At 43.3% G+C, this 144179-nt stretch overlaps 3 protein-coding genes across 4 annotated transcripts; 2 read left to right on the top strand and 1 right to left on the bottom strand.

The window, feature by feature from the left end:
- Positions 1-26457: 26457 nt before the first annotated feature.
- Positions 26458-100348, top strand: LOC146563394 (NACHT, LRR and PYD domains-containing protein 3-like). 2 transcript variants are annotated; one of them, XM_085290467.1, is made up of 13 exons: positions 26458-26538; positions 47977-48114; positions 49544-49770; positions 51379-51420; positions 55041-55316; positions 56393-58190; positions 60121-60294; positions 60507-60674; positions 60815-60988; positions 69310-69483; positions 71406-71579; positions 97827-97873; positions 99097-100348. In XM_085290467.1, the coding sequence occupies exons 2-13, from the start codon at positions 48026-48028 to the stop codon at positions 99798-99800; spliced, it is 4047 nt and encodes a 1348-aa protein (XP_085146593.1). In that variant the 5' UTR covers positions 26458-26538; positions 47977-48025; the 3' UTR covers positions 99801-100348. The 2 variants fall into 2 exon arrangements, with proteins under 2 accessions (XP_085146593.1, XP_085146592.1); XM_085290466.1 differs by lacking the exon at positions 26458-26538 and having other exon boundaries at positions 47686-48114.
- A 16689-nt stretch (positions 100349-117037) lies between these two features.
- On the top strand, positions 117038-121991 carry LOC146563393 (uncharacterized). Its single transcript, XM_085290237.1, has 4 exons — positions 117038-117099; positions 120412-120560; positions 121266-121430; positions 121508-121991. Exons 2-4 carry the CDS (start codon positions 120504-120506, stop codon positions 121673-121675), a joined length of 390 nt encoding a protein of 129 aa, XP_085146363.1. The 5' UTR covers positions 117038-117099; positions 120412-120503; the 3' UTR covers positions 121676-121991.
- Positions 121992-124391: 2400 nt separating this feature from the next.
- LOC146563392 (NLR family CARD domain-containing protein 3-like) lies at positions 124392-140628 on the bottom strand. Its single transcript, XM_085290465.1, has 8 exons — positions 140534-140628; positions 138585-140373; positions 134904-135077; positions 134503-134676; positions 133847-134013; positions 129828-130001; positions 126956-127002; positions 124392-126807 (listed from the first exon to the last, which is right to left on the bottom strand). The coding sequence occupies exons 1-5, from the start codon at positions 140568-140570 to the stop codon at positions 133944-133946; spliced, it is 2244 nt and encodes a 747-aa protein (XP_085146591.1). The 5' UTR covers positions 140571-140628; the 3' UTR covers positions 124392-126807; positions 126956-127002; positions 129828-130001; positions 133847-133943.
- Between the last annotated feature and the right edge of the window lie 3551 nt (positions 140629-144179).

The following is a 144179-nucleotide window of genomic DNA, read 5'->3' as shown; positions in this document are numbered from 1 at the left end:
CATGTAACACCTAATGTGAAACAGTCTCTTTATATTTAATGTATATTGTTTTACCGCAATGTATCTACAGGAAGCATCCAGTACAGCAAGTGGAAATCTTATTAGACATACTGCTGCTTTCACCATCAATATCCAAGAAAGATGTCACCTGTCCCAGGTATTGCACTAACCCTAACCTTAGTGCTAATACATTATTCTAACTTTTTAATATGAAAGATTGTACATCTTTCTCGATTCTGTTGTAGAGGACCTTCGGCAGCATTGTCTCTGGAGTTCAGCAGTATCCAACCACTCTTCTTAGTACCATGAGGGACTCCATAAAGAGGATCTTTGAAAGACATTCAGACAGTATGGAGCAGCTGCAAGAGTCATTATTGGCAGAATTCGACACTTTTCAAAATCCCTTCTCCATGATGGCTACCACATACATGCAGGACAGCACCATCAAGATGCTTTTCAACCCAGTTAAACCAGAGGAGGTAGTTATGTCCCAAAAGGTTTGCAGAGTTAAGAAAGGACAATCAAAAGTTCTTGCAGTCAGAAACAGAAGTTTTTACTATGTGCCCCTTATTAGAACAGTTTTTGTCAAATTCCAGGATTTTTGATATGTTGAACACCACACCACAGCCTTGCCACAAAGATGGCTTTTTGTGTGACATTATTAATGGGAGCCTTTTTAAAGTCCACCCTCTGTTTTCAGTAAAACCTTGTGCTTTACAAATAATTTTGTATTCTGACGAAATAGAGATATGCAATCCTCTTGGGTCACATGCTTCAGTAAATAAATTGCTGATGTTTTATTATGTTTTAGAAAACATAGACCCCAAGTTTAGGTCAAAGCTTGCTGCAATCAGGCTCCTTGCTATAACAAAAGCCGATGATATTGCCAAGTGTGGAGTAGATTTTGTGTTACAAATAGTGATGGGATTTCCGGCTCTTTTTAGAGAACCGGCTCTTTCGGCTCGGCTTACTAAAAAGAGCCGGCTCTTTCGGCTCCCAACTGGCTCTTCAGGTTGTTTTGTTGCTTTTATTAATTTATTATTAACAACAATATAAAATTATGCACAAAAGGAATTACTAATGTAAAAAAAAAACCCTGTGGTTTTATTTATATATGTTTATATATAAATATATACGGTGGCCCCTAGAGACAAAGCACTAAAAAGCACGTACAAATTCCAAAAAGCACGTACAAATTCCAAAAAGCACGTACAAACTCGAAAGCATTTCTAGCGTTAACTTAACTTCCAAAACAGAGCTTCCTACATTGGCTAGCAAAAGTATTCAGCACCCTTGAACTTTACCACATTTTGTCACCTTACAGCCACAAACATGAATCAATTTAATTGGAATTCCACATGAAAGACCAATACAAAATGGTGTACAAGTGTGTCATGGTCCAAGGAGCTGATGGGATGCCCACGCCCACGGGTGTGGCTGCTGACTCCACACCTGCATCCCATCCCAGGCGATCAGGTGGAGCATTTAACCCAGCTCAGCCAGCTGCTCCACGCCAGTCCATTAGTCGCCTCTCAGCGGTAACATGCTTCCAAGTGAAGGCGGTTGCGAAATTCTCTATTGCTGGAACAAACGCTAACCCTTTCCTTGTGTGCTTAGGTAACAGCTCGGCGTGTTTGGAGCCCTCTCCTGCCTGTCTTCCTGCCCGCCTGGAGTTTTTGGATAACTACCAGCACTCGTCTCCTCTAATCACCTGGAGCTTCCCCGCGGACCCTCACCCCTCCCTCCGGTTCCCATGGCCCCATCTGGACCGTAAGATTAATTCTCTACCCATGTATGCTGTTATTTCTCCGTTCCCCAGTAACCCTCTTTCTGTTGCAGCCTCCCACAGTCCCAATTACGGCGTTCCTGAGTTATTTCCCGGTCCCTTGGTTTTCTAGTTACCTGGCGTGTTTTCCTTTGACCCTTCCGGGACACCCTTAGTTAAAATAAAGTTTTTGTGTGCACCTTGGCGTGTTGTCTCTGCTTCTGGGTCCAGCTTGTGTGCTGAACTACGGTTCATGACAAAGTGAGAAGTGGAACAAAAGTCATACATGATTCCATTCATGATTTTTTTACAAATAAATAACTGAAAAGTGGGGTGTGCGTAATTATTCAGCCCCCTGAGTTAATACTTTGTAGAACCACCTTTTGCTGAAATTACAGCTGCCAGTTTTTAAGGGTCTGTCTCTACCAGCTTTGCACATCTACAGACTGAAATCTTTGCCCATTCTTCTTTGCAAAACAGCTCCAGCTCAGTCAGATTAGATCAACAGCGTTTGTGAACAGCAGTTTTCAGATCTTGCCACAGATTCTCGATTGGATTTAGATCTGGACTTTGACTGGGCCGTTCTAACACATGGATATGTTTTGTTTTAAACCATCCCATTGTTTCCTGGCTTTATGTTTAGGGTCGTTGTCCTGCTGGAAGGTGAACCTCTGCCCCAGTCTCAAGTCTTTTGCAGACTCCAAGAGGTTTTCTTCCAAGGTTGCCCTGTATTTGGCTCCATCCATCTTCCCATCAACTCTGACCAGCTTCCCTGTCCCTGCTGAAGAGAAGCCCATGAGAAGAGCATGATGCTGCCACCACCATATTTGACAGTGGGGATGGTGTGTTCAGAGTGATGTGCAGTGTTAGTTTTCCGCCACACATAGCGTTTTGCATTTTGGCCAAAAAGTTCCATTTTGGTCTCATCTGACCAGAGCACCTTCTTCCACATGTTTGCTGTGTCCCCCACATGGCTTGTGGCAAACTGCAAACTGGACTTCTTATGGTTTTCTGTTAACAATGGCTTTCTTCTTGCCACTCTTCCATAAAGGCCAACTTTGTGCAGTGCACCACTAATAGTTGTCCTATGGACAGATTCCCCCACCTGAGCTGTAGATCTCTGCAGCTCGTCCAGAGTCACCATGGGCCTCTTGGCTGCATTTCTGATCAGCGCTCTCCTTGTTCGGCCATTTGAGTTTAGGTGGACGGCCTTGTTTTGGTAGGTTTACAGTTGTGCCATACTCCTTCCATTTCTGAATGATGGCTTGAACAGCGCTCCGTGGGATGTTCAAGGCTTGGGAAATCTTTTTGTAGCCTAAGCCTGCTTTAAATTTCTCAATAACTTTATCCCTGACCTGTCTGGTGTGTTCTTTGGACTTCATGGTGTTGTTGCTCCCAATATTCTCTTAGACAACCTCTGAGGCCGTCACAGAGCAGCTGTATTTGTACTGACATTAGATTACACACAAGTGCACTCTATTTAGTGATTAGCACTCATCAGGCAATGTCTATGGGCAGTGTTGGGGAGTAACGGAATACATGTACCGCCGTTACGTATTTAAAATACAAAATATGAGTAACTGTATTCCGTTACAGTTACTGTTTAAAAAGGTGGTATTTAGAATACAGTTACTTTGTTGAAATAAATGGATTACACGGCAGTATTTTCCGGTTTCATATTGTCGCGGGTCAGGACTGTTTGGGTTTTGTTTGACAGCTACGTTCTGTTGTTACAGGTGGCAGCGTTACGGTTGCCATGGTTACAGGGCGACGCCCTCTCTCTCTCTCTGCGACTGTGTGTTTCCTGGGTGAGAGAGGCCTTTTCGTTATTGTTGTTGTTGTGCTAAGCTAACAGGCAGAATGCTACAGGTATAGCTCTAAAGAATGTAGCATCATGGGCAGTGTAGTCCGTGCTGCAGGGAGAATGGACTGCCATACACGTTATGTGTCTGTGAGCGAGGAGGGAGAGAAAGGGGAGTGGAAAGGTATGACCTGTCATCGAGCAAAAACGGGAGCTGGAAGCATGTAAATATAATAATAACCACTTCAGCCAAGAAGAGTGCCTGACGAGCCCAGTTGTAAGTAAGCTGTTAAGACTCGACTGTACACTGTGTTCGTGTTTTCCTCCGAAACAATAAGTTCCGTTGGAGCAGCCTTTCAACGCCTGTCTCTGCTAGCAAAGTTGACCGACACAACAAAGTAAAGCTATTTTTCGGCTACGAGCCGACAGGGACCCCGCCGTATTAGTCAGAGGTCCCTTTACTACAGTTCGGAGTCGCGGACCTTCAGTAACAGTAATAAATCACAGCAATAGTACATTCACGTAGTTGTAAACAGCATGATAATATATTAAGTAATCCAAAGTATTTAGAATACATTACTCTCATTGAGTAACGTAACGGAATACGTTACAGAATACATTTTGGGGCATGTATTCTGTAATCTGTAATGGAATACATTTTAAAAGTAACCTTCCCAACACTGTCTATGGGCAACTGACTGCACTCAGACCAAAGGGGGCTGAATAATTACGCACACCCCACTTATTTATTGTATTTATTTATTTGTAAAAAATGTTTGGAATCATGTATGATTTTCGTTCCACTTCTCACGTGTTCACCATTTTGTATTGGTCTTTCATGTGGAATTCCAATTAAATTGATTCATGTTTGTGGCTGTAATGTGACAAAATGTGGTAAAGTTCAAGGGGGCCGAATACTTTTGCAAGCCACTGTAGCTCACTTAAATTACACAATTGAAAGCATATGTGTATTGTTTGTGTATTTATACACAGGCACTCATATATATTCAAATAATAAAAAAAAAGTTCATTTACCTGTTACTACCACACACCAAATCCGGTCATTGGTACTTCCTGGCTTGTGTAGCCACTAGGTAACAAAAGCTCAACACTGGAGTTTGTACGTGTTTGATGTTCAGTAAAGACTGGATTCATGATTACTAGCAAGCTTTGTTTACTGTGTAACTGAGCAGACATTACACGTAAGCCACCTCACTCCCGGGGGGCGGGTCTCACCTTTGTGCTGTCTCACTGCGTGCGTGCGCAGCGTACTACACGGAACAGGTACTGTATATTAAAGCAGCATTAATGAACAATATTAGTCAGATGTTCTACAGTACGTGCTTTGTCTCTAGGGGCCATTGTAAATATACTTTTATTTATTCACTCCACATAAAATGTAATAAAGAAATCATATAATACAAAAACCAACTATTTACATTTCAACTTTTAACTATTTAAATTTTCAGCTTTTTCCTTTTAAACTAATTTAAAGTGAAACAACACAAAACACTGCAAACCACAACACAATTAAATATAAATATGAAATAAATATGAAATATGAATCCAAGATGGCGCCGCGTATGGATGCCCTGGTGCTTCAGTGCGTTACTTCTGTTTTGTTTTTGTGCATAACTTCTGTGTCTGGGCACTCCTCTGGATATTCTTACACCAGAGAAGAGCTCCTTAACTACAGGACTACAACACCTGTGGATTTACTTCCAATATTTGTCGCATCTGCGGCAGATTTACTGCTGACTCTGATCAGGAAAGAGAGACGCCGAAGGAGAGGAAAGCAAGCTGGCGCACTCGTGCATCTGAGGAGACGCGGACTGCGAACTGCTCTTCCTGGGATCTTCCTTTCTAATGTACGCTCACTCGGCAATAAGATAGACGAACTGGCCCTGATAAGAAGCATGAACAAAGACTTTGCCTCCTCCTGTGTCTTATGTTTTACGGAGTCGTGGCTCAGTGAGGACATCCCGGACTGCGCGCTCAAGCTGGAGGGTTTTCATCTGCTGCGCGCGGACCGGCAGGCCTCTCTCTCTGATAAGACCACAGGTGGAGGTGTCTGCTTCTACATTAATAGTGGCTGGTGCACAGATGTAACAGTGATTGCTCAGCACTGCTCTTCCTCTCTGGAATACCTTTTTATTCACTGCAAACCGTTTTATTCTCCGCGGGAGTTCGCTTCATTCATCCTGGCCGCTGTTTACATCCCGCCAGATGCGGATGTGCAGGCAGCTCAGTGCGCACTCGCGGAGCAGATACTGCACATGGAGCGGACATTCCCGGACTCTCTCATCATTGCTCTTGGGGACTTTAACAAAGCCAATCTGAGCCATGAGCTTCCAAAATACAAGCAGTATATTAAATGCCCCACCAGAGAGGAGAGGACATTAGACCACTGTTACAGCACGATCAGCGGGGCCTGTTGGAGCCAAGTCCAGGCCAATAATTTCACTCAGTTACATCATGCCATATTTAAGTATTTGTCATGATCTTTAAGTTTCCATTATAATCTTGATCATTTTATGTTATAATGTAATATGCTGTGCTCCATAAATTAATCCTGCTTTATTAGTCTGTTGTTGTTGTAAAGTGTTGGTAGATGTCGTAAAGGGGTGTGTATTTGGCCCGCATGCGGAGGGGTGTGGGTAAAAAAGGTTAGGTAAGCAAGCAGGACGTGGAGCAACAGTTTTCTGACCGTCGCCGTTCTGACCGTCGCCGTTTTAATGTTATTTTTTGGTTGTAACATAAAGGAAATATAAACGGAGCGCCCACCAGAGGCATTTGTTTTGTACCTTTCGATTTGTTTGGAAAATAAATGTTTTGCCCCTTTTCTCCTTCGCCTCGTTTTTTTTGCTACCGGAAGGCATCCAAGCGACTGAACAAGAGCACGAGTCAGAAACTTTACGTTCTTCAGAAGCGGCAAAGAAGGACCGAAGGCTGCCGCTACAGGGCCTATCGCGCGGTGCCCCGCGCTTCACTCGGACTTTCTGACCACGTCATGATTCACCTAATCCCCGCGTACAGACAGAGGCTGAAGCTCTCCAAACCTGTCGTGAGGACCAAAAAACTGTGGCGCAACGAGGCTGTGGAGGAGCTTCGCACGTGTTTGGAGTCTACAGACTGGGACACAATGAAGGCTGCTTCTAACAGCTTGGACGAGTTTACGGACACTGTCACCTCCTATATCCACTTCTGTGAGGACAGCATTGTGCCATCACGCACCAGGGTGAGTTATAACAATGACAAACCCTGGTTTACTCCTAAACTCAAAAAGCTGTGCTGGAAAAGAGAAAGGCGTTCAGAAGCGGAGACAGGGACTGCTACAGAGAGGCCAAGTACAGGTTCACTAAAGAAGTGGACGTTGCTAAACATCAGCACTCTGAGAAGATGCAGCAGCAGATCTCAGAGAATGACTCGGCCTCTGTGTGGAAAGGTTTTAGGAATATCACAAACTACAAGCCTAAAACCCCCCACTCCACTGATGACTTGCTCTTAGCCAACACCCTTAACGACTTCTACTGCCGTTTAGACGAGCCATCAGGCAGCCTTCACACCTCCAACGACCCCAACAATAGAGGCACTTTGGACACTCATTCCCCCACCTATCCCCCCTCCATAGAGCCATCACCACCTTCAAACCGTTCACCTACAACACCCCCCTCCTCACCCCACACAAAAGAGGATTTCACACCACCTCCTCCCACCACAACTCTTCATATTCATGAAGCAGATGTGAGGAAGCAGTTTAAGAGTCTGAATGCTCGAAAAGCTCCCGGCCCAGACGGTGTGTCTCCTGCCACCCTCAGACACTGTGCAAACGAGCTGGCCCCAGTGTTTTCTGGCATCTTCAACTCCTCACTGCAGGCATGTCATGTGCCTGCCTGCTTCAAGTCCTCCACCATAATCCCTGTCCCCAAGAAACCTAGGATCACTGGACTAAATGACTACAGACCCGTGGCTCTGACATCTGTGGTCATGAAGTCATTTGAGCGCCTGGTTCTCTCCTACCTCAAGACCCTCACGGCCCCCCTCCTGGACCCCCTGCAGTTTGCATACAGAGCCAACAGGTCTGTAGACGACGCCATCAACATGGCTCTACACTTCATCCTGCAGCATCTGGACTCCCCAGGAACCTACGCCAGGATCCTGTTTGTGGACTTCAGCTCTGCCTTCAACACCATCCTTCCAGACCATCTCCAAGGCAAGCTTTCCCAGATGAATGTGCCTGATCCCATCTGCCGGTGGATCACTGACTTCCTGACGGACAGGAAGCAGCATGTGAGGCTGGGAAAGAACGTCCCCACTCGGCGACACATCCGCCGGGGGTCAAACTCTGGTAATTGGTGATTCTGTTCTCAGACGTGAAGCTAGAGACACCGGCAACCATAGTTGTTGAGAGATTTTTTAGTTTTGTGTTATGTTTATTTGTAGCCTCATTTAAAGGAAGAAGAGCTTGTGAGTTGGACAATTGAAGGAAGGGAGTGAGGCACTGTGTGCAGAAAATATGTGCTGTGTCAGCTAAACAGTTACTTCCTGTTTCAACAGATAAGCTAAAGGTCTCTCCTTTTAAGGAGATATTATCTGTTCCATACATGCCACTCCTACTGCTCTGGAAACTTGCTTGAAGTATAAATAAAGAATGTGCTGAGAGCCCTGGGCGGTTTCCTCTGTGTCACATCTGTTGTGCACACGTTGGTGCAGAACAGATCGGACCGTGACGGGGGATCGCCCATGTATATGTACATGTAAAAAGATATCTGAGTCTGAGTTTCTTTGCCTTCTAACAATTTTCTCCTCACATTTTCTTGGTCCTCCGAGCCGGAGTAGGAAGCATCAACTGTATTGTTGCGACTCCAAACAGAGGTCTACACTGTATCCTGCCGTCGTGGAAAGCTGCGCTGAAGTCTGTCGACAGCCTCCTCTAGGTAGGAGACGTGAAATTCGGGTTCTGGCCAGTGTCATTAAGTGGTCCACGACGTTGGGATCCAGTGGCTGACCTTCAACATAGCCAGAGAATCTTGGGGAGGTAAAGAAACCACTCACTTACACTCGCGTAAAATGAACTTAGGTCTTATCCGCCGAAAGGATTTAATGAGTCTGATCCACTGCACGGATCTGTAAAAATAGGAGTAATCCACCGAAAGGATTTCAAATTAAAAGTTTTTAAGGACTGATCCACCGAAAGGGTCCACGTGTAAGAAAAGGACTAAATCCGCCGAAAGGATTTCAAATTAGGAATTTTTAGGACTGACCTGCTGAAAAGGTCTGCGCGACTGTGTAAATGTTTGTGTTTTCTGTGTGTTGAGAGTGAATTGATTTAAACAGCACAATACGCTGCTGAATCACTCTCACTGTTATTGTTATTTTATTTCCTGTCAGTAGCTGAAGTACTGGTGACAAAAGAGAATGGTTGAGTTTCATCTCATAAAACTGACACCGCTCCAGAATAGCTGGAGTAGAAGGGCGTGTCAATAACCACTCTTATTCGTCTAATACCAGAGAAGGCTCTGCAGTTCTGTTTTAATGGGTAATCAGCCCACTAAGTTTACTGTTGACGAACAGTGGTTAGAAAAAAAATGTCCAGGCGCCGGACAAATTAGTGTGCAAAGATGGAGAAATCCTAAAAATACCAAATGTCCCACCTGGGAAGGAAAATGTAGCCCATCTGCACTATCGCAACTTAAAGAAGCACTACTAAAAGAAGTAGGAGAAACAAAAGATTTTTTAAAAAAAAGGAAAACGCACACAAGAATTAGAATATTTCCAAGTGTGGAAGCGAGAGGTAACAGACAGGGACAGAGAGGAAATACAGGCAGAGGAAGAGGAGGATTTAGAGGAAAAGGGCCAGAGATACGTAGGACAGACAGACTTATGCGAAAGAAGTGAAGAAAGAGATAATACGTGCTGGAATTGTGGCAAGGAAGGGCATTTTGCCAGAGATTGCAGACATAAAACAGACAAACAACAATATTCAAATGAATGACTAAATGAGAAAAAGCCAAATGAAAATGACAAAAGTGACGCAGAAGTATTTAATGTCCATCAATTAGTTTCTGAAGTAAAAGGCAAACCTACACTGACAGTATATGTTAATGGCAAACCAGTGCAGATGTTATGTGATACAGGAGTATGTAAAACTGTTTTGAACAGAAAACCACAGGAAGTACAATTCTCAGAAGATACTTTAATAGTAAAATCAGCATCAGGTCACACTACAGTGCAGTGACTGATAAAACCCTTATTAAGTGAAAACTAGAGATCAAAATAGTTTAAAGTAGTTTAAAAAGGTTGGAAACAGACCCCACCGAATAGATATAAATATAAGAAGTACAAAAATAAAATAAACAAAGACAAAATTACATTAGAACTTATTTTTAACGTATTGAAACTAATAATAGGAAGGATAACAACCTGTAAACTGATATTAACAATGAAACATAGTTGGCATGACGACCATGCCCAGAATGTATAAAATGAATAAAAGGAAAAAAATCACACGAAAACCTTTTAAATAAAATAGAGAGATGTATAAGGTACATTAAGGCTGTGTCATTGTTCAGCCAAGGAAAGTGTGTGAAAAGGTAAATGTCTCCAGCTTGGGAAAGGGTGAAACTGCAGATCACCCGAAGCCCTTGATGGATACAAAATAATATATAAAATATATAATAATAAACTACTTGGTTCGCCATGCAACAGAGAGAATGAATGTGACCGAAGGTTGGATCTGAGATGAGACAAACAGAAGACCAGTCTAAAAAGTAGGCACAAACCTGTTCAGAGAAAAAGCAAATTTGTACAGATTGGATGAATTCTAAATTATCTGTTTGCTGAGTAAGATGATCCTAACTATTAAATTGGCTCAGTAGTAGTATAGTGGTATACACTAATAAAATATTGTAATATACTATTGTTATTATATAGAAAGAAAAAGATGATAATATTAATAATGATATAATATTAATAATAAGAAGCAACCTAGTCAGTTATGATGTGAGATGGACGATTGTTATGAAGTAGTCTGCATCAAGCTTAAGGTTTGCACAAACTCAGTATAATGACATATGAGATGAGGAAAATAAAGAAACTATCTAAACTAATTAAGTGCATAGAGGCACTTGACCTGCTTAAAAACCTGTCATTTATTCTAGTTAAAATATTACTGAGATATAGAGCACATCACACAATAACAACTAATAAGCCAAACCCTGTAGACAACAGCTAAAGCTACAGGATTGAGAAGCTGAATTAAATATGTGGACACCGCTAAGTTGATGAGCATGTTACACATTTTCTTTTATTTTTTATTTATTTGTTTTTTAGAGCAGAAGCTGCATAAAAGCCAACACATGCAGCTGTCTGTGAGCTCAGTTTTTTCCCCTCACACTTCTGCTCTGTTTCAGTAGCAGCATTTTTCTTTTTGTGTCCTGACTCATGTATGTTTTCTGTTTTGTTTGATTATTTTATTTTGTTGGTTTGGAAGCGAATTTGTGACCATACTTGTGGATCACAGTGACACATAGTGATTAGGCATATGATTTACAAATGCCTAGTTTTAGAACTGTGAGCAATTCAAAGTTTAAAAAAATATATATATATAAAAAACCCTAACTTCAAAGTTTGAAATATGTAAGATGTGTGAGATGGGTGAATTCTTTGAAAAACTAGAAATTACCTAAAAATGCATTAAGTGAAAATGTAATGTTGCATCTATAGAGAAGAAAGAAGAAGCATTCAGTTATTTAAAAATAGGCATTACAGACAGATACAGTTTTAGCACTGCCTGACTATGATAAGCCTTTCTACTTGCGTGTAGATAGAGGAGCAGGTTATATGAAAGCTGTGATAACACAGGCGTTTGGAGGAAAACAATGCTCGTTAACATTCCTGGTGAAACTTAGACTCGTGTAAATTAGACTCTGTTGCGTCAGGCCTGCCTGCATGTGCAAGCCTGTGTAGCCGCAGCAGAGGCAGTAAAAGAGTCAGCTGCACGTATGCAGTCATATGTACATATGAATTGCACGCAGGCCAAAATATAAATATATACACTGACAGCCAGTTTGTTCTTTCAGCAGTGCACCACTTTGCAAAAATTTGGCATAACAGAGGTATGGTCACCTCTACGGGTAACCCAGTGCAACACGGCAGCTTATTAAAAATCTTATTGGAAGTGATCACCTTGCCAAAACAATTGGCACTTTGCAAATGTGCAGCACATCAAAAAGACAATTTTATTGTCACAAAAGGAAATAATTTTGCAGATCAAGCAGCAAAACAGGCTGCACAACAATCGGCAGAGCTACTAGTATCCGACTACTGCCCACAAATACCACTTGATGTACTAAAACCCGAACAAAAAGCTGCAACAATCACTGAACAGAACAAGTGGCTGAAATGTGGAGCACAACTGAAAGATGACTTAATGGTCTGTGATGGAAAACCAATATTATCAGAGTCGTTACGCAGGACAGCGGCTGTAGTGACACATGATGTAACACATGTGTCAACAGGAGGGAAATATAGTATAGATAAACAATACACACTTTTACACTATAAATTTTGAAACTTCAGCGAAAAATTTGTAAGAACATGCCTATTCTGTCAAAAACACAACTCACAAGGAAAAGTTAAGACCTAAGAGAGGCCAGTTCTCCACAACATCCACATGGATTTTATTGAATTGAATGAATGTCAAGGATCAAAATATGCCTTAGTGATCATAGATGTGTTTTGGGGTGTGTGGGGCGATCGTGGCTCAAGAGTTGGGAGTTCGTAATCGGAAGGTTGCCGGTTCGAGCCCCAGCTTGGACAGTCTCGGTCGTTGTGTCCTTGGGCAAGACACTTCTCCCGTTGCCTACTGGTGGTGGTCAGAGGGCCCGGTGGTGCCAGTGTCCGGCAGCCTCGCCTCTGTCAGTGCGCCCCAGGGTGGCTGTGGCTACAATGTAGCTTGCCATCACCAGTGTGTGAATGTGTGTGTGGATGGGTGGATGACTGGATATGTAAAGCGCTTTGGGGTCCTTAGGGACTAGTAAAGCGCTATATAAATACAGGCCATTTACCATTTACCATTTTCAAACTGACCAGAGATATATCCAGTAAAAAGCAGAGGCAATCTCCATTGCAAAATGTTTATGTAATCATTTTATTCCAACATATGCTATCCCTTCTCTGACAAGATCAGACAATGGGACACATTTTGTCAATGATGTGATCAGTAAGGTCTCTGAAGCACTAGGATTCAGCATAAGAAATCATTGTGCATATCATCTATGGAGTGCAGGGTTAGTAGAGAGAACTAACGGCACCATAAAACAGAGACTCAGAAAATGCCTGCAATACATAAAAATGCAAAGAGTTTAGTTTATTTAAAAGGCAGTGTGTGTGAGAGGATTATGAAATTATTGTGTGAATGACGCTACATTTTAGATTAAAAGTTAGTAGAATTACAGAGGGTTTGTAGATTGTAAATACAAAATGAGTTTGATTAGCCTGTAGAAACACAAAAGAGAGTAACAGGAAGTGTGTGTGTGACAGGACCTTTGCATGCCCATAAAAGGAGTGAGCACCCAGAGAGAAAAACAGAAGAGACAGACTCTAGCCAGATGAAGCAAATGGAGGCTTTAAGAAAAGAAATGAAAATGATATTAATGGTATGGTTTAGTGTGTTAATACAGGTCACAAATAGATAAAGGTGGACTTTTCTCAACCTAGAATTTTGAGCATAGCAGCAAAATCATAGATTAACATAATTGTGAGAAAACAGGCCAAAGTTTGGCTTAAAATTTTACAGCTTGACCTCCCACTTGTCCCGATCCTGAGAAGAAGCTCAAAGGACAATTAATCTCCTGATGAAGACCAACAGAATATCGTGAACCTGAAGAATTAACAGCAGGCTGGTAAGAACAGTGTGACATAACTGTTTAAAGGCACTGAATGTGATATTTTGCCTGGCTGGGACTTAATCTATAAGGAAAATACTGAAAAGAAACGGAGAAGAAACAGTTGCTGGAGATTTAAGACAACAAAGGACACTTTGAGAAGGGTACAGGGGCCAGTGGGAAGGTGAAGCCCAGAGGAGTATAATTGGGTTGAAATTGAAGCCTGAACTCATGATGGTGTTTAGAGATGTCCACCAGATCACAACAAAGAGGTAAACAAAAATAGAAAACACACATATATAAATTGTTACATGTGAAATTATTTTTGGAAAGAATCAGAAGTAAGATAGTTTGAATCAGACCTCAGTGAAAAGATGCATGATTTGATGCAAGTGAACCAATAGATAAATCTGTTAGAAAGACAACTTTAGTAGAATGGATAGCAAAACTAGTAGAAAATAGGGATATTGTTTTGAACTGCTGTGCGACGCTTCTCAAGTCTCTTGCAGATTAAAGCCAGGCGATTGGGTCCTTATACAAGTACTCCAGAGAAAGAATTGGAACTCACCCCGGTGGGAAGGTCCATACCAAGTACTCCTAACGACGCCAAAAGCTTGCAAAATCGCTGAGAGGCCCTCTTGGATCCACCAGAGCCATTGCAAAAAAGTGGAAGTGAGTGACAGCACAACCTAAAAGACACCACCACCCCGACTCTTTGGTGATCTACAGGTGAAGGGAGGGCTGATTGGGTATATCCCGCCTTCTACTTCTCGCCTGTAGTCTACTCACCAGAGTAAATCGGTGTGTCTGGTCATCATGAAGATTATTCTGTTTACCACCTTGGCCCTGCTGCTTACAGCATGGACCCTGATGCACTTAATGGATCAAGAAGCCAACTTGCATAGGAGGGCATGGACATATGACAACTCACACCTGGCTGAAGTGACACAGGACCACATCCATCCCTGGATGAACAACGCCTGGTATAGATACATATATAATCGCACAGAAGGCAAAGATTGTTATATATGCTTACACATGCCTGCTACAACACAGCATGCTACATTATATGGCAGACCTATGAACATGACTCAAGTGACATGCGCAGCAAGCTTTGCCAGTCTAGGTTATCAATATTCAGGAATTGTCCTAAACCACAGCGACCCCCTGACTATTGGACTATCGTTTTGGGCTGTTTTTAAATGCATCGACCACCATCAACAAAGAGCAAAATCAGGAAATTGATGCCATAAGAATAACTGTTATGCAACACCGAGTTGCCCTGGACATGATCTTGGCAGAAAAGGGCGGACTGTGTGTTTTGTTCAATACAGCTTGTTGTACATATATTTCAGACAATGTGCATTCTGATAATATGACAAATGCTCTACAATTACTTAGAAATGTTCAACAGGCACAGGTAACCGATTGAGCAAATTCACAAAGTAATTGGTGGGATTGGTTTATGAGCGGCTCATGGAGAACATTGATGTTTAAGGTTTTGATGTTTATTGGCCAAATACTTATCATGTTTTGTATCTTTACTACATGCATTATCCCCTGTGTAAGAGGAATGGTATCAAGAATGATATCCCAATCTCTTGTTGCATATGTCACTGTGCCAGACAAGGAGGAAGGAGAAGACGATGAGTATGAAACTAATGTGACGAATGATTATGTTTGAATGATACACATTTTATGACGACCAGACCGAAAGCACTCACAATGTAGGGTCTATGACTGAAACACATTGAAGTATCTGTTTAAATTTGCTACAACAGGAGAGAATGTTGAGAGATTTTTTAGTTTTGTGTTATGTTTATTTGTAGCTTCATTTAAAGGAAGAAGAGCTTGTGAGTTGGACAACTGAAGGAAGGGAGTGAGGCACTGTGTGCAGAAAATATGTGCTGTGTCAGCTAAACAGTTACTTCCTGTTTCAACAGATAAGCTCCGGTTAACAGACAAGTTAACGGTCTCTCTCTCTCCTTTTATGGAAATGTTTTGAGATCTATACATACCAAGCTATCTCCTGTTTCAACAGACAAGCTAAAGGTCTCTCCTTTTAAGGAGATATTATCAGTTCCATACATGCCACTCCTACTGCTCTGGAAACTTACTTGAAGTATAAATAAAGAATGTGCTGAGAGCCCTGGGCGGTTTCCTCTGTGTCACATCTGTTGTGCACATGCTGGTGCAGAACAGATCGGACCGTGACGGGGGATCGCCCATGTATATGTACATGTAAAAAGATATCTGAGTCTGAGTTTCTTTGCCTTCTAACAATAGTCAATTGTCTCGTAAAGCTCCGGGTCCTGACAATATTCCTGGTCGTGCACTGAGAGACTGTGCAGTGGAACTCACTGATGTCTTCACAGACATCTTCAACATATCACTCATCCAGGCTGTCGTCCCCACATGTTTTAAAGCCACCACAATCATTCCGGTTCCAAAAAAGTCATCTCCCTCCTGCTTTAATGACTACCGTCCTGTTGCACTTACTCCCATCCTGATGAAGTGCTTTGAACGACTAGTCATGCAACACATCAAGACTGTCCTACCCCCCTCCCTGGATCCCTTCCAGTTTGCGTATCGGCCCAATCGCTCAACCGATGATGCCATCTCCACTGCACTCCACTCAGCACTCACACACCTGGACAAAAAAGATTCATATGTTCGAATGCTGTTCATAGACTTCAGTTCAGCATTCAACACTATAATCCCCCAACAGCTCACTCAAAAACTGGTCCAGCTGGGGCTCAACACCTCACTGTGCAACTGGCTGTTGGATTTCCTCACCGGAAGACCTCAAGCAGTACGGGTCGGCAGTAATACATCCAGCACCATCATTTTAAACACGGGGGCCCCGCAGGGATGTGTGCTGAGCCCCCTCCTCTTCACTCTGCTGACCCATGACTGCACTCCATCACACAGCTCCAACCTCTTCATCAAGTTTGCGGACGACACAACGGTGGTGGGTCTCATTAGCAACAGGGATGAGACCGACTACAGAAGTGAGGTGAGACGCCTGGCCACGTGGTGTGCTGACAACAATCTCTCTCTGAATGTGGAGAAGACGAAGGAGATTGTTGTGGACTTCAGGAGAATGCACACCCAACATGCTCCTCTGACCATTGACGGAGCGTCTGTGGAGAGAGTGAGCAGCACCAAGTTCTTGGGTGTGCACATCACAGAGGATCTCTCCTGGACGTACAACACCACAGCACTGGCCAAGAAATCACAGCAGCGTCTCTTCTTTCTCCGCAAACTAAGAAGAGCAGGAGCTCCAGCCCCCATCATGTACACTTTCTACAGAGGCACCATCGAGAGCATCCTGTCGAGCTGCATCACTGTGTGGTTTGGAGCCTGCAATGCGTCCTGCCATAGAACCCTCCAACGCATAGTGAGAGCTGCAGAGAGGATCATTGGTGTCTCTCTCCCCTCCCTCCAGGACATTTACAGCACCCGTCTCACTAAAAAAGCCCTTTGCATAGCGGCTGATCCCACGCACCCAATGCAAAGCTTCTTCAAGCTGCTGCCGTCAGGGAGGAGACTGCGGAGTCTCCAGGCCAGGACCAGCAGACTGAAGGACAGCTTCATCCATCAGGCTGTCAGGAAGCTAAACTCCCTCCCGATTCTGCCCCCCTCTCCCCTCTTCTCCACCACGGTCTCACTGAACTCTGTCACACACACACACTCACTCTCTGACGCACTCACTGGCCTGCTCCAGTCACTTTGTGGAGCATTGGACTGCTTAAGCATTGGACCTCATAAGACTTTGTTGTTACACTATCTCTTACCGTACACTACTAAATCCCCATTTGCACTATTTGCCTATTTTGCACCACTATGCCTTCTTACTTGAATATTGTATATTGTATATTGCATAGCTTTTTTTGTTATACGTAAAATTGTATTGTATTTATTTAAATTTTTACTTTTTAATTATTTTATTTGCATTTTTCTAATCACTAGGGTTTGAGAGTAACGCAATTTCTATTCTGTGTATGTCCTGTACATGTGGCAGAATTGACAAATAAAGTTGACTTGACTTGACTTGACTTGTCTTCCAGGGGCCAGAGCAGGCGACATTGAAGGAAATTTAAAACTGCTGGCTAAGGGTAAACGTAAATTCAGTAAAATCATAATTCACGTCGGCAGTAATGACACCCGGTTACGCCAATCGGAGGTCACTAAAATCAATATTGAATCGGTGTGCAACTTTGCCAAAACAATGTGGGACTGTAGTTTTCTCTGGTCCCCTCCCCAATCAGACCAGGAGTGACATGTTTAGCTGCATGTTCTCCTTAAATTGCTGTCTGTCTGAGTGGTGTCCCAGAAACGATGTGGGCTTCATAGATAATTGGCAAACCTTCTGGAGGAAACCTGGTCTTGTTAGGAGAGACGGCATCCATCCCACTTTGGATGGAGCAGCTCTCATTTCTAGAAATATGTCAAATTTATTAAACCCCCCAAAATATGAGTATCCAGAGTTGGTACCAGGAAGCAGAGTTGCAGTCTTACACGCCTCTCTGCAGCTTCTCTCCTCCTGCTACCCCCCAAAAACCCATCTCCATAGAGACTGTGTCAGCTTCCAAACAGACAAAAAACAAACTAAAAACCAGCAACAAACAACTTAAACATAAACAATTACAAAGAAAGAACAATACAGTATCCACATCTGAACCAAAGAGTAAAACAGTGAAATGTGGATTATTAAATATTAGGTCTCTCTCCTCCAAGTCTCTGTTAGTACATGACTTAATAATTGATCAACAAATCGATTTACTCTGCCTTACAGAAACCTGGTTGCAGCAGGATGATTATGTTAGTTTAAATGAATCAACACCCCCGAGTCATTCTAACTACCAGAAATCTCGAAGCACAGGCCGAGGGGGCGGTGTGGCAGCAATTTTTCACACCAGCCTATTAATTAATGAAAGACCAAGACAGACTTTTAATTCATTTGAAAGCCTGATGCTTAACATTGTCCACCCCAGCTGTGAAACTCAGAAACCAGTCTTACTTGTTATCATCTATCGTCCACCTGGGTCTTACAGAGTTTCTGTCTGATTTCTCAGACTTTATATCTAATTTAGTTCTGAGCTCAGATAAAATAATTACTGTGGGTGATTTTAACATCCATGTAGATGCTAAAAATGACAGCCTCAACATGGCATTTAATCTGTTATTAGACTCAATTGGTTTCTCTCAAAATGTAAAAGAACCCACCCACCACTTTAATCACACTCTAGATCTTGTTTTAACATATGGCATAGAAACTGAACATTTAACAGTGTTTCCTGAAAACCCTCTCCTGTCTGATCATTTCCTGATAACATTTACATTTACAATAATTGATTACACAGCGGTGGAGAGTAGACTTTATCAAAGTAGATGTCTTTCTGAAAGCGCTGTAACTAAGTTTAAGAATATAATCCTCCCACTGTTATCATCTCCAATGCCCTGTACCAACACAGAGCAGAGCAGCTATCTGAACGCTACCCCAACAGAGGCTGATTATCTTGTTAATAATTTCACCTCCTCACTACGTACGACTCTGGATACTGTAGCTCCTGTGAAAACTAAGGTCTCTAATCAGAAGTACCTGACTCCGTGGTATAATTCTCAAACACGTAGCCTAAAGCAGATGACTCGTAATCTGGAGAGGAAATGGCGTGTCACAAATATAGAGGATCATTATTTAGCCTGGAGAAATAGTTTGCTGCTTTATAAGAAAGCCCTCCGCAAAGCCAGAACATCTTACTATTCATCACTGATTGAAGTAAATAAGAACAACCCCAGGTTTCTCTTCAGCTCTGCAGCCAGGCTGACAGAGTCAGAGCTCTTTTGAGCCAACCATCCCTTTAATGTTAACTAGTAATGACTTCATGAACTTCTTCACAAATAAAATTCTTATCATTAGAGAAAAAATTACCAATAATCATCCCACAGATGTAATATTATCTACAGCTACTCTTAGTACCATTGATGTTAAGTTAGACTCTTTTTCTCTAATTGATCTTTCTGAGTTAACTTCAATAATTACTTCCTCCAAACCATCAACGTGTCTTTTAGACCCCATTCCTACAAAACTGCTCAAAGAAGTCCTGCTATTAATTAATTCTTCGATCTTAAATATGATCAACCTATCTCTAATAATCGGCTATGTACCACAGGCCTTCAAGCTGGCTGTAGTTAAACCTTTACTCAAAAAGCCATCTCTAGACCCAGCAGTCTTAGCTAATTATAGGCCAATCTCCAACCTTCCTTTCATATCAAACATCCTTGAAAGAGTAGTTGTCAAACAGCTAACAGATCATCTGCAGAGGAATGGTTTATTTGAAGAGTTTCAGTCAGGTTTCAGAGCTCATCACAGCACAGAAACAGCTTTAGTGAAGGTTACAAATGATCTTCTCATGGCCTCTGACAGTGGACTCATCTCTGTGCTTGTCCTGCTAGACCTCAGTGCAGCGTTCGATACTGTCGACCATAATATCCTATTAGAGCGATTAGAACATGCTGTAGGTATTACAGGTACTGTGCTGCAGTGGTTTGTATCATATCTATCTAATAGACTCCAGTTTGTGCATGTAAATGGAGAGTCCTCTTCACACACTGAGGTTAATTATGGAGTTCCACAGGGTTCAGTGCTAGGACCAATTCTGTTTATATTATACATGCTTCCCTTAGGCAGCATCATCAGAAGACATAGCATACATTTTCACTGCTATGCTGATGACACCCAGCTCTATCTGTCCATGAAGCCAGATAACACACACCAATGAGTTAAACTGCAGGAATGTCTTAAAGACATAAAGACCTGGATGGCCGCTAACTTTCTGCTTCTTAATTCAGATCAAACTGAGGTTATTGTACTCGGCCCTGAAAATCTTAGAAATATGGTATCTAAGCAGATTCTTCCTCTGGATGGCATTACCTTGGCCTCCAGTAACGCTGTGAGGAACCTTGGAGTCATTTTTGACCAGGATATGTCCTTCAACGCACATATTAAACAAATATGTAGGACCTCTTTCTTCCATTTGTGCAACATCTCTAAAGTTAGAAATATCCTGTCTCAGAGTGACGCTGAAAAACTAGTTCATGCATTTATTACTTCCAGGCTGGACGACTGTAATTCATTATTATCAGGATGTCCAAAAAACTCACTGAAAAGCCTTCAGCTGATCCAAAATGCTGCAGCAAGAGTCCTGACAGGGACTAGAAAGAGAGAGCAGATTTCTCCTGTTTTGGCTTCCCTTCATTGGCTTCCTGTTAAATCCAGAATTGAATTCAAAATCCTGCTCCTCACATACAAGGTCTTAAATAATCAGGCCCCATCTTATCTTAATGACCTTGTAGTACCATATCACCCTATTAGAGCGCTTCGCTCTCGCTCTGCAGGCCGACTTGTTGTTCCTAGAGTATTTAAAAGTAGAATGGGAGGCAGAGCCTTCAGTTTTCAGGCCCCTCTTCTGTGGAACCAGCTTCCAGTTTGGATTCAGGAGAGAGACACTATCTCTACTTTTAAGATTAGGCTTCGAACTTTCCTTTTTGCTAAAGCATATAGTTAGGGCTGGACCAGGTGACCCTGAATCCTCCCTTAGTTATGCTGCAATAGACGTAGGCTGCCGGGGGATTCCCATGATGCATTGAGTTTTTCCTTTCCAGTCACCTTTCTCACTCACTATGTATTAACAGACCTCTCTGCATTGAATCATATCTGTTATTAACCTCTGTCTCTCTTCCACAGCATGTCTTTATCCTGTCTTCCTTCTCTCACCCCAACCGGTCGCAGCAGATGGCCCCGCCCCTCCCTGAGCCTGGTTCTGCCGGAGGTTTCTTCCTGTTAAAAGGGAGTTTTTCCTTCCCACTGTCGCCAAAGTGCTTGCTCATTGGGGGTCATATGATTGTTGGGTTTTTCTCTGTATCTATGAAGCGCCTTGAGGCAACTTTTGTTGTGATTTGGCGCTATATAAATAAAATTGAATTGAAAATTGAATTGAATTGAACGTCTTGGACTCCCCGACCATCAGCACCGGCTCCCCTCAGGGCTGTGTTCTTTCTCCTCTGCTCTTCTCCCTGTACACCAACTGCTGCACTCCATACTGTATATAAATGCCACTTGTTTTGCACATATTCAACTCTGTATATTTTATATATTTTATTATTATTATTATTATTATTATTATTATTATTATTATTTTTACTATTTAATTTGTAAAAATGTGTACACACACACACACACACACACACACACACACACACACACACACACACACACACAGGAAAATATTTAGTATACACATCCAGAAATGCATACACTATTATATATTGTACATATATTTATTAGTTTCAGGTTGGCCATTCTTGTATTTTGCTCGTTTGTGTTGTTGTGTTTGCACATCTGTTGCTTGTGGGGCTCGCACACAAGAATTTCACTCGCATGTGCTGTGCCAGTGTGCCTGCACATGTGATGTGACAATAAAAGTGATTTGATTTGATTTGATTTGATTTGCTGCACCTCCACCCACCAGTCTGTCAAGCTAATCAAGTTTGCAGATGACACCACCGTTATTGGACTCATCTCGGACGGGGATGAGTCTGCCTACAGGAGGGAGGTTGAACGACTGGTGTCCTGGTGCAGCCACAACAACCTGGTGCTGAATGCCCAGAAGACAGTGGAGATTATTGTGGACTTCAGGAAGCACACAGCCCCACTCCCCCCATCATCCTGACTGACACCCTCATCACCTCTGTGGACTCATTCCGCTTCCTGGGTACCACCATCACCCAGGACCTGAAGTGGGAGCCCACCATCACCTCCGTCATTAAGAAAGCCCAGCAGAGGATGTACTTCCTGAGGCAGCTGAAGAAATTCAACCTGCCAACACGGACGATGATGCAATTCTACACTGCAATCATCGAGTCCATCCTCACCTCCTCCATCACCGTGTGGTACGCTGGAGCCACTATCAGGGACAAACAGAGACTGCAGCGTGTTGTGCGCTCTGCTGAGAAGGTGATTGGCTGCAGACTCCCATCTCTGCAGGACCTGTACACCTCCAGGACACTGGGCCGTGCAGCTCGGATCTCAGCTGACCCTTCTCACCCTGGACACAGTCTGTTTGACCTGCTCCCCTCAGGCAGGAGGCTCCGGTCCATTCGCACCAGAACCTCTCGCCATAAGAACAGTTTCTTCCCCTCTGCTGTTGAACACATGAACAATAACCGTATGACTGTTCCCACCACTAACACATGACCCTACGCTGTGTTCACTGCATCATTCCATGTTTGGCATTGATCACCACCTGCATTCATGTATATATCTATCTACTTAGCACTTTTAATTCTTATTCTTATTTTTATTTTTATATCTATTTAAGCGTTTATGACAGTATGTTTGCACTAAGCACCACAGCAATTTCCTAATGTTGTAAACCTGCTCAACATTTGGCAATAAAACCCTTTCTGATTCTGATTCTGATTCTGAAAAAATATGAAAACAAAAAGAAGATGCACATTCTCTGTGATATAGACCTGCATGAATAAACTTTCTGAATCCTTTATCATCCGCAACTGAAAATAGTTGTGGATGATTACTATACCTTTCTAATGTGACGTTGTTGTCCCTGGCTCTCTTTCTCTCTCTCTCCCTCCCGCTCTGTTCCTGTGCTACTGTGAGTGTAACTACCGCCCCTCCCCCCTCTTCCCAGCACAAAGCACAAGGCTCGCGTGCGGAGTGAAGCGGAAAAAAAGTGCGAGAGAGAGAGAGGGTGAGAGAAAGAAAAAATAAACCCACGACTCCCAATAAGGAGCCGGCTCGCGTCATTCACTTCAATGAGTCGGCTCTAAGAGCTGTTTCGTTCGCGACTGACACATCACTAGTTACACAGAATCGAGGAAGATTTGAAGCTGTTGTATAATGGTGTCAAAATCCAAACACGGAGGGGTGATATGGATTTGTTTGGTGCTGTTGTCTCAGTTTGTGGTGATACACTTGCACAACATGAGCTGGCCGGTTTTAAGGAATAAGTTGGATTTGCATATAGTAAGTGTAGGCATTGCGAATGTACCTTTGACGAAATGCAAATAAATTTTGATGAACAGAAGTTTTACTAAAGGGACAATAGAAAAACATATTAAAGAATGTTGCGAAATAGAAAAAGCTTCTTGAAATCAGCTCTGAGAGCCACCTATGGTTATGAACAGAAGAAGTAAGCTAATTGATTTTCCTGCATTTGACTTAATTCAGCAAACTCCACGAGATATAATGCACATCATTCTAGATGGTGTTGCGCCAATGGAAATTAAGTATGTGTTAAGCTATCTTCTTCTCTCTGGACAGCTTGAGTTGGATGTGTTCAATTCAGCCATGCAGAGTTTTCCATTGTCACCAATAGACATATGTGACAAACCCTGCTCCATCAGTGTCAGTACCCTGGCTTCTAATGACAATAAACTTAAACAGTCTTCAGGTCAAATGTTGATACTGTTAAAAATCATTCCTTTTCTGCTCAACACTATAGAGAAAAATGAATATGTCCAGTTTATTTTATTCAGATAGTTCAGGTTGTTTTTGCACCTGTTTTATCTGTACTGTGTATTAATACTGAAAAGTATGATTGAACATCATTTGAAACAGTTTAAGCAACTTTTTCCTGAGAATAATGTAACACCTAAGCAACATTACATGCTGCATCTTCCTGATCAAATTCTTCATTTGGGGCCTTTGGTAAGGTACATGTGCATGAGATTTGAAACCAAGCACTGTTTTTTTAAACAGTGGTCATCTAAACTGAACTTCAAAAATGTATACAAGTCTCTTGTGAACCATAATCACAGCTTTTTGAATGCTGTCAAAATGAAATGGGTACTCACCATCCAATTTTTGAACATAAAAAAGATTTGGGTCCTGTCTCTGAAGTTACAAACATGGAGTACATTACTGAAAAGATGAGAGGTTTTTTGGGAGTTTGTGGCATACAACATGGAGTCAAAGTAAAGTGGCTCATTCTTAATGGTAATAAGTACCTAAGTGAAAGATCTGTAATAATCACCAATACAAGTGACACAGTTCCTGTTTTTGGACTTATAAAAACATTTATGTGATAAACAGTTCATCATACTGTTTTGAATACCAGCTTTATGAGATTGCTGGCTTGAATTGAGATCTTTTGGCGTATGAAGTTGCAGTGCCCAATCTTGCCCAGGCAACAGAATTCATAGATGCTTTAAAGTTGGTTGATTATGCATTATATTATCTAGTCAATTTCAAAAGCAGTCTGTATGTTCCTATGTATGCACCCTGGACCCAGTGCAGGTGGTGGGAGACAGAAGGACTCTGGCCAAAATAACATCTCTGATGGACAGAGTCTCCCAGCCCATGCATGTAAATGTTGCTGAACTGCAGAGCTGCTTCAGTGACAGACTGCTGCATCCTCGATGCATGAAGGAGCGTTTCCGCAGGTCCTTCCTCCCTGCAGCTGTCAGACTGTACAATCAGAACTGCTCCCAACAAACATAGATGTTTACATCTGCGCTGTAACTGCAATAATTTAACCAACCGATTCGCACTACAACCTGGCTTTGCCTCTTATCTGTAGTTAATTTTATTTAATTTAATAACTGTACAGTACTCTGTTTATAGTAACCACTGTCCTTGATGTAAATATGTAAGAAAAAAATGTCTATGTTTCTGTTCCGTGTCCTGTGTGCTGTTTGTTTGTATATGTGTCTTTTTGGCTGCTGTTACAACCAAATTTCCCCTTGTGGGACAATTAAAGGATTATTCTATTCTATTCTATGTTCTGATAAAATATAAACTTGATGATGCAATGGCACTTAAATGTTAAAACACTGAAAGATAGGTGTTCAGTATATATTGCATGTAATTAGTTATTGTTCATGCTGTGGTAAGAATTTTATTGAAAACCTTGAAACAAGTTTTCTCTTCTGAAAATTATTAGTTGAGTATGCACCATATTGTCTAGTCAATTTCAAAGTATGTTCAGACAAAATATAAACTTGATGATGTAATGGCACTTAAAAGTTAAATGAACCACCACACTTAAAACATGTATGATGTTACACTGAATTTTGAATAGATGTGTCAATGTTGGTACAGCAAGTGTGAGTAGTTATTGGAAAACCTTGAAACAAGTTTTTCCTTCTAAAAATTATTCTGAAATATGCTGGATAATCTCAAATACAATCCTGTGAGATAATTTTGCCTAAAATGCATGCAAAACAACTATTTTTAAGATCTGGTAACTAAGTAAGAAATAATAGACATTTATTCTCTAAACAAGATTAAAATTCTACCATGTTCTGTTTTTGCTTAATATATTAGTCTCAAAACAAGAGGAAAAATACTTTTTGGCTAAATACAAGATTGCAAAACTTGGTAAGAACGACAATTTTTGCAGTTTGTGAAACCTTGTTTTATTATTTATTGCTGCAGTCAGTGGAACATTTATAGAATAATGATACATTTCATGGAAACAAGTTTGAACTGATTATATCTAAATGAATCTCTAAAATCAGCTCCAAACAAATCATTAAAGAAGAGCAGTTCTTCACTGTAGTGAGACAGGAAGTCAAAGTTTCTGGTTAAAACAAGTAGAAGAAGAAACATGGAGCTGATAAAGTGTAACATGAGTTTGTCATGAAGAGGCTTCCTGCTCTGCAGCAAACTGTTAACTTTAAGTTGGATTAAGGACAAAGCTCAGCTAACAACAACTTCCATTAACACACTGAGCGTTTCTTTGATCTGCAGTCAAACAGTTTAAAGTGTCACTACAATAGAAACTACAATAGAAACATCATTTTAATGCTGCGCTCAGTAACAGGACAGAAAGCCTACAGCAAACATTTCTACATGTTGCTAAAGTCCAGACTCCATTTCTGCTTTTGTTTCATCCAAACTTCCTCATAAAAGCATGCCTGCTCAGTTTCACATCACTTTCCTGAACTCAGTCTCAGATGATCGTCTCCACCACAAACAGCACAAATCTGCTGCTCCATAGTTCACAGTAACGGGCTCACAACTGCATCAACGAGACAGAGTGGAATCAGAACAGCAGCAGGTTTGAATGTATCTTTTCACTCTGATATTACAGGAACCTTGTTTATAGAAGTTTAGACTTAGACTTTCTCCTTATCATCTTTTGGATAGGATAATAAAAATTCCCTCATGATGTCATTTTTATCTCCATTTGAATTCATATTTTCAATGAAAGCCATTTAACAGTGTTAACATTGAAAATAAGTGATGTGCAAACAGAATGATCATTTCTGAGGCCACAGAGAGAAAAGAGGAGCACAAACACTGGCTGTGAGCTCACTTCTCATGTCAGCACTCATGAACTAGGAGAGACCAAACAGCCACTTCACAAATGTATGGCACAACATAGAAGAGCCACCTCCACGGGACAAGACTTGGCTGTCGATCTGCATCTAAAGGACAAAGGTTACTCTTTCGAGGATGCCAATGTTCACATTTTGGACAGAGAGGACAGATGGTTTGAAAGAGGAGTAAAAGAAGCCATCTATGTCCACTGTGAGCGACCATCTTTGAACAGAGGCGGTGGTTTATGACACCAACTGTCTATAATCCAGTTTTGAGATCCTTTCCAGACGCCTTAACGCCCACTCACATCCTGGGCCATCTGACCTCAGGAAATCGCATGATAGGGTGGGGCCAGGTTTCACAATGAGTTCACCCGAAACCTTGGCTGATTGTGATTAGGTAGAGGATCATTAGGGGGTCCATTGTCCCTCTTTGGTGGGTTACTCCCACAGGGCTTAAATCTGGGACTCCCCACCATTTGACCCTAGAACTGAAGAAGCTTCTCGGATGAGAGGTGAAACGTCTTCAAGCAACTTAAAGAAGTCCAGACGCTTTTCTTTCCAAGCTCCTTAGACTACGATGACCTGGATGACTGAGAACCTTCACAGACAAAATTTCTTTCATGTTACACATTATATAATGAGTCAGTCAAAGAGGCCAGATCCTCTTACTTCAATAATCTCATAAATTTTCATAAAAATAACCCAAGAATTCTATTTGATACTATCAACAGTATTGTTTCTCCTCCAACTCAGCATGCTGTGTTACTTTCTGATGAAGACTGTAGCACTTTCCTCAATTACGTTGTAAAGAAGATGATGGACTTGAGATCCAAAATCTCCTCAAGTGCCTCCCCCTATGAAGATGCCCCTTGTTGTCCCGGGTCGTTTACTTCTTTTTCTCCAATCACACTCAATGACTTAATTGCAGTAATAGGTAAAATGAAATCCTCATCATGCTCCTTAGATATATTACCTCCCTCTGTCCTGTCTGGGACTCTCACCAGCATTGGTCCCACACTACTATCCATCATCAACAATTCACTGAGGCAAGGCTGTGTCCCGTCCTATTTTAAACATGCTGAGGTAACCCCTCTGTTACAAAAACAGAATCTAGATCCTACCTCCCCTAGTAGTTATCGTCCTATTTCAAGATTGCCATTCATAAGTAAATTACTAGAAAAGATTGTAGAAAATCAGTTCAGGTTAGGGATGGGTATTGATAAGATTTTCACGATTCCGATTCCATTTTCGATTCTGTTTAACGATTCGATTCTTTATCGATTCTCTTATCGATTCTTATTTTTATAAAAGGAGAACACAAGTTCGATTAGCTTAGAACTTCGTTTTATATCTTCTCTTTGAACAAGATAGAAATTTAGGAGTAACATGGCCTTACAAACCCAACAGTGAGATCTTAAGAGATCCAGCCTACGGCTCTTCAATGGGGTGTCACAGGGTCCCCAGGAAAAAAAAATTGTAAATGTAAAATAATAAAATAAATATTCTTCTGTAGCAATAACAAAGTGTAACATAAATTATTCTGTAGCAATTACACAAGAATATCCAGTAATGTCCCTGCCTACAATTAAACACATTCACTTACCAAAGTGAAATCGAGGGCATCTGCTGTGGCAGCCTTTTAACACAAACTTAGTCACTGCTTGGTGACATTCGTCTATCCTGGCCTGAAAGGAGACGCTACCGGTAGACTGCAGCGAGAACTGCCAGCATCTGAGCCAGCCAGACTCTGTCTGTCTCTCTCATCATGGTCACCTAAATGCACAGTAATGGCAGGTTTGTAATAAGGCAGATTGCGCTAACATAATATGCACTGTTAGTTGATTATTTACGTGCCGCATTAACGGGAGAGGACGTGCAAACGTTACCGCTGCTGCTGGGTTGAGATTCACGAGTCCGGAGCGGATTTAAAAACACGACATTCATTTAAGGTCATCGCGTGTTTTGTGAGCAAATGCTTTTGCATATTCGTAGTGTTTCCTCCCTTAAATTAAATATCTACTTTGCAAGTAAGTTGCCCTGTTGTCATCCGTTCTCGTAAAGTATAATCACACTTTTGAGTGTTTGAGCCGCTTAGGCGCCGTGTTTCCTGCCAGATAAATGACGCTCCGCAACGCGGTGACGTCATTCGGGGCGACTGGAATCGATAAGGGAATCGTTTGCAAAAATGGCAAACAATTCCAAGGAATTGAAACAGTGGGAACCGGTTCTCAACAAGAACCGGGTTTCGATACCCATCCCTAGTTCAGGTCCTTACTATGCCGATTGCAGATCTTTGACCCTTTTCAGTCTGGCTTTCAAAAGCAGCACTCTACGGAGACCGCTCTCTTAAGGGTCTATAATGATCTACTAATGGCATCTGATGCAGGAAATTGTTCCGTGATCATTTTGCTAGATCTTAGCGCAGCCTTTGACACCATCGACCACAAAATCCTACTCAACAGGCTGAAGGTTCTGGCTGGTGTATCTGGCACCGCCTTAGACTGGTTTTCTTCCTACTTATCAGACAGGACCCTTTCCGTTAGGACTGATAGGTTCTCCTCTAACACTGCTGCCCTAACCTGTGGGGTTCCACAGGGTTCAGTTTTGGGTCCATTATTATTTTCTTTTTATATGCTTCCTTTAGCTGGCATTATTCAGTCTTTTAGTGACCTGTCTTATCATTTCTATGCCGATGACATTCAGCTGTATATGTCCTTTAAGCCTCATCAGCTGGATAGGCTGTCCACCCTAGTCCAGGCTTTAACTCAAATCTCTGATTGGCTTTCTAACAATTACCTTGTTTTAAACATGAATAAGACAGAGACCATGATCATAGCTCCTCCTGATCTATATTCTAAAATGAGTCCGGTCCTTGCCCCTTTCTGTTCTTCTGCTGAGCCAAATATTCGAAATCTTGGAGTAATATTTGACTCTTCTCTGGGCTTTGACTCACACGTAAAATCTCTGTCTCGTTCCTGTTTCTTTCATTTAAGGAATATTTCTAAACTGCGACATATGGTCTCCTTAGCTGAACTGGAAAAAATTGTCCATGCATTTGTGTCATCGCGTTTAGATTATTGTAATTCCCTGTTTACCAGCTTGGATAAATCATCTCTTTCTCGCCTCCAAGCTATACAAAACGCAGCAGCCAGACTACTAACTCGCTCTAGCAAGCGAGCTCACATCACTCCTATTTTATGTTCTTTACATTGGCTCCCAATAGATTTTAGAATTCGTTTTAAAATCATTGTTTTAACGTACAGAGCACTAAACAGCCCCAGATTATTTATCCAAGCTTCTCATAAAATACACTACTGCTTGCCGCCGAGTTTGTTGGTTGCTCCCAGAACACGTCTGAAGACGAAAGGGGGCGGAGCCTTTCAGTCTGTGGCACCAAGGCTGTGGAACAGTCTGCCTCTACAACTACGTTTGGTTGACTCTGTGGAATCCTTTAAAAAAACAGTTAAAAACTTTACTGTTTCAACAAGCTTTCTGTTGACCAATGCTTTTTACATTTTTATATTTTTAATTTACATTTAAACACTATATTGTGTATACTGTGCATTTTGCTATTTATCGTACCATTTATTTTAATCTCTGTGTGCAGCGCTTTGTGACTACCTGTCTATGAAAAGCGCTTAATAAATAAATTTTACTTACTTACCTACTTACTTATCAGTCTGTGAGCTGAAATCCTCTTTAGTGAAGACTGAATATAAACTAGTTTACACTAATGGACTCTCTGACACAAACAGCATGCCCAAGGTAATCACGCTGTCAGGGTTTCTGGGTCGTTGACCCAGTATTTTCAGTTCACATTCACTGTTTATCTACTGCCTGTTCCACTTCCTGTTTTATTGTGTTAGCCTTGGTCTGTGTGCATTATGTTCAGTCCTCTTCCCATTTATCATTAGTTCATTAGGTTCAGCTGTTCACTCACCTGTCTCCAATCGTTGTCATTGTAGTCATGTATTTAAGCCCTCTCTTCCCTTCAGCCCTTGTCGTGTCATTGATGTTATGTTGTCGTTTCCGCCTGCGTTCAGTCAGCCAGCCATTCAGTCAGTCAGTCCTTCATTCATTCAGTCAGTCGTCCAGCCAGCCAGCCATTTCCTACCTCTGTTCTGTTTGTTCACTCACTTAAAATCAGAATCCGAATCCGAATCCGAATCGTGTTTATTGGCCAAGTATATGCACAGACACATACAGGGAATTTGGTTCCGGCAGATGGTGGCTCACAAGCACAGCAATGTAAATCACACACACACACACACACACACACACACACACACACACACACATACACACACACACACACACACACACACGTGTCTATATACACACATTACACATACATACACATACATACACAAAGCTGTGTAAACCAACTATAAATAACGAATCTAAACTTATATACATAAAATACAGAAATGAAATGAGGTGGAATGAATACTACAGAATGTACATAAGGTGCAGTTGCAGTCTGGCAGTGGGAGCAGTGTGACAGGTCAATTGTTAAGAAGGGAGATAGCGAGGGGAAAGAAACTGTTCCTATGTCGGGTGGTCCTGGTCTGCAGGCTTCTGTACCGTCTGCCAGAGGGCAGCAGATCAAAAAGTCTGTGTGCAGGGTGTGAGGGGTCTGCGATGATTTTCCCTGCCCGTTTCCTGGTTCTTGAGAGGTACAGATCCTGGATGGAGGGCAGGGGCGTGCCGATGATCCTTTCTGCTGCCCGTACAGTCCGCTGCAGTCTGCTCCTGTCCTGTTTAGTGGCTGCTCCATACCAGACTGTGATGGAGGAGCACAGGACAGACTCAATGACCGCAGTGTAGAACTGGATCAGCAGCTCCTGTGGAAGACTGTACTTCCCCAGTTGTCTCAGGAAGTACATCCTCTGCTGGGTCTTTTTGAGGATGGAGTTGATGTTGGTCTCCCACTTCAGGTCCTGGGAGATGGTGGTACTCAGGAACTTGAAGTTCTTCACAGTCGACACAGGGCTGTCTGATATGGTGAGGGGGAGCAGAGTTGAGGGATGTCTCCTGAAGTCCACTGTCATCTCTACAGTCTTAAGAGTGTTCAGCTCCAGATTGTGCTGACTGCACCAGAGTACCAGCCGCTCAACTTCCTGCCGGTATGCAGACTCATCACCATCCTGAATGAGGCCAATGACAGTGGTGTCATCTGCAAACTTTAGGAGTTTGACAGCCGAGTTCTTGGAGGTGCAGTCGTTAGTGTAGAGGGAGAACAGTAGTGGTGAGAGGACACATCCTTGAGGGGCACCAATACTGAGGGACCGAGTTTCAGAGGTGATCTCCCCCAGCCTCACTTGTTGCTTTCTGTCTGTCAGGAAGCTGGTGATCCACTGACAGGTAGCTGGTGACACGCTGAGCTGGGAGAGTTTGGAGGAGAGAAGTTCAGGCACAATGGTGTTAAAAGCCGAACTAAAGTCCACAAACAGGACCCTGGCATAAGTTCCCGGGCGGTCAAGGTGTTGCAGGATGTAATGCAGCCCCATGTTCACTGCATCATCCACCGACCTGTTTGCCCGGTAGGCAAACTGCAGAGGGTCCAGCTGGTGGCCTGTAATGTCTTTCAGATGGGCTAACACCAGTTGTTCAAAGGATTTCATGACCACAGACGTCAAGGCGACAGGTCTGTAGTCATTCAGTCCTGTGATGGTGGGTTTCTTGGGAACAGGGATGATAGTGGAGCGTTTGAAGCAGGAGGGAACTTCACACAGCTCCAGGGATCTGTTGAAGATGCGAGTAAAGATGGGAGCCAGCTGTTCAGCACAGGTTTTGAGGCAGGAGGGTGAGACACCGTCTGGTCCGGGGGCTTTCCTGGGCTTCTGTTGAAAGCTGAATGTTCTAAAGCTAGACATTTTAAATGAGAATAAGAAAGAAAAGTATGTCTTTGTGCCCCCTTTTCCCTGTTAATGCCCTATCGGCCCCCCTGGCTAAACTTTGCTAGATCCGCCCCTGCACAGTTACCAGCCGTCAGCTACGTAGAAAAAGATCCTGGTGTAGAAAGTAATAGTAAATAAATTCTAACAACAGATTATCAAGGTTAAACGTGCTGCTGTTGTTCAGCCGCTGGTTTCCTCTTTCTGGTGCAAAGTGGGCCAAAAACAAACGAGAGACGGACTCATGACAGAAAAGCTGATCAGCTGATCATTGATCAGTTTCATGATTGAAGTAGCAGCAGGAGAGAGAGGGAGAGAGGGAGAGGCAGTCGCTCCATATATCGGTTGTTAAGCTTAATGCTGGAATGCTTTACAAACATTCAGAGATGAACTTACATGCTTGCTTTACTTTTCTCTGGGATAACTTTGTCAGAGATGAAATGCTGGGTTGTTAGCGAGGCTCCAAATGCTCAACCAGACTGCCGACTGTCACGGTTCTGGGTCAGTTTGACCCAGTATTTTGAGTTGTCATGTTTTTGCAGGTCTAGTTTAGTTCCATGTGTCATTTTCTGTCTGTCTCTCAGTGTCGAGTCTGCGTCTTTGTGTGATGGTTTCTTGTTCCTGTTTTATTGTGAAGGTCTGCGTCTCATGTGAGTGTGTGTGTGTGTGTGTATGTGTGTTCAGTTTTACCTCTGTCTCGTCTTGTTGATTACTCCCAGCTGTGTCCACCACCTGTGTGTAATTCCCCTGTGTTTCTCTGTGTGCATTTAAGTCGTGTCCTCTGTCATTGTAGTCGCTGGTCCGTCTGTGTATCCACCATGTCTCACCCGTGTGTTCTCCCTGCTGTCCATCGTCATTCTCCTCTGCTCGTTCTCATTCTTGTCCAGGTTTGTGCTCTGTAGTTTAGTTGTTTCCAGTCTAGTTCGTGCTCCATTTGCTGTTTGTCTATATTTATTTCGTATTTAATAAACCACCCTCACCCCTTTACAAGTGCCTGCTTTTGGATCCTCCTTTATTTCCCACACGGCTCATCGCACTCGCCGTGACAGTACGGACCAGCCCGATATGGATCCAGCGGCATTCACCCCACCCACGGAGCTTCTGGACATCATAACGAACTCTGCTTCAAAATTAATCAACCTGTGGCTAGAGCATGAGGGAGAAGCATTTCTCTACCTTCTGGAAGCCAGGCTACAACAGCTTATTTCCGATTATCCCTGGCTATTGGACTCACTGCACCCTCTGGTACAAAACTTCATTCTCCACGAACTACACCTCCACCCCCCCGCCGCTACTGCTCGCCCGCTCGCTTCAACGGAGGACGTGCCGTCCGTACCTCTGGAGGAGTTACCCGGCCCGTCGGAGCCGTCTCCACGGAGGAAGCGACGTTCGCGCCGCTGGCGCAGCACCCCACAGCCGGAGTTCAGAATGTCAGAGCAGCCGGCTGTGGTGAGTGAAAGGGACACTTTTGTTGACTCCGTTGCTTCTGTGACTGTTGTTTCTGGGGCAATTTTTTGTGTTTCTTCTGAGGATAACAATGATTTCTCACCCATGGCCATAGCTCCTAAGACTGCCTGTTCTGAACCCTCGTTCCATGTTTATGACCGTGTCCGCTCCATTGTCCCATCCTCACTTCCATCCCAGTCAAATGCCAGGCTTGTAACGCTGCCCTCAGTTCAGTCAGCATCCGCGCTGCCCTCAGTTCGTCAGCCACTCCACCACTTATTACGACTCCACTACAATCGTCTCCACTACCTGTAGGTCAGTCTGTAGCCGCATCGCTGCCTATTGCACTGTCGCCACCAGTTCAGCTGTCTGTCCGCTCGTTTACTCAGCCACCATCCTCACTGTCTCATTCAAAGCAGGGAACACACTTCACCACGATATCTGCTGGTTCTCTTAAGCTGGCCATGTCAGAGACAGTTGCTCCCTCTAGGGCCTCCCCAGAGGCTGGATGTCAGTCACCAGCCAACTCTGGACCGCTAGAGGTCAAGACGCCCCTAGAGGTCACCCGTCCGCCTCCGTCCTCTGCTGAGTGTATTTGGGAACACTTTCAGCCCTCCGAGGACTGCATCCCACTGTTGCTGCCTGAGTCAAGCCACTGTGCTGCTCAGCCCCAGCCAGTGTCCACACTGCCAGAGGTCTCCGTACCTGCTGTTTCAGTGTCTGTCTCCACTGGAGGGCCCGAGGAGCCCGTCCAGTCTCAAGCCACGTTAGCTGGGGGTTCAGGTGAACCCAGCCAGCGTCCTGCCTCATCGGCTGGAGGGCCAGAGTCGCCTGTCCGGTCTCAAGTCACGTCTGCTGGAGGGCCCGAGTCGCCCGTCCAGCTTCAGGTCTCGTCAGCTGGGGGTTCGGGAGAACCCAGCCAGCCTCAAGTCTTGTTAGCTGGAGGTTCCGAGGAGCCCGTCCAGCCTCATGTCACGTCTGCTGGAGGGCCCGAGTCGCCCGTCCAGCCTCAAGTCGCGTCTGCTGGAGGGCCCGAGTCGCCGTCCAGCCTCAAGTCGCGTCTGCTGGAGGGCCCGAGGCGCCGTCCAGCCTCAAGTCGCGTCTGCTGGAGGGCCCGAGTCGCCCGTCCAGCCTCAAGTCGCGTCTGCTGGAGGGCCCGAGTCGCCGTCCAGCCTCAAGTCGCGTCTGCGTCTGCTGGAGGGCCCGAGTCGCCCGTCCAGCCTCAAGTCCCGTCTGCTGGAGGGCCCGAGCCGCCCGTCCAGCTTCAAGCCAAGTTAGCTGGTGGGTCCGAGGAGCCCACCCAGCACCACGCCTCGTCTGCTGAGGGTCCTGGAGGATCCAGCCAGCACATCCTTACATCTGCTGACGGTCCGGGGAAGTCTGTTCAGCCGTCATCTGCTGAATCATCCCCTGCGACTTCTACATCATCGCCATTCGCATCATCACCATTTGCATCACCGCCTGCAGCCGTCCCGCTGCCGTCGGGTCCCGCAGCCGTCCCGCTGCCGTCGGATCCAGCCTCTGTGTCTTCATCCACGCCTGGTCCAGCCTCGTCTTCGTCTTTGTCTGGTCCTGCCTCGTCTTCGTCTTTGTCTGGTCCTGCCTCGTCTTCGTCTGGTCCTGCCTCGTCTGGCCCTGCCTCGTCTGGTCCTGCGGTTGCCACACTGCCGTCAGGGCCAGCTCGACCCATTCCGCCTCGCCTCTGCCAGCCGTTTTCCGGGCCTCTAAGTCGGCATCATGGCCTTCGGGGACGGCCTCCAGAAAGAGTTTGTCGCCGCCGCTGGCATCGCGGCCGACCTCCGGACCTGCTCAGTGGCCGCCACTGCCTTCCAAGTGGTCGGCCTCCAGAACTGTTTGCCCGCCGTTGCCGTGTGCACGGTCGGCCTCCAGAACTGTTGGCCTGTCGCCGCCGTTGCTGTGTGCACGGCCGGCCTCCAGAACTGTCTTGGTCTTTGTGTTGTCGACCCCCGGGTCGACCCCCTGAACTTTTCTCGGACTCTTGTTGAGCTCTGGTTTGGTTTTGTTTTTGATCTGTTTTCCAGTGTGCTTGAACTGTTTGCTTGTGTTTTTGGACTCTTGTGCTCCTTGTTTTTTGTTTGGTTTCTGTCCCTCCGTCCTTGACCCCCTCCGCCCGCCCTGGTCTGGTGCTCTGTTTTTGTTCTGTTTTTTTGTTTTGGGCTGTCGGGAGCCAGCCCTTGGAGGTCAGGTTGTTTTGCAGCTGAGCTCTAATGAAACTCTGAGTCTATTTTGGTTTGTGCGACATGAAAACATTCGGGTGCCTCGGGCTGCACGCTGATCACAGTTCACAGGTTTTAAACAAGCGAGAACACGAAGACGACAAGTGTTTCCTTTTTTTTTTTTTTTTTTTGCCTGTCCCGTTTGGCTCTTTTGCCATCAGAATTATTGTCTAAAGGCAAAGAAAGCTGCCCAACGGATTTACTTTACCAAATTGACCATCCCAGCCTTGCCGTAATGGTCCATTTGATTCACCTTTTATTGTTTATTTTATTTTCACTTGCTGAATACGGGACAGACTTGACTGGGGGAAAGAAGGGGAGAAAGAAAGAGGGAAAGAAAAACAGCTGAGAAGAGGGATGGGGGAGAAGGGCAAAAAACAAAAACCAACAGAATAAGCAGAGAAAAAAAATGCATATATCAATCACCTGGATCACCTGTTGAGAAAGAAAAAAGAAAACAAGCAGAAGAAAACGAGAGCAATACATTAAACAACATCACGATGATATATGGGAATATAACAGTAAATACTAAATATTAAACATTATTGTGCAGCACGTAAGATCGACAGCGCACAGTGTGCTTTTAGGTAGGAGCGGAAAAGGGTGTAGTCTGTGTGTGTGAGCACCCGTGTGTACACCTGTGAGCATGAACGTGCTTGTTTTTAAAAGGTTCCTTCATATAATGTTCTGCTAGAGCATAGGTGTCAAACTCTGGCCCGCGGGCCAAATTTGGCCCGCAGCCTAATTACATTTGGCCCGTGAAGCCATACCAAATTACTATTACAGCTGGCCTACTGGTATTATACAGCTAATATATATATTGTTTAGTATTAAGCTTTGCTTGTTCCATATTAAGTTTTTCAGCAAAACGTGTTTGAGTCCATAAGAAAAGATTAATTCTTATATCTGGAGGAATAAATATATTTCAATAAATATTAACGTTAGCCTGCGACTTTGTTCCAGTTTTGAATTTTGGCCCACTGTGTATTTGAGTTTGACACCCCTGTGCTAGAGGGTGTGGGGAGCCACAGCCCCGTCCACCAGGGCATGAAGCAGGTATGGAGGAGATCAAAACTCCAGACATCCAGAGGCCCTCAGAACACAAGAGACCAAGGAAGACCAACAGAGGGGCAGCTGCGCCACTGTCCCAGAAAGAGCTGACGAGAGTCCCAGATGAGGGGTCACTCAGCAGCCGCGGAGGAGAAGCCAGGGGGGGTTGCAGTGACGTGCCCGTGAGCTCCGCAGGCAGCCAGCTGTGCCAGAGTGACCGAGCCCCAGGCCGAGAGGCCGAGGGCACCCCACCCCCGAAGTGGCCCGAGTGAGCCCCAGGCTCCAGGCCCCGATAAGCAGCCACCAAGGAGTGAGCCGGTGTGTACCTGGACGCCCATCCCCGGACACAAAGAATGACCAACGCACCGATGTCTGAGGGCGTCTGCCATTGGTAGGGGAAGTGGTGGGGGAGATAGGCCTCCATACCTTGGAGGACCTGGGATGTCCCCAGAGAGGTGACGTCTGATACGCGACCTGACATATGGACACAGACAAACAGGCACACACAGATACAAACATCCATTCGCCACCCTCATGCTCTCATAGATACAGAGAAAAACCCAACAATCATATGACCCCCTATGAGCAAGCACTTTGGCGACAGTGGGAAGGAAAAACTCCCTTTTAACAGGAAGAAACCTCCGGCAGAACCAGGCTCAGGGAGGGGCGACCATCTGCTGCGACCAGTTGGGGTGAGAGAAGGAAGACAGGATAAAGACATGCTGTGGAAGAGAGACAGAGGTTAATAACAAGTATGATTCAATGGAGAGATGTTTATTAACACATAGTGAGTGAGAAAGGTGACTGGAAAGGAAAAACTCAATGCATCATGGGAAGCCTACGTCTATTGCAGCATAACTAAGGGAGGATTAAGGGTCACCTGGTCCAGCCCTAACTATATGCTTTAGCAAAAAGGAATGTTTTAAGCCTAATCTTAAAAGTAGAGATAGTGTCTGTCTCCCGAATCCAAACTGGAAGCTGGTTGTGGTGGAGCGGGAAGAGGGAGGCAGCTGGAGATGGGGAGGGAAGAAAGGGAGGGGCAAGTGACCCCTCCCTGGGGCCAGCTCCCCCGCTGACCCCAGTAGGTACCCCCATACTCCGCAACCCGCCAGGGAAAGGGGGCCCAGGCCCATCCGGACCAGGGCCCAGTACAGCAGCGCCGCCCGGCCGCTCAGAGCCCGGTACAGTCCACCCGACCCCACCTCAGAGAAAACTGCACCCACCCCGTCATCCACTCATCTTCCAGACTACACAAGACAATAGACGCCCAGGCTGAGATCTTCCTCCACCTCTCCTGTATCTCCCCCTCCTGCAGAGTGAGTTCCTGAAGAGAGGACAGCTCCTGCAAGATGTAACAACCTCCCCCACCAGTTGAAGAGCCCCCCAGGTGGCTCGATGCACCGGCGGCACCCTGCGCCAGGACTGGGCCCCCATACACCCACCCACAACCCCGGCAACACACCAACAAGGACCCAAGCCCCCGAGGCCCAGCCAGGGCCCCAGCCCAGAGACGGAGCACCCCCAGAACCTCACGCCCGTCCCGGACCCACCCAGAGGCAGCCAGGCTACCAAGTCAGTAACCCACGTCCGTCAGCACAGACCCTCCCCTAGTCCTGCTGCACGCAGCCACGAGGAAACCGTCACCTAAGAGCCAACAGAGCCCTTAATAGGCCATGACCGCTACCCCGGGTTGAGCCCTCCAAGGAAGATGCTCCTGGGATTATAATGTTGATTACACCAAATATGTCTAGGGGAAGGTTGCTTTCCCTAACCACCATCTTCCCTGGTGTCCACTTTCTCTCTATATACTCAGACTACAACCTCTGTCTAACAAATTTTCAACCTTTTATAGTCTAACACAGTGTCTTCCAGGTTGGGCGATTCTCTCCGCTCTTCCTGCTCTTCTTACTTCAATCTCAGGGGTAGACTACCCTGAGATCTTTACCACAGACCAGGGGATTATTCTGCCCCTGTAGTTGAGGTCTCAGGTGTAACTAACAGTGAAGTGTTCCAATGTTTTTCTTGTGTTTATATTTGTAAGTTTCCTTTAATTGTGGAACTTTGTTTTGTAATTGGTGGTAGCGGAAGTAACATGCAGCACGGACTGAGTTTGTGGTGACACAAGAGCAGAGAAGCATGGCGCTCTGTGAGTTCTGCTGCATCGTCCTACTGCTTTAAACTGGACTTAAGTTTTAAAGAACACATAAGCTAAGTTAAATTAAACCCAATTGTGGACTCACAGTTGAGAGGAGTAGCGGCTCGCGCGAAGAACGGACTTTCTCCCGTTTGGCTACAGCAGGCAATGAGGGTGCCTCCGTTAATTTCAGTTTCAATGAAAGTGCCATAAAAAGGCATTTATGTGTCTATACCTTTGTTGTTTGGATTTACTGTGATAAGAGTTATTGTAAACATGTTGCTTATTGTAATTGTTTTGATGATGATGATGATGATGACGACGCTGAGTGATCTTGTCGCCGAACATTGAATAAATCATCTGTAAACAAGAACTTGTCCGCGTGGTGGCTGACGGGAGCTACATCAGGGCTTTGGACCTGCTCCGTCAGGTCCTCCTGGATTTCCTTCACACTCCGTCCGGGCTCCTCGGCCAGAGCACACTGGCTCCAGTGATACCAGGTCTCTCCCTTGCCTTTCATCTGGACCGCATGGGAGGTCCACTCCACCACCTCGAACAGTCTGGTCCACCTTGGCTCCTTAGTGTTATTGGTAATGCATCCAACCAATTTATTTTGGTCTGTGCACAGATTTTAGCCTATTTGTTTTTCAGATTCTGGTTCATTCTCTCTTCTTTACTTTGTGATTGTGGATGGTAAACTCTCTTTCCTTTGGTGGCCCATGCCTCTGGCCACCTAGTGCATGCATCCACACACACACACCAGTACATACCTACAACCCCTTAACTGTGTTATCATATCTGTAAAGTCTACGAAAATCTCCTGTCCTGGCTATGACAGAAGTGGGAAAGCCCCCATCTCCTGTCTCACTGTTGGTTTAGGGTTATACTGGTTGCAAATTGGGCATTTTTGCATGTGTAGTTTTATCATGTCTCTCAAGAATGGGTGCCACCAATGACACAAATCCCTCTCCTTTTGGGCAGTTCCCACTTGTCCTAGTCCATGGGCCTCTTCAATGACCCCGGTTCTGATTTCTGGGGGCAACACTGGTCGACTGTCTGGTCCTCTCCACAGTCCTTCATTCTCTGTTGCCCCTCTCTGCTTCCATACTGTCTTCTCTTGAGGTCTCACCCCCTTTTGAGCCTCTATGATCACCTCTCGAGTGACTTCTGGGTGATCCTCCCACTTACGCCTCATACTTAACATCTGTTTCCCTTCCTGATTGCCAGCAACTTTATTGGCTTCCTTGGCTGCCATATCATTTCCTTCGGCCACTTGAGTATTAGCCCCCTCCCCCTTTCTTCTGAAACAAAACTCAGCTTACTACACCTTTTGTTTTAGAGACATCTAAAAAGAAGTCTCTGTTATAATCAGGCACTGCCAAGTCTTCTGCCTTCGACAGGGCTTGTTTCAGTGTGATAAAATCCTGCTCAGCCTCCACTATCCAATTAAGTTTGCCGGTGGGGTTACGCATAACTTGCTCCTTCACCAAGTCACATAAGGGTTGAGTTAAACCCATGCAGTCTGGAATGTAGTGTCTGCTATACCCTGTCAAACCCCAAAATGACAACATGTCCTTCACCCTTAATGGTTTTGTGTGATTCAGAATCCCCGACTTTTGTAAGGAAATCGGTGTATACTGCGTCAACTCAAAGTTCAAAAGTGCGCAGTCAGTTAAGCCAACATCAGTGGGACCCTGACACCAAAGAGAGTTGGGCAAAGCTGCCAATGCCCGGAGAGCTTTGGATGATCCCTTTTTTTTCTCTTCCATGAACTCTGCTGATTCAGGGTTAGGGTTAGGGTTAACCAGTAGGACCATGTCTAAAGCCTCAAGATCAGTCCAATAAGTTTTACACCTGGAACAACAGGTGACACCAAGTATTTGTGTGAATACCCAATCAATGGATTTACCAGCCATTCTTACCATGGGACCCAAATCCTTAGCTTGGTGTTCTACATGTAAACCCAGTGACACATGGGGGATGGATTCATCCTGCATCTTATACCACACCATCTGCTCTGGTGTTAGTTCAACTAACGTAGGCACCCTCCATGGGCCAACATAAATCCCCTTCGAATGAATCTCCCATGATTTCTCTCCCAAATAGTTATCAAATAGATCCTCATACCACTCTGTATATTTAGTGTCATAAAGCAGAGTGACATGGTAGGGGTCCACAAAAGGAGAGTACATGTCCAGAGCCAGAATCCAGGGTTCCCACTTCAGGTACTGTGCCGGAATGCCTGTATCAGTGGTTAGGCACCCCCAGAAGATCTCTGAGTGTGACCGGAAAACCACAGTCAACAGTAGTGCCGTCTGGCAGGGTCACCAGTGGTCTATCAGGGCCACGTAGGATCATTGCTCCCAGTTTCATTAAGAGGTCCCATCCCAGAAGATTCACCGGGACAGAGTGAGAGATATCAAAAGGATGTGTGACTGATTGTCGACCCACTTGAGTTTTCAGTGGTTCAATGGCAGAGTTTGAGGTACCCCAGAGAAACTAAATTACTTCAACAGTGTCGTCAGATAGATGTGAACATCATCTTCATGATGGAAAAAGTTGCTCTACTGTCCATTAGGAATGGCAGTTCAGTGCTTGCCACCCTTAGAGACAACATAGGGTCCGCCTTTCCCTTGTTGTCCCGGTCTCCCTGTGGGGCGTGTCATTGCTGGTTATTGTGGCTCTCCTAACCTTGGTCGTCCCCCGACATCGGGAATTGGTGACACTTCTTTTTTCCTTTCACTTACCTCTCTTGCCCGCTTTCTACATTGTTCTGCCTCCTCCCCGAGCTTCACCGCTAGGGACCCTCGGTGCTTCAGGTCCACGCTTTTCCTTTCCAGCAGCTTCCTCACATCCTCCTGAACTTTCTTCTGAGCCTTATCCGGATCCCCGGAAGTGGAGGTGGCACACACTGCCTTAACCAACAGGTCCACCTGATCTCCTTGAGATTTCCACCATTTTCCTTTTCCCCATCCAGTGTCCTGTAATTCACGAACAAATTCTCCATCCATCCTGAAATACTTTACTTCTCACCTTTAATTCGCTAATTGTATTTATTTGTTTTTAAATTACTACTATTTATGTGTTATTATTATTATTTATTTATTATTACTATTTATTTATTATTATTTCACAGGCAATCCACTTTAATCCACTCTGTCCCTTTATTTTTTTACACACTCTCCCTTCACTTCTCGTTTTATGGCCTTCCAAACACAAACTCTGACTTCCTGTTACACATACACACAGCACCGTGCTGGAATTCTCTGCTTCTCTCAGGGTGCACACTAGTCTAATAACATAAAATAAAAAAAAACCTTTTATTCAAACAACAACTTCACACAATGAACTGATAAGAGCTCTGGTTTTTAAAGAGTGTTCTAACTAATCCCAGTTTCTTCTCTGGGCCTCCAAACCCTTTACACAATTTCTGTGGGTACTTTGGAAAGGTCGCCGTTTTCCTTTCCAGGCCACCAACCCTAGTGCTTCCTTTAAATACAATTTTTCAGCGAGAGAGCAGGATTCAGGGGAGTCTTCTACTCAGCCATATATCCCCCTTCACGGCCTCACCTTTATGTGATATTTTCGGGGATCCTGAATTCCCCGGGCCTCCCAACCCAGTTTCTGGAACACCCCCGGGCCTGTACCCTCGTCAGGCGTACAGGAGGAACAACCACCTCCAAGGACAATGGGAATTTCGGGGGTCCTGAACTCCCCGGGCCTGCCAACCTAGCTCTGGAAATGCTGTCCGGGCCTATTGCCTCGTCAAACAATAAGTGGGATGCCACTCCAAGGGCAAAGACGGTGGTGCAGGGGAAATGTATAGGTTTCCCAGTCACCAACCCTCTATACAAGCACTTTGTTTTATCACAAACTTCTCTTTTTATGTTATTCTACACACGTCCCTTTTCTACTTTTACACAGCTTCTTATTATAATGTATATGAAGACAATGATACTGGAGATGTGAGCCCAATCATACTTTGGTATGCATTAAAAGCAGTTTTATGGGGAAAATTAATGGCTCTAACAGCAGCACAAAAAAGGCACGATTGGCTTTATATAAAAACTTAAATGTCTTGAGAAGGAGCACAAAAAATCTAAAAACTCACTAATTTTAGAAGAAATATCAGGTATTACAAAGTAAATTAATCAATTACTAAGAGAAGAAATAGAAAAAAAGGCAAGGTTTACACAGCAAACCTATTATGAATCAGGGCCGAAAGCAATCAAAATCCTAGCAAGAAGACTACGTAAAAAGCAGGCATCGATGACTGTTAATAAAGTTAGAAACCTGGACAGTAACAAACTACATTATATGCCCAATGAGATAGAAAATGAGTTTAAAAAATATGCGACTGTACTCATAACCGGTTGCAGCAGACCATGAAACAATCAGAAATTTCCTTGATCCACTCGACCTGCCCTCTGTAGGGGACAATCAAAACAAATTATTGATCTCACAAATTACTGATAAGGAATTAGAAGCAGCCATTGGCAAGCAGAAAACTAACAAAGCTCCAGGAAGTGGTGCCATCTAGTCTGAATTTTATAAAGTGTTTAAAGAAGAACTCTAGCCACTCCTTTAATCCTGCTTTAATTGGACTTTGAAGCAGGGAATAGCCCCACCATCATGGGGAGAAGCCATTATCACAATTTTACCAAAAGAAGGCAACAATAAAGAGTATTGCAAAAGAGTATTTGTGCTGAACAGTGGGGGGGGGGGGGGGGGGGGGGTGTCAAGATCTCTGTCTAAATAAATAAATAAATCTGGGTAACTTCCCAGATGATTAAACATGCAACTATTTTGCTGGTAATAACTGAAATGAGTAAAGAAAATCAACAGCCTATTTATGCAAGATAATTCATAATTTTATTGGGGGAGTTATATTATAATAATGGATTGCATTTATATAGCGCTTTTCTAGGCACCCAAAGCGCTTTACAATTCCACTATTCATTCACTCTCACATTCACACACTGATGCAGGCAAACCACATTTATAGCCAAAGCTGCCCTGGGGCAGACTGACAGATGTGAGGCTGCCATATCGCGCCATCAGCCCAACATCAGTAGGTGGTAGGGTGAAGTGTCTTGCCCAAGGACACAACAACCAGGACAGATAGAGCTGGGGATCGAACTGGCAACCTTCCGGTTACAGATGAGCTTCCCAACCCCCTGAACCACAGTCAGTTGGTTGGATCTGATTATTGGGGGGGTCATAACCCCTCTAACCCCCCCCCCCCCCGGAATTTATGTCTCTGGCCTGACGGACAGAATTCAGCTTCATAGAGGTATAAAACAGGGCTGTGTCTTGTCACCAATTCTTTTTGCATTATATGCCAAGCCACTAGCGCAAGCAGTGTAGCAACACCCAAATGTAGTGGGAGTTACTCTAGTCAGACATCAGATTATTTACTGATGATATCGTTTATTTTCTTACGAGATCCTGAGAAATGTTTTCCAATTCTGATGCAATTATTCCATACTTACGAACACCTATCGGGCTACAAAATTAATGTATCCAAAACACAAATTCTATCATTTAACTATACACTGTCTCAAAAGATTAGAGACGAATATAAACTAAAGTGGCACTTGAACACCATGAAATATTTGTGCATAACATTGACAAAATCATTATCCGCTATGTTTGAGACAAACTACAACCAGGTGGAAGGTAACATAAAAAAGAACGGTGGTCAACAATACCTACAAATTTCTACTCTAGAATCAAGATAATAAAGATGAACGTTCTCCCAAGATTGCTATACTTGTACCAGTCACTCTCACCTCCTATACCTCAAAGTAAATTTAAAATATGGGACAAAATAATCTCAAGGTTTTTAATAAGATGGGAAAAAGCCAAGAACAAGGTTAACAACACTGCAACTCCTGAAGTGTAAGGTAGGGATGGCTTTGCCCAATCTAAGGGAATACTTTTACACAGCTCAATTTAGACCCCTTGTTTGTTGGTGTAGAACAGACTATGAGGCATGGTGGAAAGAAATTGAGAGAGAAATTGAGGGAAACAAAATACAAATTTTTATTTCCGACAAACAACTAATAACCTCTTATAAAAGTAGAATGAACCAATTCGTGAAATTTACATTAGACATATGGCACACAGTAATAGATAAATGCCAGTTAAAGGAAAATTTTTTTTTACTGAGATGGTTCAGACACGATAAAAATTTGATCAGACGTTTAAGCAATGGGAGTTAAAAGGGATTACAGCCGTTTGTACACTAATGAAAAATGGAACACTAATGAGTTTCCAACAACTAAAAAATAAATACAAATTGGAAAATAGAGACTTTTTTAGATACTTACAAGTAAGGGACTAGTGTGCAAAACAAATAAAGACCGACTGGTTTGAAAAACCATTGGGTATAATCGGACTACTGACCACTTGCTATGAACAAAAACTGTTCAAAGCAATATCCACGTTCTACAGATTATTAGAAGAAGGTAGACAGGATACAACCTTTTACCTTAAAAAGAAATGGGAAACTGAACTGACAACAAATATAACAGAGAAGGAATGGTTCATTATATGTGAGATACAACACAGTTCAACGAATTTGCCGTTGTGGAGGGAATTTTGCTAGAAAAATTTGACCCGTTTTTTCTTTACACCCAAAATTAAAAGCAAACAGGTCTTAACTCCACAGAAATGATGGAGATTGTGTGGAGAAATGGAAGCTGATCATTCACAGGTATTTTGGAAGTGCATAAAAATAAAAAAGTATCGGGAAGATCTTAAAATGAACATAAATAATATTCCAGGTTATGCACTCCCAAACACCTGTCAAGTAATGTACCCTGGAAACATAAAGGGACTGGTAAATAAGGAGGACATCTATCTAGTAGAAATAATTCTAGCCACAACAAAGAAAGCAATCACAAAGAACTGGTTACAACCAGACCCTCACACTCAACAAGATTGGATTAGGATTTTGGAAGGAATCTCAGAGATGGAAAGAATTACATACAATATTAGACTGATTGGGTGTAAATAAGATAGACAATGGGGGAAGTGGAAAGCATTTTGAAGTGGTACTAAAAACAAGACATAATAAGAGATTTGCATGCAATGGAAGGTGAAAAAAAGAAATGTTGATCATGTCTGTGCTATTTAGAGCTCAGAGAAGCAGACACAATTTGTGAAGTCAAAATGTGTCTGCTTCCTGAACCTGTTGGTTAATGAGACGTCGAATGGCCGATTTAATGAATTCAAAGTAAAACTACTCTGTGTCCACCGGAATTCAGACTAAATGGAAATAAGGTAAGAAATGGCCAAAGGATATAAGCAGGAAGCTTCACTTTTCACATTATGTGAACTTTACTCTGACTTTGACTCAGTCTGAGCAGTTGGACGTCATATTTCTGGAGTGAACACATGAAGGTGTGGCCCTCTTACACGCTTCAAGTGTAGTCCCGCCTCCTTACAGGAAGCAGCTCACCTGTGTGTCCGTGTTTAGTGTCCAGGTGTGGAGTGGAACTTGTTGTTGGTGTGTGTGTTTGAAGAAACTGTAAGTTTGCTTTGTTTCCTCCTTTAAAAGTTTGTCTTTAAAATCTGTTGTGCTCTGAAGCAAATATCTACTCTGAGGGTTTGATGGATTTGTTTTTTGTTCATGACACTAAATTGAATAGTTTCAGACTGATTACGCTGCAGTTAAATCCCTAACTGATATTTTATTGAAAAGCAATCGGTCTAGAAGATAACTTTGAGTCTAAAAATGAATGAAATGTTTAACTCTGATTGGCTGGCCACATTAATCCTGAACTCACAGACACAGAGCGTTAGAGGATGGAGGAGGGTTCTTATTATTATTTGGGGCGACCATGGGTTGGGACGTTCATCTTGTAACCGGAAGGTTGCTGGTTTGATCTCCAGCTTTGTCTGTCTTGGTCATTGTGTCCTTGGGCAAGACACTTCACCTACCGCCTACTGGTGATGGCCAGAGGGGCCGATGGCGCGATATGGCAGCCTCGCTTCTGTCAGTCTGCCCCAGGGCAGCTGTGGCTACAACTGTAGCTGCTCTACCAGTGTGTGAATGTGAGAGTGAATGAATAGTGGAATTGTAAAGCGCTTTGAGGGTCTCGAAAAGCGCTATACAAATGCAATCCATTATTATTATCATTATTATTATTATTATTATTAACAGTGAGTCAGTGTGTGTCAGTGAATGCATTGTTTGTGCTTCCCAGCTCCATCTAGTAGACTGATAGTAGAAGTAGAGCAGCTGATGGCAGCTTCCTCTGCCTCACACTGCTGTCTGACTGCATTCAGCTGACGCTAAGATGAAGCAGGAAAGAAGCAGCTTGGGGACATTTGGACAGCACACATGATGGAAAGGAGGATTTCAGTTGATGTGCACATGAATGATTTGTGGTTCCTCTGCAGGTGAAGGTAGAAAGTGTGTGTGAGCTGATGTGAATGTAAATTCAGCAGCATGGATCAGTGTGAGGACAGAGAGGAGGGAGTCCCTCCCTCTAAAACCACTCTAAGTGGGGAACATGAGAACCAGACCAAAGCTCAGAGGTGAGATGAACCCAGCTGTGTGTCCTTACTTTCCTGAAAATTGTTGCGTTGATTTTATAGCCAGAAACCCCCTCCACAAAAAACAAAAAACCCCAGAGTCAACATATTTCAAATAGTACAGAGCCCCGCAAGGGACATGGGAAAAAAAAAAAAGAAGATGAAGTTTTATGAGATCTCGCAAAACTTTTGCTATATTTGAAGTTTACACAGCTACATTCTCGCCTGAAAATATTGTAAACGTTTATTTTGTGACCCAGAAAGAGTATTAAAACTAAGTAGCCGCCGCCATTGTTGGAAACTGGAATTTGCTGGGCCGCGCTTTGAATTCTGGGAGAGGTGACGAGCCAGACTGTTGGAATAGAGACAACCAATGGCACACAAAACAAGACGAGACAGCACTCTTTCACTTGCAAGGGAAGCTGGCAAAGGCCAAGAGCTGTTCACCCTTCACTTGAACTTAGCCAACCTTGAACCTGGCTTCCTTTGCAGCCCTTTTATTGAGTGAAAGCAGTTACATTGGAGACAAGCGTATGGGAGCAACGTCAGCGTCTGTGTGTGTGTGTGTGTGTGTGTGTGTGTGTGTGTGTGTGTGAATGTGTGGGTGTTATCCCCGCCATACCATACAAAGCATGACTTCTTATCAACGTTTCCAGTCGCCCCCACACAGGATTCAACATTTCAATGAACTTAACACACACGAGACATATATATAAGTCAGAGTCTCGCTGAACTATAAAAACCGGAAATTGCAAAAATTCATGCTTGCAATGGAAATGTTCTGAAGCTGAAAACAAGTCTTCTTATCATCTAGCTCTTTCTGCACAATGACAACCATATTAGGACACATAAAAGCAATGGTTATGTCTCTTTGCACAAATGACAATCTTAAAATAATCAACTCTAACAAAGGCGGCGAAGGCTATCCCAATTCAAAGGCTGTTACAAATGTGTCCCTCCTTGCCCAACTCCCAGCACATCGTGCCTCGACCTCCTGGTCAGCTTCATGCTGGCGGCCTCCGAAGGATGCGGCCTATTTTGCAAGATCTCACAAAAGTTTTGCGAGATCCTGAGTTACTTTTGGAAGATCTCGAAAAAGTTCATCTTCATTTTTTTCTCCCATGTCCGTCGCAAGGATCCGTAAAATAGAGTGGAATGAATGATTTTAATTAATTATTTTAGTGCTGAGTTGAAATTACAACTGAATTGTTAAAAAAATTAGGAAAAATGCAACAATTTGTTCTAAAAAAAAATCTTCATCATACAAAATAATTCAGTGTTTCTATAATGATTAGTTCATAGAACAAGATCTATAAGTATAACATACAGTTGATGTAACAGATCACAGATCATTTCTTTAGGTCTTAACAAGTCTTACAGCTGCTCTGTCCTATTTTCCATTTTTCAGTATTTTGACTCTCATATTTTATAGTTCAGAGATGGAGGAGTCTGTTCATGAGCAGCCCCTTGAAATGCTGGAGAATTTGGAAGTGGAGGAACTGGAACGTTTCCACTCCTACCTACAGGATGTACCTGTAACCATCAATAAGTGCCAACTAGAGAATGCAGACAAACTGGAAACTAGAGATCTGATGGCGCAGACATATACTAATGACCATGTGATGGAAGTGGCGACATCAATTTTGAAGAAGTTGAAAGGTCAGTCAGAGGAAAAAGACATGAAACCCTTGGTGCAGTATGAAGACACAGAACTGGCAATTGTATCTCGTGAAATGTATTAAAAATTTACTCTGTATTAGTTTGATTTTAGTCTAGATTTGTGACTTAAAATTAGAGATGTGCAAAGCAGCTGATATTTGTATCTGTATTTGTATTTGTTGAGGGGGGAAAGGTATTTATATTTGTATTTGTATTCGAGTAAAATTCAAAATAGGCATAAAATTTTTGTGTTACACTTCTAATTAACGTTACAGAGTAAGTATTCTTTAATTATATCCAATATAATAATTATGAATATGCAGTATTAGTTGATGTTTTCCCATAAATGTAACGTCATTGAAAAGAAAATAGCATAACAGCCATTGCCTCATCCATGGTTAAACCAACAACTAATAAAATACCATTGGAACATTATGAACCCCCCCACCACCCGTCCTCTTGGAGGACGCTGATCAGACAACGAAACTGACTTGCAGGGGCAGAACATGGCTGTGATGATGAATTGGTGCTGGTAGAGGGGTTGGAGTTTGGGGGGGGGGGGGGGGGGGGTCCTCTCAGTACCAGGAGAGGATGCTTTAAGCTCATGTGATTATGCAGATGTTTGATATCTCTGCGTTTCACCTAAGTTAATGAGTGACGGGAAGCTATGCTAAGGTTAACTGGCCTATAGTCTACATCTTAAACGTACCATATAACTCACACAAGTGCATACAATTCAACACAACTACACAAGCATTGTTTTAACCTTTTTAACCGAACGTTAAGGTTACTCTGTCAACAGCCTGTTGTCTAAATTACCGAGCTAACAGAGCTACGTAAACAGAGTGAACATGAGAGCACTGCAGACGTCAATAATGCAGCGTAATGGAATAATCTCCCGATGTTTGCAAAAGTTATAATCTGCCTCCAGAACCCAGTTAAGGTGTAAAAAAATCTATTAAAAAAAAAGAAAAACTGATTCAGTTCAGTCTTTTTTCGCTCAGCCAAGCCTTCTCTGTTGCTGTGTGAGGCAGCCCGTGTCAGTCACCTCTTTCACATATCACTCACTCATCTGGGCATGCACTGCGGTCTCATAAGGAAACTCAGCTTTTTGATATAAAGTTTTTCCTTGTTCCCAAATACAAATATTTTTTAAAGTATTTGTTCGAAATAAATATTCGTAAAAAACACGTTATTTGTGCCTCTCTGAATACCGTATTCGGGTTCAGCTCCACCCCTACTTCAAATCATGTTTGCAGGCAGATATTTTCATGTTGTTTTGAAGCCTCACAACTTTTTACTCTCAAAATACCAGTTTTATCATTCGTGATCTGCTGATAATATAACAGAGCAGCTAAACCGGTTGTGTCAGTTTGAGTCCAATGAGGCCAACGTGCTGAGACGAGTGTCTTCCTCACCTGCCCCTATCAGTGCGGGACTAACTTTTGCTTGACATAGTGGAAACTGTAGATCTGATGGTGCAGACATATACTAATGACCATGTGATAGAACTGACTACATCAATTTTAAAGATGAAAGAAGGTCAGTCAAAGGAAAAAGAAGACAAAGCCAGTTTTATTATTCAAAATGTGCTTGTTCCTTCAACAGGACATTCCTCAACCCAGGGAGCGTCACCATTATCACCAGAAGGTAAGAGTCAACATCAGCTATGGAAAAGCTAAACCTACACTATTACACATCATCACTGACATCACTGGGAATCAGGCAGGAAAAGAGGTCAAAGTCTTTAATCCCATGGGATACAAGCTGATATGGGCATTTGGATGTGGATTAAAATTTCAGATCAAAAATTCATGAAATTATTCATTCAAGATCCAATAAAGTGAAAAAAAAGTTACTTTGTCATATTTATACCAGACCTGAGGAACTAAGTGCTGACACTGATGCTTAGAACAGGTTTACGGTCCCCGTTGGACAGAAGAATTAGCCCTGATGAGCAGAGAAAGGTCCAATCTGAATATGGGGCAGACCAGGTGAGAAATGTGGTGGAGAGCAGAAAGGCAAGCAAGTAGGTCTGAGATGGATCTTCCTTTTTGTGGGTAAGAATTTTGAGATGTGTTGATAGAAGTGGAAGCCAGTAATAGTCTAACTGAGGAGTCTCTGAAACGGAGGATACGGGAGTCTTGTATTATTGTAGTCTTTACCTTGCAATATAAAGTGACTTGGGGCAAATGTTGTTGTGATTTGGCACTAAATAAATAAAATGGATTTGAAGGAGAGTTCGTCCGCTAGTCGAACCTCAGATACAGGAGGAACAATGCGGTTTTCGTCCTGGTCGCGGAACACTGGACCAGCTCTTTGTCCTCTCAAGGATACTTGAGGGTGCATGGGAGTTTGCCCAACCAGTCTACATGTGTTTTGTGGACTTGGAGAAGGCATTCGACCGTGTCCCTCAGGGTGTCCTGTGGGAGGTGCTGCGGGAGTATGGGGTGTCTGGCCCATTGCTACGGGCCATTCGATCCCTATACAACCATTGCAAGAGCTTGGTTCGCATTGCCGGCAATAAGTCGGACTCGTTCCTGGTGGGTGATGGGCTCCGCCAGGGCTGCCCTTTGTCACCGATTCTGTTCATATTTTTTATGGACAGGATTTCTAGGCGCAGCCAAGTGGCAGAAGGCTTTCACTTGGATGGTCTCAGGATCTCATCTCTGCTTTTTGCGGATGATGTGGTTCTGTTGGCTTCATCGGGTGATGGCCTCCAGCTCGCACTGGAACGGTTCGCAGCCGAGTGTGAAGCAGCGGGAATGAGGATAAGCACCTCCAAATCTGAGGCCATGGTTCTCAGCCGGAAAAGGGTCGAGTGCCCACTCCAGGTCGGGGATGAGTTCCTGCCCCAAGTGGAGGAGTTCAAGTATCTCGGGGCATTGTTCACGAGTGATGGGAGAAGGGAGCCGGAGATCGACAGACGGATTGGTGCGGCGGCTGCAGTGATGCGGACGCTGCACCGGTCCGTCGTGGTGAAGAGGGAGCTGAGTGTAAAAGCGAAGCTCTCAATTTACCGGTCGATCTACGTCCCTACCCTCACCTATGGCCATGAGCTGTGGGTAGTGATCGAAAGAACGAGATTGCGGATGCAAGCGGCGGAAATGAGCTTCCTTCGAAGGGTGGCTGGCCTCTCCCTTAGAGATAGGGTGAGAAGTTCGGCCATCCGGGAGGGGCTCAGAGTAGAGCCACTGCTCCTCCACATCGAAAGGAGCCAGCTGAGGTGGTTCGGGCATCTGACAAGGATGCCCCCTGGGTGAGGTGTTCCAGGCATGTCCCACTGGGAGGAGGCCACGGGGCAGACCCAGGACACGCTGGAGAGATTATATCTCTCGGCTGGCCTGGGAACGCCTTGGTGTTCCCCTGGATAAGCTAGAGGAGGTGGCTGGGGAGAGGGAGGTCTGGGCTTCTCTGCTTAGGCTGCTGCCCCTGTGACCCGGCCCCAGATAAAGCGGAAGAAGATGGATGGATGGATGGATGGAGTTGAAGTCAGGGAAGTTAATAAAAAAAAGGTCTAATCTCATAATAAGCATCTGAATCAAAACTGTGGCTGTAGTGAACTGTTCATCTAACTGATGGTTAAATGAGTCTAGTCAGATACAGCTAAGTGCTAATACAATTTAGCACATTTTTAAAAGCACTGTAGCTGTTTCTAATTGGTAGGTTTAAGCCTCCTACAGTAGACTGTAGGTTACTTTCTCTGGGTCGATGAGTCATGTTATGGGTCAGCTTCGGTCAGCCTGTCTGAGAGGTTTCCATTGCACAGTTGTATGCAATAGGCAGAAAGTGAAAGATAAAGAAACATAACCCAGTGAGTGATTGATTAGTTGATCATATGATCAATTGGATGAACTTCTGTTTATTTCCTTCTTGGAGTCTGCTGTGCCACCAGCTAAGAATCCTGGGGTACCTGCAAAACATGACTTAGTGGAGTACTTGGTGCAGAACCTATTTTTTTGGCAAGCATAGTTGTTTGGAGGTTTGCACACATCTCAGGAGAGATTTTGGCCCACTCCTCGTTACCTTTGCCTGCCACTTAGGAACTTGAAGTTTCAGCTGAATCCACAGACTTTCTACAGGACTGAGTATGAGGAGCTTGCAAGGAAAAGCATCTGGGCTTCTTTAAGTTTCTTAAAACTTTAAAAAAAACTTAAAGAAGTCTTTCCAAGTTTAGACTACGATAACCTGGACGTCTGAGAACCTTCACAGACATATAGGACTGAGGTTTGCAGACTGGCTAGGGTACTTGATGACCTTAATGTGCCTAATATTTATTTCTACTTTGCTGCCTCAGAGGTATTTATGGGGGTCACTGTCATGCTGCAAACCTCAATTCACAACCCATCTTCAGCATTTTGGCTCAGGGAAGAAAGCCCATGTGGAAGCCCTGCTTGGCATCGGAATCAGAAATCATACTAATCAGTTACACACAGGAGGGGTGGAACCTTTATATTCATAAATATAATTTTATCAGAATTCACTCACATAAAAAACTGAATTGTAATCTATTTGCACATCTTTCAAACAGAGTTAAGTTTACTAAGTGTCACGTTCCTGGGTCTATTGACCCAGCGTTTTAAGTTTTACTTTATTTTGATATCTATGGTTTATGTTTAAGTTCATTGGGTTTTCTAAGTTCATTTGTTTATTAGTTTCCCCTTGTGTTTTCAACCCCTGTGTTAAGTCTTCCTTGTCCTTTATATGTTTCATGTATGCATGTCTTTTTAATTCTCAAGTTCATGTTGTCATGTTTGCATTTCATTATGTTTCCTGTTTAAGTTTGAAGAGGTCCTGTGTTCCTGTGTTCAATGTGTTTAGTTTTACGTTTCCCCTGTGATGTCGTTATGTGCATGTGTGTCAGCTGTTTCCCCATGTGTTCCCACTTCCCTCATTATCCTCCTGTGTGATTTAGTCCTGTGTTGTCAGTCATTCCTTGTCAGGTCGTCTGTTCTTTTCCATGCCATGCTCCTAGGTTTCCATGTTCCACGTTTAATGTTCCAGGTAACTTTGTATCAATGCCAACTTTCATGTTTAGGATTTTTCATGTTTATTTTTAGTTTCCCCAGTTTAGGTTGTTTGTTTAGTCTCATCTTTGTTTGCCTGAGTATTTTTCCATCAGCCATATTAAATGGCTCACTTCTTGTTAACATTCACGTTTTGTTCTATGTGTCTGCATTTTGGGTCCACTCCTCACATTTATACAGTCAGCTTCGCAGCCTGACTGTGACACTAAGTGACACATTCATGTTCATTTCTTCATCTATTAGAGGAGCTTGCCATGTTACGGACAGGATTTGTGAGGAGGGTGTCAATAGAAATCTTTACACAGCTCCTTGAAGCCCTTGTAAGTGATGGTGTTTTGGATGATCTGGAGAAAGAATCGATATTAGAAAAAAACCAAACCAGAGCAGATAAGGCTCGCTGCCTTATTGACACAGTGAAAAAAAAAGGAAACAAAGCCTGCAGGATAACTATCAACCATCTTCGGATTATAGATCCAGTTCTCTCCTCTCAACTGCATCACTCCTCATCTACAAAGAAAGGTGAGACCACATATCTGTAAAACAAAGGGTTTTTTTTTGTTTTGTTTTAACTCATTTTCATGTTTAAACAATTTTATTTAATTAGCAAACTGTTACATGTATGTCAATATTTTTGAAAATACATGTATTAAATTTTATTCATAAAACTGTTATCAATGAAGTTCTTAACACACTTGCCAGTTTATTAACATTGTAATTCATTATGGACTCATGTTCTCCAGTGTGATATCTCTACAGTTATAATAATTGAATTATTCATGCATTTTTAAAATTCTTATTCTTATTCTTATTATTACTGTAAAATAACTAGCTTGTAATTTAACCATGTCATCCATAGTTATTTTGGAAAAAAATGTTTACATCCAGCTGACGAAATACCTGTAAATACTTAGGACGTTTATGTACTTTATTTCTATTTGAATGATGTCATATAATATTAGAACCTAAAAACATCCTTAACATACCCTGAGGAGCTAACTTAGCCTTAGCTCCTCAGGTGTGGTACCCTACCCCCTAGGGTACCTATATGAAAACAATACAAACAAAATTTATTTTTGTCTTATGATACTGTAAAAGTTTCATGTCATATGAACATCTCACTTACATAACACACACAAACTTGTGGTTCTGAATCTACACAGTAACCCAAAGACATTTAAATTAACTTCAGTGATTTCTAAGTATTTATAGGCTGATTTTAAAACTTCCTTTTTATTTCAGAAATGTAATATTTGCACTGTAAGTGCTTACTTGACAAATTTCATCAGTTGGGGCTGGATCAAGTGAACCAGAAACATTCAATGTTAAACTATGACATTTCTAAGTTTTTCATTAGTCAATGCAGTGTTATTTTTGGCCTGCTAACATGGTGTCACTTAAGTCAAGGTTTTGAACTTTTGACTGGATTTTTCTTTTAAACTGACAAGAATATTAGAAAAAAAGTACATTTAATTGTGTTTTAATATAACATAAACAACTTCATCAGATAAAGATCTGTAGGAAAAGTATGTTTCCTGATTTTTGCCACTTTTTTCTTCTTATTTTAATTTCTGTTCTTTCTTTTTTTTTTCATTCAGAGACTCTGCAGCCATGTCCGTCTAAATTCAAGTCTCATCTGAAGAAGAAGTATGAGCGTGTGGTCGAAGGGATCTCTGTAACATTAAGCAAAAACCTTCTCAATCAGATCTACACAGAGCTCTACATCACAGAGGAAGGGACTGCAGAGGTCAATGATGAACATGAGGTCAGACAGATTGAAACAGCATCCAGGAAACCAGACAGACCAGAAATAACAATCAGACAAGAAGACCTCTTTAAAGCCTCACCTGAAAGAGATGACCAAATCAGAACAGTGCTGACAAAGGGAGTGGCTGGCATTGGGAAAACAGTCATAACACAGAAATACACCCTGGACTGGGCTGAAGACAAAGCCAACCAGGACATCCAGTTGATATTTCCATTCACTTTCAGAGAGCTGAATGTGCTGAATGAGGAAAAGTTCAGCTTGGTGGGACTTGTTCATCACTTCTTTACTGAAATTGAAGAAGCAGGAATCTGCAGCCTTGAAGACTTCCGGGTTGTGTTCATCTTTGATGGTCTGGATGAGTGTCGACTTCCTCTGAACTTCCACAAGACTACAATCCTAACTGACCCTAGAGAGTCCACCTCAGTGGATGTGCTGCTGATAAACCTCATCAGGGGGAAACTGCTTCCCTCTGCTCACCTCTGGATAACCACACGTCCTGCAGCAGCCAGTCAGATCCCTCATGACTATGTTGACATGGTGACAGAGGTCAGAGGGTTCACTGACCCACAGAAGGAGGAGTACTTCAGGAAGAGATTCAGAGATGAGGAGCAGGCCACCAGGATCATCTCCCACATCAAGACATCACGAACCCTCCACATCATGTGCCACATCCCAGTCTTCTGCTGGATCACTGCTACAGTTCTGGAGAATGTACTGAAAACCAGAGAGGGAGGACAGCTGCCCAAGACCCTGACTGAGATATACATCCACTTCCTGGTGGTTCAGGCCAAAGTGAAGAAGGTCAAGTATGATGGAGGAGATGAGACAGATCCACACTGGAGTCCAGAGAACAGGAAGGTGATTGAGTCTCTGGGAAAATTGGCTTTTGATCAGCTGCAGAAAGGAAACCTGATCTTCTATGAATCAGACCTGACAGAGTGTGGCATCGATATCAGAGCAGCCTCAGTGTACTCAGGAGTGTTCACACAGATCTTTAAAGAGGAGAGAGGACTGTACCAGGACAAGGTGTTCTGCTTCATCCATCTGACTGTTCAGGAGTTTCTGGCTGCTCTTCATGTCCATCTGACCTTCATCAACTCTGGACTCAATCTGATGGAAGAACAACAAACAACCTCTATGTGGTCTAAATTATTTAACAAATCAAATCTTCAAACTCTCCAAAAGAGTGCTGTGGACAAGGCCTTACAGAGTCCAAATGGACACCTGGACTTGTTCCTCCGCTTCCTCCTGGGTCTTTCACTGCAGACCAATCAGACTCTCGTACGAGGTCTGCTGACACAGACAGGAAGTAGCTCACAGACCAATCAGGGAACCGTCCAGTACATCAAGAAGAAGCTCAGTGAGAGTCTGCCTGCAGAGAAAATAATCAATCTTTTTCACTGTCTGAATGAACTGAATGATGGTTCTCTAGTGGAGGAGATACAACAGTCCCTGAGATCAGGACGTCTCTCCAGAGATAAACTGTCTCCTGCTCAGTGGTCAGCTCTGGTCTTCATCTTACTGTCATCAGAAAAAGATCTGGATGTGTTTGACCTGAAGAAATACTCTGCTTCAGAGGAGGCTCTTCTGAGGCTGCTGCCAGTGGTCAAAGCCTCCAACAAAGCTCTGTGAGTAAATATGTGATCATACCTTTATTTGGACATAATGCATAGTCAGTGATGTTTTTGATCAGAAGTCAGTAATTGATGATGACTTTGTGTTCTATTATTGGAAGAACTTGCATCTCTAAGTAGGGGAATTTTCTTCTTCAACTGTAACATTTTTCATGGCTTAATAATGTACTATTATCAAATTCACTGTAAAAAATAGAACCCAAACAAAAAAAAAACAACAAAAAAAACTTTCTGTCACTGTCAGTTCTCACTCACCTATCTTTTCATCTTCCCAACAAAAAGTTGTGAATAACACAGAGCTGAAGGGTTTGTTTGTTTGTTTGTTTGTTTGTCTGTACAGTAGATCCTTCCTCAGTCAGTGTTTATCTATCTTGAGGCATGCTCATTCATTCAGGTAAAGAAACCTCAGAAAGTTTATTCTGTTCATCTGGACGTAGGATTTTCAGCGGGAGAAATGTTTTGACATCCAAGTGACTTCTTCAGTCTTGGCTGACTGCAGGTTTCGCCAACCTTATAAATAGTACCTTTCCATAGTGACTTAAACTAGCACACTTAATGGCTGTGAAGTCAGTTGCATGATTGTTAATATGCAAGTTGTCATGAGCATTGATCTATGGCAATTGGTTCCATTTATATAGAGATGGAGAACTGCTGCAATCACAGCATTGTAAGATGGTGACAGATGTACTGTTAGGCCCTTCCTCGATTCAGATTTGGTCTTTCCCTTTTCATGCAAATGGCCTCCTTGACTCCGTGCTCAAACCAGTGTGTCACGGTTAACCGAGTGAGCCGTGTGGAGGAATAAATGAAGACCCAAATGCAGGCACTTGCTGATATGCCAGGGAGGTTTATTGCAAAACAAAACACAATGCGAAGATGGCAAAATGGAACCAAAAGTAACCTGAACTGGGAGAAACTAAACAACTAAAAAGCAAACCTGAACACGAAGGATGGAGAGCGAAGGTACATGAAGGATGACGTCAGGGAGAACACACGGTAGATTTACAGACAGACCAGCAATCAGCACACGAGTTCACACAACCTAAGTACACACTGAGGAACACAGGGAAATTACACACAGGTGGGGGTAACAGCTGGATCTTATGAGACAGGGGAAACGCTAACATCAGCGACCAACAGAGGGAGCAAAAAACAAAAGTCAGAATGCCAGTTCACGAAACCATAATAATAATAATGATAATAATAATAATAATAATAATAATAATAATAATAATAATAATAATAATAATAATAATATACAAAACCAAAATCACTGAGTTCATGGACTCAGGACCATGATACAGTGTTCCTCCGTGTCCTTGATGTGTACATCCTCATCATTGAGTGTCCACTGGCTTGTAGGTGTAAATAGACTGAAGCTTTTCTGAGTCCTGGCAGTGTTCATGCCTTTTTTTCCCCCCCACTTAAGCAATACTTGTAAGTCTGGTAGACTCACAACCTTTTGGAGTTTTAAATCAATCCAGCCATAAAGCAAATTATGTAAAGCTATGATGTTGTTTACTCCACCTTAGTTCCAAGCAATACAGACCACATGTACAATGAGTATTTTGTATTTTTGCATTTCTTAAAGCACAGAGGGAAAAAAAATAAATGTTTAGCTTGAACAAGTATGTAAATCAAGGTTTCTTATTACTACTGATGCTTCCTTCTTTGCGCTTAATTGGAAGTTAAACAGATTCATGTCAGTCTGTAACAATAAGAATAACTTTCTACAATCTAGACTGAATCTACACTTGCTGGACTCCCTGTCCATCCTGAACACACAGTGTTTTTTGTTTTAGATGTTTAGCTTATTGATTAACCATGAATTTTATTGCTCACTGGCATTTTTCTTTGACTGATTATAATATGTGAACTGATATAATTTTTATAACAAATATTGCTTATTATTCGTTGTTTTCAGGCTGACTCACTGTAACCTCTCAGAGAGAGTCTATAAAGCTCTGTCGTCAGTTCTTGGCTCCCAGTGTTCTAGCATGATAGAGCTGGACCTGAGCTACAACAGCCTGGAGAATTCAGAACTGGAGTTTCTATCTTCTGGACTGAAGAATCCACAATGTAAACTGAACACACTGAGGTCAGTTCAAATGATATTTTATTTTTCATCAGTTGACAAAACTAACCAATTAAATATTTTAGCCAAAACAAGTGAATTTAATTCATGTATTGTTATATATTACTAAGGAATTATGGGTTCCTGAAAAAATTGTATTGGATGTTATCAAACTTAATGACTCCTGATCACACTTTTACACAAGCATTGGTTTTAATGTTTGTCTTATTTTTCAGACTGAGTCAATGTAACCTCTCAGTGAAAAGTTTTGAAGCTCTGTCCTCAGTTCTCTGCTCCTCTCGTCTGAGAGAGCTGGACCTGAGCTGCAACAACATTTGGGATTCAGAAGTGAAACTTCTGTCTTCTGGACTGGAAAGTCCACAATGTACACTGAACATGCTGAGGTCAGATCAAATGATATTTTATTTTACATCAGTTGACAAATAACAACCAAAAAATCTGATGTCATTCATGTGTTGTTACATCTTAGTAAGGCATTTGAACACCAGTATTTCTTTATTGTTTGCTTTTATTTTTTCCCCAGGCTGAGTCATTGTAACCTCTCAGAGAGAAGCTGTGAAGCTCTGTCCTCAGCTCTCAGCTCTCAGTCCTCTAGTCTGAAAGAACTTGACCTTAATAACAATAGCCTGCAGGATTCAGGAGTGAAGTGTCTGTCTGTTTCACTGCAGAGTCCTCACTGTACACTGGAAACTCTCAGGTCAGGATTAAAACTTTTCCACTGATATATATTTTAATCTTAATTATATTATTGTGTAAACAGAAAAGCTTTATACAAAATATACACTGCCAGTCAAAGGTTTGGACACAAATTCTCGTTTAATGGTTTTTCTTTACTTTCATTACTATTTACATTGTAGATTAATCTCAATGAACACATAGGGAATCACATAGTTTTTTTTAAAAAAAGTGTGAAATAACTCAAAATATGTTTTATAGCTTGAATTACTTTAATTACTGCTTTGCACACTCTTGGCTTCATGAGGTAGTCACAATTCTTCTCCACTCATCTTAAATACACGAACATCACAGTGATGTGTGCTGAGCCCCTGCTATATTCCTTGTTCACACACGACTGTGTCGCTAAACATAGGTCCAACACCATAATCAAGTTTGTGGATGACACAACCATCATAGGCCTCATCATGAACAATGATGAGACTGCACTATTGAGAGTAGGTGATGGCACTGTACAAGTGGTGTCTGGATAATAACCTGTCTCTCAATGTCAGCAAAACAAGGGAAATGATAGTGGACTACCGGAAATCACCAGTCGGGGAACACTGGCCCATCCACATCAACGTTGTCAAGGTCGAAAGGGTAAGCAACTTCAGATTCCTTGGAGTCAACATCACTGAGGATCTCTCCTGGAACCTTCACACAGACACTGTAATCTGAAAAGCTCGCCAGCAACTGTAACACCTGTAGAAGTTTGAGATCATGTTGGCATTCATGCCAAACTTCCTCAGCCTCCTCAGGAAGTACAGGTGTGCAATTGAGAGCTTGCTGACGAGCTGCATCGCAGTTTGGTATGGGAGTTGCTCTGCCAGCAGCCAGAAATCACTACAGAACGTGGTGAAGGCAGCAGAGAACATCACTGGCATGAGGCTTCCTGCCATTCAGGGCATTTATCTTCAGCGGTGCCTCTGTAAAGCACACAGCATCATCAAGGACCACAGCCACCCAGCACGCCAGCTGTTTTCCATGTTACCATCTGGCAGATGTTACAGGCGCCTGTCTGCTTGGACTACAAGACTTAAAAACTGTTTTTACCATCGAGCCATTCGACACCTCAACACCTGAAAACACACCTCACTTCACAGGATGCAAACAGATACTGTCTTACAGTTGCTCAAGTACACTCTACAATCTGCACTGTTCACTTCACTTTTATCAATATTCACAAAAACTCATACTCTGTGCAATACTATACTGACTGCCACTTTTAATCTTGTACTGCACATGAACTTGAACTGCTGCTCACTCCTGCCACTTTATTCTCATGTGCAATTACGTTGACACCCCCCCTCAAGATTTCGATGGATAGGTATTGCTCTCCTTCTTGGTCATATTGCCCTTTACACAGCCTGGAGGTGTGTTTGGGGTCATTGTCCTGTTGAAAAATAAATGATGGTCCAACTAAACGCAAACTGGATGGGATAGGATATCACTGCAGGATCCATAAAGGCCTGATTAGCACAGTCTCCTCTGAAGAGTGGATGTAGAGAAATGTCTGCTACTGGAACTCTGTGTGGCATTTATCTGGGCTTTAATCTGAGATGCCCTTAACTTTTGCTTCCTGAGGCTGATAACACAGAAGAATTTATCCTCCGCAACAGAGGTGACTCTTAGTTGTGATATAGAGCGCTGTGGCAGGCTGGATCAGGAGTGAACTCACGGAGGCAGCTTTAATGCTCTATCAAAATTTAAATAATACAAAACCGGGAATAAGAAAACAAATCTAAAAAAACTGGGAAGTTAAGAACGTAGGAAAGTAGAAACCAGAAGCCTGGGAAAAACGCACAGCAATGTGCAAAGATGTGACTAGGGGCCCATAGGGCTTAAATGCACAGAGGATAATGAGGGAATGGGATACAGGAGCGAAACACAGCTGGAACCAATGGCAAATACTGAGACCCAGGCTGTATCCCAATTCAGGGTCTGCAGCCTTAAAGGCCGCATTTTAAGGCCGATTACGTCACAGCGACGCGACGAAGGCTGTCCCAATTCAAAGGCTGCTCGAAATGCGGCCCTCAAATGCGTCCTTCATTTCCCTGAATTTTAAGGACGTGGTGGTGTAGACTTCGTGGCCCAACATATCCCAGAATGCATAGCGCAGAGGTGGGTGTGGATAATTTTGCCGAAAAAAAAACGGCGGATGAGGGGTGCCCGAAGAGTAAACTTTAAGTAAGTACTGAATATCATGTCACTTATTTATGTGCAAATGTTTAATAACGAAGAACATCAAAACATGACTGTTGGCCACATGTCGGCAAAGTTATGTGACATAAGTGACGTTTGTACTAACTTGGTTTTACAGCCTTTACTTTAAAATATACGCTGTTCAATAGCTGACCTTAATCTTACAGAGAATGATCAAAGCTCATGTAGAAACAAACAAACAAATGAACAAAAGATTTTCTCCTTCATTTCTGTCAAACAAAGCTGTATGAAACGTTTCCAGCTGTTAGTATCATGGTTGCTAGGCAACCTGGGCAGCGCAACGGAGGCTAGACCGTCCCATATCACAAGCCTCGCACTTCCGGCCTTAGCGGTCTTTAAGTACGCGGCCCTTGAGGATCGTTGAGGCTGCGTACTTTAAGGCTGCAGACCCTGAATTGGGATACAGCCATTGATACAAAACTGAAAACACTGAACACAGGACTTGGAACTGTCAAAATAAAACATGAAACATGCAACATTTACAAAGACGCGGACTTGACACTGTCACGGCTGACGAGGCAAGCCATGTGGAGGTGAAGAAAGGACCCAAATGCACCCAGAGGTTGTGATTTGAACGAGCTGTCAAAACCAGATGACTATTGCACACACTAGAGAGCAGGCTGGATGGATGCACTGGACCCTCCAGTGGGGACCAAAGATGGCTGAAATGATCCAGATGGCAGATGGCTGAATGGGCCCCTCGGACCCTCCAGAACCCCAAGCGGACACAAGGAAATGCTGGCTGGGCTCTCTAGAAGCCCCAGTGGATGAGGCAGATGCCGGTGTGGGAGCCACGGAGTGCTGGTTTGGCTAACCTGAGCCTCCAGCAGATGCAGGGCCAGAAGGTATGGGGACCCCTGGCTGTATGGGTAGCTGAACTGATGGCCGAACTGACGGTTGAGTAAATAGCTGAGCTACTGATTGAACTGCAGGCTGTGCTAATGGTTGAGCTGCACACTAGGGAGAAGGTTGAACTGCATACTGAGGAGAAAGCAGAGCTAATGGTTGAACTGCAACCTGAGCAGGTAACTGAACTGCAGACAACAGAGCAGGAGACTGAGCTAAGGGCGACTGAGCAGGAGACTGAATTAGAGACTGAGCAGACAGCAACACAGGAGACTGAACTAGAGACTGAACTGATGAAAAAACAGATAGCAGAGCTACATGGGTTTTGTCTACAAACCCATGTACTGGAAATCTCGTTTGGCTCTTTGTGGAAGAACTTCTAATCCCTGATCCTATGAGGTTCTGGAGCTGGTGTGGATGAGTCACCCAGCTTGACTCCCTTGGCGTACTTAGCCCTGCAGTTTAAATCTTATCAGTCACACTTGTGTCCCCTGGTTTCTTTCAGCAGCTCCTCTTTCTGGCTTCTCTGTATAAATTTACATGTTCCATACATAAAATGAAGCAAGATCACATACAGGCCAAAGTGTCATGCCATTGCTGGTCTGGATGGGATACACTGCCTGAAATGGAGGCAAACTCTAACCCACAGGTGAATCGTCCACAGTTACACTTTGCCCAGTGTCATAAAAGGCAAGGCAAGGCAAGGCAAATTTATTTGTATAGCACAATTCAACAACAAGGTGATTCAAAGTGCTTTACAGAGACATTAGAAACAAAAGCAAACAAAAAGCATGATTTAAAATTGATTAAAACAAGCAAACAAACAAACTAACTAAACACACACATTTCACACCTGTTCGCGCGATCTGAACCCTTATCGTAAGGGGAGCTACCAGTCCTTCTGTGGACGAGCTACTTTCTATTTTAAATTCCCTGAATTTAAAATACTCTCTAGACCCAGTCTAGACCCAGCTGGGGAGCTACCCAGAGCTCTAAACCCACTTAACAAACAAACAAACAAACAAACAAACAAACAAACAAACAAACAAACAAACAAACAAACAAACAAACAAACAAACAAACAAACAAACAAAACAGTATATAAAATCAAAACAGATAAAATCAGAACAGTAGATAAAATCAGTAGTTAAAGTTTTGAAATTTAAGCTTAACAAACAAACAAAACAGTATATAAAATCAAAACAGATAAAATCAGAAATAGATAAGATCAGTAGTTAGTGTTAGTATAAAAGGGGAACCCGGTCCACCCACTAGTCCCACACAGTGCAGACTGCCTTCTAACATGTCTTGATTCAGGATAATCAAATCTGATGATCCTTGAGAGCTTTCATGTGAAAGCTCTTCAGAGACATTGTAGCTCTAAAAATTTCTCTCCATGTCTCAGCATCCCTCGGACTTTCAGTCAACTCCCCTCTTGACCTGTATACACCAAGGATGAGGATCCCAATGTAGGCCTACAAATGTGTGATGTCTTCATGATGTTTTTTCTGCTGGTCACTGAAAATAAGTTTCACCTCAGGACTGGTTATATCCAGAATAATTTTCTGATTGACTTGATATCTTGAAAATGACTTGCTGCAAACATGTATGTCCTGGTAAAATTCGTCTTATGTTAGCAGCTGAGCAGGGACTCTGTCACTGAGGGATTCCAAGTGACGGCCACCTTTAGATTTACTTTCAGAAACAGAATGAAATTATTTCTAAATTATCCTCCTATTGTGAGACATCTTCCTCTTCCATGTCACTGTATGCCTGACTCTCTTCAAATATGAGTTCTAGAGTCCTCTGACAGCTCAACCTTTTGGTCACACTGATTGTGGAAGATTCTGTAATGTGACATGGAAGTGTTTATCTCTTTTGCCCTCTGGACTTGTGTTTTGTGTTTTTGTTTGTTTGTTTGTTTGTTTGTTTGTTTGTTTGTTTTTCTGTTAAAAATTTCAAATGGGTCAATATGAATATTGTACAAGGGATAAATGATCGCTCGATTCAACAGGTCTGTCAGTAATCAAGCCTGGGTGTGGCTAGTGAAATTGAATTCAGCATTCCAAAATGCAAATAAAAAAATATTGATCAATCATTCAGTTCATAATTTAGCATGAAAGGGAATTATTGTTTCACTGAGGTACTACATAGCCTGTGTGTGGTAGGCAGGAATATTTTTTTTCAATTCAGAAATGAAATCTTCATTTAAAAACTGCATTTCCTACTCAAGTTTTAATTTTCCAATATTAAAATTAATTTGATAGAACAGAGGCAACATTTTGTATTTTGGTCTAGACAACCCAAAATGTGATGTCAAATCAAATCAAATCACTTTTATTGTCACATCACATGTGCAGGTACACTGGTACAGTACATGTGAGTGAAATTCTTGTGTGCGAGCTTCACAAGCAACAGAGGTGTGCAAAAAATACAATAACGTAAAACAAGCAAAATATAAGAATGGCTAAATCTGAGACTAATAAATATATGTACAATATATAATAGTATATGCATTACTGGATGTGTATACTAGATATGTTTTTCTACATGTGTGTGTGTGTGTGTGTGTTTGTGTATACATATTTTACAAATTACATAGAGTAAACAATAAAATAAAATATACAGAGGTTGGTAGTTGGACATGTGCAAAACAAGTGGCATTAATGTACAGTGTGGAGCGCATAATGTTCAAGTTCCAGTAGTGAAGCTGAGGTGTCTATGACGTGTTCAGCAGTCTGATGGCCTGATGGAAAAAGCTGTCTCTCAGTCTGCTGGTTCGGGACCGGATGCTGCAGAACCTCCTTCCTGATGGAAGTAGTCTGAACAGTTTATGGCTGGGGTGACTGGAGTCCTTGATGATCCTCCCCGCTTTCCTCAGGCACCGCTTCCTTTAGATGTCCTGGAGGGAGGGAAGCTCACCTCCAATTATCCATTCAGAGCACCGCACTACTCTCTGGAGAGCTTTGCGGTTGTAGGCGGTGCTGTTGCCGTACAAGGTGGTGATGCATCCAGTGAGGATGCTCTCAATGCTCTGCGGGGGCTCATGCCGAATCTTTTCAGTCTCCTGAGAAAGAAGAGACACTGCTGTGCCTTCTTCACTGTTTTGTTTATGTGTCCTGACCACATAAGATCCTCAGCCAGATGTACACCAAGGAAGCGGAAGCTGCTCACTCTCTCTACAGCAGCGCCGTTGATGGTGATGGGGGTGTGTGCTTCTCTGCACCTCCAGAAGTCCACTATCAGCTCCTTTGTCTTTGCGACGTTGAGGGTGAGATGGTTGTCTTGACACCAGTGGGTCAGGGCGCTGACCTCCTCCCTGTAAGCCTCTCATCACCGTTGGTGATAAGACCCACCACTGTAGTGTCGTCCGCAAACTTCACAATGATGTTGGAGTTGTTAGTGGCCGTGCAGTCATGGGTGTAGAGTGAGTACAGGAGAGGGCTCAGTACACACCCCTGTGGAGCACCAGTGTTCAGTGTGATGGGGGATGAGGTGATGCTGCCCAGTCTGACCACTTGGCTTCTGTCAGACAGGAAGTTAAGGATCCAGCTGCAGAGGGAGCTGCTCAGTCCTAGATCCTGCAGTTTCCTGTCCAGCTTCGAGGGAACGATGGTATTGAATGCTGAGCTGTAATCTACAAACAGCATTCTCACATACGTGTCTCTCTTCTCCAGGTGTGACAGGGCAGTGTGTAGTGTCAGGGCTATGGCATCATCGGTGGACCTGTTGTGGCGGTATGCGAAATGTAGAGGGTCCAGTGAGTCGGGTAGTGAAGAGCAGATGAAGTCCCTGACCAGCTTCTCAAAGCATTTGCTTACGATGGGGGTCAGGGCTACAGGTCGCCAGTCATTCAATGAGGAGATGGTGGAGGATTTGGGTACAGGGACGATGGTGGCCATTTTGAAGCAGGCTGGGACTACAGACAGAGAGAGGGAAAGGTTGGCTGTATCCCAATTCAGGGTCTGCAGCCTTAAAGTACGCAGTCTCAACGATCCTCAAGGGCCGCGTACTTAAAGACCGCTAAGGCCGGAAGTGCGAGGCTTGTGAAATGGGACGGTCTAGCCTCCGTTGCGCTGCCCAGGTTGCCTAGCAACCATGATACTAACAGCTGGAAATGTTTCATACAGCTTTGTTTGACAGAAATGAAGGAGAAAATCTTTTGTTCATTTGTTTGTTTGTTTCTACATGAGCTTTGATCATTCTCTGTAAGATTAAGCTCAGCTATTGAATGGCGTATATTTTAAAGTAAAGGCTTTAAAACCAAGTTAGTACAAACGTCACTAATGTCACATAACTTTGCCGACATGTGGCCAACAGTCATGTTTTGATGTTCTTCGTTATTAAACATTTGCACATAAATAAGTGACATAATATTCAGTACTTACTTAAAGTTTACTCTTCGGGCGCCCCTCATCCGCCGTTTTTTTCGGCAAAATTATCCACACCCACCGCCGCGCTATGCATTCTGGGATATGTTGGGCCACGAAGTCTACACCGCCACGTCCTTAAAATTCAGGGAAATGAAGGACGCATTTGAGGGCCGCATTTCGAGCAGCCTTTGAATTGGGACAGCCTTCGTTGCGTCGCTGTGACGTAATTGGCCTTAAAATGCGGCCTTTAAGGCTGCAGACCCTGAATTGGGATACAGCCGTTGAAGATGTGTGTAAACACTCCAGCCAGCTGAGCCGCGCATGACTTAAGGACTCGGCCGGGAATCCCGTCCGGACCAGTAGATTTGCGCGCGTTCACCTTCCTGAAGCACTTCCGCACATCCTCCTCAGACACAGTGTGCGCACTGACGTCATCCGCGGTGCGCGATGTCCACATGTGTAAATGCCAGGTCCTAGGAGGTTAACGATGCATGATGTTCTCCTACTGTAATGTCCTTTCTTACTACTGCTCTGATCTTCTTAACCAAATTCTCTTTGTCAATGCACTGCTCAGGTGAAGATTTGAATTTTCTTCTTGTTTGTTAATACTAATTAGCTATTTTTCAATAAATGTCTTTTCAATAAAAACACGAGGCACAATCAATATAAAGTCAACAGAGTGCATTCTAGCCACATTTAGAGTAAAGAAATGGAAAGACAATGACAATGAGAACAGTGTTTTGCCAAACCAATCACGTGGCTGCAATAGCATGAGTGCACACTGAGAACAGTTTTCTTTAAGTTGAACATTTAAAGTTTTTGGTATTGAACAGAAACTCCGTTTTATTTTATTTTTCAGACTGAGTGGCTGTTTCCTCTCAGAGAGAAGCTGTGAAGCTCTGTCCTCAGTTCTCAGTTCCCAGTCCTCTAGTCTGAGAGAGCTGGACCTGAGTAACAACGACCTAAAAGATTCAGGAGTGAAGCTTCTGTCTACTGCACTGCAGAGTCCACACTGGAAACTTAACACTCTGAGGTCAGATCAAAGGATTTTTTTTTTCATCAAATGATGTAACTAACCAATTAAAACTTATTAAATGTGAGTTTTTTCCATTTATTTTTGTGTCATAGGTTTTTTTTTTTTTTCATTATTTCTAAATCACAGTAGATTGCCACATTTATAATGTGTTTAAAATAAGGAATTAGCTATTCTAGGAACTCGTCATTGCCCCATCAATACACATTAAATTCAGGTTTGTGTGTGTGTTCTTTGTTTTTAGACTAAGTGGCTGTTTCCTCTCAGAGAGAAGCTGTAAAGCTCTGTTCTTTTCATAACAGTACAATTAATCTTGTGATCAAATGCGGTCTATTTTTTGTCCTCTAATATGCACATTAAAGACAAAATATAATTCTGCTTTCTTTCCCGTGATCAGTATTGAAAAAATTGAAATCATCATTTCATCTTACTAAGAGCAACTATATTTATCCCATATTAGGTCCTTATCATTGGCTCCCTGTTGAAACAAGAATTAAAATCCAAATTCTTCCGCTATACAAAGTCCTGCTTATTCAGGTTCAATGATATGTTAAAGACCTCATGAGACCGTATTCTCCAAGCAGAGCACTTTACTCTGGTGCCTTTGGTCACCAGTATACCCTCACCCAGATCAGCAATGATATAGAAAAAGAGATCAAAACTGGAAGCAAAAGAAATCAGAACTAGAAGCAACAACACTAGAAGCAACAACACTGGGGAGAATTTCTCCCCAGTCTCATATTTTCAAACTGTTGCAATGCCGCCTGTTTAATCTGTAAATCTCTGAGACCTTCTGTACTGAAATGTAATTAAAATGGTAAAAAAACTGATGCAATAGTTTTGCTTCCAACCCAGCTGTGATAGTTCCATGTGGTAGGTTAAAAATAATCATTATGTGCACAACCAGCTGAAGCAACACTAAAACGGATGATGTGACATCATTTTCAGTGCTCACTGCCATGCAACGAGGTAAGCAGTGAGCATTAAACAGCCTTACTTGTGATTCGTTAGAGTATTTAAAAATAGACTTAGATTAGAATAGAATAGAATAGAATAGAATTCAACTTTATTGTCATTGCACATGCACAGGTATAGGGCAACGAAATGCAGTTTGCATCCATCCAGAAGTGCTTTAGTGATATAGATATATTACAATATATATTAGCAATAATATAGATATGTAAGGTTAGGGTTTCATTTTTGATAAAGCATATAGGTAGGGGTGGATCAGGTGACCCTGAATCCATCCTGAGTCGCGCTTCCACACGTCTGGACTACTGGGGGAGTTCCCATGAAGTACTGAACATTTCTTCTCCACTCTTCTGCAACTTGAGCACATTAACATTTATCTCTGCTCTCTTGTAGATTGTATTTTGCTGTTTATGTTTTTTTTTCTCTTCAATTTTCCCTCATCCTGGTTCTGTTGGCAGTATCTTCACATTAAAATGGATATCTTCCTTCCATCTGTAGTCAAATACCGTGTAATAAACCACGGCAGACCAGATGACATTTCTATGCTTTTTTAGCATCTTTATTGTACACTTTCGACACGGTTGCTGGTATACATTCAAATGACTGCAGCTGTCCTGCTGCCAGCTGTAACAAAAACCATCAACAGCTAGCAGAGCACAGATTTTAAGCCGGAAAGACATGCTTGTAGGTGCCATGCAGTTGAGTCAATCTCACCTGCAGCAGCATTTCAGCCCACGCTCCACCAAACCTGCAGCTCTTCCCACCTCCGCCTCTTTTGCTATGTAGCTGCAATTTTGGCCACCACTCGGGGCAGGCTCCGCCTTTGGCTGGCCTGGACCTGGTTCAATTGAATGGATAGAGTGAGTGAGGGTCATTGTATCTGAAAAAAGAAGAACAAAGGCAAAATTTGACTGAAGCATTTTCAGGTCAATTGTTTTGTGTGTCTGCAGTCTGTCAGGCTGTCTGATCACAGAGGAGGGCTGTACTTCTCTGGCCTCAGCTCTGAGCTCCAACCCCTCCCATCTGAGAGAGCTGGACCTGAGCTACAATCATCCAGGGCCCTCAGGAATGAAGCTGCTGTCGGCTCAACTGAAGGATCCATGCTGGAGACTGGACACTCTCAGGTATGGAGAGAATGTCGGATAGAGGAAGAAGAGCTGGAAACATTTGCAGAAACATTAATGATAACTGACTTTTGCTTACCATTTATTCACCATTTGGACAGATCTCTGTTAGAGATGGCACGATACCACTTTTTTATGTCCGATACCGATATCATAAATTTGGATATTTGCCGATACCGATATGAATCCGATATAGTGTGTTTTTTAATCAATAAAACAGTTTTTTTAATATCTTGCTGCTTTTTGTATAAGTTCATACTCAAGTAAAAAAACAAAACAAAACACTAAATCTACTCTGTTATACCTGTATGTAAAAAATACACTGCACCCAAAATATTTCATAGTTCAGCAATACTGATCAATCTAATAAACTCAAACCTACTCCATCCTTCCTATTCTGGTATTTTAAAGAGTAAGCAACCTAACTAATAGGGCTCTAAAACTCCCAGCAAAGGAAAAAAAAAATAGGGAACCACCCCCCACCCTCCTCCCCATGATGCTTAATCGATGTAATCAACTTTAATTTGATGCAGTGTGAAAAAAAATGCACAGAAATAAATTATTTTCCAAGAATAATTAAATAGGTTCAACATCTTTCTTCAACAGAACTGCAGACTGCACAGATGGTATCTTCCCAAAGGAAAAAGTACTATAGCTTACTAGGGTATATTAGACTTAACAGTTACTATATACAGTAATGGACTTCTATACATTTTACATCAGATTAAAACTTTGGGTGTGAGATTCAGATAATTATTTATTAAAAGCTAGACATTTTAAATGAGAATAAGAAAGAAAAGTATGTCTTTGTGCCCCCCTTTCCCTGTTAATGCCCTATCGGCCCCCCTGGCTAAACTTTGTTAGACCCCGCCCCTGCACAGTTACCAGCCGTCAGCTGCGTAGAAAAAGATCCTGGTGTACAAAGTAATATTAACTAAATTCTAACAACAGCTTATCAAACTTAAACGTTCTGCCGTTGTTCAGCCGCTGGTTTCCTCTTTGTGCCGCGAAGTGGGCGATAAACAAACAAGAGAGAAAAGCCGATCAGCTGATCATTGATCAGTTTCATGATTGAAGTAGCAACAGGAGAGGGAGGGGGAGAGAGAGAGAGAGGCAGTCTCTCCATATATCGGTTGTTAAGCTTAAGGCTGGAATGCTTTACTAACATTCAGAGATGAACTTACACTCTTGATTTACTTCTCTCTGGGATCACTTCCTCAGAGATGAAATGTTGGTTTGGTAGCGAGGCTCCAAATACACACAGCCGCTCTATCACGTGATGCACACTGCTGCGACGTGCTACGGTTGTGAGCCGAGTATCGCCATGTCGCAAGTTTTGTGAGATGTTTTTTTGATATTTAATGGATCGGATTACATTTTTTTATTTTTCTCCGATACCTGATCCAGTAATTTAGGTCGGTATCGGACAGATACCGATACGTAATATCGGATCGGTCCAATACCTGATCCAGTAATTTAGGTCGGTATCGGACCGATACCGATACGTAATATCGGATCGGTCCATCTGTAATCTCTGTATGTTCAATGGTGCAGCGATTTTTAAGGGAAATTTTCATCCTCCCTTTTGACCAGATTAAGATCACATCTCTGTACAGAGACAGGTCTGCATACATTTATCCTAACTTACTGCAGACACTAAAAGCAGGGATAACTTTTAGCATAGCTTTATCAAAAGATGAAAAATAAATAATTATTAAAGCTTAATAATCAGAAAGTTTTTAGAACCTGTGATACAACAACCAAATAGAAATGCTTGATGAGCTTTGGCAGGTCTGTAGAACAGACGGTAAATTTATCATGTTTGAACTAAGTGAGTGAGATGAAGAGTGATGGTGTAGATGGACTACATACACTGACTGTCATACAGCCTGACTGTGAATTTCTCTGTTAAATTTTTTTATGAAAGGGTGAGGATTTAAAAATGAATCCTGAAGACAGGTATATATGTAGAGGTGGAGGAAGTGACAAAAAAGGACCCTTTAGAGGCCAAAAGACAAAACTTAAAAATCAAGAAATCAAAGCAGACATAGGAAGCATGAAAAACAATAAGGGCTCCTTGAAGTCTCCAAATACTAAAGCTTATAGAAATGTAATATGCATTTAAGCTTGACATTAATTAGATAAGTGATGGACAGAATTTAACTTTGGTAAATAAAAATAAAACAAGCCTGAACAGCAAGGAAGAAATCATATACTTTAGGTCATCTCTCAAGCAGGAAACAAAAAGAAAACCAAATGTATTTCATTTTATGGACTCCATTTTCTTTCTTTCCTCCATCACGCCAGTGCCAAAACACTCATCACCTACATGCCTGAACAGCTTTTGCCCTTTTGCACACAGAAAATATGGCAGTCTCCTGATGCGTCTTATCATCTTTTTGCTGATGATATTCAGCTATAATACTCATTTAAGCCTTCTGAAGTTCATAAACTCTCTGCTCCAATTGAGTGTTTAACCAACATTAAACAATGGTTGAACAACAATTGCTTACAGCTAAACCCAGACAAAACAGAATCTTTGATTATTGCACCAGACCAATGCCTGATATTAAACAGCAAATCGGTGATTTAGGTTCCTCACAGAAGCGTAACCTTAGAAATCTAGGTGTTACTTTTGATGAAGCTTTTTGTTTGGGGGGAAATTTAAATGAGCTGGTAGTAAGTAAGATAGTAAGCTTTTTTTCACTTGAGGAATGTTTCAAAACTTAGATCCATCATGTCAACAAGTGAACTTGAGATGATAATCCATCCTTATGTCTCTACAAGACTCAATTACTGTAACAGCCTGTTTACTTTTCTAAACAAGAAAGGGCTAGCTCGTCTACAGCCGTTGCAGAGTGAGCGAGGCTACTGACCCGATCGATCAAGGGAGCTTATATGACTCCTGTTTTAAAGTCGCTTCATTGGCTACCAATCAGATTTAGGTTCCTTTTTAGTTTTAACCTTTAGAGTACAGGGACATGCCCCTCCCTATATTGCTGATTTGATTCATACACATACCCCTTCTCAACCTGAGGTCATCAAATCAAAACCTTTTAGTGGTCCCCCATACTCGTTTTAGAACTCAAGGGGACTGATCTTTCCAAGCTGTTGCACCCAGACTGTGGATTGCACTTCCTCTACTTCTATGGTGTCTGGACTCGGTGGAGAACTTAAAAATGCAGCTAAAGACATTTTTATTTCAAAAAGCTTTTAATTAGACAAGGGGTTATGTTGTATTTATGATGTATTTATGACTGTATTGTGTTTTCTTTCCTTTCTTGTAAAGCACTTTGTGACACGTCTGTGCAAGGGGCTATATAAATAAACTTTACTTACTTACTTATGCAAGAATGCTCTTTGTTGACTTCAGCTCACCATGCAATACAGTTATTGCCTCCACACTGATTATTAAACTTGGAATCAGCAACTCCATCTGGACTTTCTGACCAACATGTCAAGTCATGCCAAAAATGCACTACCGCCATCACCCTTACAGACAACAACCTTGGCACTCCACAGGGCTTTGTGCTGAGCCCGTTCCTCTACTCCCTTTTCACCTGTGACTGCAGACCTAGGGTATGGATCCAACTGCATCATCAAGTCTGCAGATGACAATGATGAGTCTGACTATAGGGAAGAGGTAAAGCACCTAGTTGTATGGTGTGCTGACAATAACGTGCTCCTGAATACCAGCAAACATATAAGAGCTCCTTGTGGACTTCAGGAGAGAGAAGAGAGACACCCATGCCCCTAGGGCTGTTCAATATAATGATATATAGCAGATGACGATATAAAAACGTCTATCGTTTCATATTACACTATCATTTGTTCCATGCTGTCACAAAACTGTTTACGGCAATATTGTTTCATTGTTTTGATGGTCACTGTAGTGGCTATATTAATTTCTTAACCCATTTAAGATGGCACAGCAACAAGATGCAGCGACCCAGAGTCAGAGTCGAAAGCCCGGACTTCAAACTATATACCAGTTTTAAATCATGTTGACTGGCCACGTAAAACTAGAGTTATGATAAAAAATAAATGCAATGTTTTTTGTCTGAATAATGTGTTTACAGCGGGAAGAGCAATATATACATTAAGTGAATATATACACGGGGGACACTATATGCAGTAAGTGGCATTGTGTGCAGCAAGTGGATGAATTCTCTACATTAAATGAATTAAATAAGAATACACTATCTGAACATTTTACAAAATAGACAATCTGAACATATTAAAATTTTTAAAAAATTGAAATGTACATTGTGCCGGTGGGTTCAGACTGTCTAGAAGAGAGTCCTGTCTCAGTCACTTATGGATGCTGTGAGATGGCGGGTGTGTGAGTGTGGGGGGAGGGCTTGTTATGGTTTAGGGCCCGGATGGCTTGGGGATAGAAGCTCCTCTTGAGTCTCTCTGTCCTTGCCCGGAGGATGCGGAACCTTCTACCAGATTGCAGAAGTTGGAACAGTTTGTTGTCAGGATGGGACGGGTCCTTCAGTATCTGCGCTGCTCTAGTCCGGCATCTCCTGGTGTAGGTGTCCTGAAGCGGGGGGAGAGCAATCCTGCAGCAGCGTTCTGCTGTACGGATCACTCTCTGGAGAGCTTTTTGGTCCTTCACACAGCTGTTCCCAAACCACGATGTCATGTTCTGTGTGAGGATGCTCTCCACAGCACCTGCATAGAAAGTCCTGAGGATCGCTGGCAAGGCCCTGAACTTCCTCAGTTGTCGTAGGTGGTACAGGCGCTGCCTAGCCTTTTAGGTCTGGACCTGAATGTGGGCAGCCCATGTCAGGTCTGAGGAGATGTGGACACCAAGATACTTGAAGGACTGCACCCTCTCCACTGGAGTTCCCTTGATGATAATGGGCTTGTAGTCTCTGTGCTGACTCCTTCTGAAGTCCACCACCAGCTCCTTGGTCTTGCCAACGTTCAGCTGGAGATGGTTATCCTGGCACCATGATGCCAGATTCTTCACTTCGTCAATGTAGGCCGCCTCATCGCTGTTGGAGATGGCACCTGTTACCTGGTTCTTATTTGAGAAGAGACATACGACTGAAAGTCCATAGTGGGTCAACACAAATGATTTTATTAAAACGCATATATGTGGTGAAGATGGGCTCTGCAAAACATCAGCCTCGATCTCCCCCGAACAATAGGTGGGTGTGATATTTATACTTATGATGACCAGTAACTCGCGTCACCGCAGATGAAAAACAACATGCATGTTCCAGTAATTCTATCTCAGGAGATATTCTAAAAAAGAACAGCTACTTCCTTTGTTCCTCCAGATGCTTCCTGTTATTACACTCTTCTGGGCTTATCAGAACTAAACTGTCACGTATGCAGGTACACAACATTTGCAGTCAGTTCACTCAGGCAGACTATGTGTCTGTGTTTTAACCTCAGTACATGACCCCCCTCTACGTCATCTGTTACCAGGCAAACATCCATAGCACAGGGCACACGGCCTTTATTTCATCTCTTAAACAATCATGTATAATATGTGTTAAATTGTATATATAGGCAATTCTTTCAGCTTGAACTTTGCTCCATTGATCAGTCGAACTCGCGCCTGCTGTAGCTTCAAACCATTAATTAACTTCAACCCTTTAATAAGCACAAAAAGGCAATATATGTGTATATAAGATTATAATGTAGTTATACTAACACCTGAAATACAGACTTTAATATAACATCATCAGTTTCAATAAATGTGTCAATGAAATGATAATAATGATAAATCATAAGTGATGCAACAGTAATAATAATGAATAGTAAAATAATATTTCATCCCGACACACCCAACACCACTGTGTCGTCAGCAAACTTCACAATGGTGTTGGAGCCATGGGTGGCCACGCAGTCTGAAGTGTAGAGGGAGTAGAGCAGTGGTGAGAGGACACATCCCTGAGGTGCTCCTGTGTTGATGGTGATGCTGTTAGAGACGCATCTACTTAATTCGTGGCTGTGGCATGCTGGCTAACGTGGTTTTAACTTGGCTGTGTGAACAAATGGAGAAACTATGATTCCCCTTTTAACCATACAATGGATATGCCTACTGTTGCTTGGTTTTATCATTGGACTATGCAGTGTTTTTTATAGCCATATTAAAGGCTCGGACCTTTATGCAAATGACGGAATGCACTATTCAAAATTGGAACTGCTACATCTTAACACAAGGACTCGGCTGCCTCCCCAAACTTATGCGCGCTGTGTTGCTTTGGGGATAGCTCGCTGTCCACGCTATATTCACCGGGGCTGCCGTCATAATCTGCATGTGTATAATCATCCTGTGGGAAACGGACTTTCTCACCAAATACCATCTATTTGGTCAGCTTTCCGTCGTAACCCAACTAGACTGGACAGGAAAAAAAAGAGGTGCCAACATCACCAATTTTCAGCATCTGGAATTTGTACCATCTGGTGCTGTCACACATTCAGTCTTGGATTCTTCACCACTTAAATTGGCATTAATCAATGCAAGGTCCGTGGTGAACAAGACTTTCATATACCGTGACCTGTTTGTTTCTCATGGCTTGGACTTTCTCTTTATTACTGAAACTTGGCTAACTACTGATGATCTAGCTGCTTTTGTGGAATTCACTCCTGAAAACTGTAACTTCCTTAACACACCTAGGACCTGCCGTCATGGAGGAGGCTTAGCAACAGTTTTCAGAGATCACTTTAAATGCAGAATACTACCCAGAAGTGTCTACACCAGTTTTGAACTGCAACTGTTTATGCTGGATCTGTCCTCTCCTGTACTCTGTGCTCTAGTTTATAGGCCTCCTCACCTTAACAAAGACTTCATTAAGGAATTTTCGGATTTTCTATCTGTGACATTACCAACCACTGATAGGCTTCTAATCCTTGGCGACTTCAATATCCATATGTGTTGCCCCTCTAAACCTTTGGTTAGGGAGTTTTTACAACTCTTGGACTCATTTAATCTGACCCAGTCTGTCAACGGCCCTACACACAAGCAGGGCCACACTCTTGACCTCATCTTGTCATCTGGGCTCTCAGTGATCGGCGTTGAAGTGATTGATGTGTGTCCGTCTGACCATAATTTCATTTTGTTTAATGTTCCAATTCCTCACTCATCCCCCAAACAAACCCAGGCCCCCTCTCTTATATGCCCTATAACACCTGAAACTGCTCCCCAATTCTCAGCTGTCTTCACTGCTGCATTTAAGTTACTTGAAGACGTTTCACCTCTCATCCGAGAAGCTTTTTCAGTTCTAAGGTCAAATGGTGGAGAGTCCCAGATATAAACCTAGTGGGAGTGACCCCCCACAGAGGGACAAAAGGACCCCCTGATGATCCTCTAATCGCCTGAGCCAAGGTGTGAAACTGGGTGTGGGTCCCAATCAGCCAGAGTTTTCGGGTGAGTTCACCATAGATGCCCTCTAGATCAAGATCAGCCAGACCCTGCAGGAACTGGAAATCCTTCTACCCTCTCCAATCTTAGAAGAGGTTTACAAGTTTGTGGACAAGGCTCAGCGGGCCCAACACTATAAAGGAAAAGAAAGACAACGCAGGAAATTTCACACCTTGCTTTCAAAAACACACACTCCTCATCCTGAACCTACACAACCCAGAGAAGAAAACACACCTGCACAGACTGGGATGTATTCAAGGTGCAGGACACTGACAATCGTGTCGCATTGGACAGTTACACCTCCACTGTCTTGGACTACATCTGTTTCTGTGCGGACAATGTAACAACTTGGAAACGATTCCGTGTGTTCCCTAATAATCCACCCTGGATGACACACGGAGTTCAACAACTTATTCGAACAAGGAACAACGCTTTCAAATCCGGGGACCAGGAGGCATACAGTGCTGCCAGGGCCAACCTGAGAAGAGGCATCAAGACTGCCAAGCAGCAGCACAGGAGGCGTATCGAGGCCAGGTTTGAGAACAACACAAACCCAAGGCAGGTCTGGGAGGGCATCAGGGCTATCACGGACTACAAAAGAAGAACACCATCACCCTCAGCCAACAGTTCTACTCTGGCTGAGGATCTAAATCTCTTTTATGCCCGTTTTGACAGGGAGAACACCGACCCTGTCCTGTCCCCTCTCCCCTCAACCGACCCTGCTCCGGTCCTGAGCACTCATGAGCTGAGGCGTGTGTTCCGGAGCATTAACACCAGGAAGGCGGCCGGGCCGGATGGAGTGCTGGGCCGGGTGCTAAAAGACTGTGCTGCGGACCTGGCGGACGTCTTCACCTCTATATATAACACCCCGTTGTCCTGTTCACTGGTACCATCCTGTTTCAAAGCAGCAACCATCGTTCCCATCCCAAAACAGTCAAATGTCACATGTCTGAACGATTTCAGACCTGTGGCACTCACCCCCATTCCCGCCAAATGCCTGGAGAGACTGGTCATTAAACACATCAGAGCTGCTTTTCCACCATCCCTGGACTCGCACCAGTTTGCATACAGGGAGAACCGGTCAACCGAGGATGCGATCGCCACAGTGCTGCACACATTACTGAAGCACTTGGAACACAGGAACACCTATGCACGGCTCCTCTTTGTAGACTACAGCTCGGCTTTTAATACCATCCGGCCATACAAACTCCGTCCCAAACTCCACCAACTGGGACTTAACTCCTCTCTGTGCAACTGGATTGTGGACTTCCTCACTAACCGTAGACAGAGTGTCAGAGTGGGTAAGAACACCTCTTCCACCCTTGTGGTCAACACCGGTGCCCCTCAGGGGTGTGTTCTGAGCCCTCTGCTATACACTCTCTTCACCCATGACTGTATTTCCTCCTGCGCGTCCAATCTCATTGTTAAGTTTGCAGATGACACTACAGTGCTCGGACTTATATCCAACAATGATGAGACAAACTATAGGACAGAGGTGCAACAACTAGAGTCATGGTGCCACGACAATAACTTGGTCTTAAACACCAAAAAGACCAAGGAGATCATTGTAGATTTCCGGAAGAGGGGCCATAACAACCATCTGCCTCTCTTCATTGGCAGTGAGGCGGTGGAGAGGGTGAGCAGTTTTAAATTCTTGGGGGTAACTGTGACCGAGGACCTGTCCTGGGGCAACCATATCACCTCAGTTGTACGGAAGGCCCAACAGCGCCTCTACTACCTGAGGAGACTGCGGAGCGCACACATTCCCAGATCTCTGATGTTGAACTTCTACAACTGTGCCATCAGCAGCGTTCTGACGTATGGATTTCTAGTGTGGTTCCCCAGCTGCACCAAGGCCGACCAGCAAGCACTCCAGCGGGTGGTGAAAGAAGCTGGCAGAATTATTGGAACAAGTCTGCCAGAGATCAGTAATATCTTCCCCACTCGCTGTCTGAGGAGGGTGCACAGTATCCTGCGGGACCAACATCACCCTGCGCGCCACCTTTTCCATCTGCTGCCCTCAGGGAGAAGGTACAGGTCTATACAGGCCAGAACATCCAGACTGGCCAACAGCCTGTATCCACAGGCTGTGAGGCTCCTGAACTCTCTGCCCCCCTCTCACGGACAATAACCATATCCAACTTCTTAATAGCAATGAACTGGTCTGCATTGGTGCATCATATCTTTATTCTCTTCCCCCTCCTGCCCCCCCCCTCTTTCTTAAATAGATAACTATCATATCTGATATCATATCTCACAGTACAATAATATTGAATGGGTTGCATTGTTGTATTTTGTCATGTTTCTCAGGTCTTTGTCTGAATTTCTACGAACATTATTGCTAAGGATTGTCTTATTGCATTGGAGTCACACTGGGTTAAATATGTACACTTGGGTTTTAAGGGGTATTTATTATTTTCTTCTTTTTTTGGGGTTGTATGGAAGCCCCAAACGCAATTTCATTGTTCTTGACAATGACAATAAATAAATAAATACTAAATACTAAATACTAAAATACACCTGAAGACAGTCAGGAGAAATGGGTTAAGAACTTTTCAGACAGAATTCTCACTGAACCTGAAAAGAGAGTATTAGCCAAAGGACTCAATTTTGCCATTTCTCCACAACAGTTTCCCATAGTGGACCTCATCACAGCCACAGAATCTGCCATACGGATTAATAAATTATCACAGACAGAAGCAGAGCAAATCAGGATGAAAGTCTCAGCCACGCTCTCCAGTGCCAAAGTCCCTCCATCCAACCTCACAATACAGGAAAAGAAGGCCGTCGCTTCCCTGAGCAAAGACCACAACATCACTGTTTTACCAGCTGATAAGGGAAGATGCGCCGTGGTCCTAAACACTACAGATTACCATACAAAGATCACTACTCTCCTCAGTGACAACAATACCTACGAAGCCTTAAAGCGAGACCCCACAAGCAGCTACAAAAAGAAAGTTATAGCTTGCCTTCAAGACTTTGAAAAGGACAAAATTATTGACCGCCTTACATATCACCGCCTTTACCCAGGGGATGCCATACCCTACATCTACGGACTTCCTAAAATCCACAAGGAAGCTGTCCCACTCAGACCCATAGTCAGTAGCATAAACTCAGCCACTTATAACATTGCTAAACACCTTGCTACCATCCTTGCTCCTCTCGTGGGGAACACCCCACACCACATCAAGAACTCCACCGACTTCACCGGCAAGGTCCAGAAACTTACCCTGGATCCAGATGAAACCATGGTGTCCTTTGATGTAGTCTCTCTCTTCACTTGCATACCCACCACGGAGGCCGTGGAGACTGTCAGAAAACGACTACAAGAAGAAAGCTCCTTGGAGGACAGGACCAACTTCACACCCGATCAGATTTGCACACTGTTAGACCTCTGCCTCACCACTACATATTTCAAATACAACGAAGGCTTTTACAGACAAAAACATGGCTGTGCCATGGGCTCCCCCGTGTCACCTATTGTAGCCAACCTTTACATGGAGGAAGTGGAAAGGAAGGCTCTTGGCTCTTTCAAAGGAAGAGTACCCAGCCACTGGTACAGATATGTGGACGACACCTGGGTCAAGATCAAGACACAAGAAGTGGAATCCTTCACTGCGCACATGGACGCTGTGGATAAAAACATCAAGTTCATCAGGGAAGACACAAAGGACAACTGTTTGCCTTTCCTGGACTGCGCTGTGCACATTGAGGAGAACGGCAACCTCAACATCGAGGTTTACCGGAAGCCCACACACACGGACCAGTACCTCCTCTTTGACTCCCATCACCCTCTGGAACACAAACTTGGAGTAATTAGGACCCTACACCACCGGGCAGAACATGTTCCCTCTAAGCCTGAAGGTAAAAAGAAGGAACACACACATGTAAAGGAAGCACTCAAAACGTGCGGCTATCCTAAATGGGCGTTCTTAAAGTCAGCAAAGAGGCACAGAAAAGAAGACCAGACACCAGCGAGGGAGGATAAGAAGGACAGACGCAACAACATTGTCATCCCCTATGTAGCCGGTGTATCAGAAAAACTCAGGAGGGTTTTCTCCAAGCATGACATCCCGGTGCATTTCAGACCCAGCAACACGCTCAGACAAAAACTGGTTCACCCGAAAGACAAAACTCCAAAACACAGACTTAACAATGTGGTGTATGCTGTACAGTGCAGCGAGGAATGCTCAGACCTCTACATTGGAGAGACCAAACAGCCACTTCACAAGCGCATGGCACAACACAGAAGAGCCACCTCCACAGGACAAGACTCAGCAGTCCATCTGCATCTTAAGGATAAAGGACACTCCTTCGAGGATGCCAATGTTCACATTTTGGGCAGAGAGGACAGATGGTTTGAAAGAGGAGTGAAAGAAGCCATCTATGTCCACTGTGAGCGACCAACTTTGAACAGAGGCGGTGGTTTACGACACCAACTGTCTGCCATCTATAATCCAGTTTTGAGATCCCTTCCCAGACGCCTTAACGCCCACTCACATCCTGGGCCATCTGATCTCAGGAATTCGCATGTTAAGGTGGGGCCAGGTTTCACAATGAACTCACCCGAAACTCCAGTTTCACACCTTGGCTCAGGCGATTAGAGGATCATCAGGGGGTCCTTTTGTCCCTCTGTGGGGGGTCACTCCCACTAGGTTTATATCTGGGACTCTCCACCATTTGACCTTAGAACTGAAGAAGCTTCTCGGATGAGAGGTGAAACATCTTCAAGTAACTTAAAGAAGTCCAGACGCTTTTCTTTGCAAGCTCCTTTGACTTCCACACTAGAAGTATTTCTCCAGTCTTGGAAAGACTCATTGTCTGTTTTTCATTGTGCTGATAAACTTTTTTCTGACTTTAAGGTTATTTCCCTGTCTGGATTAACTAAAATTGTAAACGCAGCTCGATGTACAACCTGTTTTTTGGATCCTCTACCAGCCTGGGCTATAAAGGAACTGTGGTCAAGGTCAAGGTCAAATTTATTTATATAGCACATTTCAAACAGCCGATGCTGCACAAAGTGCTTAACAATATAAAAATGGCATTAAAAAGCAACAATGTAATACAATAATAACAATAAAAAACAATAATAGGACAATAAAAGAATTCAAACAATAACTAAAACTAATTCAAATAAGACCAAAATGCTTCCGTCATAGTGTGTTAAAAGCCAGGCATAGAAATGTGTCTTTAGTAATGATTTTAATTGCTCAAGTGTTTGTGCAGATCTAATATTTAAGGGGAGACTATTCCAAAGTCTGGGACCTGCCACAGAGAAGGATCTATCACCACGGGTTTGAGATAAGTCCGTGGGATTGACAGCATTAGTTTTGAGCTAGACCTCATGGTTTTTCCTGGAGCATAGGCAGAGAGGAGCTCAGACCGGTAAGGAGGTGCTCGGGCATTAAGTGACTTAAAAATAAAAAGTGAAAGTTTAAATTGGATCCTGTAGATCCTGCCAGTTAACAGGCGAGCAGCTGCATTTTGAACCATCTGAAGACGATGGATGGTGGCCTGATCTAGACCATAATACAATGAATTGCAGTAGTCCAACCTGCAAGTAAGAAAAAAGACGTTAGTCGGGAGGTATGGCTTTACCTTGGCCAGCTGTCTTAACTGAAAGAAGCAGGACTGAACTACTGCACTCACCTATTCAATTTAAAAGAACCATCAATGTAGACACCGAGGTTTTTTACATTAAGAGGAAAGGGCGCCCAGAGTGCTGTTGATATGATTAAAGTTGCCAAAAATGACAACCTCAGTTTTATTTTCATTTAGCTTTAAAAAATTTAATGACAACCACTGTTTGACATCGTCAGCGTAATGAGAGCTGCGGATGGTCTGACCCTGCTTTTAAAGGTAGATAAATCTGCCAATCATCAGCAAAACAGTGAAATGAAATGCTGTACCGCGAGAAGATGGAGCCCAATGGCAACAAATAGAGTGCGAACAGGGCAGGACCCAAAATAGAGCCTTGAGGTACACCGTATTAAAGAGGGGCTATTTTGGAGTTGTGAGGGCCCATATTGACATGAAAAGACCTTTCTGACAAATAGGACCGAAACCACTGTAGGGCAGATCCTTTTAGGACAGCATGAAATTCTAGCTGTGATAACAGGATGTCATGGTCGACTGTCTCAAAATCTGCTGACAAGTCCAACAATAAAAGGGCAGCAGGGCTGCCAGAGTCCAGAGTTAAAAGAATATCGTTAAAAACCCTTAAAAGTGCCGTCTCAGTGCTATGTAGTGATTTAAAACCAGATTGAAATTTTTCAGAGATCATATTAAAATCAAGGTGGGCCTGCAACTGTAGGTAGGTAGACCACTTTCTCCAAGACTTTAGATCAGGGGTGTCCAAACTTTTTGCAAAGAGGGCCAAATTTTATAAAGTGAAGATGCCTGGGGGCCAATGGTTCCTTTTGACTTTTTTTTTCCATAACAAAGTTACAGTACATGAAAAAATAATGAAGAACAATTTTAATAGTCACAATTACCTTTATTTTTAAAATAGAAATGTACCTAAATAAAAGACACTCAGGCAAGCATTTACAACTCTAAAGACACAATTCCGCCTTTCATTTATATCTGGAGAGTCAGACAACAGTGAACAAACTGTATAGAATACCCTAAATTTCCATGAGTTTGCAATATCTTTGCCTAATGAACATTTAAACAGGAGTTATAAGTAATGAAAAGTGTTCTGTTATCAATAAAGTTTTTTTTTAAGTGAATTTTGCCCTTGACTTTTACAAGACCTTTCAGGAAGCCAAAGTTTTTCACATCTACTGCACAACTGGAAGTTCACTTGCCGCAAGAAATAAACACATTTGTAAATTTACACAATATGTACACAACACACTCAACTATGAATTAAGAGCATAACATCAACAGTTAAAACCAAATCTTAAGAGTTTTAGAAAATACGTTTCCTTTTGTGGATTGCATTAGCATGCTTTATGCTTTTTACTGTTCAGGAACACATGACTAATGCAGGGATGTCACTCCTGGAGGCCTGCTCTTCATTTGATTCAACTGTGCTAAACCAGAAATAACTAAAACATGCATAGCAGCTCTCCAGTACAGAATTTGGACATCCCTGGACTAATGAGAGGGGTGATACTGAGATCTAGATTTTAGTAAAGCAATTAGGTCTGATTTGAGGGCAGTGGTTGAGATGCGTAAAATATCACGCAAGTGGGAGTCACTCATCCTTGATCTCAATCGGTTCTTGTTTAAGTTCATGACAGAGAATGTTTGCTCACACAAATATGTGGAACCAAATAAGCTCAGCATTTTCTTAGCAAGAGATCGCACTTCAGGAAACCTGTCTTTGTCTAGCTGCCGATAAAAGTCAACAAAAGAACACTGCCGGTGTTTTCCACTCATCGTCACACTGCAGCTCAATGAGCTCCAGCTGAAGCTGCGGAGGAGCATCATCAGGGTCCACGGAGAAGGGAGATGAGAAAAGCAGCATGTCTTTTTCAATAGCTGCAAAGTCCTGAAAGCGTTTATTAAATTCTCCAGAAAGAGACGCAATAGCTGTTGCGTACCTCTTCATTTGGACATTAATGTCCACTGGGAAACTGTCAATAACCTCTTTCAAAGCTGGGAAGTGTGCAGTACAGGGCTCTGTTAGGGACAAGTGTCTTTGGAAAAGTTGCAGTTTGGTTCCAAAGGCCTTGATGTGAGCGTATAGTTGGCTCACCACTGCGTCTTTTCCTTGAAGATTAACATTCAGCGCATTCAGATGCTTCGTAATGTCAACCAAAAAAGCCAAATTTGCCAGCCATACAGGATCAGACAGTTCTTCCATTGGTTGTCCCTTCTCATCTAAAAACTGTCTGATTTCCTCTCTGAGAGAGAAAAATTGCTGTAGTGCAGACCCCCGACTTAGCCACCTCACATCATTGTAATAAATTAAGCTACCATATTCAGCCTGGATGTCGTGAAGAAACTGCTTAAACTGTCGGTGGTACAGAGCTTTAGAGCGAATACAGTTGACTGTCTTTGCTACGGGTTTCATAACATCATCAAATTTGAGATGTTTGGCACAGAGAGCCTGCTGATGAATGATACAGTGAAGTTTAACAGCGTTACCTGCTTCTTTGCTGACTTTATTGCAGATCAGTGTGGACAATCCGCTTCGCTCACCAGCCATGGCAGGTGCACCATCAGTAATGATCCCAGAAACTTTACTCCATGGTAGTTTCATATCATCAACAGCTTCACAAACAGAAGCCAATTCTCTGCTTTGACCCTTAAGGCTTTTGAGATCCAGCAGCTCGTCTGTCACGTTCATCTTGTCGTCGACTCCTCGTAAATAAATCAGCAGTTGCGCGGTATATCCTCACCTCTTCGTGCCACAGTGATGCGTGCCAAGCAAGCATTCAGAAATTCTTGCTTCTTCTCGGGGCAAATGTTCTCCGCCATTTTCATGACACAGTCTTTGACAAACATACATTCAGTGAAAGGTTTGCCATGTTTAGCTATTAACATAGCCACTTCGTAGCTGGCTTTCGTGATATTTTCATGTGTCTCACAGGCCCGCGTGAAAAATCGCTGTTGCAAAGCCAGAGCAGCTTGGAGTTGCTTTACTTTTTCAGCGCGCTCACTCCCTGTTAGCTTGTTATATGCTGCAACATATAACAAGCTAACATGTTTAGTCTCGTAGTGTCTCCTAATGTTAAAATCCTTAAACAAGGCAACAGTCTCTTTACAAATCAGGCAAACACAATTGCCTCGAATTTCAGTTAAAAAATACTGCAATTCCCACCGCACCATCAACCTTTCTCTTTTTTTGTACAGTCGCTGATAGGTTTGTAGCATAAACCATATTGGTTGGAACGTTAAGGACAATTTAATTACACAGCAAAGCAAGACACGAGTAGGCAAAGATCTTTATGTTTCTCGTGCACGGGAGAGAACTGGACAAACGCTGTTCCTTCGCTTGACCCCAGTTGCTCTCATCTGCTCCCCCGTAACACTGCTCTTTTATTGAGGTTACATGAATATACATAGGTTCATTAACATACGACGTATACATACACACAAAGAGTACCTTGCCTGTGTGTTGTGTAAGTGTGTGTTTGTGTGTGTGTGTGTGTGTGTGTGTGTGTGTGGGGGGGGGGGGGGGGGGGGGGGGGGTCAGAGTGTGACCCCATAAACAACTTCCCTAACCCTGCTGGTTTGGAAGTCCAACAGTTCATCTAAACAAAAGGCACTTAGCCTAAAACAGATATAGACACGTTTATCCTACCATAAAACAATAAGAGAAGGTACGCCCTCTCCCATGCTCCCAGAATATGGGTGTGAATGCCAGAACACTCTGGAATGCACACCAAGCCTATGCAGACTGCCAAAGATCACACATCCTATCACTACACAATCGATTATACACCGCTAAGCATATATGGTTAAATATTTCTAAGCATAAATGACAATAAACAATATAAATCTAACAGTCGCCATGGCAGAAATGAGCAGAGAAGGGCGGGCTCGCAGCACAGGTGCAAGTAGCAGAAAAAATGTGCAGCCACCATGTGGTGAAAAAAGGAATTACACCTCTAAAGCCAGGATTTATTTATTCAGACTTGGAAAGTGAGCCATAAATTATACATAATTAGACTGAAGCTGTGGGCCACATGAAATCTGCCCGCAGGCCAATCACGGCCCGGACTTTGGACATGCCTGCTTTAGATAGAAAAGGAAGCTTTGAGATAGGCCTGTAGTTGGACAGAACAGTTGGGTCCAGGTTTTTTAAGAAGAAGCTCAACTATAGCTTGTTTAAAGCATGATGGGACGCAGGGACATATTAATTAATCTCAGGATAAAAGGCCCAACAGTATTAAAAGTGCTTTTAAGCAAGCTTGGAAGGAGACAATCAGAGGGGCAGTGTGATGATCTTAGGTTACTAACTACCGTGATCAAGTCATTAAGGGAGACGGGATCAAACTGCTCTAAGACAGCTGAGCACACAGGAGAAAGACTTGGATCTGAAGCAGCAGACAACGAGACAAGGGCCCTAATCGATAGGATCTTGTCATTAAAAAATGCTAAAAAATCATCGCACATACTTGGTGAAGAAGTGACTCCAGAATTATCACGTGAACTAAGAAAGCGATTAAGGACATTAAAAAGTACCTGAGGCCTGTGACTGTTTACTGACACTAAGTTTGAGACAAACTTTGTCTTTGCAGTTTTTACAGCTTTTTGGTGAGCAGAAAGACGAGTCCTTAAAATCTGTAGGGAAACATGCAATCTGTCCTTTTTCCATCTCCTTTCAGCGCGTCTGTAGTCACTTCTGAGGGAGCGCGTATGTTCATTTAACCACGGCTCTGATAAATGCTTAGCGCGCACAGTCCTGAGCGGAGCAATAGAGTCCAAGATATCAGTGCAGGTAGAATGAAGAATGTCCGAAAGGTCCTCAACACTTTTACAGTTAGAGTTCATTATTCCAGAGTCCATAAAGGCAGCAGAAAAAGCGGGCGCTGTTAGAGCATTAAGCGCTCACTTTTTGCGTGCTGGGACGTACGGCTTATCTACCGAGCAGCACAGCGTTAGAGTGAACAACACAGGAAGATGATCGGAGATATTTCGGATATTTCTGTGATGCACACATCTAGCCCGTGGGAGAGCACCAAGTCCAGTGTGTGACCTTTTTCATGCGTGGGACCGGTAACCCACTGGGTCAAGTTAAAAGAGTCAATAATATTTAAAAAGTCCTTGACCAAAAGTTTAGAGTCACAGCAGACATGGATGTTAAAATCACCAAGGATTAAAAAACTGTCAAATTTAAGAACGATTCCAGCCATAAAACCTGAAAACTCTTTGATAAAATCCTTGTTAAACTTGGGAGGGCGGTATATGAGGGCACACAGCAAAGGCGCAGCAGAATTCAGGTGTAACTCAAACAGCTGGAGTTCAAAACTAGAAAATGAGTCGTGCTGTAATGTTTGATGGCAATGAAATCGAGCCTCCCCCCCTACCAGAGGGCTAAGGGAGACTGAAGAATGAGAAATTAAGAGGAACCAGTTCCGAAAAAGCTACAGACTCACCGGGTTGAAGCCATGTTTCTGTCAGAAACAGAAATTCCAACTGTTGTGACTTTAGCAAGTCGTTTAATACAAACGTCTTGTTTGCTAATGATCTTACATTTAGTAAAGCCATTTGGAGTTTGCGACAACAGGCAGGATCCATCTAAAGATGCACTCTGCTGGTCCAGTAGTTCCACGAGAAGCATGGAGAAGAGCTCAGACTTTGATGAGTGTACCAGCCCGCTTTCCTCGTTTCCTCGGGCGCTTCATCCAGGAAGTGGTGTAGGAGTGTTGGCACAGATAAACCGGAATACAGGGCTCAAAAAGTGGTGGAGGAGGCCCATATCCTCCTCATCTCCTGTCTCCGTTTGTTTAAGTGCCAGGTCATACGATGCTTTGATTTCTAAGAGTAACTGGTGATTGTACACATGCAGAGCGAGCGCATTTTGGGATAAAGTAGAAAAGGATAAGCCAAAGCAAAGCTAGCAGAGTTGACGGACGTGTCGCCATGCATACTGCTGGCGCCATCTTCCACGTGTATTCACAGTACACGGATTTCTCTGACGAACTGTCTGTATTAGGACCCTACATTCTGTTTCTTTTAAATACTTCGTTAACAACCGGAGTCTTCCCTGAATGTTTTAAATCAGCTGTGGTAGTACCAATCTTGAGTCGGACTGGATGTTGACATAGTTGCAAACTATAGACCCATCTCATATTTGTCTTTCTTATCTAAGGTCTTTGGAAAAGTGGTTTTTTAGCAGCTCACTGAGCATTTGTCAACAGACAATCTGTTTGAACCATTTCAGTCTGCTTTTAGACCAAATCACTTTAGTCAAAGTGGTAAAAGATCTACTGGTAAATGCAGACAATGATCGCTCTTCAGTTTTATTATTGCTGGATCTCAGTGTTGCATTTGTCACTGTGGATTACTGTATTTTATTGGATAGTCTAGAACAATTTATTGGAGTTACGGGAAATGTTTTATCATGGCTGAGATCCTACCTGTCTGGGAGATCTCACACTGTTAGTTTTAAAAATGATCTGACTTGAGGGGGTGCTCAGCTGGTTAATTACTTCCGATAAGGTAGGGATAACGACTGAGCTGATTTCTGAATGAACAGAAGTGACAGCAGCAGCTTGGGAAGATTTGATGAATTGAAAGACTGATTAGAGGGTCGATTGTGTCGAGGGTGGATGCCTGATGATGCTGGTGAAAGCACATGAGAAGTGAAGGGACGCCACGAAGGATTATGTGCACGGCGCAGTTTGGATGTCTTAAAAGGAGCGATAGAGAACAGAACCTGGCATCCCGGTGCCACGAAGGTTCGCCGGTGCTTTGCGAAGGCAGGAAAGATGGCAGTGAATCTGGCATCGCGGTGCCGAGCAGAGAAACTGGCAACTCTATATTAGAAAGCATGCTGCTGCGTTTGCGAATGAGGGATAAAGAGAGAACCTGGCATCTCGGTGTCAAGCTTGATATTGCATTCGTAAAGGAGGGACAGAGGAAGAGAACCTGGCATCACGGTGTCAAAAGCATCCTGCTGCATTTGCGAATGAGGAATAAAGAGAGAACCTGGCATCTCGGTGCCAGAGGGGTTTACTACTGCTTTGCAATAACGGATGCAGAGAAACTGGCAAAGTGGTGGAAGAAGATCACTGCTGCGATTACGAATGATGGATATAGAAGGAACCTGCTAGAAGATTTCGCTGCTGCTTTTGCCATGATAGATGGGCAGGGCCTGGCAACTCAGGTGTAAGAAGCTTGTCGCTGAAGTTTGGAAATTATAGATATAGCAAGAATCTGACACCAAAGTCCTAGAAGGGTTTGCCGCTGCTTTGCGATGATAGATGCGGAGAAACTGGCAGTTTGGTAGTAGAGAAGCTTAATGCTGCGTTGCAAATGGGAGATGAAGGAAAACCTGGCAACCCAGTGTCTTTTTAAAAAAAATCTTTAGCATATGTAGGGAAGCTGGCAACTCTGTGCCAAAGCATGCTGCATTTTGCATTGAGAACTGGGGGATTGACAACTGCTGCTTTTGCGAATGAGGGATAAAGGAAACCTGGCAACCCAGTGCCGAGGTTTGCTGCAGAGTTTAGCAAAGGAGGAATGAGTGGCTGAAAGCCTGGCAGGTCGGTGCTGAGGTTTGCTGCATAATTTGCAAAAGAGGGATGAGTGACTGAGAACCTAGCAACCCAGTGCCCCGTTTGCTGCAGTTTAGTCAAGGAGGGATGAGTGGCTGAGATCCTGGCAACCCGGTGCCGAGGTTTGCTGCAGAATTTTGCAAAGGAGGGATGGAGAACTGGCAACTCGGTGCCTTCTTTTTTTATGCTGAGAAACTGCAACCTGATGGTGAAAAGCTTCCTGCTGCTTTTGCAGGAACAATGTGGTTTTCGTCCTGGTTGTGGAACACTGCACCAGCTCTACCAGTCTACATGTGTTTTGTGGACTTGGAGAAGGCATTCGACCATGTCCCTCGGGGTGTCCTGTGGGAGGTGCTGCGGGAGTACGGGGTGTCTGGCCCATTGCTACGGGCCATTCGATCCCTATACAACCGTTGCAATAGCTTGGTTCGCATAGCCGGCAATAAGTCGTACTCGTTCCCGGTGGGTGATGGGCTCCGCCAGGGCTGCCCTTTGTCACGATTCTGTTCATAACTTTTGCCCACTCCGGGTCAGGGACGAGTTCCTGCCACAAGTGGAGGAGTTCAAGTATCTCGGGGTCTTGTTCGCGAGTGATGGGAGAAGGGAGCCGGAGATGGACAGACGGATTGGTGCTACGGCTGCAGTTATGCGGACGATGCCACCCATCTGGTTTCCACTCAAACTTAGTAATCACCGAAGCATTTGGGTTCGGGTACTTCTGTCTGACAGCATTCCCCACTCTCCTGCACACGGCAGTAAGGTGTGGTGTCAGGAAGATCCACAACTCTTGCTATAATCTGCACCGCTTCTAATGCTGTTATAGTAATGCATCTTCCAGCTATGGCCCTGAAGTCTCCCAGAGCAAGTAGGGTGCCTGAAGTCACTATCCAATTGTCTCAGTAATTGGAGGCAGCATCTGTACCAAACCGGTACGTAGGCGCCGAACTTTTATCAACACATCACCTGCCCCACCAGAGGTGAAAGGACACTGGACCACTGCTACACTACGGTCAAGGACGGCTACAAGGCACAATCCCGCCCTCCGTTTGGCAAATCTGATCACGCCTCCATCTTCCTCATGCCAAAATACAAACAAAGGCTGAAACAGGAAGTTCCGGTTCAGAGGAAGGTCGCGCGCTGGACGGATCAATCGGTGGCCGCGTTACAGGACGCACTCGATGACGCAGACTGGGGCATGTTCAGAAACAGCTCCGATGATGATGTCAACGTGTTTACGGAAGCGGTTGTGGGATTCATCGGGAAACTAGCGGATGATACCGTGGAGACAAAGACTATCACAACGTTTCCCAACCAGAAGCCGTGGGTGGATAAAACCATCCGCGACGCTCTGAGATCCCGCACCGCTGCCTACAACACGGGACTCACGACGGGGGACATGGACCCGTACAAAGCCGCGTCATATAACTTGCGGAGGGCGGTGAAAGAGGCGAAGCAGCGCTACGGGAGGAAACTAGAGTCACAACTCCAACAGAGTGACTCTAGGAGCCTGTGGAGGGGACTAAGGAACGCGGCCGTGACTCTGGCAGACGAGCTGAACACTTTCTATGCTCGCTTCGAGGCTGCAGCTAAGGACTCCAACAATGCTAGTGCTAGCGGCGCTAACGGCTGCAGACAGGAAGATACTGCCAGCACCGGAAACGTGCTCGTCATCTCCGAGCATGAAGTAAGGAGAGCCTTCAAGAGAGTGAACACCAGGAAAGCAGCAGGACCAGACGGCATCCCAGGTCGTATCCTCAGAGACTGCGCATACCAGCTAGCTCCTGTGTTCACTGAGATATTCAACATTTCTTTATCTCAGTCGGTGATCCCCACATGCTTCAAAGAGTCCATCATTGTTCCTGTCCCGAAGAAACCCCACCCTGCTTCTCTCAATGACTATCGCCCTGTAGCCCTCACCTCAGTAGTGATGAAGTGCTTTGAACGCCTGGTCAGAGACTTCATCATTTCTTCACTACCAGACACACTGGACCCACTACAGTTCGCTTACCGTCCAAATCGTTCCACAGACGATGCCATCTCTCATCTCCTCCACACATCACTCACTCACTTGGACACTAGAAGGGGGAATTATGTTAAAATGCTCTTCATAGACTACAGCTCTGCATTTAATACCATAATTCCCTCCACACTCACCACCAAGCTGGAGCATCTGGGACTCAGCTCATCTATGTGTCAGTGGATCTCCAACTTCCTAACTGGCAGACCACAGGCAGTAAGGATGGGCGGACATGTCTCAGCCTCCACCACTCTCAGCACTGGAGCCCCCCAGGGGTGTGTTCTGAGCCCCCTGCTGTACTCTTTGTACACATATGACTGTGTGGCCACTACCAGCTCCACCACCATCATCAAGTTTGCTGACGACACCGTCGTGGTGGGCCTGATCTCTGATAACAACGAGACGGCCTACCTGAAGGAGATTAGGAATCTGGAGAACTGGTGCCAGAGGAACAACCTCCTTCTAAACGTCAGTAAGACAAAGGAGCTGATAGTGGACTTCAGCACTAAGCAGGAGAGGAACTACCAGACCCCCGTCATCAACGAGTGCCCAGTGGAGAGAGTGGACAGCTTCAAATACCTCGGAGTTCACATCACGCAGGACCTGTCATGGTCCTGTCACATCAACACCGTGGTGAAAAAGGCCCGGCAGCGTCTCTACCACCTCAGACGCTTGAGAGACTTCCAACTGCCCTCCAAGGTGCTCAGGAACTTTTACTCGTGCACCATAGAGAGCATCCTGACGGGAAACATCTTAACCTGGTTCGGGAACAGCACCATGCAGGACAGACGAGCTCTACAGAGGGTTGTGCGGTCAGCTGAGCGCACCATCCGCTCCGAGCTCCCTGACCTGCACTCAATCTACAGCAGGCGGTGCTGGACCAAGGCCAGGAAGATCGTGAAGGACCTCAGCCATCCCAACAACAGACTGTTCTCTCTGTTGAGGTCAGGAAAGCGATTCCGCTCCCTGAAGACCAACACAGAGAGACTGAGGAGGAGCTTCTTCCCGCAGGCGATACGGTCTCTCAATCACACCACCACACAGTACTGACCCACACATATTGTTCTTACACACACACTGGACATTCTGGACATTGTTTTCACTTCATCACTTAAATCACTTTAAGCATATTTGCACTGCACAAGACATAATGTGGATTGCACAACACTGGTCACTACATTCTTCACTTCCAGTTAATACTTGTACAGCTGCTGTTATTGTGTATATATTTATTTATATTTCTTCATACATTCTTATATAGTTCTATATTGTGTATTGTGTATTTTGTTGTACAGTTATTTTATTTTCAACTTTAATTTATATATTTTATCTTATTCTTTCCCAGTTAAATTTACCCTTCATTCTAATTTGTGTTGTACAGTTATTTTATTTTCAACTTTAATTTATATATTTTATCTTATTCTTTCCCAGTTAAATTTACCCTTCATTCTAATTTGTGTTGTACAGTTATTTCATTTTTAACCTTAATTTATATTTTATTCCTTCCTAGTTAAATTTACCCTTTTTAATTTTTCATATTTATTTCCTATCTTATTCATAGCCTTTTCCTTTTTTGTTTTCTTTAGGTCACGAGCAGTTGTCCAAGCATTTCACTACATATCGTACTGTGTATGACTGTGTACATGACAAATAAAATTTGAATTTAGAGGCACTACAACGAGTTCGCTCCCCTCTGCACGGAATCTAGGCAGCCGAAAAACTTGGGCCCGCCCTCGTGCAGGCTTTCAACTGTGACGAGGATCCCACACCTCGATATAGCTATTCTGGGGTCCTCAACTTCCCAGATTGCCACCCTAGTTCCCGTCCCACGGGTCTCTAGCCTTTGTCTACTGCAGCAAATTGACAACAACTTAGCGAACAGACAATTTATATAAGCTCCAATGTGCACACTTTTGATTAAAGGTGGTGCTTACCTTTTTAAGATGACCCGGAGTGCTTCGTATTAAAGCATGTCAAGTAATATCATTCTAACACAGGCCTAGAAGAATTTGGAGAAGACAAGAGGTACACAGAAGGAGAGATATTGTTCCTCACCTTGCTAACTTTTTCAACAAAGAAAGAAAGAAAATTTTCAGTCATCATTTGATGAAATTGGGACAGCAGGTGGAGCTGGAGCAACAATATCACTAATGGTATCAAAAAGTACCTTGGGGTTACCTCTACTCTTTGAGACTAAGTCAGAGAAATAGGCAGCCCTTGCATTTTGAATTGAAGCATTAAAAGAAGCTAAAAGGTTGACACGCACATTTTAAGCAGCGAATGCTGTTGTTTATGCAGGGGGATGATTTTAAGACAGGAGCTAATCTGGATTTAAAAGGACAAATACTATCTAAAATAGAAAGACTAATTATTAAAAAGATTTCTTAATAAATCAACATCATTAGAGACAGGCAACACCAAATTAAAAACATCAGAAAATTAGCAGTAGTAGAGAAATATAAAGTTAAATATAATAGAATGAGGGTCAAAAGTCAGACACCGTCACACTGCCAAGTTTCAGTTCAAAATAAAAAAATGTAATTTTTTTGGAAAGAATAAATTAATTCAACAAGAATGTTTTATTGGTTATTGATCAGCCATTGAGAAGCGCCATGCTCAGTGAGGTAGAAGTCATGTCACTAACAGAACTGAGGGACGTAAATTCCATTCATTGCAGGGACAGAGGGCCAGACAACTGGAGAGTCTCGATAAACATTTGTAAGGTAACACGGTCCCATAGGTCCAGGCCCTACATGATCAAGTAGGGACATGGAAGAAAAATTCCCCTCCATACGAGCTGTCTGAGCACAGGTGACCAGAGATGCTAGGCGTCGCTTACCAGCTGAACCTGCTCTTTTACCTCTTCTGCTCCGCAATTTACGTGAGCCCAGAAGGGTACCTGTTGGCAACGTCTGTTGAAAATCCAGACTCTGGCAATGGAGGGTGGAACATACCGTTGTAGGAAGAGGAGGTATCCAGGCCCACCATAGTGGAGCGAATTGCCAGCAGCATCAGACGATCGTAGACTAAAGCGGCCAATACATCAGAGACAAAAAAGGAGAGCAGTAAGGTCGAAAAAAATAGCACTAGAGTAGAGCGAGAAAAACTGCAACCGGCAGCGGCAGAGCCAAACACAGGTGCCATCATCGCGGAAGCATTGAATTCCAGAACACACACATCCTGTGTGTGTTCTGGAATTCTTGGTTGTATGCTAACCAAGAGCAGTCACAGTTTAATATCTATTGTTCTAATTTGATGGAATAGAATAAATATTGTAAAATGAATGATTTTCTACTTCCCAGTTTGTCTTGGCAATGTGACAATAACTCAGACTGGAAGTGATCTTAATGACAAATGAATTTTCAGACTTTCAGAGGTCATGTACAGTAACCACACTGACACCAAGAGGAGAAAAACAGAGAGATAAAAGATAATGAAGGTGACAGTTTGAATCTGTCATATTTCATTCAATACAGTGTTGTACTGAAAGATCCAGGATCAGTCCAAATCATCATCAGTTTGATCCACGTATGGATTGAAGTGTATTCGTGAAAATGTTAGACTGTTCCTTTATCAGTGTCTAATAGTATGTATATGAGAGCCATGTAATATCCATGTGTGCGTGCTAAAAGAGACTGTGCTGGTCTGACCCCCCCTCCTCCTTTCAGGGTGGAGCCTGCTGGAGTCCAATGGTTGAGACCAGGTCTGAGGAAGTGTAAGTGTGTTTTTAATGGGATTCATGAAAACAAAGCAGCACACATTCAACTATCTTCAAACTGTCACATCTAGGGATGGGTATTGATAAGATTTTCACGATTCCGATTCCATTTTCGATTCTGTTTAACGATTCGATTCTTTATCGATTCTCTTATCGATTCTTTTTTTAAAAAAAAGGAGAACACTAAGGTCGATTAGCTTAGAACTTTGTTTTATATCTTCTCTTTGAACAAGATAGAAATTTAGGAGTAACATGACCTTACAAACCCAACAGTGAGATCTTAAGAGATCCACAGCCTACGGCTCTTCAATGGGGTGTCACAGGGTCCCCAGGAAAAAAATTGTAAATGTAAAATAATAAAATAAATATTCTTCTGTAGCAATAACAAAGTATAACATAAATTATTCTGTAGCAATTACACAAGAATATCCAGTAATGTCCCTGCCTACAATTAAACACATTCACTTACTGAAAATCATCTGCTGTGGCAAATGGGTTCAAGCCTTTTACCACAAACTTAGTCACTGCTTGGTGACATTCGTCTATCCTGGCCTGAAAGGAGACGCTACCGGTAGACTGCAGCGAGAACTGCCAGCATCTGAGCCAGACTCTGTCTCTCATCATGGTCACTAAATGCACAGTGATGGCAGGTTTGTAATAAGGCAGATCGCGCTAACATAATATGCACTGTTAGTTGATTATTTACATGCCGCATTAACGGGAGAGGACGTGCAAACGTTACCGCTGCTGCTGGGTTGAGATTCACGAGTCCGGAGCGGAATTAAAAACACGACATTCATTTAAGGTCATCGCGTGTTTTGTGAGCAAATGCTTTTGATATTTGTAGTGTTTCCTCCCTTAAATAAAATATCTACTTTGCAAGTATTGCAAGTTGTCCTGTTGTCATCCGTTCTCGTAAAGTTTAACCAAGCTTTTGAGCATTTGAGCCATTTAGGCGCCGTGTTTCCTGCCAGGTAAATGACGCTCCGTAACGTGGTGACATCATTCGGGGCGACTGGAATCGATAAGGGAATCGTTTGCAAAAATGGCAAACAATTCCAAGGAATTGAAACAATGGGAACCGGTTCTCAACAAGAACCGGTTTTTGATACCCATCCCTAGTCACATCACTCTTCTCACATCTCATCATCAAAGTGTCAATCAATGAACAGATGATGGATCAATAACTGCAGCTGGATTGTGTTTGTTCTCTCCATCAGATTCCTGTCAACTCACAATCGACACAAACACAGTAAACAGGAAACTTAAACTGTCTGACAACAACAGGAAGGTGAGACATGTGGAGGAGGTTCAGTCATATCCTGATCATCCAGACAGATTTGATGTTCATCCTCAATTGCTGTGTAGCAATGGTCTGACTGGTCGTTGTTACTGGGAGGTCGAGTGGAGAGGAGATGTTTCTATATCAGTGAGTTACAGTAAAATTGGAAGAAAAGGAAACAGTGCTGACTGTTTGTTTGGATGGAATGATCAGTCCTGGAATCTGGAGTGCTCTGCTCTTGGTCCTCTTTATGTCAGGCACAATAACAGAAAAACATCCATCTATTCCTTCCTTTCCTACTTGTCCTCCTCTGTGCCCTCTGGGACCTCCATGCTCTCCTTGCACTCCACCTTATCCTTTGCCCTCTCCTTGCCCTCCTTGACCTCCTCCTTGACCTCCTCCTTGCCCTCCTCATTGCCCTCCTCTGTCTCTAACAGAGTTGCAATTTACGTGGACTGTCCTGCTGGCACTCTGTCCTTCTACAGTGTCTCCTCTGACACTCTGATCCACCTCCACACCTTCAACACCACATTCACTCAAACTCTTTATCCTGGGTTTGGATTTGGGATCAAAGTTGCATTACCTATGTATGGGCTAATTAATAGAGGTATTTCTCCTGGTTCGTCAGTAACTCTGTGCTGAGTGGAGTGTAAAGAGTGTCCTCCTGTTAGAGAAACACTCTGACTATTGAACAGATAGTTCAGTCTCTACATGTCTGTCTCCTTCACTCAGAAACACGTTTTCAGATTCATGGATTCAAACAGTTGATGTTTTAAACTGTTCTAAATGATTCCTTGTAAACTTCTTCCTCTTCAGTCCTTTAAAGATGGAAACTCCCATTATTCCAGGATCCACGTGTTGTTTTTCTGTCTTTTTCCACTCAAAGCTTCACAGTGAATCTCAGTATGTTGTGTTTCTCTGAAGCTCAGTTCACAACCAGCTCCTCTGCATTTTCAACAAGTCTAAGCTCATTAAATGAATCCAAATGTTTGATTTCTCTTTCTTAATGTGATTTTTCCAAACTCTCCACATGCTCTCACTGTTTCACTCATTGTTGCAAGCTCATCATTTGAAAATGTTTCAGTAATATAAGCTGAAAATATTGGCACAGTAGCTTTTAATTGAGTTGTAATCATAATATGATTGTATTGAGGTATCCTAATGCATGTGACTTATCTAATAAATAGCAAGACTGCATTAACCATTTGAAACTAGTCTTGTCTTTTTCACAGAAACACTTGAACAAGAATATCGTGCAGTATGTTGGCAACAGCACAGTTATAATTCTTAGAAATATTCAAATATGTCTGTATAACATTCCATATGTCATGTATCACTTAAGTTTGTATAAAACATGAAAACGAACCGTAATGATGAAGACCCTTGTGGATTCTTGCAGTTTATATTATTCATAGTTTTGTATCCATGATTTATTTTACAATATTTGAATTAAGTTTTCACTAAAAGACAACGTCAAATCAGGTGATTTTTGAATTACATGAGTTTAGTTTATTATTTAACCCTGTCAAATGTGATTTTAGCTGATCGATGGTGTTACATAACAGTTTGATATGATAGGCTCTATGCTGCTGGTGGTGGATTTCAGCATTTATTAAATAAAGTATAACACACACAGTTAGGTAAGTGGCCAATACAAAATATGTGGTTGTATTGTATTGTATAAATGCCTTTATTTGTCGGTTGCAGTTGCCTGCAGCTGAGATTACAGACCTTGCCTACCGTACATACAATGCACAAACATCACATTGGGGAGACAAGTCAGGCTAGGTAGCAAAAAGGAAAAAATAATGAAATGTGTAACATAGAAGGGCAGTTCAGGAGAAAAAAAGAATTTCTGCTCATACTTATCCCCAAAAGTGAGTCAGCATGACGAGAAGACAAAAACTCCATGGCAAATAAGAAGCACAGATATCATCACACCATAACACCATGAAACACAGACAAGCAACATGGGGGAGTATACCAATCTGCACAGCTGCATCTGGGACGCTGCAATCGTGCAATCGCGCCTTCGGCTGAGCTGCTGTCCACATCGAATGGGAGGTAAGCATGGGAGGAGGCATTGGATTTTTGGAGGGGAGGGTGGTGGTGAGGACATATCAATATCAGTGTACATGTGTCATGGTCCCTGTGCCTTCTCAGTTGACTCAGTATGGCCACAAGTGTTTTCTGTTCTGTTGTGTCTCTACCGGGGCGGAGTCATGGCGACTCCAGCCCCTGTCTCTGACACCTGCAAACGATCATCTCATCATCACGCTCACTACTTAAGGCGGCTGCTGAGAATGCTTCGTCACTGGATTATTGTGTAACACTCGTCAGTGTCATCACTAGACTCTAGCTATCTTCAGAGTTTCATTCGTGCCGTGACTTACCTGCTCTTTTCTCCCTGTGCCAGACTCAACTTACCAGCCTGAGGACTGCCGCTATGGTAAGCTTTAAAGCCGGAGTGTGAGAGCTAACCTGAGCGTCAGAGGAGGATTATTGTACATAGCCCTGTGTGTTTCCCGGAGACCCCCTTCCAGTGACCTTGACCTGTATATATCTGCACTTGGTGTCAGTTTGTCAATAAATTGTGAACTTTTGAGACGGTCTGCTTCTGAGTCTCTCCTGAGCCTGACAGAATAATCCAGCCATCATTATGGACTCAGCAGACTGCACCAATGTCTCTGGAAGAGCTTCTGCACCGACATTAACAATAGTACGGCTCAGTTGAGAGGTAGCATCACTTTTTTTTTTCCTTCTTTTTTGTTTCCCCGTTTGGATCTTTAGCGATCAGAATTGTTGTCTTAAGGCCAACAAAGATGCCAAGCGGATTTATTTTACCAAGTGGATCATCATGGCCTTGCCATATTGGTCCATTTGATTGACCTCTATTATAATTATGTATTTATTTTATTTTATTTTCGGTTGCTACAAACGGGACAGACATGACTGGAGGATAGGACAGGGAGAAAGAATAAAAGAAAGAGAGGGAGAGAAAGAAAAACAGAGGGGAGAAGAGACGTGAGAAAGGGGGGAAGAAAGAAAAAAAAAAACAAACAAAACACCTGGATCACCTGTATGGAGAAAAAAAACCAGAAGAGAAAACAAACAAAAAAGAGCAACATAATAAAAAAACAGCACCATCACAATAAACTAGCTAGCAGTAGATAACAGTAGATACTAAATATTAAACGCTATTGTGCAGCACGCAAGATAGTGTCATGGTCCTGAGCCTGCCGACTCAGTGTTTTGTGTTTCCTTATGCTTTTGTTCATTCCGAGTATGTATTCTGTTGTGATTTGCCATTTGTTAGGTTTCTGTTCTTTGCCTGCCTGCTCCCACTTCTCTGTGTTCCCTCCGTCTGTCCATGGTGTCACACTGTCTGCTTGTGAATCTGTCTGTTTAGTTCTGTGTCTTGTCTGGTTCTGTGTCTGTGAGTTTCCTGTTTTATTGTGAAGGTCTCCGTCTGATGTGAGTGTGTTCAGTTTACGTTTCCCATGTCCTGTCAGCTCTGATTTCTCCCAGCTGTGTTGCCCTCCTGTCTCTCATCCCCTGATTACTGGTGTGTGTATTTAAGCCCTGTGTGTTCTCCTGCCTGTTGCCGGTTCGTCTGCGTCACTCGGTGTCCCTCGGTGTCCCTCGGTGTCCCTCGGTGTCCCTCAGTGTCCCTCGGTGTCCCACGGTGTCCTGTTCCTCATCTGCGTCTCTCTGTCTCTCATCCCTTTTGGTATCTTCTCAGGTTAGTTATTTAGTTTTCCCAGTTTAGGTTTCTTTAGTTTATTGTCCTCCTTCATTGCCTGTTTTGCCTCCACTTTGTAAATAAACATCACTAGCATTTTCATCCACTGCTTGCATTTTGGGTCCTTTCTCCCTCCAACACCACAGACAGACAGCGCACAATGTGCTTTGAGGCAGCAGCCACGAAAGGTGTAGTTCGCGTCTGTGAACACCCGTGTGTACACCTGTGTGCATACCTGTGTGGATCAGCATGCTTGTATTCCAATGGTTTCTCCATGTAACGATCTGCTAGGGAGTGTGGGGAGCCATAGCCCCGTCCTCCAGGGCATGAAGCAGGTATGGAGGAGATCCAGGCCCCAGACATCCAGAGGCCCCAGAGTACGAGGACCTGAGGAAGACCACCAAAAAGGGGGGGGGGGGGGAACCGTGCCACCCTCCTGGGAAGAGCTGAGTAGAGCCCCAAATGAGAGGTCACCGAGCAGCTACAGAGCAGAGAGGGTTGCAGTGGCATGCCCGCGGGCTCTGCCGGCAGCCAGCTGTGCCAGAGAGGACCAAGCTTCAGGCCCAGAGGCCGGAGGCCTGAGGGCACCCCACCCCCCGGAAGGGGCCCAGCCAGGCCACAGGCGCCAGGCCCCGCCAATCAGCCACCAGGAGTGAGCCGGTACATACATGAGCACCCAGCCCCAGTCGACAAGAACCACCAGCACACCAACATCTGAGGGCATCAGCCACCGGCAGGGAGTGTGGTGAGGTGACATAGGCCTCCGTACTTTGGAGGGCCTGAGATGTACCCAGAGAGGTTGAGTCTAATACCCAACCTGACATATAGACACAGACAAACAGGCGCACGCGGACACAAACGTGCATTCCCACCCCCATATACACAACCAAATACTCGGCACTCACCCAACGTGTAGACAGACACAAATAGATACTGCACAGACAGTCGCACTCCCCAAACATACTCTATATCCCAGGTCCAGGTACCCCCGCCCCCAGAGGGGCAAGCCGCACCTAGACCCAGGAGATGTAACCCTTCTCTCTGGGGTGGAGGCAAGCGGACCACCTCCTTATCTGCAGTAGCAGGGAGGCCCCGCATCCCAGACCCCAATCTGACGGCCAGCACCTCCTCCCAGCCCCCCAGCCCTGACGGCTAACAGAACTGGGATGAGTGAAGACCCCAAACCTCCCTACGCCCGCTCATATGTAGTGTTGCTGTGTGCTGTTCTAAGGTGCATTTAAAACACAGGAGAGCATGGTTCATGCTTCCTATCAGAGAGCAGCACGGCTACTCCCGAAAACCCTCAGTGTCTATATGCATTTAAAATTTAGGGTAGGGCACCAGCGCCAGAGGTGGGTTGGAGTACACCGACCATCCTCTGGATGCTGTAAAATGTGCCCACCCCCAAGGCCCTATATGTATGTGTTATGTGAGAGTGTGAGTAATGTGGATGTCTAGGTTGCAGAATAAAATTGAGGCACAGGCGGCCAGAAGGGGACAGAGGGGGAGTGCCTCCCCTGCACCCTGGTGACATACCTGCACCCCAAGCCCTGCGTGTGTGGGTGTGGTAGAGCGGGAATAGGGAGGCAGCTGAGGATGGGGAGGGAAGAAATAATAATAATAATAATAATGATGGATTGGATTTCTTCTCTCTTGGCTCTCGGTGAAGGCGGTCGCACTTTTTCTCCTCTCCTCCTTCCCCTTATCTTCCCTGCTTAGCCTCTTGTGTCTTTGTCCTGTCTCGTGTGCATTACTTTTCCCTGGAACAGTCTCTCACTGTCGTTCTCTAAAACCTAAAAGAGAATTATGGATTTGATCAACTGGTCTCTGAATGCTATTGACACCCTCTTCTCAACGAGAAGTCTGGGTTCGGGAGAGCCTGAGTGCCCTGGAGGGACTTTCCCTGCCGGATACACGATGGATGGGTGGCAGAACTGGAGGATCTTGTGCCTGGCGGGACTGTCTATCGAGGACGCTGAAGACATCTACCTATTCGGAACCATGATAGCAGGGTTCTTGCTGATCGGAGCTGGCCTGGCCCTGACCTATCGGAGAAATAAGAGAGCGGAACCAGCTGTTCAACCCCCCCCCAAGGCTGACCGCTGGAATTGAAGCGACGGGACGAGGCGCGACCTCTCACACTGAACGCAGCATGGTTAACACCTTGGAGACGCTTACAGCTGCCGTGAAGACTCAAACTAACACCATTGAGCGTATAATAATAATAATAATAATAATAATAATAATGGATACTTTATATGATGGGATACATCAGAGAGGGGCCTGCTCACAATGTCACCCTTGAGCGAAAGTTGGAACACATCGCAGAACGGCTCACTGCAGCTGTGGGGTCTCAGAATCAAAAGAATGACAACACCACGGAACAGAAGTTTGATACCATCATGGGGAGGCTCGCGGCTCTCCAACGGGAGATCGAGAGACCAGTGTCAGAGTGCTAAATTCGGAGCTGCTCCAACATATGGACACCACGGCGCCAGCTGCTTAGGCCCAAGGCTGGAGCCCACCAAAACAACTCCCTGATAACGACTGTTTGATGACTATTCTTCCCATCCCATGCAAGGCCACCTGAGTTGGCTGGCGGACTGTTTACTTAGCCTGATAGGGCGAAGGACACTGTCTCTGCTGAACTCTGGACACGCACACACATACACTCACACTGATGAGCACGCACTCATCCCCCTCCCTTTCCAAACGCCTTCGATGCTTGTTTCCTGCGGGGGAAGACGGCGGGTCTGTGTGCCGCGCTGAAATGGTAGCGCTGTATAGGACGACTGCTGTGTTCCTTCGGATTACCCCCCACCCCCCTATCCACCCCTGTGGCTAGTCACGTGCTCTAATGTTGTGATGTGGACATTAATGTGCTCTCTGTGCAGAGGAGTTTTTTTTTGTTTCCTGTTCATGCTGTCCTCCCATAGGTGCCCAGCCTGAGAAGAGGTCTCTTTTTTTCCTCTTGTACTTTTTCCCATTGTTGTGTAATTTTTCAGTGTTTTCTCTGCAACGCTGCCGATCTCCGACTGTATTCCCATGTGATGTCTTTGTTGTGTGTGTAAGGGGGGGGGGGGGTCCTATTCCTCTGCGGGGCAACCTGCATATGGCCAATAAAGCAATCAATCAATCAATCAATCAATTTATATAGCGCTTTTCAAGGCACCCAAAGTGCTTTACAATTCCACTATTCATTCACTCTCACATTCACACACTGGTGGAGGCAGCTACAGTTGTAGCCACAGCTGCCCTGGGGCAGACTGACAGAAGCGAGGCTGCCATATCGTGCCATCGGCCCCTCTGGCCAACACCAGTAGGCGGTATGGTAAAGTGTCTTGCCCAAGGACACAACGACCAGGACAGAGAGCCCGGGGATCGAACCGGCGACCTTCTGGTTACAGATGAGCTTCCCAACCCGCTGAGCCACGGTCACGGGGCAAGCGGCCCCTCCCTGGGGCCAGCTGACCCCAGTAGGCACCCCCACACTCTGGAACCCACCAGGACAAGGGGGCCCAGGCCCATCCGGACCGGGGCCCGCAGCAGCAGCACCGCCCGGCCCCACAGAGTCTGGGGCAGCCCACCCGACTCCACCCCAGAGAAAACTGCACCCACCACATCATCCAATCATCTCCCAAACTACACAAGACAATGGACACCCAGGTTATAATCAAGTGTGCCTTATATTCTAACCAAGTATGCCTTATATTTTGTGTGTTCATATATTTTCACATAACCAAGCCTATTGTTGAAGAATCACCTAACCAAGTCTATTGTTAAAGGAAAACATGATGCATTCCTTACCTCAGTGTCTGAGATGTTTGACAAGCATGATATAATGATGCATTCTTTACTTCAGTGTCTGTGATGTCAGATAAAGCATGATATACTTCTGTATTCTTATCCCAGTGTGTGAAAGATCAGATAAGCTGATTTAATGTTTAACCTCTCTTCAACTTCTGTTAAAAAAGGAAGTACTATGTAACCTGCTTTGCCCTATAAATAAAGGAAGCAAGCCTGCCCTCGGTGTGTGTGTCTTCTCAGAGACATTCACACCCGTGCGCACGCTCTTATACACTCTGAGTCGGTCTGCAGTTGTCTCATTTCTCTTACTTGTGTTTGAACAAATGTCTACCCCTGACAGAGTTTGAAGAAAGCGTGGCTAAATAATTCATGTTTAATAACAGGCAGGATGAAAATCTGGTCTTAGTCACTTTGAGTGTAAAAAGGAAACAAACTGCATCCATTTGTGCTTCTTGCACCAGGATCCTCCTCGTATCTTCCACAGCCAGGAAGTTCAGTTCTGCTCTCATGAAGCAGCAGGAAGATGTGAGGCTCAGAGTGAGGACTGAATATAGGCTGATGGCACACACTCAGCCTTTTGCAACTGCATGCACAGCTTTGAGTCATGTGACACTCGTGCCATCATGTTGATCACACCTCTCATTGTATATTCAATTTAATTCATCCATCCATCCATCTTCATCTGCTTTATCCGGCGCCCAGGATGCATCCTTGTCAGATGCCCGAACCACCTCAGCTGGCTCCTTTCGATGTGGAGGAGCAGCGGCTCTACTCTGAGCCCCTCCCGGATGGCCGAACTTCTCACCCTATCTTTAAGGGAGAGGCCAGCCACCCTTCGGAGGAAGCTCATTTCTGTCGCTTGTATCCGCGATCTCGTCCTTTCGGTCACTACCCACAGCTCGTGGCCATAGGTGAGGGTAGGGACATAGATCGACCGATAAATTGAGAGCTTCGCTTTTACACTCAGCTCCCTCTTCACCACGACCGGTGCAGCGTCCGCATCACTGTAGCCGCAGCACCAATCCGTCTGTCCATCTCCGGCTCCCTTCTCCCATCAGTTGCGAACAAGACCCCGAGATACTTGAACTCCTCCACTTGGTGCAGGAACTCATCCCCGACCTGGAGTGAGCACTCCACCCTTTTCCTGCTGAGAACCATGGCCTCAGATTTGGAGGCGCTGATCCTCATTCCTGCTGCTTCACACTCGGCTGCGAACCGTTCCAGTGCAAGCTGGAGGCCTTCACCCGATGAAGCCAACAGAACCACATCATCCGCAAAAAGCAGAGATGAGATTCTGAGGCCACTGAAGTGAAAGCCCTCCTCCACTTGGCTGCGCCTAGAAATCCTGTCCATAAAAATTATGAACAGAACCGGTGACAAAGGGCAGCCCTGGAGGAGCCCATCACCCACCGGGAACGAGTCCGACTTATTGCTGGCAATGCGAACCAAGCTCTTGCAACGGTTGTATAGGGATCGAATGTCGCGTAGCAATGGGCCAGACACCCCCATACTCCCGCAACACCTCCCACAGGACACCCCGAGGGACACGGTCGAATGCCTTCTCCAAGTCCACAAAACACATGTAGACTGGTTGGGCAACCTTCCATGCACCCGCAAGTATCCTTGAGAGGATAAAGAGCTGGTCCAGTGTTCCGCGACAAGGACGAAAATCGCGTTGTTCCTCCTGTTTCCGAGGTTCGACTAGCGGACGAACTCTCCTTTCCAGCACTCTGGCATAGACTTTCCCAGGGAGGCTGAGGAGTGTGATCCCCTTGTAGTTGGAACACACCCTCCGGTCTCCCTTCTTAAAGATGGGGACCACCACCCCGGTCTGCCAGTCCAGGGGTACTGCCCCTGATCTCCACGCAACATTGTAGAGGCGTGTCAACCAGGACAGCCCTACAACGTCCAGAGCCTTCAGGAACTCGGGGCGGACCTCATCAACACCAGGGGCTCTGCCAACAAGGAGTTGTTTAACTGTCTCAGTGACCTCGCCCCCGGAAATTGGCGGGTTATTCCCCTCATCCCCAGACTCTGCTTCCTCCTCGGAAGACGTGTCAGTGGGATTAAGGAGGTCCTCGAAGTATTCCTTCCACCGCCTAACAATTTTCAGGCAGTGCAAGGAAGCTTTGTACTTTTAAGCTTTTAAGCTTGTACTTAAGTAACTCCTCATTAATCTGTAACTATGGATTAAACTGTAAAACTGAAAAAATGTAAGAGAAGAGCTTCAGGTCCCCAGTGAGTGAGGGCAGAGAAGAATCAGCTTTATTTCAGATTTGAGAGATAAACTTTATATTTCAGTTTGTGATGATTCTGTTGTCTTTGTGATTACAGGAGCTGCCCTCAGATTCAGACCTCAGCACCACCCAGTGACAGCAGACAGATCATCCAACAAGTTCACATGTTAACTGCAAAATTAACTGATGAAAACAGTACAAAGATTAAAGTACCACATGTGCTTTCAGTGAAAGCTGCAATTGTTTTATTGATAAAGTTAAAGGCAAAAAATCAAAAGCATTAATCACCCCTGTAACTGTGTCACTATATATCAGCATTAACAGGACCTCAGTTTGGTGTTTCACAGAGCTGTTGATCTCAGACCTGCACAGCTTGTTTAAAACACTTAAACATACTCAGCTGCATGAAGAGCACGTTTGAGTGTCTCTGACACAATTAAATAAAACTATATTTAACTATAAACTTGTGATCTGGAATTCCTTTACAGTTTTTGCAGATAGTGTTTTATTTATCATAAAGTGATTCAGTTATTCATGCCAGAGTAACCAGAGAGGATCATATATTTTTAAATATATAACTTTCTACATGACTGAATATAATATCTTTATGTAAAAGTCCGGAACCTCTGGGGAGTATCCGAGTATTTATAACATTACACAAACCAAAAGTCTCCATCACAGTGTTCATGAAATGCTGGGTTTCCATCTCGTGGGGTGGGCCTACGGTGGAGCTCTGAAAATTTCCCTGTGAGGGAGCTGCTGTTGAAGATGATGAGTCCTGCTTGATCAGTGCGTTGAGCTTCGGTCTTCTTGGTGTTTGTCAAATGATGCCTCTCTCAGTGGGTCAACAGAACTTATGGCACAGGACAGCTGTGATGAAAGAAAGGAAAGAAGATTCTCCAAACCTCTGGACCCAGAAACCCAGCTTAGTCCTCATGGTCTCCCTCCCTAGTTTCTCCCCAGGGTGAATGTAACTGTTGATACAATATTGAAAAGAACAAATTACACTACACTACTGAAACCTCTGTTTGCTGCTGTTTTTGAAATTTCCATGTTATCTGACTGTTGACGGCTCTGAAGATTTAAACCGTTTTAGATCAATTACACTCACAGTCTTAAATGTTAAAATCTCAAAGGACAGCATTACATTATTGATATTAACAGTAACTCTGGGCCTCTGTGGAGTGAGCAGCTGATCTCTCATTACTGTCTAAAAATGGATAACAAAACCGAAGGAGTGCTGAATCATTGAAAAATACAGAGTAACAGGTGTGTAGCATCGCTGACTAGGTAGCAACAAGCCCCCAACACATTGCGTATGCTAGCGGCTAATCTAGCAAACAAATTAACCAGAGTGATTTTAGATGTTTTAGAACTATAAGATGATAAGCTGTGGGTCTTTTTCATAACAGTGATGTGGTTGTATAGGACGAGCACAGAGATGAGTCCACTGTCAGATGCCATAAGAAGATCATTTGTAGCCAGTGTTGGGCAAGTTACTTTGAAAAAGTAATTAACTATAGTTACTAGTTACTTCTTCAAAAAAGTAACTGAGTTAGTTACTGAGTTACAATATTCTAAGTAATTAATTACTTGAAAAGTAACTATTGCGTTACTTTAAAAAAAATGTTTATCCCTCTGGGGTCCAAATGTTTAACCATCTGGGGTCCAGGGTATAGTGTGTGTGTGAATGTGTGTGTGTGAATGGGTGGATGACTGGTTGTGTAAAGTGCTTTGGGGTCCTTAGGGACTAGAAAAGCGCTATACAAATACAGGCCATTTACCATTTATAATTGGCCATTGTATTAACATAATTGATCTAAAATCAGACAAAAAACATGAAATCAGAGTAGAAAAAGTTATATTTTTACTGTAACAACCACAAACATGTTTAATGAATCATATTTCATTACTTTAATAGCAAATATAAATTGTCAATTTTAAAATCATATGCACAAGTTTTGCAAACAACAAAGTTATTTGCATCCATTTACCTTTTACCTTGATTTTTTAAATAACCATTTCAAACTATTTACAGAACAATCAGCTGTTCTTCAATAAGATGCCACACAAATTATTTGTGCCACCACAAAAATTATTTTCTGTCCACTATAAAGGAGAACATCACAGCCTGATACCTGCAGGTCTGACAGCAGCAGGTGTATCACTCCTTTTGCTACCTGGAGACAGCAGTCGCCTCATTGTTCTGACACACAACACAAAACTATCCACAACACTACACACCAACTACACAAGACAACACATTAACTACACACTGCAAACACGCTAAACGTCACAAATCTCTCACAACTGTATGGAACGCCAGGACTGCCATAATGAATTAATTAAATACACCATTAAATAATTAATTAAATGTGTCAATAATTAATTAAAATTGGAATTAATTAATTAATTAAATAGTTATGACACATGTAATTAATTAATTATTGACACATTTAATTAATTATTGATGTATTTCACATTTTAATTAATTATTGACACATTTAATTAATTATTGACACATTTAATTAATTATTTAATGATATATTTATTTATTTCATTTTGGCAGTCCTGGCGCCTGGCTCTCATCTTGAAATAATTTTATCTGTCAGCCTCACCCATCAAACTCAGGGGGCGGGGTTAACGCTGATCGAGTCAAAACCATTGCTTTGGCCTGGTGGCCATTGTTTCTAGCACACAACAACCGGCATGTGGAAGCTAACAGAACTGAACTTTGAAAAACCCTGTTTGTGTGTCACCAAATACCGTTTTAATATTTTTTTAGCCGAGAATGTAGTGGTTTAATCTTCATGTGTCTGGTCGGTTTGTCAAGATACAGCCTCTTTGCAAAAGTGCTTCGATGATTTCGGAGATGTCTGCCCAGTCTCACGGCAAAGCGTGGGATAGACCCGCTCGCCTCGCAAGCAATCCCACCAACAAAGCGCAGGCCCCGGTACACAGCTGTAGTAACCCCCGCTGACTTCTTTTACTGAGGTTATATTTATTGGTGCTTTATTTCCTGAAGTTCTTATGTGTCCTACGTGTTTCAGTCGCCAATTCTGAATTATAGCTAACATTAAAAACATGTTTAAGGAGGAGAGAGAGCAAATAAATCTGTTTAACATCTGATCTTTGGGTTTTTGTTCAGTAATCAGGGTGACCTGTGTATAAACGCATAAAAGAGATAACGTTGGTGTTTCCGTCATGTAGTAACTGCTGGCTTTAACTGTACAAAGGTTGTTCGACACTATGAAACACATACAGACTTCATGATGTTCGGCTAATATTTTTATAGTGAATATTAATCATGAGGGTAAACGGCCCTGTACACCACGGAGCGAGGTCAGCATATCCACGATATCCTCAGCTCCATGAGTTAACACAGAGTTTCCCAGCTGACTATCTAACTGCCAACTATTCCAGAGACGTGAAAATATACAGCATAAAGAAAAATGTAAGAGACTCAGCAGCAGATTAGAATAACAGTTATACATTTAATAAATCACCAAATGAATCCAAGAAACGAGCAAACCTGTTCCGACAATTTGAGTTTGTATTCCCTCAGCTGCAGACTCGCTGCTGTTTAAATGTTTGAAAAGGAAGATTAGATATAAACAAACGTCAAACATAGACTCAGTCTGCCTTCACATTTGATATGAGGCCAGCACGTATAGTGGCTGTGTCCTGTTTTAAGATCATATATGTAAAATTGTTGTCTGACCTCCGTCGATCCAGCCGCTCAGAGTCCGTGGTTACCATGGTTACTGCATAAGCAGCTATAATGTTAACAGCTGGCACTGAGGAAACCTACCGGCAGCATGGGTGTTTATGTTTTTCATTGCAAAAGAACTGTCTGAATGGTTAACTGAAGTTAACTTGGATAAATTATAGTTAAGGAGTTTCACAGATAACGCCTACGTGAGCTGTGCGACTGTTCACCACTACACTGAAATCAGCAGGCTATTACTGAAATACACGTGCTATATCATAAACTATGATATAAATAGGGAGGTCCTATTAACATGTTTAGTTTTATAGGACACCTTCCTGCCTTTAGTCTCCTTCATGAGCAGTATTACTTTTCTTCTAACATCCAGAAGTCTGCACGATGTGTTTCATAGTTTGTAACAAGCCTTTGACAGGTAAACATAACATGACCGAAAAAGCAAAAAGAAAGAAAAAAAAGAAAGAAAGAGAGAGAGTGTTGACATAAGAAGAGAAAATGCTCTCAATTATGGAGACAGGCAAATGGTTCATTTATGTTTGATGTGTGTTTATTCCTCCCTAAATATCGTCGGTGAAGTTTGCCATGCACGTCAGATTTTCCTGCGCATTTTTATACCTCTGCCAACAGAGAGAGAAAAAAAATCACATTCTAACAGACAGCTGGTGCTTAGAATACAGTTGAATAACTATTAAAAATCAGATGATATAATATTTCTGTCCAGGTTGCAGACTTCATGATGAACATGCTGTTGCAAATTCTGCTTCTCTCGGTGGAAATGCGCCTTCTCTTTCCTCTTTGTATAAAAACATTTTAAAAGTCAGTTTAATCTCAAAATTCACTGTTAAATCCAAAACACACCAGATAAAGAAAAGCGAATAGTTCAGTCTAACACATGTGCCAGTGAACCATTAAACGTCTGTGAAACTATGCAGTTATGAAACGTAACTTTAACCTCAGCCAAACCGATTTGCTCAGTTGTAAATAAAACAGCGAAGTAAACGTGACCCGACAGACAGAACCTGAGTGAATGAAGTCCAGCGTTTAACCACTGAGAGCTAAAACTCAGCTGAGGTTTCAAAGCTGTGTGCCGGTGATTGGACATCAGCCGCTGATGAAGCTGGTTCGCCTATAAAGTGCTCTGTAAGGAAACAAGCTCCAGCAGCTCTGCACTCGGGGAAAACACTATATTTACTTATCTTGTGCAGAAAAATGCGCTGACATTGCTTTATATCGAGCACCGGCTGCCCAGTTAAACTGTGACTATCACCAGGTAACGTAGGCATGTTTCTTGAATTAGCAGCAGGTGTTAAACAGCTGACAGATGAGGAGGAGGATGCATGCAGGTAAACTGAGGGTCTGTTGAGCTGATCGCTGGTTTCGTGAGAAAAATGTCAGCTCGTTCTTTATGTTACAGAAGCACAGAGACACAAGACCAGGCGGAAAGAGACGATCGTTCGGTGAAAATGAGAATCTGCGAATGCAACATGTGGAACACGGAGAGTGGAATATGTTTACCCGACCAGTGCAGGGGCCTCCCTACACCCCGGACTCTGCGTTGTGTTAATTTGTGTTGGATTGGGGTGCACCGCAGAGAGACCAGTCGGACACAGGCGTTCAATTTGTGGCTCGGACCGCGCCGTTTATTCGGAAGCAGGGGCAAACACCACTCCAACTCTGCTGCTGGCCCTTCGCAAATCACAGCAAACACTCCGTGACTATCAACATTGCAAAATACAACAACACATATACACAGAATACACATTAAGTAACAATAACCGTGCCTTCTACAACATTCCACGGTCTCGGCGATGAATACAACACAAAACTGATGCAGTTCGCCACTGGCAGTGCTTACCTTCGCAAATCACAGCAAACACTGACCCAAGATGGCGCCCGCGCGAACAAGAAATCTAAAGTACGGTGTCCTGCAGAGGACGAATGGCCAAAATTGCTAACATTTACACCATATATGCAGCTCAACAGCGACACCTTGTGACTTATTCCAGTCACTACCTTACATAAACAAACCAGTTAACGTAACCCCTGGGTGCACTCTGCATACTAATTGTTAGCAGAGCTAGTGAAATCTCTGAAAAAATCTGAGCACTTTTGCAAACATGTTCTATGTTGACAACCTGACCAGACATACGTCGCGACATTCGCGGCTAAAACACTGTTAAAAGTGTAGTTGGTGACAGAAAAACGGGGTATTTTAAAACTACACCACCACCATTGCTGCCTGTGATTTGATCTGCATTCTGGGATACCTGGCTGCCCCAAGTCTACACAAGCAATCGATTATCTAGGATCGACCTGTTTTGACTTACTTTGCACGGCAACCAATCAAATGTTAGAGAAGCTGCATGGGCAGCGTTAACCCCGCCCCCTGAGTTTGATGGGTGAGGCTGACAGATAAAATTATTTCAAGATGAGAGCCAGGCGCCAGGACTGCCAAAGTGAAATAAATAAATATATCATTAAATAATTAATTAAATGTGTCAATAATTAACTAAAATGTGAAATACATAAATAATTAATTAAATGTGTCAATAATTTATTAAAATGTGAAATACATAAATAATTAATTAAATGTGTCAATAATTAATTAATTACATGTGTCATAACTATTTATTTAATTAATTAATTCCAATTTTAATTAATTATTGCCACATTTAATTAATTATTTAATGGTGTATTTAATTAATTCATTATGGCAGTCCTGGCGCTCCATATTACGTGGCCTATCAACACAATATAAAGACTGGTACATATTACCTTGTTGCTTTGTCTTTAAGTGGTCAGGTGATTGGCTTACCACAACTACTTTATTCTTCCTCAGTCAAACAGCAGCACTCATGCGATTGTTTTGCCCCCTGAGCTCCAGGTGTTGTGCTAGACAGTGATCGTGATTACTGTCCGCGGGAGCGTGCAGCTGCTTAAAGCTGTAGCGTCCAGATTACTTATGTAGTCAGCTACTTCCGTGCAGCTGGTATAAGATGCGTTAAGCTGAACACAGCTTCAACCGTCTGTTTGTTGAAAAATAGTAACGGACCGCAAATTTTTTGTTAGTAACTGTAACGGCATTGTAGTGATAGGAATAGTAATTAGTTAGATTACTTGTTACTGAAAAAAGCAAAGCCGTTAGTAACGCCATTATTCCCACCACTATTTGTAACCTTCAGTAAAGCTGTTTCTGTGCTGTGATGAGCTCTGAAACCTGACTGAAACTCTTCAAATAAGCCATTCCTCTGCAGATGATCTGTTAGCTGTTTGACAACTACTTTTTCAAGGATTTTTGATATGAAAGGAAGGTTGGAGATTGGCCTATAATTAGCTAAGACTGCTGGGTCTAGAGATGGCTTTTTAAGTAAAGGTTTAATTACAGCCAGCTTGAAGGCCTTTGGTACACTCAGAAAAATTATGGTTCTTAAATGGTTCTTCAGATGTCTTCATGGTTCTTTAAAGAACCATCATATGTCAAAGAACCTTTTTATTTTGTGGATGGTTCTTCAGCTATTACAAATGGTTCTTTAAAGAACAAAAGGTTCTTCATCCTTAGCTATCTAAGTTTGATGGTGTAAATGGCATAAATATTTATTCACCATAACGAGGCTGTGAATTATACTGTGTGTTTTCTTTGTGTGCATGTGTGTGCGAAGGGGGAGGGCGGGTTACCTGGCAATTACCCTTTAAGAGAAGATGGTAGGAAACTGAATATTCAAATAAAAGTTAGAAATATTTGCTTAAAAATATACTGGTGGCAGGGGTGGGGGGGGAGCCTAAAGACCCTAACCCCGCCCCCCCCCCCCCCCCCACACACACACACCCCTAACCCCGCAAACCCAAATATGGTGAGTTAACAAACAGTAGAAACAATACACACATTCAAATAGTGTACATTCGTTTTAAATTTTGATAAAGCATTACTATTTTCTACTCCAAGGCATTACTTTTGAGATTATTATATATTTTTGAAAATATAGCATAATGATAATACTAGTTATTGTAAACTTTACAAACCACCCAGCAGTATGTAAAGTCAAATTATAAAATACAAGTAAATAACAATTGCAGAACAGAATGTCAGTGTAATGAACACACACTTCGTTTTGACAAAGCGCACTGCTTAGGTAAATGATCTGAGTAGTTGTTCATCACTGAGCAATTTGTTAATATGTGTTTCGAGCCAAATAAATGACAGGGAGAGAGAGAGAGTGACGTCAGAATACGTCATACTATAACCTCCCGGGAGCGGACGGAGGGGGTCAGTCGTTGGGATGCGCATGCGCAGACAGAGTGCGCGAGCGGCGGGCCTTGACCTTTCGGGGAAAAAAAAACTCTTTCTCACGGATGGTGACAACGAAACGGGTAACAGTCTTCAGTACCTGCTGGACTTTGAAGCTCTGGATTCTGGGACTGTTGGAAAAGGTAAAACATTTTCATTAAAACCTTATTACTGTTTTGTTTTTGTTACTCGCCATTGTAGCTTGCTGTTAATGTTGTGCTAACAGTAGCGATTAGCTAGATACGTTAGCCGTTGACGTCAGCGCAATTTAGTATCCGGTATACAGAAACTATTTTCCTAACAAAACCACTGTTATAATTAAGTGAAGGTGCTCCCAGCTAATTTGAACCTTAGGCTTCTAAAATATGTGGTTCAATTGCGTGCTGCGTACATAACCTAATGTCAGCTTGACCGAAATTAAAATTTTATATATTGTTAAAGTCACTAAAATGGCGCCTGAAGCCTGTTGTGATGTGAGCTCTGTGTCTGCTCTAGAAACTCTGAAATTCTGTAGATCTGAGCCGTACATTAAATACTCACATGAACCTGTACTTTGAATTTTGTATGAGCTGTATAAAATACAGCTATGAATAAGTGTTTTGAATGAATAATTAGATTAGATAACTCTTTATTGTCTAATCTAATTATATAGAAATGTGAATAGAAATGAATAGAAATGTGACATGAGAAGTAGGGGTGGGGGGAAAAGATCGATACTGTGTAGTATCGTGATATTTTGTTTGCTAATAATGTATCAATACAGGGACAGCAGAAATCGATATTTTGTTACAAAAAAGTTTTTGTGGACTGGAACTGACTTCAGAGCATGTTGATCCTTTTTCTGAGCAAGAATCCTGACATTCCTTCACTGTCCAAATGTGTTTAACTTTTTTTTGGCAGTAATAAACATGACAGTTTACTTATTTTAATTTAAGACACGTTTTATTTTAATTAAGTTTAAAACTTTTTTATTTAATGTAAAATTATATTTTGTTTTAATTTACTTTCAAATTCTTCAGTTGCTGAAGGGGCTGCATAGTTTTCATAAATTGCATAGTTCAGAATAGCTATAATTGTACCAGATGGTTGCATTCAGTTAAGTTGGACTAGACTGTAATACAAACCGTTCAGTTTGTCAACAATAAAACTGACTGAACTGAGAGAAAGACTGAGTGTGAGACTTTGATATTAGATAAAATGAATATTGATAAAGTTTACCTTTATGTACAGCAGGGGTGTCAAACTCAAATACACAGTGGGCCAAAATTCAAAACTGGAACAAAGTCGCGGGCTAACGTTAATATTTATTGAAATATATTTATTCCTCCAGATATAAGAATGAATCTTTTCTTATGGACTCAAACACGTTTTGCTGAAAAACTGAATATGGAACAAGCAAAGCTTAACCCTCTGTAGAACCTGGGACCATTTCGTGGCCTTTGCGTTTTTTAATTCCACGCCATTTCCACTGTGTTTAATGGAGTATAGCCAAATTTTCAAACATGTATTTTTTTCCCATTTTATTTTAAAATTTCAGTCTGAGTTTTTTAAATGAGCTTAAATGGCTGAATAAAAGGCATACATCCACTATCGAACCTCGTGGCCGATTTGTGCCCCATTGAAACCCATTATAAACGTTATTTTTCACGCCAGAAAAATTACGGTCAAAGGGATCGTCAGGTTTCCAGCTTAGGTTTCGTTTTGGACTACAGGCCTTAGAGTTGTAATTTTTTTATTTGTCCACCGGGTGGCGCCCTTGCTCCACATGTGACGCCTGCTGGAACATACACATGTTCTCCAGCGGCCTGCTCGAGACAGATACCCGGAAAAGGCAGACTAATTTCCCGCGTACAGCAGCAGCTTGGCCCGCTGCTCGTTCCAGACCATTTTCTGACCTTAGGTTCGTTTGAGGGTGCATTAATTTTTTTTAATCAACAGGAAATGATGTATTTGTTTTCACGTGGTAGCGGAAGTGTGTGCTGCAGACACGGGAACCGAACCATATGCTCCGGCGCTGCGCGAAACACACCCGCGGCAGAGGCACTCCTCCCCGGGGGAGCAGGAGCAGCAGCGCCGCCTGGGGACATTTTTGGCTTCTGCAAAAAAAATTAAAACCGGATCGAAATTAATGTTCGTGCCAATCTTTTGTCCATCTAAAGGCCTAATTATAATAACAATAAAATATTACTTCAAATGTTTTTTTTGGAAAATATTTTATGTTTTATGTTTTATGTTTTTGGGGCAAAAAAAGCAGTGCGCTCATGTGACGAAACCGGGATATAAAGGGTTAAAATCCGTGAAATGTAATTAAAACTTGACATGAATATTTCAAGGAGAAGTAGGTCTAAAAGATTGGCTAATTTAAAGTGGAATAAAATATTAATATATAAATTTTTTATAGCACTTTTTGGGCGTGGTCGATAGTGTGCATTTTATGAAATGCGCTCCTGGAAAAAAAATAAAAGGCGATCGAAATGACTGTTGGTGCCAATCTTTAGTCCATCTAAAGGCCTAATTATAATAACAAACAAATATTACTTCAAATGTTTTTTTTGGAAAATATTTAGTTTTTTTGTTTTTTGGGGCTAAAAAAACAGGGCGCTCATGTAATAAAACTGGGATTTAAAGGGTTAAAACAATGAAAATATAATTAAAACTTGACATGGATATTTTAAGCAGAAGTAGTTTTAAAAGATTGACTAATTTAAAGTAGAAAAAAATATTGATATATAACATTTTTAGAGCACTTTTGGGGCGGGACCATTTTTTGGTCCCGAGGTTCACGAAAGGATGGGATTTTGAGGTCCTACCACTAAACAATATATATATTAGCTGTATAATACCAGTAGGCCAGCTGTAATAGTCATTTGGTATGGCTTCGCGGGCCAAATGTAATTAGGCTGCGGGCCAAATTTGGCCCGCGGGCCAGAGTTTGACACCTATGATGTACAGAATCTGAATATCGCAAAATATTTTAAAAAATTGCAATAATATCGTATCGTGCGTTAAGTATTGTGATAATATCGTATCGTGGGATGTATGGTGATTCCCACCTCTAATGAGAAGGTGTGTCTTTGACTGTTCCTGTATAACTTATTTTCGGACTAGTTGACAAGTTATGCTCCGGTCATTTGATGTTTCCAAGATAGATGTTCTTTTGTAAAATAGTTAAATTTTCTTTGTATATTTCATTTATCCACCATCATACATACAAGCTAAGAAGAGGTCGTTATACTAACAAGAGGTATCAACGCTGGGCCAAAGTTCAGCACATGTTAAAGTTTGTAATCCAGCCAGGGTGTAAATATCACTCAGCAGCCAGAGCTGAAGCAGGCAGCATCAACACATAAATCTACTCTACCCGGCTTAAATCACAAGAGCACCTCTGACCAAAAAGCTGTAGATTTTTCTTGTTTGCACAAATTAATCCAGATTCACATTAATTGTGTTCACAGCTCCAACAAAATGAGGAAGAGGAGGGGGAGAAACACAATTAGGTTGAATTACAATTGGATGGAAGGCGAGGACAAGGAGAAGGAAGCTTAGGATGAGGAGGAAGAGAAGCAGCAGGAGCATCTTTAGGGATCCCTATGATGTCATTGAGGTTTGTTTCATTAATATGGTCCTCTCACAAAGAAAGATGAGTTGTTTTAGTTCACCTACTTCCTGTATTAAATAGTGATGTGCAAAACCTTGTGGAAAACCATGGAGCAGGCACGTATAGGACATCTGCAGGTAAATAAACATCAAATCTCTAAGACTGAAATCTGTATATTTATCACCCTTACGATAAAACCCATGTCAGCCATTGATTTATGGACTTTTGTATTTTGAAGCCTCAACATTTGCTTTATTGCTGTTGCTATGTTGGGACCATATTAGGATGAGGGATCAGAATCTGGAGTCATGCACACTATTGTTTCATTTAGTGTGTATCCATAAGATTCGTACAGCAGATCCAAGTTGTGCCTTGAAAACAGGAAAGTCGTCTGCATAGAGGAGAACTGTAATAGCAGGCTTGTACAAAGTGAGGCTTTGTGCTCACATTTGCTGCAAACACTCGTTTTACCCTGTTTTGATGCAGAATTCAGTTGAAATCGGGCAAGAACTGGACTTGTTTTTTATAATGTGTTCTTGTGAATTGATTGTGTATCGCATATGTTTGATTTGACTTTCTGCAAGACAACAGTCGTCCGCTGGCCAAATACGTTTTCCAAATACCTCCACGTGATCTAGCCTGGATTTAGAAAAGAATAGCAAAAAAATCTGCACCTCCTGCTTCAGATGCAATTTGTGTTTCTGTGTTCAGAGGCAGCGGCGAGAGGGGAGACCTCGGCTCATCCAGTTGGAGAGCCTGACCAGGAGGAGTCGAACATTAACTCAGCTCTTCCAGGGCACCTTGCAGACTCGGCTACTGGCAACAGCAAGGGATGACGTGAACGCCAAACTGGAGTCCATCACAGGTCAACTGCAGGTATGCGAGTCAGACCTTCTGAGGAGGGTTTCACTTTTCTCTCTTCTTTATAATTGACTCTTTTCTCTCTCTTTCAGCTCCTTGTCTCAGAGTGGGAGGGATTTGAAGCACAAAGGGAGGAACTTGTCGTTTGGTTGGCTGATATGGATGTCCGCCTGAGTGAGGTTGACCAGCTGACAGGAAACACCAGTGAAAAACTGAAACAACTGCAGGTGTGGGCTTGTTTTGATATGACATATATTTGATATGATATATACGTCAGAGACATTATCCTAAACTGGACTAACAAAGGACCATGAGTACAACATGAAACGTACATTACATAGCGTAAGGCTGAAGTTCATTGATCATTTTAATCATAAACTTGTTGTTGAAATATTTTTACTGAACATGCAAACATCTGCTGATGAAAATGTGTTGATTTATTGGTCTGTTATGAAGCTATTGCTATTTCTAATGTGTTTTATCACTTTCTGATGTTTTCTTAATTAAACAATACATGTATTAATTGTTGTGTTATCTGTAGATATAGTATTTTTATATATATATTTATTTATAGTATAGCCAATATATTTAATTATTACTGTTTAAAACACTAATATGTGACATGTATTAGTATTGATGTTGTGCTGAGGGTTAAAATGCCTTTTTGTCTTTTGGTATACTACAAAATGACAATAAACTATTAATATATGTCTATGCTGTGCTCGTATTTATTTTACCCTGCTCAAATTCAATTTATGATACATTTTATTTCGAAAGATTTAAAGTGGTTCTTTAAAGAACCACTCAAAAGAGGTTCTTTAAAATGGTTTTTTTAAAGAACCATTTGAAGGATCTTTTTAAAAATGGTTCTTTAAAGAACCATTTTTAAAAAGGTTCTTTGAAAAACCATTAAAGGTGCCCCAAAGAACCATTTCTTGATGGTTCTTTGGGGCACCTTTAAAGGTTCTTCAATGAACCACTGAAAGAAATGGTTCTTCAAAGAACCATTGTTTGAAAGGTTCTTTGTGGCACCAAAAAAGGTTCTTCTACGGCATCAGTCTAAAGAACCACTTTTGGTTCCAGTTGGCACCTTTATTTTTCTGAGTGTACATAGCCGATTATTAGAGATCCTAGAGATCCACATACATATATAATACACACTAATGATGAAGGAACTGATCTCACAGTCCATTGTCCATTCCGTAAACTACTAAATTTACTTTGAGCCTCAGAAATGCTCACTCTGTTTGTACATCACTTATTGTCAGCAATAGAGCTCATTCTGCTGTGTGGACATAAACACATGTAACATCACTTCCTCTTTGTTTTTGATGCAGCGTTTTATCAAATTAGAGCTGCATGAAAAACAATGAAACAGCTTCTAAAAGTTTGACATCAAAGCAAATCTAATGTCTGTCAACAAATTCCAGCAGATTCTTCACCAGGACCCTTTGTGATAATTTTCATGTTTCATACAAACTAAAGTGATACACAACATATGCAGTGCTATACACAGATATTTACGTTTCTAAGAGTTTGATAACCAAGCTGTTATCAACATCCTGAACCATGTTCTTGTTGTTCAACATGGGAAAAAAACAAGACTAGTTTCAAATGAGGATTGAAGCCTTTGCTGTTTATTAGATTAGCCCAAGGGCGTAGATTTGGCATGGACGGAAGGGACATGTCCCCACCAATATCCAGCGATTATTGAATTGTCCCCACCAATAATTTGATCTCTTCGAGTAAAGAAAAACAAAACCGATAGAAAGAAAAAAAAAAAGATCTGTCTACGTCTCATTCACCCAGCGGTGCAGAAAGAGTTAAATTACGTTCTCTGCTGGAGTCCTCATGTGACAAATATGACCAATGTGATTAGCTGTGCCTTTCAGGGAGCTCTGTTTAATTTTAGCAGCGCAGCGGCAGTGAGGGCTCACTTGACCGCGGTCGCTGCGATGACCTGCAGGGAGGAGAGGAGGATGGTAGCAAAAAAGGAAGAACCTGGATAAAAAAAATATTTTTCAAAGAAACCTGTAAGTCACATCAATCTAAAATTGTATGTAACTATGAATAACGTGTTGCCATGTCCATCAGGAGAGACTGGACAGTATAGATGTAAAACGAATGTCAGCAGTTTATCTCAGTTAATGAGAGGAGCAGGCATGTGTTTGGCTCCTTCACATAGTGGGCATTGGTTGTAGTGTGGGGCACCAGTAGTCCATGTCTGTTGCTGTAACAGTAGTTCATGTTTAGAATAAGAAATCCCAGCTCACTGAGTTGACAGGGACAATAATGTGCCTAAAATGTTGCATAATTTTGCTGAGAGATCTTTTACTTTGTGGTAATCTTAGATGAGTAGTTTATGGACAAAACCCACCAGGTCATTTAGTGTTCCCTTAGTGCTAATGTGTAAGCTATATTGGTGTAGTAAACTGAAGTAATGTTGTTAAGTCCTTAAAGTCATATTCTTTTATTGTAATGACCTATTTGAATCTATTTTTATTTTTACATGATACCTAATATATATGGAATATGGCTGAAGTAAACTAAAGTCTAAAATACTTAGTCATTTGTTTAATAGTAATATAACATTATATAATTCACATATAAAACTATGAATTGTAATTTTAAATGGTTTAAAAGCAGGTAGAATGGCATATGTAAGCAAGTATGTTTCTCCTTTTTCTTTTTATATCAAGAAGCAAAAAGAAAAAAAAAGAAACAGGGCAGGGTTTGGTGGCTGAATCATTTGTTCCCACCAATGCCAAAATCAAATCTACGCCCTTGGATTAGCCACATGCATTATGATCCCTCAATACAATCAGATTCTGCTTAGAACTGCATTCAAAACTATTGAGCCAACATTTTCAGCTTCTATGGCTGAAACTTTTTCAAATGATGAGCTTCCAACATTGAGTGAAACAGTAAGAGCATGTGGAGAGTTTGGAAACATCCCATTAAGAAAGAGAAATCAAACATTTGGATTCATTTTAATGAGCTCAGACTTGTTGAAAATGCAGAGGAGCTGGTTGTGAACTGAGCTTCAGAGAAACACAGCATACTGATATTCAATGTGAAGCTTTGAGTGGAAAAAGACAGAAAAACAACATGTAGATCCTGGAATAATGAAAGCTCCTGGATTTTAAATGAACCTTAGAACACACATGCATCAACACTACATATGAGCGGGTGGAGGGAGGTTTTGGAGTCTTCTCACACCCCCGTTCTCTGCGACCTGCTGGAGCGGGGGGCCAGGAGGAGGAGTTGGCCGTCCGACTGGGGTCTGGAATGTGGGGCCTCCCTGCTGCTGCGGAGTCGGGGTGGTCTGCTTCTCCCCACCGCAGGGAAAAGGGTAACACCACCTGGGTCTGGGTGCAGTTCCCCCCTCCAGGGGCAAAGGTACCTAGACCCGGTTCTTAGAGTACGCTTGGGGAGTGTGATTGTGTGTACAGTGTCTCTCTATGTCTGTCTCCAAGTTGGTTGAGTGCTGAGTAATTGCATATGAGAGCATGAGGGTGGGAATGGATGTTTGTATCTGTGTGTGCCTGTATGTCTGTCTATATGTCAGGTTGGGTATCAGACGCCACTTCTCTTGGGGACATCTCAGGCCCTCTAAGGTATGGAGGCCTATCTCCCCCCACCACTTCCCCTGCCAGTGGCAGACGCCCTCAGACATCGGTCCGTTGGTGGTTCTTTGTGTCTGGGGATGAGCGCCCAGGTACACACCAGCTCACTCCTTGGTGGCTGCTTATCGGGGCCTGGAGCCTGGGGCTCGCTCGGGCCACTTCGGGGGTGGGGTGCCCTTGGCTTCTCGGCCTGGGGCTCGGTCACTCTGGCGCAGCTGGCTGCCGGCGGAGCTCACGGGCACGTCACTGCAACCCCCCCTGGCTTCTGCTCCGCGGCTGCTGAGTGACTCTCCTCAGCTCTTTCTGGGATAGTGGCGCGGCTGCCCCTCTGTTGGTCTTCCTTGGTCTCTTGTGTTCTGGGGGCCTCTGGATGTCTGGAGTTTTGATCTCCTCCATACCTGCTTCATGCCCTGGAGGACGGGGCTGTGGCCCCCCCACACCCTCTAGCAGATCATTACATGAAGGAACCTTTTAAAAACAAACATGTCCATGCTCACAGGTGTACACACGGGTGCTCACACACACAAACTGCACCCTTTTTGGCTCCTACCTCAAAGCACACTGTGCGCTGTCGATATTACGTGCTGCACAATAATGTTTAATATTTAGTATTTACTGTTATATTCCCATATATCATCGTGATGTTGTTTATTGTATTGCTCTCGTTTTCTTCTGCTTGTTTTCTTTTTTCTTTCTCCACAGATGATCCAGGTGATTGATATATGTATTTTTTTTGTCTGCTTATTTAGTTGGTTTTTGTTTTTTTGCCTTTTATGCCGTCCCTCTTCCCTGCTGTTTTTCCCCCTCTTCCTTTCTCCCTTTTCTTTTCCTCATTCTAGTCTGTCCTGTATCTAGCAAGTGAAAATAAAAAAATAAATAAAATAAACAATAAAAGGTGAATCAAATAGACCATTACGACAAGGCTGGGATGGTCAATTTCGTAAAGTAAATCCGTTGGGCATCTTTCCTCGCCTTTAGACAATAATTCTGAGGGCAAAAGAACCAAACGGGACAGGCAAAAAAAAAAAGAAAAAAGGAATAATTAGACCTTCATCTTCAAAGGACTGAAGAGGAAGAAGTTTACAAGGAATCACTTAGAACAGTTTCAAACATCAACTGATTGAATCCATGAATCTGAAAACGTGTTTGTGAGTGAAAGAGACAGACATGACATGTACAGACTGAACTATCTGTTCAACAGTCAGAGTGTTTCTCTAACAGGAGGACACTCTTTACACTCCACTCAGCATAGGGACACGGAGGAACCAGGAGACCTAAACCTAAATCCAGGATAAAGAGGTTCAGTGAATGTGGTGTTGAAGGTGTGGAGGTGGATCAGAGTGTCAGAGGAGACTCTGTAGAAGGACAGAGTGCCAGCAGGACAGTCCACATACACTGCTACTCTGTTAGAAAGAGAGGAGAAGGGGGAGAGCGGTGTTTCTCTCTTATTGTGCCAGACAGATTGAGGACCATCATTAGAGAAACTCAGAGTCCAGGACTGATCATTCCATCCAAACACAGTCATCACTGCCTCCTTTCCTTCTGATTCTTCTGTAACTCATTGATATACAAACAATTCCTCCATATTCGACCTCCCAGTAACAGCGACCAGTCAGACCATTTCTACACAGTAACTGAGGACGAACATCAAATCTGTCTGGATGATCAGGATATGACTGAACCTCCTCCACACGTGTCACCTTCCTGTTGTTGTCAGATAAGTCTTCTATATACTGTGTTTGTGTCGATTGTGAGTTGACAGGAATCTGATGGAGAGAACAAACACAATCCAGCTGCAGTTATTGATCCATCATCTGTTCATTGATTGACACTTTGATGATGACTCCTGACATGATGAAGATGGTTGAATGTGTGCTGCTTTGTTTTCAGGAATCCCATTAAAAACACACTTACACTTCCTCAGACCTGGTCTCAACCATCGGACTCCAGCAGGCTCCACCCTGAAAGGAGGAGGGGGGTCAGAGCAGCACAGTCTCTTTCAGTATCCACACATGGACATTACATGGCTCTCATACATATACTGTTAGACACTGATAAAGAAACAGTCCAACATTTTCACAAATACACTTCAATCCATATGTGGATCAAACTGCTGATGATTTGGACTGATCCTGGATCTGCCAGTATACCACTGTATTGAATGAAATATGACTGATTCAAGTTGTCACCTTCATTGGGTGAATGCCACAGGCCATGGACCTATTGAGTTTGTGTTTCTATTTACTGGGTGAATGTCGAAGCTATATTTTTTGGTATTTATTTCTTTTATACTAGTTTTAATATTAAGCCTTTTCATGATTTTTTTCCCATTCAAATGAATGGAAAACTTCCAAAATTCTGGACCCTAAAAACAGCTTTTTTATATGATTTACTAATTTCATTTAATCCTTGTTTAAATTTTCAGTCGCATCATTATAATTTTTCAGAAGATGCATGCATTGTTATGGTCGCTGCATAGCATACTCACTGGACCTTTCTGAATCTTTTCTTCATGTCTGAACAATTTCTTCCTACTTGGTGAATTCTCACTCTATCAATACAAATTATACATCAAAACGTAGGTATTTGTGCTGGCTTTCAAAAAATTATCACTGTCATTATTTTGGGAGTTACAGATTTCTGGAAAATTGCCTCAGAGCAACACAAAATCTGAAAACTCTCCATAGAAAGAGAAATGGAATTTTCTACAGGGATGCATTTTCCAATTGTTCCTAAAGACACAAACCTTTTACCAATATATTGTCAGACACTCCTGATGCTCATGATTCAAGAATTTTTTTCATAACTTTTACTGTTGTCCCATGAATTACGTTTGAGGAGAGGAAATACAGAGAATTTGATGAATTTATGGATAATTAAAGTCAGTCATATATCCACAAACACGACAAGCTGAAAGTCAGTGAATGCTGTTCGGTTTCCAGTCCTGAATATCACGGCACAAGCAGGATTTACTTCACTGTTAATGTTAGCTATGTTATATTGCTGTCTGTGTTCGGTGGTGTCGAGCCAAATGGACATATTAAAACCATTGTGACTTTATTTGTTGTGGATACAAGTAATTAATTATATCATCAATCAATCAATCAATTAATAAAGGTATATAATTATGCCATAGTAATAAGGGAACATTGAAAGTGTACAACTCGTTGAGGGGACGGATGACCTAATGGGTTGGGCAATTGAAAGGTTACATTTTTGATATGATTTCTTTTGTTATATTTTAGCTATTATTCTCAAATGAAAGTAAACGTAATGGGATAAATAAGGAATTATGTTGTGTTTCTTGGAAAACTCGAACAGGGGAAAACTGTTGGGATTTAAATATATATTTTTAATGCTATTTGCTGATTACATTGTTTTATGAGAGGCCCAGCCTTGACTAGGTCACAGGCTGATAGGAAACTGCTTGTTTTTGCAGAATATGAGGTGCAGACAGAGTGAAACTAACTGGCAGACCGGGGTGGTGGCTTTCACTTAGGTGGCCTCAGAATCTCATCTCTGCTTTTCGCGGATGATGTGGTTGGCTTCATCGGGTGATGGCTTCCAGCTCGCTCTGGAATGGGTTGCATCCGTGTGAAGCAGCGGGAATGAGGATCAGCATCTCCAAATCTGAGGCCATGGTTCTCAGCCTGAAAAGGGTGCAGTGCCCACTCTGGGTCGGGGACAAGTTCTTGCCCCAAGTGGAGCAGTTTAAGTATCTCGGGATCTTGTTCGCAAGTGATGGGAGAAGGGAGCCAGAGATCAACAGACGAATTGGTGCTGCGGTGCTGGAGTGATGCGGACGCTATGCCGGTCCATCATGGTGAAGAGAGAGCTTAGCGTAAAGGTGAAGCTCTCAATTTAATGGTCGATCTACATCCCTACCCTCACCTATGGTCATGAACTTCATGCGAAGGGTGGCTGGTCTCTCCCTTAGAGATAGGGTGAGAGGTGCAGCCATCCGGGAGGGGCTCAGAGCCGGTTCTCCTCTACATCGAAAGGAGCCAGTTGAGGTGGCATGTCCAACTGGGAGGAGGCCCTGGGGCAGACCCAGGACACGCTGGAGAGATGATCTTTCTCGGCTGGCCTGGGAACACCTTGGTGTTCCCTCGGACAAGCTGGAAGAGGTGGCTGGGGAGAGGGAGGTCTGGGCTTCTCTGCTTAGGCTGCTGCCTGCACGATCAAGCCCCAGATAAGCGGGAGAAGATGGATGGATATAAGCATTGGGCCAAATTTAGTAATGAATGGACATAAAAATAAATGCAACTTAAAATCTTTACTGAAGCTCAGTATTTGACACAGAGTTCCAGTTCACTCCTGTAAATAACAATGATAAATATAAAAACTTTAATATTGGTCATATTATATTTACATTACCATAGTGAGATGACTTTAGTTTCATGAAAAACATTTGCTAACTATTAATTACTAGCTAATTTTAAAATTAGTTGGTTACAAAGATGAAGCCCAACAATCATGCTTTTACAGTCTCATGGTCTCAGCCTCAGATACTTCTTTTAAATCAAGAAAAGCTCACAAACAAACAAATGAACAAAAGGATTTTCTTGTTTATTTTTGGTAAACAATGCTGTATAAAACGTTTTAGCAGTCAGTATCATGGTTTATAGGCAACCTGAGCAGCGCAACGGAGGCTAGACCGTCCTATTTCACAAGCCTCGACCTTCCGTCCTACTCTGTCTTCGAGGAAGCCGTCCATGTAGACCACGAAGGCCGTGTCCTTCAAGGCTGCAGACCCTGAATTGGGACACAGCAATTCTCTCCATACCTGAGAGTGTCCAGTCTCCAGCGTGGGTCCTTCAGTCCAGCCGACAGCAGCTTCTTTCCTGAGTCACCTGGGTGATTGTAGCTCAGGTCAAGCTCTCTCAGATGGGAGGGGCTGGAGCTCAGAACTGAGGCCGGAGAAGTACAGCCTTCCTCTGTGATCAGACAGCCTGACAGACTGCAGACACACAAAACAACAATCCATCTGTCAACGATGATTTTCTGTTTGTCAGATTCAATAACATCTATCCATTTACATCAATTCAATTTAATTTCACTTCATTTCTAAGTGACAATTTCAAAAACTCATCTCAAGCATTTTATCAGTGTAATGAAACATGATATAGTATGATAGAGAGAAAGCCCCAACCATCAGACAGTCAGTCCACTGTGAGCTGCAATTGGTGATGATGGGATGGAAGAACTCCCTTTTACAAAAAGATACTACCAGGCTGAAAATCTACCAAGGCTTGTGAGGGGAAAGAGAATCATGAGCACAAAGAGATAAGAATTAAACAAACTAAGGAGAAAGAAATCAAAAGTTAAAAACATGCAGTAGTGATATATAAAAACATCAGGAGTGAAAAGACGGAAAGAGACCAGAGAGATATAATCTCTCGGGATTTTGACACGGTATGTCAAAATGTAAAAATGCTAACATGTGAGGTTATGCTGAACCCCCCACCCCCAACGGAAAACAAGGCAAGGTAAACTGTTTTTAAAGGTGAAATATAGAGGTATATTCAAAAGTAGTCAAAAACGACGAATTATATTGTGGACCCCAGAGGGTTAAATTTTATCTTTGAGTGAGGCAAATATGTCATGACTCTTAATATGTGCAAATGTAATTTTCCACAACAGAAATTTGATCTTGATCTTTCAATCACATTCTGATACATGAAAAAACATGTCTGTTAAAAACTTCAGATTACAGGGATAAAACTGGAAGGCTTGGTGGATGAAAGTGGTGCTGATATACCTCAGAGGATCAGTTGTGATAGTTCATTGCAAATGAAAAAAAGTGAACAAATATCATGAACAATCCCATCCATCCATCCATCCATCTTCATCTGCTTTATCTGAGGCCGGGTCGCGGGGGCAGCAGCCTAAGCAGAGAAGCCCAGACCTCTCTCTCCCCAGCCACCTCCTCCAGCTTATCTGAGGGAACACCAAGGTGTTCCCAGGCCAGCCGGGAGATATAATCTCTCCAGCGTGTCCTGGGTCCGCCCCTGGGCCTCCTCCCGGTGGGACATGCCTGGAACACCTCACCCAGGAGGCGCCCAGGAGGCATCCTTGTCAGATGCCCGAACCACCTCAGCTGGCTCCTTTCGATGTGGAGGAGCAGCGGCTCCACTCTGAGCCCCTCCCGGATGGCCAAACTTCTCACCCTATCTTTAAGGGAGAGGCCAGCCACCCTTCGGAGGAAGCTCATTTCTGCCACTTGCATCCGCGATCTCGTTCTTTCGGTCACTACCCACAGCTCGTGGCCATAGGTGAGGGTAGGGACGTAGATCGACCGGTAAATTAAGAGCTTCGCTTTTACACTCAGCTCCCTCTTCACCACGACGGACCGGTGCAGCGTCCGCATCACTGCAGCCGCAGCCCAAATCCATCTGTCCATCTCCGGCTCCCTTCTCCCATCACTCGCAAACAAGACCCCGAGATACTTGAACTCCTCCACTTGGGGCAGGAACTCATCCCCGACCCGGAGAGAGCACTCCACCCTTTTCCCGCTGAGAACCATGGCCTCAGATTTGGAGGTGCTGATCCTCAATCCCGCTGCTTCACACTCGGCTGCAAACCGTTCCAGTGCGAGCTGGAGGCCTTCACCCGATGAAGCCAACAGAACTACATCATCTGCAAAAAGCAGAGATGAGATTCTGAGGCCACCGAAGGGAAAGCCCTCCGCCACTTGGCTGCGCCTAGAAATCCTGTCCATAAAAATTATGAACAGAACCGGTGACAAAGGGCAGCCCTGGCGGAGCCCATCACCCACCGGGAACGAGTCCGACTTATTGCTGGCAATGCGAACCAAGCTCTTGCAACGGTTGTATAGGGATCGAATGTCGCGTAGCAATGGGCCAGACACCCCATACTCCCGCAACACCTCCCACAGGACACCCCGAGAGACACGGTCAAATGCCTTCTCCAAGTCCACAAAACACATGTAGACTGGTTGGGCAAACTCCCATGCACCCTCAAGTATCCTCGAGAGGATAAAGAGCTGGTCCAGTGTTCCGCGACCAGGAAGAAAACCACATTGTTCCTCCTGTATCCAAGGTTTGACTAGTGGACGAACTCTCCTTTCCAGCACCCTGGCATAGACTTTCCCAGGGAGGCTGAGGAGTGTAATCCCCCTGTAGTTGGAACACACCCTCCGGTCTCCCTTCTTAAAAATGGGGACCACCACCCCAGTCTGCCAGTCCAGGGGTACTGCCCCTGATCTCCACGCAACATTGTAGAGGCGTGTCAACCAGGACAGCCCTACAACGTCCAGAGCCTTCAGGAACTCGGGGCGGACCTCATCAACACCAGGGGCTCTGCCAACAAGGAGTTGTTTAACTGCCTCAGTGACCTCGCCCCCAGAAATTGGCGGGTTATTCCCCTCATCCCCAGACTCTGCTTCCTCCTCGGAAGACGTGTCAGTGGGATTAAGGAGGTCCTTGAAGTATTCCTTCCACCGCCCGACAATTTTCTCAGTCGATGTCAACAGCACTTCGCCAGCACTATACACAGTGCAGGTAGAGCACCGCTTTCTCCTCCTGAGATGCCTGACTGTTTGCCAGAATCTCTTCGAGGCAGTCTGAAAGTCTTTTTCCATGGCCTCTCCTCCCACACCCGAGTTTTTGCTTCAGCCACTGCCCGAGCCGCATTCCGCTTGGCCTGTCGATACCTGTCGGCTGCCTCTAGAGTCCCACAGGCTAACCAAGCCCGATAGGACTCCTTCTTCAGCCTGGTGGCTCCCTTCACCTCTGGTGTCCACCATTTGGTTTGGGGATTACCACCACGGCAGGCACCAACCACCTTGCGGCCACAGCTCAATGCAGCAGCTTCGGCAATGGAGACGCTGAACATGGTCCATTCGGACTCAATGTCCACAGTCTCCCTCGGAATGCTGTTTAAGATCTCGCGGACTGGGGCCTCTGCTAGACGTTCCCAGCACACCCTCACTACGTGGTGCACCGGGTCTGTCCAGCATCCTCCGCCGCCACCTGATCCAACTCACCACCAGGTGGTCAGTTGACAGCTCAGCCCCTCTCTTTACCCGAGGGTCCAGAACACATGGTCGCAGGTCTGGTGATACGATTACAAAATCGATCATCGACCTGCGGCCTAGAGCGTCCTGGTGCCACATGCACTTATGGACACTCTTATGTTCCAACAAGGTGTTTGTTATGGCCAAACTGTGATTTGCACGGAAGTCCAATAACAAAACACCGCTCGGGTTCCGATCAGGTAGGCCCAATCACGGTCCCTATTTCTGGTTTGGCAGCTGGGGATCAGTCCACCAGGGCCTCCGCTTCTGGCCGCCGCCCGGCACACAATGCACCCGACCCCTATGGCGCCTCCTGTGGGTAGTGGGCCTGCGGGAGGATGGGCTCATGTCTCCTCGTCGGGCTGTGCCCGGCCGGGCCCCATGGACTAAGGCCCGGCCACCAGACGCTCGCCCTGGGGCACCCTCCCCGGGCCTGGCTCCAGGACTGGGCCCCGGTAACCCTATTCCGGGCAGGGTAAACTGTTCCCTTGATGTTCTCTTGATAAGGGTCTTCTTAATCGCTCTTTGTCTGGTACCTCACCCAGGACCAATTTGCCATGAGAGACCCTACCAGGGGGCAAAAGCCCCCCGACAACATAGCCCCTGGGATCCCTGGGACACACAAACCCCTCCACCATGATAAGGTAGCGATTCACAGAGAGGGAAACTGATAATTTAAATGAAGAATTCCCTATCAAGATACTGTTTATGCAATAATATAAAACATGTTTGAAATGATCATCAGTAGAAAAAATTTCAATTCTGACCTGAGAGTTTCCATATTACAATGTTGACTCTTCAATCCAACAGACAAGAGCTTCACGCCTGAATCCTGCAGGTCAGAGTTACTCAGGTCCAGCTCTCTCAGAGTAGAGGGCTGTGAACTGAGAACAGATCTTCACAGCCTCTCTCTGAGAACTGACAATGACTTAGTCTGAAAAATGAAATATAAACATTAAACGAACACTGTTGAAGTGGAATGAGAGTGCACGGAAGAGTTAAGGTTTAGCAATATGTAACCCTGTTTTTTTTCTTTTTTTTTTCAGGAATCCTTCATGCCTTACTAACATACAATAGATGGATGACACTGACATTTATTGGCTATATTACACTAGTCAAAAGAAGAAAAAAAACACAGCAAAAACAAAACACCAAGATGATACTTAGGACAACGGTGAATCAATTCTGGTTTTCTAAGGCAAATGCCAATTGGGCTCCATGTGCCGGGCAGTGAGGGCAGTGCATTAACACCGAAGTAGCTGACATTGATCAATACTTAAATGATCATAAAACTATTGCAGAAGTTTAACTGATGTTATATTTTAATTAAAAGGTGTTCCTTTATTTTTATTCTTTTTTAATAGTGTATTCATATTGCTTAATTCTGCCAATTGATGAAAAGCACAGTATCACTTGATTTCACCTCAGCATATTCAGTTTACAGTGTGGACTCCTCAGTCCTGCTGAAAGAAGCTTCACTGCTGAATCCCGCAGAGTGTTGTTACTCAGGTCCAGCTCTCTCAGACTAGAGGACTGGCAGTTCAGAACTGAAGACAGGGCTTCATAGCTCGTCTCTGACAAGTTACAGAGACTCAGTCTGGGGGAAAAGAACATTTTTAAAAATCTGTTGTCTTCTCATGTTAAAAGGTTAGAAATATAGAAGATTACCATAACTTCAAAAAAAAAAAATCTTTCTCTCCCTCTCTCAAATGTATTTCATAAAACACAACAATAAAAGTTGACCTTGATTTGCTTAGTACTTTAACTGATTTCTTATGTCAATTCATAAAGAATGAAAGAATGCAGAATATTAGATGAGCTGACCTGAGTGTTTTCAATGCACACTCTGGACTCTTCACTGAAGCAGACAGAAGATTCAGTGCTGAATCATGCAGAGTGTTGATACTCAGGTTCAGCTCTCTCAGACTAGAGGACCGGGAGCTGAGAACTGAGGACAGAGCTTCATAGCCTCTCTCTGAGAGTTTAGGGACACTCAGACTAAAAAGAACAAAAACAATTATCATTTAATCACAAACGGTTTGCGATTCATTCAAATCACTTCATATCTTGAACCTTTACAAGAAAGACAAATGTCAGTGTGCATTACTATTTATGGTTGACTTAATAACGTTAGATTTACACAGGGACAAAATATCAAAGACCTGGAACTTGCTCATTAAATCCAATGATCCTGGTGAGTGAGGGCTAATTAGACTCTAAGACTGCAAAAGTCCTTTGATCTCACTTAGGTTAACAAATGATTTAGAGATTCTGAGAGACTGAAACAGTAAAGTTTTTATAGAAATAATTTCTGCAAAAGCAGATACAGTAGTTAGAAAACACATCAGAGTTCTCCACAAAGCAGTGTGTAACAAGCAACCGAACATGCACGGGATTTCAGTGTCACTTGATCTGTTTATTTGGCTTTGTTGACTAAATTCTTCACTGTAAGCTACAGGTGTCTCCAGGAGCAGCTCCATTCTGTGCTACTCCACTAACATTACAAACTCCTCTCTCGCATGTCCCCACAGTCTCTACATATTTAGAGAAGAGAGAGCCATTAGTTCCCGCACACACCAGTTTCTCCCATCACTGTGATGCTGCCCTTAGAACTCACTATACTGGCCCTCCACAGGCAGACCAGTTATCACAACACCACCACATACTCCCACCGCCCGACTGAGGCCTGGGCCACATCCGACCGAGCCTACTCCATCTGAGGACACACCTGCCTGCCCTTCCCCCAAGTGGTACCCTAAATATTGTACCTTCATCCAACTGCACACACTTCTTCAGGTTTGCTGTGAGCCTCAAAGACTCCAGGACGCGACCACTTGCTGCACATGGTCCACCCAGGTATCACTGTGGATGATAACATCATCCAAGTAGGCAGCAGCATACACAGCATGCAGCTGCAGTATCCGGTCCATGAGGCACTGGAAGTTGGCAGGGGCTCCAAACAACCCGAACAGAAGTGTGACAGATTGGTACAAACCGTACAGATTGGAGAAAGCTATTTTTTCCCTGGAATCTGCAGATAAGGGAATCTGCCAGTAGCCCATGGTAAAATCCAATGTAGTGAAAAGGCGGGCAGTGCCCAAGGGGTCGTCAACCCGGGGCATGGGGTAGGCTTCAAGCTGTGACACTTCGTTCACCTTGCGATAGTCAACACAGAACCGTATAGACCCATCCTTCCTCACCACAGGAACTATGGGGCTACACCACACACTGTGAAACACTTCTATTACTCCCAACTTTAACATCTTAGCCAATTCCCTCTGAACAATTTGCCTTTTATGTTCAGGCAGAATGGTGCTCAATGAGTGAAGTATGACCAGGAACGGGGGAAAACACATCTGCTTGGATGTCTGGCCAATAAAATCGGGATGTTATTCTCTCCAGAGTTTTGTTTCATCCCACATGCCCTGCCATGGGGATATAATGAGCTGCCGGGAAATTATATTCCAGGCGGCATCGCAGCACCAACAGCTAGGTGTGTGTTTCTTCGGTGTGAGTGCCGTGACTCACTCAATACAGCCTGTCATTCCGCAACAGGAAATGCAGGTAAATCTGCACAGCAAACAATATGTGATATCATGCGAGCCTTCTTCTGATAGCCCAGGTCAAAGCCAACCATTCCATTCTGCAGTTTCTGGCCCAGGCAAACAGCCGCTCTCCTCCAGTCATCCGGCTGGCTGGATGGTCCTCCAGGGAGAGGCCCAGATGATCCACAACTGCAGCACACATCGAGTTAGGGCTGGGCGATATGTCGAGTTTTGTTTCTTTTTTTTTTTAAATATCGATATATTTTTATACGAGATATAAGATCCTAAAATCCTTTCATTTTCTCAAAAGTTGACAGTGCACCTTATGTATGAATTCTGGTTGTGCTTGATGACCGCGAACCGATTTTATGTGGGACACGGCGCTCAGCAATCTGTCAAAAAATGTTTTAGTACGACTTTGGTAAACTACGGGGCTGCACCACTTGATGGATTGTCTGAGCATTGCTGCTACCATAGTCTGGAGCCTTAGGGAGTGATATCTACTGTGCTTCAACGTAATATTACCATACTGTGTGCGTATAAGGACCATAAATTGCACCTGTTCAGCGATGTGGTTAAAAAGAGCATTTCAAACTCCAGGCCGTTGTCATGAAATCAATATCCTTAGTATCCTTATTTTCCTATTATATTGTTTTATGTACTTTAATAATGAAGGCTTGTAGAGCAAGGCCACACAACTAAGTGCTCAGCCAGACTGAAAAACAGGAAGTTTTAGTGCACAGGCATATTAATAGATAAGATACAGAAAAGAGGAACTTTCCATATAAGCAATGTTTGAAACTGTGTGTGACGTGTGTGACGTCTGAAGTACAGAAATAACACCATATAAGACACATGTTGAGCTAAAAATGTTAGAACTCTTGCAGCTGGCGTTTTAGCTGTGCAGGGTCTCTCTCTCTTCCGGAAGATGATTGAATAAAAAGACATATAAATTTTTTAACACACTATGAGTCGGTTTTCTCTGTTCTATCATGGGGACAAAAGAATCGGGGTTAATACTGTCAGTCACGTAGTAGAACTTGGGAACAGAGCAGCTGTGAAATCTGTCTGTCTTTGTTATTACGCTCAGCGTCTGTTAGTTTACATGTTGACTGCACAATTGCGAACTTTTTGTTATGCACAAAAACAACATTGTTTTCTTTTATTTATAGAGCATTATTATTTATTAAATGCTAATTATTTATTTGAGTAATTTTTTCATGTACATCTACATTGTATGTTAATAAAAGTGCCTGTGTGACATCTGGGACACAGCTTTGACTAAGAACTCTCTTTTTGTTCTTACTTTATGGCTTTAAAAAAAATTGAGATATATATCGTATATCGCCATCCAGCTAAAAACTATCTAGATATGAATTTTGGGTCATATCGCCCAGTCCTAATTGCAGCCAGAGCCAGAGGCAGAGTTAGGGCCGCCATCTGGGCCTCCCCTGACAGTAGCAGCTGCAGCAGCAGTGCCCACTTCTCCTCTGGCCAACGACACACCAGTGCTTTGGCGCGGAAAGTCTCTGTAAAAATTTGCAAATCGTTGCCCTCCCCCATCCGATGCAATGCCACTGACAGCAAAAGGGAGGGGGCCGGCGCCAAAGCAGCCTCCACCTGTTTCCCCCGTCACTGCCCTGAGAGCTCACTGTACCTCCCCTCCACTGCAGCAGGCCAGAGACCAAACCCACGCCCCACAGTGACATAAAGTCTCATGCCTCCTTATCCACAGTGTAGATGTCAGTGTCCTCTGGGTCCTTACTGATCATTGCATTTCTGTCACAATTTGTCAAGGTTTACAGACTGTGTGCAGTCAAAGTGAAAGTGACTTTGATAAAAGCTGACACCCAGAAATGTTTAAGAAACTGACATTTCCTGCTGCTATGATTTTTTAAGGGTTCATCACACATTACACGGTTTGTGTTATAAATATAAGACTAATCACAGAGTTACTTACAGAGCTTTGTTGGAGGCGTTGACCACTGGCAGCAGCCCTAGAAGACCTTCCTCTGAAGCAGAGTATTTCTTCAGGTCAAACACATCCAGATCTTTTTCTGATGACAGTAAGATGAAGACTAGAGCTGACCACTGAGCAGGAGAAATTGTATCGTAGGACAGACGTCCTGATCTCATGGACTGTTGGATCTCCTCCACTAGAGAACGATCATTCAGTTCATTCAGACAGTGGAACAGATTGATGCTTTTTTCTGCAGACAGATTCTCATCGAGCTTCTCCTTGATGTACCGGACTGTTTCCTGATTGGTCTGTGAACTAATTCCTGTCTGTGTCAGCAGACCGCGTAGGAGATTATGATTGGTCTGCAGTGAAAGACCCAGGAGGAAGCGGAGGAACAAGTCCAGGTGTCCATTTGGACTCTGTAAGGCCTTGTACATAGCACTCTGGTGGAAGTGTTTCTCTGCAGATTTTCCTGTTTCAGACTTCCTGGAGGATGTTTGTTGTTCTTCCAGCAGATTGAGTCCACAGTTGATGAAGGTCAGATGGACATGAAGAGCAGCCAGAAACTCCTGAACACTCAGATGGATGAAGCAGAACACCATGTCCTGGTACAGTCCTCTCTCCTCTTTAAAGATCTGTGTGAACACTCCTGAGTACACTGAGGCTGCTCTGCTATCGATGCCACACTCTGTCAGGTCTGATTCATAGAAGATCAGGTTTCCTTTCTGCAGCTGATCAAAAGCCAGTTTTCCCAGAGACTCCATCATCTTCCTGCTCTCTGGACTCCAGTGTGGATCTGTCTCAGCTCCTCCATCATACTTGACCTTCTTCACTTTGGCCTGAACCACCAGGAAGTGGATGTACATCTCAGTCAGGGTCTTGGGCAGCTGTCCTCCCTCTCTGGTTTCCAGCACATCCTCCAGAACTGTAGCAGTGATCCAGCAGAAGACTGGAATGTGACACATGATGTGGAGGCTTCGTGAGGTCTTGATGTGGGAGATGATCCTGCTGGTCTGCTTCTTATTTCTGAATCTCTTCCTGAAGTACTCCTCCTTCTGTGGGTCAGTGAACCCTCTGACCTCTGTCACCATGGCAACACAGTCAGGAGGGATCTGATTGGCTGCTGCAGGTCGTGTGGTTATCCAGAAGTGAGCAGAGGGAAGCAGTTTCCCCCTGATGAGGTTTATCAGCAGCACATCCACTGAGGTGGACTTTCTAGGGTCAGTTATGATTGTAGTTTTGTGGAAGTCCAGAGGAAGTCGACACTCATCCAGACCATCAAAGATGAACACAACCTGGAAGTCTTCAAAGCTGCAGATTCCTGCTTCTTTGGTTTCAGTAAAGAAGTGATGAACAAGTCCCACCAAGCTGAACTTTTCCTCTTTCAGCACATTCAGCTCTCTGAAAGTGAATGGAAATATCAACTGGATGTCCTGGTTGGCTTTGTATTCAGCCCAGTCCAGGGTGTATTTCTGTGTTAAGACTGTTTTCCCAATGCCAGCCACTCCCTTTGTCAGCACTGTTCTGATTGGTTCATCTCTTCCAGGTGAGGCTTTAAAGAGGTCTTCTTGTCTGATTGTTGTTTCTGGTCTGGCTGGTTTCCTGGATGCTGTTTCAATCTGTCTGACCTCATGTTCCTCATTGACCTCTGCAGTCCCTCCCTCTGTGATGTAGAGCTCTGTGTAGATCTGATTCAGAAGGGTTGGGTTTCCTGCTTTAGCGATCCCCTCAAACACACACTGGAACTTCTTCTTCAGGGTGGATTTAAGGTTACGATGACAGACTGCAGCTAAAAGTTGTATTGTTATTATTACTATTCACAACTTCAACAATCATATTTTACAAAACGCTGATGATAATTTCTGACTAAATGAGAAATGACTGAACACACTGGTGTCATAAGTCCCTCATTTATCCAGCAGCTTAAGTCTTTATAGAAATCCTCTTACTGTTCTGCAGACGGTCAGCCAGTTCCTCCTGATTCATTCTCCTCAGGAAATCCACTGTGATCTTAACAAATGCCTCTCTGTTTCTCCTCTGTTCATCATCCTCCCTCTGAAACTCCAATGACTGGGGCTTATTTGGACTCAGAACCTTCTGGATCTTTTTCAGCTCGTTCTTCACAAAGGTTATGATGTTGTCCTCCAGCAGCTGGAACAGAATACTTTATGAATGACCCACCACTCTGAACTTCAGTCTACACAACATTCACTTCTTCAGTTCAGTTCATTTCAGTTCATTTTTATTTCAAACATATACAGTCACCAACATTTTATAATATCATTCCATGCAGTTGTTTGAAAAGGAGTAGGCAGAAGTATATACTTATTTAGCCCTACCCACTTATGTTTACATCTTAATCATTTCCTCATCATCTAAATTTGAACAACAAAAACTTATACAATGGTTCCAACTTAGAACATAACGTCACAATTTTTTTTTAACGTTCAACTAAAAATATGTTTAGATTGAATGATTTGCAAAAGAAAATAAACATCACTTTGACTGCTGTCTTGGGTTAATTTTCTTCATTCTCATAATTATTTAAAATTTATTTTTTGAGTTTTATTTTAAACTGGTTTATATCCCTACTGACCTTTATTTCTTCTTTTGCTCATTCCAGAATTTATATAAATTATTATTATATAAAATTATATATAAATAGATATCCTTTTCAAAGTTGTTCTTACTTTTTGTATTTTTAAATTCCACATCCCTCTAAAATTATACCCCCCTTCTCTTTCTAACAACCATTTACTTGTTTTTAAACTTCACCAGATCCTGGAATTTTATAGCTTGCGTCTTAATAAAGAGTGCATTTGTGTGAGCCCTATACCCCTTCTGATTTATTAATCTAATACCCCTTTTCTGCATTATGGTTATAGTCTGAATATTACTTTTATATGTATTTCCCCAAACCTCTACAAAATAACTCATGTATGGTAATAGCAAAGCACAATATAACGTGTACAATGTTTTCCTGTCCAGAAATTGTTTTGCTTTCCCCAAGACAGCAATGCCTCGAGCTAACTTTCCCCTCACATCACTTATGTGAGGGGAAAGACCCTATGAAAGGCCCAGGCCCTACGATCAATGATCACACCAAGAAATTTTATGGTATTAACTAGAGATGGACCGATCCGATATTACGTATCGGTATCAGTCCGATACTGACGTGAATTACTGGATTGGATATCGGAGAGAAATAAAAAATGTAATCCGATCCATTAAATATCAAAAAAGCACCTCACAAAACTTGTGACATGGCGTAAATCGGCTCATAACCGTAGCACAGTAGCAGTGTGCATCACGTGATAGAGCGGTCGTGTGTATTTGTAGCCTCGCTACCAAACCGGCATTTCATCTCTGAGGAAGTGATCCCAGAGAGAAGTAAAGTAAGTGTGTAAGTTCATCTCTGAATGTCTGTAAAGCATTCCCACATTAAGCTTAACAACCGATATATAGAGCGACTGCCTCTTCTCTCTCCCTCCCTCTCCTGCTGCTACTTCAATCGTGAAACTGATTAATGATCAGCTGATCAGCTTTTCTGTCGCGAGTCCATCTCACTTCTTTGTTTTTGGCCCACTTTGAACCAGAAAGAGGAAACCAGCAGCTGAACAACAGCAGCACGTGATAAGCTGTTGTTAGAATTTATTTAATATTACTTTCTAGACCAGGATCCTTTTCTATGCCGCTGACGGCTGGTAACTGTGCAGGAGCGGCTCTAGCAAAGTTTAGCCAGGGGGGCCGATAGGGCATTAACAGGGAAAAGGGGGCACAAAGACATACTTTTCTTTCTTATTCACATTTAAAATGTCGAGCTTTTAATAAATAATTATCTGAATCTTACACCCAAAGTTTTAATCTGCTGTAAAATGTATAGAAGTCCATTACTGTATATAGTAACTGTTAAGTCTAATATACCCTAGGAAGCTATGCTACTTTTTCATTTGGGAAGATACCATCTGTGCAGTCTGCAATTGTTTTGAAGAAAGATGTTGAATCTATTTAATTAGTTTCTGTGCATTTTTCCCACACTGCATCGAATTAAAGTTGATTACGTCGATTAAGCATCTTGAGGTGGAGGGTGGGGGGTGGTTCCCGTTTTTTTTTTTTTGCTTGTCTTTAGACAAGTGTTTTTGCACACCCTGGATCAAGCAAAAAGAGAGAAATGGGCAAACGAGGAGTCAAAGCGAAAGCTAGCAGTGACATGGTAGCTAGCAATTGCCCCGAAAATGAGACCATGTGCGAGGCTGAGGATGCACTAAGTACACTGCAGGATGACGTGATTGTGGACAAGGTGACTTCTAACATATCAAAAGTATTGGATAGTAAGATATCCGAAGTCATAAAGCCAATAAACAAGCTCACTGAGAAATTCGATAATCTGATAGAAAAAATGGGAACAGTGGAGCAGCGGGTCTCGGACTTGGAAGATGTTACGGCTACAAGTGAGCCACGTATTGCCGCTCTCGAGACCCAGCTTAAGAAGGCCATGAAGCGTCTGGAAGGCTTTGAGAATTAGAGCCGGCTGCAGAACATGAGGATTGGGTGGCTGTAGCTCAGGTGGCAGAGCAGGTCAGCCACTAATCAGAAGGTCGGTGGTTCGATCCCAGGCTGCCTCCTGGCTGCGTGCCAAATATCCTTGGACAAGATACTAACCCCGTGTTTGCCTACTGGTGGTGGTCAGAGGTGGCGCCAGTGTCCGGCAGCCTCGCCTCTGTCAGTGCGCCCCAGGGCAGCTGTGGCTACAATGTAGCTTGCCATCGCCAGTGTGTGAATGGGTGAATGACTGAATGTAGTGTGAAGCGCTTTGGGGTCCTTAAGGGACTAGAAAAGCGCTATACAAATGCAGACTATTTACGATTGTCGGGCTAAAAGAAGGCGCGGAGGGTAGAGCACCAGTGGACTTTTTTAAAAAGCGGGTACCAGAAGTCCTGGGCCTTCAGCAGAGTGCCATTACAGTCGATAGAGCTCATCGCACTGGAACACCTATGAGGCTTACCAGCACGGAGGGACCGCATGCAGTACTGGTCCGGCTTCATTACTACTCCGATACACAGAAGATTCTCCAGGCTGCCAGGGCTAAAAGTACCACAAACACAGAGACAGGGAGTGTGTCCTTCTATCAGGATTTCTCCGCTAAGGTGGCACGAAAGAGAAAGGAGTCGGTGAATGCGCGTAAAGCTCTCCGAGAGGCGGGGATCAAATATTCCTTCCTTTATCCAGCCATCATTAAAATATTTAACCCCGATGGCACTAGCAGCTCCCTTGCAACCATCCAGGATGTCAAGGACTACAGTATGTGAGCAAATTGCCAAGACCTAAATAAACTGTTGGTGCACGACAGTGTTATTGTAACGTAAGTTACAAACTCGAGGCTTACAGCATTACAGTATTGTTAACGAGCTAAGGTATAAAGTATTTTTATTAACATAGAGTGCCACACCATCTCCTTTTTTATTAGTCCTATCTAAGTGGAGGAATTCATATACCTCTATCTCAAAATCTTCTTCTTTTCCAGTGTTTTTCCTAGACTTTGATATTGTTATCACATCAAATGGTTGATTAACCCTTTAAGACCTACCATAGAAC

This window comes from Mchenga conophoros, linkage group LG11 (genome assembly GCF_057382185.1).
Source record: "Mchenga conophoros isolate Kocher_MC1m ecotype Shallow Benthic linkage group LG11, M_conophoros_male_GT1.1, whole genome shotgun sequence".
Classification (NCBI taxonomy): Eukaryota; Metazoa; Chordata; class Actinopteri; order Cichliformes; family Cichlidae; genus Mchenga; species Mchenga conophoros.
Note: the sequence above shows the minus strand (reverse complement) of the source record. Positions and strands in the feature narration are given on the sequence as shown.

Excerpts from the sequence above, each read along its gene's own strand:
- LOC146563394 (XM_085290467.1), top strand. The coding sequence starts at position 48,026 with ATGGATCAGTGTGAGGACAGAGAGGAGGGAGTCCCTCCCTCTAAAACC. Across the intron at positions 51,421-55,040 it reads GTCACCATTATCACCAGAAG|AGGAGCTTGCCATGTTACGG; the intron begins GTAAGAGTCAAC and ends TTCATCTATTAG. Across the intron at positions 60,295-60,506 it reads TGTAAACTGAACACACTGAG|ACTGAGTCAATGTAACCTCT; the intron begins GTCAGTTCAAAT and ends CTTATTTTTCAG.
- LOC146563393 (XM_085290237.1), top strand. The coding sequence starts at position 120,504 with ATGAGGAGGAAGAGAAGCAGCAGGAGCATCTTTAGGGATCCCTATGAT. Across the intron at positions 120,561-121,265 it reads ATCCCTATGATGTCATTGAG|AGGCAGCGGCGAGAGGGGAG; the intron begins GTTTGTTTCATT and ends TTCTGTGTTCAG. Across the intron at positions 121,431-121,507 it reads CCATCACAGGTCAACTGCAG|CTCCTTGTCTCAGAGTGGGA; the intron begins GTATGCGAGTCA and ends TCTCTCTTTCAG.
- LOC146563392 (XM_085290465.1), bottom strand. The coding sequence starts at position 140,570 with ATGAATCAGGAGGAACTGGCTGACCGTCTGCAGAACA. Across the intron at positions 134,677-134,903 it reads TGTGCATTGAAAACACTCAG|ACTGAGTCTCTGTAACTTGT; the intron begins GTCAGCTCATCT and ends CTTTTCCCCCAG. Across the intron at positions 134,014-134,502 it reads TGTAAACTGAATATGCTGAG|ACTAAGTCATTGTCAGTTCT; the intron begins GTGAAATCAAGT and ends TTCATTTTTCAG.